At 47.3% G+C, this 115,261-nt stretch overlaps 2 protein-coding genes and 1 long non-coding RNA gene across 8 annotated transcripts; 1 reads left to right on the top strand and 2 right to left on the bottom strand.

Moving 5' to 3' along the window:
• Positions 1–4,970: 4,970 nt before the first annotated feature.
• LOC143835176 (uncharacterized) lies at positions 4,971–45,552 on the bottom strand. 2 transcript variants are annotated; one of them, XR_013230029.1, is made up of 6 exons: positions 45,457–45,552; positions 43,007–43,185; positions 11,180–11,282; positions 8,734–8,885; positions 6,589–6,698; positions 4,971–6,110 (listed from the first exon to the last, which is right to left on the bottom strand). It is a non-coding gene; the product is annotated as an uncharacterized LOC143835176 (long non-coding RNA). The 2 variants fall into 2 exon arrangements; XR_013230030.1 differs by lacking the exon at positions 6,589–6,698.
• On the top strand, positions 33,005–77,741 carry JAK3 (Janus kinase 3). Its single transcript, XM_077332412.1, has 24 exons — positions 33,005–33,152; positions 36,403–36,613; positions 38,254–38,377; positions 39,123–39,234; positions 40,969–41,114; positions 42,859–43,144; positions 46,059–46,181; positions 46,610–46,767; positions 48,116–48,227; positions 48,973–49,159; positions 50,584–50,708; positions 52,489–52,641; positions 53,746–53,830; positions 55,462–55,595; positions 56,265–56,403; positions 58,794–58,945; positions 60,861–61,011; positions 62,249–62,373; positions 64,210–64,399; positions 68,184–68,308; positions 69,849–70,021; positions 70,496–70,604; positions 72,199–72,309; positions 74,331–77,741. The coding sequence occupies exons 2-24, from the start codon at positions 36,412–36,414 to the stop codon at positions 74,445–74,447; spliced, it is 3,339 nt and encodes a 1,112-aa protein (XP_077188527.1). The 5' UTR covers positions 33,005–33,152; positions 36,403–36,411; the 3' UTR covers positions 74,448–77,741.
• Positions 77,742–79,323: 1,582 nt separating this feature from the next.
• On the bottom strand, positions 79,324–114,810 carry B3GNT3 (UDP-GlcNAc:betaGal beta-1,3-N-acetylglucosaminyltransferase 3). Of its 5 annotated transcripts, XM_077332417.1 has the most exons (4): positions 114,306–114,807; positions 111,779–111,899; positions 90,726–90,795; positions 79,324–82,663 (listed from the first exon to the last, which is right to left on the bottom strand). In XM_077332417.1, exon 4 carries the CDS (start codon positions 82,654–82,656, stop codon positions 81,517–81,519), a length of 1,140 nt encoding a protein of 379 aa, XP_077188532.1. In that variant the 5' UTR covers positions 82,657–82,663; positions 90,726–90,795; positions 111,779–111,899; positions 114,306–114,807; the 3' UTR covers positions 79,324–81,516. The 5 variants fall into 5 exon arrangements, with proteins under 5 accessions (XP_077188532.1, XP_077188530.1, XP_077188529.1 ...); XM_077332415.1 differs by lacking the exon at positions 111,779–111,899 and having other exon boundaries at positions 90,609–90,795; positions 114,306–114,810; XM_077332414.1 differs by lacking the exon at positions 111,779–111,899.
• Positions 114,811–115,261: the final 451 nt, after the last annotated feature.

Below are 115,261 nucleotides of genomic sequence, written 5' to 3'. Positions count from 1 at the left end.
ACATAAGGAACATTTTATTTTCATGGAAATTTCAACTCATGACAATGACAAATCAATGGGAACCCTGAGCTTGTTTCTCTGCAACGAGACAGTCCCATCTGGGAGTGATGGGAGACAATAACACCCGAAGTGTGTTGTAAAGGGCCGGGGGGGGGGGGAGAAGGCATCCTTCGGGGCCCACCTCCAATTAGTCAATGGACCACATGTGGTCCGCAGCCCACAGGTTGGGGATCACTAGACTAGATGATCCTGGAGGTCCCTTCCAAATCTATGATTCTATGATTCTATGCGCCTGCTGATGCCCGCTTTGCTGCATGCCAATGGCATTTTCAGGCATGCACACCACACCACACTGAGAGATTCCTTTGCTTCTGTGTCAGCCACCCTGGCCCGACATAAAGAGCTGCCGCTGGAAGTATTGGCTGGAACGTGCAGTTCAGTTTTCCTGCTCATATAAATGAGGATGAAATCACGATTTTATGATGTTGTGGTTGATTCAGGCTAGAAAGACGCACTGTTCCGCACAGATTTCTTTTCTCTCCCCTTTGGGTCGTTGACACCCAGACAGATGAGCTGTCTGCCGTCACAGCCCAAAGATCGCAGGACTGGTTTTCTGAACCCTGGCAGTGTTGAGCCTCTACTGGAGGAGTGGCCAAACTGCGGCTCTCCAGATGTCCATGGACTACAATTCCCATGAGCCCCTGACAGCGCCATGCTCATGGAAATGGTAGTTTATGGATATTTGGAGAGCCACAGTTTGGCCACCCCTGCTCTAATGGGAGATGTCCCAGGCTAGCTCAATCTTGACAGATCGTGAAAGCTAAGCTAGGGTGGCCCTGGCTAGTATTTGGATGAGAGACCTCCAAGGGAGTTTGGGATCATGATGCAGAGGAAGATGGCAGATGGCAAACCACTTCTGAACATTTCCTGCTATGGGGTTGCCATGAGCCAGCTGTGACTTAACGGCACTTCACACAAACACAGGAACATACCAGCTTTTTTTTTTTAAAGCTGGCTATAAGAAAATTCCACTTTAGGCAAAACTAGCTGGTACATGTTTTGGAGGGCCAGTGGAACACAAGTGGCTACCCCAAGCAGTTTCAACAAGGTGGGCAAGAGTGTTGCCCCAATTTATGCTTCTGTATGAGCCAAGTGGAGACGAAGCAGGCGAAGAAGAGTTGGTTCTTATATGCTGCTTTTCTCTACCCGAAGGAGTCTCAAAGCGGCTTTCAAATTTCCTTCCCTTTCCTCTCCCCACAACAGACACCCTGTGAGGGAGTTGATGCTGAGAGAGCCCTGATATTACTGAAGAAGAAGAGTTGGTTCTTATATGCTGTTTTTCTCTACCTGAAGGAGTCTCAAAGCAGCTTACAGTCGCCTTCCCTTTCCTCTCCCCACAACAGACACCCTGTGAGGTGGGTGAGGCTGAGAGAGCGCTGATATCACTGCTCGGTCAGAACAGCTTTATCAGGGCTGTGTCTAGCCCAAGGCCACCCATCTGGCTGTATGTGAGGAAGCACAGAATCAAATCAGGCTCACCAGATTAGAAGCCACCGCTCTTAACCACTACACCAAACAAAGGCTATATGAGAGAGAGAGAGAGCACACTCGGTAGCAGATTCATACCCCATCCTCAAGAGACCTAATTTCCCTTTTCCTCTTTCACGTATTTCCTTCCCTAGTGCATACACACATACACACACACACACACACACACACACAAACACACAGATACGTCTAGTGGCACAAGCTCCAGCTAGTGGAAGAACACTGGGTATATCCTAACCCGCCCAATGACAATAGGCAAATCAGTGTTCTGAACTATTTACAGAATGACTCATGTTTTCAGCCCTTCTTTCGTGCCCGCTCAGGGCACCATAGGTGGGGATGATCCAATTTTACCTTCAAGACAACCGTGAGAAACACGTAAGGCTGATGGGGGGGGGGGAGGCTGGCCGGCCCAAGGTCACCCAGTGAGAGCGACAACTTGGCGAGGCTTTGATCTAGGGTTGCCAACTTCCAGATAGGACCTGGGGATGTCCCACTGTTACAATAGATCTCCAGATGACCAAGATCCATTACCCTGTAGCAAATAGCTGCTACAGAAGCTGAGCTCTATAGTGTTATAACTGCTATGTAGGCGTGGCCAAACTGTGGCTCTCCAGATGTCCATGGACTACGGTTCCCATGAGCCCCTGACAGCACCAGGGGCTCATGGGAATTGTAGTCCATGGACATCTGGAGAGCCACAATTTGACTGCCCCTGTGCTATGGCATTATACCCCACACTCCCCAGGCCCCACACCTCAAAAGCTCTAATTTCTCAAACCAGAGTTGGCAACCTGAATTTGAACCCAGGTCGCTCCAGCTCTTTAACCACTGCACCACACAGCCATTCTTGCCCAAGGTGATTCACAGAAATAACCAAGCGTAAAAACGCTTACACTCACTGCCTCGCAGGGCAGGGAAAGAAAGCAGAGGCTACATCTAGAGTGTACGAAGAAGCTCTTTTGTGCATAATTTTCTGCAGAACATCACCCCTAGCAAGCCGGTTCCAGTTCGGGAGGCCTTGGTGGATGGCAGGGGCTCCGACATTTATCTGTGTTTAGATTCCAAGAGCCAGAGCTGGTCCTCTTAGCCTTGAGACGCTGATACAAACTCCGCCTCGGCCCAAAGGAGGGACAGAGCGGCTCTGTTAGTGTTTAATCAAGTGGCAGGCATAGAGAGGTGCTCTGGAAACTCTTGCAGAACTGGCACCGGCCAAAGGTCTTTTGCTCCCTGCTCCATTAGAGCCATCTCCAGGGCCACAGACATCTTCTGCATCCAGCCCACCAAGCAGAGCCGCTAATCTCCCAGGGGTGACTAGAAATCTACCACTCTCGCAACTGATCTTCAGGCAACAGAGATAAGTTCAACTGGAGAAAATGGTTGCTTCGGAGGGTGGAAGCAACACTGGCAGAGGTATTTGGATTGGAGATTGCACACCTGGAGGCATTCTGCAGCAGAGCTTTTATCAGATTCTCCTCCGCTTATTTCCCGTCTGGTGTCCCAAGTGCAAAGACAGGTATTTCTAGTCCACAGAGGCTGTCAAGATAGCAGACCAATCGCCAGATAACAAATCATTAGACCAAACTCACAGATTCAAGGGGAAGTCCAAGAGCAGGATCCTAGAGCACAAACCACAGTCAGAAATGCAGACTGCCGGTACCTAATAAGCACATTGCTTCGACTCAGCTATCCCTTTGTGGGCTGCTTTTAAAACCACACTAAGCACTTGCCACCCACCTCAGCCCTGCTCCTGCAAACTCTTTGGTATTATACTCCACTGAAGTCGCTCCCCTGCCCAAACCCCACACTCTTCAGGGCCCAACCCCCAAATCTCCAGGTATTTCCCAACCTGAACTGGCAGCCCTTCCACCCTCGATTCCCATGGCTCATGTGTCCTGATGCCCTGCTTATTATTGCTTTCAAATGTTGAAAAGCTTCAGGCCTAACACCACCAGCTCCAGTTTGGGAAATTCCTGGTGTGTTGGGGCTAAAGGTAAAGGTATCCCCTGTGCAAGAACCAGGTCATGTCTGACCCTTGGGGTGACGCCCTCTAGCGTTTTCATGGCAGACTGAATACGGGGTGGTTTGCCAGTGCCTTCCCCAGTCATTACTGTTTACCCCCCAGCAAGCTGGGTACTCATTTTACCGACCTCGGAAGGATGGAAGGCTGAGTCAACTTTGAGCCGGCTGCTGGGATCAAACTCCCAGCTTTATGGGCAGAGCTTCAGACTGCATGTCTGCTGCCTTACCACTCTGGCCACAAGGGGTAGGCCTAGGGAAAGCATCTCAGGGGGAAATAATGCTATTCCGTCCACCCTCCAAAGTAGCCTTTCCCCCAGGGGAACTGTTCTCATCTGGAGTTCAGTTGTAATTCCAGGAGCTATTTAGGCCTCACCAGGAGGTTGGGAACCACAGCAGGGGGGGCTTTCTGCAAAGATGGTGCACAAAGGCATTTGAAGCCCTCCTCCTCCTTGTAGCACTCTGTAGAGCCTGATGGAGCAATAGAGCATTTTTAAGGCGAGTATCAAAGTTCATATGCGTGACTACAACTCGTGTTGGGCACCCTCCAATCTGACTCATGACACGCACAACGTCCAGTTTGGCCCTGATTCTGATGACCAAGAAAAAAAGCAAATTGTACTCAGGGTTTACTGCTCAAGCTCTTTGGGGGTTTACTACTCATAGGGTTCTCAGATCCCCCAGTGGAGGTGGGGATCCCCTGCTGACAGGCCCTGTCTCCCAGCCACCAATCAACTGGCCAGGAAGGGGACTTACCTGTAGAAAGAGAAAAGTCCAGGCCTTGTCACCAATATTTCACAGGACGTGACATCATCACACCACCTATGTCCCAGCCATGTTCTGTTATTGGGGTAACAATTCTATGGTTGTTGTTGTTGTTGTTGTTTGGTGACCCCGATGATCCTCCAGGCCTTCCTGTCCTCTACCATTCCCCAGAGTCCATTTAAATTCGCACCAACTGCTCCAGCCACCTCATTCTCTGTCGTCCCCTTCTTCTTTTGCCCTCAATTGCTCCCAGCATTAGGCTCTTCTCCAGGGAGTCCTTCCTTCTCATGAGGTGGCCAAAGTATCTGAGTTTCATCTCCAGGATCTGGCCTTCTAAAGAGCAGTCAGGGCTGATCTCCTCTAGGACTGACCGGTTTGTTCGCCTTGCAGTCCAAGGGACTCGCAAGAGTCTTCTCCAGCACCAGAGTTCAAAAGCCTCAATTCGTTGATGCTCAGCCTTAGAAGCTGGTTTTACCATTGAGTTTATGCCCAAATACCAGAGTGTCCTCCAGACATCACTGGCCTCATGACATTGCTTCCTTTGCAATGCCAGCAACAAGGGTCTTTCACTTTCTTGACCACCACCCCCACCCAGTTGCCAGGTTGGACCTGGCAACCCTAATGGCCCACTGAATACCACTTTGAAACACTCTCCCCCACCCCTAATGAAACCGATTGATTTTTGTTAGCTTTTTGAAACTTCCATGCAAATTCTCTCCTCTGCTTTGGCATCGCCTTTTCGTCCAACCCTTCTGGAGCAACGCTGCCCAGAATATTCTGGTATTTGGAACACTGCCAGAGCAAGAGACTTTTCTAAGGAAGCAACACTGGCATAGGTATTTGGATTGGAGATTACACACCTGGAGGCATTTTGCAGAAGAGCTTTTATCAGATTCTCTACCACTTATTTCCCGGCTGGTGTCCCAAGTGTATTTCTAGTCCACAGAGGCTGTCAAGATAGCAGGCCAATCGCCAGATAACAAATCATTAGACCGAACTCACAGATTCAAGGGGAAGTCCAAGAGCAAGATCCTAGAGCACAAGCCGCAGTAAGAAATGCAGACTGCCAATACCTAATAAGCACATTGCTTCTACTCAGATATCCCTTTGTGGGTTGCTTTTTAAATCACATTAAGCACTTGCCACCCACCTCAGCCCTGCTCCTGCAAACACTCATCACTGATATGGAGCCAGTGCTGTGCTGCCAACCTGGCACTGTGCCTTCGGTCTTGCACTTCTCTCCTTACCGTCCTCCTGTGCTGTTCCCAAGGCTCTGGTAACAGGGGCAGATGATTCTCTATTGCCAATTCTGGGCTGAGGGGCTATTGTACTAGAATTTGGCTGAGGATTTGAGTCTCCTCCTGAAGTGTCTCTAGCACTGGCTGTAGCTCTGGGTCAGGTCTGCTGATTCCCTCTGTGTCATTTTGCTCTGTTGGAGCTGGCTGACCCACAACATCTGGATCCTCAGGTTACCAATTGCATGGATGTGCTGATGCCTTAGAGACCTGGCAGAAGCCACTTCTGATTGTGCTGCAGCTTTAATTCTTGAGTTCTACCTTGGTTATCGAGTCATGCAAAAGCATGCATGCACTGAGAAAGCACATAGCAAAAAAAACTTTACTTATGAGGTTTTTCTGCATTCTCATTTTCCCTCCCTTGTGTGTTCCTGTTGCTTTGGAGTTGATGTCATTTACTCTTCTGCACATGTTTTGCTCCATCTGCTGGTCCATTCCGTAGTACATCGCTGTATGTTTGGCATATAAACCTGAAGTTTAAACCTACAGGAAGATACAACAGACATAAATCAATGTAAGATTTAATTGACCACTAGAGGGGGCAAAATAACAGCAGGACAGAATAAAGACAAAGAATGCAGAAAAGCCCAAACTGGAGGGCTTTATGTGGCTAATAGTAATAAAACCCATTTTTAAAATGGGCCATAGAAAGTGGGAAGTTGGAGGGCGGGAGGGCCTCTGCAGAGCAAGGTAGCTGAGCTTACTGGATGGGGCCACCGCACTCTGCAGGAGCCTTGCCACCCTTCACCTTCTGCCCTTGCTCCTGCAAGGAGGGCCAGGTGGCGAGCTGGGTTGGACGCCGCCCCCCAGCTCTCCCTGCAGCCAGGAGGGTGGGAAACACAGGGCACCCACAGCAAAGTGGATGGCCCTCCCCACCTTCCCTGTCAGCTAGGAGGTGACAGAGCATGATATAGCTGTGGCAGAGTGTAACTGAATGGCCATCCCCAGCTCCCGGGCTTACCTCCTGGCTGCTCCTCCTCCTAATGCCCAGTGCCAGGAAGCGGAACAGAGGAGGAGCAGGGGGACAGAGAACGGCCACTGATAAGCTCTCAGTCAGGGACTGCTAATACCCTATAGAAGAAGAAATAGAGTTGGTTCTTATATTCTGCTTTTTTCTATGAGAAGGAGTCTCAAAGTGGCTTACAATTGCCTTCTCTTTCCTCTCCCCACAACAGACACCCTGTGAGGTGGGTGAGGCTGAGAGAGCCCTGATATTACTGCTCATTCAGAACAGCCTTATCAGTGCTTTGGTGAGCCCAAGGTCATCCAGCTGGCTGCATGTGGAGGAACATGGAATCAAACCCAGCTTGCCAGATTAGAAGTCAGCACTCCTGACCACTATACCAAGCTGGCTGGGATGTCCCCCATTGAAAGCCAATCAGAGGCTCAGAACATCATTGGAAGGGCGGTAAGGTTTTTACATGGTATGAGAAAGGGATGTGCCATCAAATCAGCCACTAGAGGGGGGAAACACCTGCAGAAAAGAAGGAAAAATCCCCTAAGCAACAAGACTACAAAAGCAAGGGCAATGAGAATGCAGAAAAACTCAGAGTCTGCCTTTCTCATGGGGACTCGTGGGATTGCATAGAGTCAATACAATCAACAGGATGGGACATCCAATGAACAACGTGTGATGTGCTCCCCCAGCAACCACCAGCTTCTTGGATTAGACATGACGGGAGACCTCAGTAATGTTCCCTGCACCTCATTAATTCAGATGATAGAAAAGAACAAACTATTTCTGCCCTTACAAGAGCCATTATTATACATTATAAAATGAATTTCCCCCTGCACATCAGTAAAACCATTTTAAAAAAAAGTTAAAATACAAACAAAACATGAATTAAAACATTTGTACCTGAGGGAGGGCCCTTGAGGGAAATCTGAATGAAGCAAAAAGGCTCGCACCCATTAGCAGAAGATGGCAACAGAAGGGAAAATATAACTGCCCCTGGGGAGAGAGTTCCAGAATCTTGGTGCCACGAACAACAAGACCCTGGGTTTGTTGCAGTGCCAAATTCTCCTATACAAGACCCTATTAGCGAGTGGCTTTCCCGGGTTCCACCCTGCAGTTTTTCTTTTCCTACTCCTGAAATGCTTGTTAGAAAATTCTACAATTTATTTTGGAAATGAAGTATCCTTTATTCCCCTCCCCACCCCCATCCCTGTTATTGAGGAGGTCATCCACGTTAATCAAATGCTGTACAAAAAGTCAAGGTGACTGTGCATAAGAACATCAAGAAGAAGCCAAAATGAAACTCAGCCCAAACTAGTGCAAAGTTCTGCATTTAGGCAAAAAGATTCAAGTGCACAGGCCTGGGATAGGAGATACCTCAGTACGTTCATATTGTGTAACTTTTAGGTCTTCAACCAGAGCCTCAAAAATGATTCTGTTCTCCAAAAGCAGTGATTGTGCCCCTGAAGGGTTCTCTGTGAAAGCAGCTTTTGAGCAACCCCAATCTGTCTCTATCCACACTTGTCCTAGGGAAAATAAATCATCAGCAGGCACCATTGGTTTTGAACAAACACATGGCTCCCTACAAATAAGGATGATAAAAACCAGAGTCATTCTGCAGAGCTCCATTGTGTGTTTATTTGAGATGAAGCAGCCAAGATCGGAGTATCTCACCATCAAATTGATGAGCATTTGTCGTTTTGGTAGACAGAACGTTAGTCTTGTGCTACACCTTTTACTGTCTGAGTTCCCTCCCTCAGATACAAATGAACATGCCCACCTTGTTATTGTTATCGTTATTGTTAAATTTGTTACTCGCTTCTCCCCGAAGGCTCGAGGCGAGTTACAACAATAAAAACCCCAATAAAAACCCCATATATTAAAATCACAACAACAAAAACATAATGAACACAATAAACCAAGATGTGGCAAAAAATAAAAACCTAAACTAACCCGCCCCCAATACCCAACCAAGGGGGAGGGAGAATTGGAGTACCAAGCCCTGTGGGACCCCACAAGGGAGTCGATAAAATAAATATTTAATTAAGACTTTCCATGGAATGCACTCCGCAATCCCACTGGATCACAATGAAAATCCGGGAAAGAAGGGAAAATGCAAAATGTATTTTAAAAATCCAGTTTAAATCATACCAAACTCACGGCATTTAAACTCTGGAGTAAACAGTAAGTGCAGAAACTGTCATGGGGTTCTCCCGCAGTTGTCTGTATTCTCCAGGTTTCCTTCATATTGGTCTCTAGAAAATGACATCAAATTTGCACCTGGCTCTCCGCACATGTCGTCTCTGAAAGGCAATACTGAGGATTGGTTTTGCATTATGCCATTCACATTTTCTTTGGAAGCGCTAGCAGCCGGTCCCACCTCCCATGATATTTTCGGAGGCAAGAGGCCTGGTCCTGTCCCCTTCCTTGTTTTTCTATTTGAGCTCCAGCCTGTAATGGCTTTAATCAGCAAGGCTACTTGGAGTCGTGGTTAAGAGTAACACCGCTCCTCCACATGCAGCCAGCTGGGAGACCTTGGGCTCTTCACAGTTCTCTCAGAGCTGTTCTCAAAGAGCAGTCCTATCAGAGCTCTCTCAGCCCCACTTACCTCACCAGGTGCCTGTTGTGGGGAGAGGAAGGTAAGGCGACTGTAAGCCGCTTTGAGACTCATCTGATAGTGAAAAGTGGGGCATAAAAACCAACTCTTCTTCTTCTACTTGTGCTACAAGACTACTTATAGTGCAAAAGTACCTGTGGTGGCCTTAAACGGCAAGATTTCAGCTCTGCATTAGGATAAATTTCTTTATGTTCCTGGCAGTTTGACAATGGAGCCCATTCACTAGGTTTGTGTAGGCCTATCCTCAATGGAGAGCCTCTTGTGGCGCGGAGTGGTAAGGCAGCAGTCTTGCAGTCTAAAAACTCTGCACATGAGGCTGGGAGTTCGATCCCAGCAGCCGGCTCAAGGTTGACTCAGCCTTCCATCCTTCCGAGGTCAGTAAAATGAGTACCCAGCTTGCTGGGGGGTAAACGGTAATGACTGGGGAAGGCACTGGCAAACCACCCCATATTGAGTCTGCCATGAAAACGCTAGAGGGCGTCACCCCAAGGGTCAGACATGACCTGGTGCTTGCACAGGGGATACCTTTACCTTTACCTTTTATCCTCAATGGAGCTTTCAAGTGGGGTCTGGACAACAGTTTGTTTTGAATGCTCCCGAGCTATGGATTTCCTACACTGAACAGAGAGTTGGATTAACCAGCCCATAAAGTCCCTCCAGTTCAAGGACAAAGATTCTTTTTCTGCAGAGTTGCGTAACCCTATCGAGAGGTCAAATGCTACAGGTGCATGGGGAAGAAGAAGAAGAGTTGGTTCTTATATGCTGTTTTTCTCTATCCGAAGGAGTCTCAAAGCGGCTTACAGTCGCCTTCCCTTTCCTCTCCCCACAGCAGACACCCTGTGGGGTGGGTGAGGCTGAGAGAGCCCTGATATCACTGCTCGGTCAGAACAGCTTTCTCAGTGCTATGGTGAGCCCAAGGTCACCCAGCTGTTTGCATGTGGAGGAGCGGGGAAACCAACCCGACTCGCCAGATTAGAAATCCACACTCCTAACTTTTACACCAAGAAGTAGAAAGGGAAGGTACATTTCCCTGCTTAGCTCCCAAACACCCAGAAAAGAGTAAGGTTCAGGGCAGAGGCACAAGGTTCAGGTTGGCAGCATCCAGCCACAAAAGTTTCATGAAGATGTCCACTTTTTCACACAAGACGGCTATCTCTGTCCAGCCCAAGCCATCACTTCTCAGCCAGGCTCAAGATGGTTGCAAAAATGCCTCTCTCCTCCCTCCCAAGGCTGAGGTAATTAAGAACTATTGACAGAAAGGAGCAGGCTGCTGGATGCCAGGGCATGCTGGTGGCTTTCAGTATGATTGCATTCCAGCGGGACTGAAGGAATCCTTCCTCTCTTCCTTCCCCAACATACACGGCGACAGAAATCTGGCTGGTCAAAAATGCAAGTTTTGCACATGTGTGCATAGAATACGCTGAAATTGCCCTTTGACAGATTCTCACCCCCTAGTCTGCAAATGCAGTATATATAGGCTTGCCAGTTTTCCAGCTGAGGCTGGGATAACACCCAGAAATACAACTGAAGAAGAAGAAGAAGAGTTGGTTCTTATATGCCGCTTTTCCCTACCCGAAGGAGGCTCAAAGCGGCTTACAGTCGCCTTCCCTTTCCTCTCCCCACAACAGACACCCTGTAGGGTGGGTGAGGCTGAGAGAGCCCTGATATCACTGCTCGGTCAGAACAGCTTGATCAGTGCCATAGCGAGCCCAAGGCCACCCAGCTGGTTGCATGTGGGGGAGTGCAGAATCGAACCTGGCATGCCAGATTAGAAGTGCGCACTCCTAACCACTACACCAAACTGGTCTCCAGACTACAGAGAACACTTTTGCTGGAGAAAATGGCTGCTTTGAAGGGTGGACTCTATGAGGCCTCCCCCCTCATGAAACCAAGATGCAAGACCTGCAGTGTGCATCACTGAGCAGAATATAAAGGGGGCATCGGAGATGTATAGTTAGCATAGATGGGATTGGAACTTACTGATGATTTGCAAATTATCTCCTCCAGTATCCTGGTTGGCTCCACAGATTTCCTGCTTTTTGAATGCACTTCCACCCTGAAGAACAGCAGTTGAACAAAAGGACTGCAGACAACAGTTAGATGGTTAGGTTTCTCTCCCCCCCCTCCCATACATAGCTGTTTCCCTTCCAAATAAATCTATTTTAGTCTTTAAGCCAGTGGTTCACAACCTTTTCTTTGCCGTGACCCCAACTTTGGTGCCAAAGCCCAGCGGGGACCCAGCCGAAGGAGCTGCCAGCTAGTGCTGCGGAGGCATTTCCACCGGCCTCCCCAGCCATGGCCATGGGCGACCCCCCACAGGAGGTGACTGGAGGGGGGTCAGGGCCCTGCCCTGGGGAAGGGGCTGCTTCCGCCGCCGCCACCACATCCACATTACTCGCTGTCCCACTCTGGGCCAGGCTTGGGTTTGTGTCTTGCTCCCTTGGCTCGGTGCTTTTCTCCTTCTTCCCTTCTTTTAACCGCGGGGAGGGGAGGTTCCACAGCGGCCCTGATGCAGAGCACACAGGGCTTGTCAGACAGAGTCAGGCGGGATGGGGCGACTTAGGACCTGTGGGGGTAGGGAGGTGCTTTCTTGCCAGCTCTGAAAGAGCTGAGTGAAGCATTTTGGCAGGTGCTGGGATGACCCTCTGGGCAGGCTGGACAGCTGCAGAAGGAGCCAGTGGGGCGCTGCACACAACAATCGAGGCGGCGTAGAAGCAGCCATTGCCATAGCTCTGCCACCTCTGCCGGCCGCTGCCTCCACTTGCCTCCACCACCACCACCTGCCGCCTACCGCTGCGCCTGCCACCACGGCGACCTTGGGGAAGGAGCCAGGCGACCCCAAATGGGGTCCTGACCTGAAGGTTGAGAACCACTTCCACATGTCTGTCACTGACCACATAACCCAAAAGTGACATCCTCTCTTCCCGGACATCAGGACAATGCTCTGGTATTTGGGGGAAAACTCTATGGTAAATTTGGCTTCCACCATAGAGTTCTTGCCCAAAGACCAGAGTATTGCCCCAATGATACAGATGTGATGATGTCACTTCTGGGTCACATGGGCAGTGACATAGACATGTTGGTGCAGATCAGATGGATCTTCTTTTTCAGGATAAGTTCCCCCCACCAGCCAATTAATGGAGGATCCCCACATCCACTGGGAAATCTGGCAACCCTAGATGCCCCGCCCTGTAAAGATATCATTAATTTCATTAATAAGCATCTCCCCCCAGAAAAATTCGCCAGTTGTTTGGAAGCAGTGGCTGGATGGATCAGGAAGAGCCGCCTGAGACTCAACCCCTCCAAGACGGAGGTCCTTTGGCTAGGCCGAAGGGAGCAGGAACAGGAAGCGCGTCTTCCCTGCCTGGACGGGGTACAATTGTCATCTGTGCCCCAAGCCAGGAATTTGGGAGTGATTCTGGATGCCTCACTTTCCATGGAGGCCCAGGTCACTAAGGTAGCCCGGACGGCGTTTCTCCATCTACGCCAAGCTCGGCTACTAGCGCCCTACCTGCCCCCGGAACACCTGGCCACTGTGATCCATGCAACGGTTACTTCTAGATTAGACTTCTGTAACTCGCTCTACGCGGGCCTACCCTTGTCTCTAACCCGGAAGTTACAGCTGGTACAGAATGCAGCTGCACGGGTCCTCACTAAATCATCTTGGAGGTCCCATGTTCAGCCTCTGCTGAAGCAGCTGCACTGGTTGCCAGTTTGTTTCCGGATCAGGTTCAAGGTTTTGGTATTAACCTTTAAGACTATACGCGGCTTGGGTCCTGCATACTTGAGGGACCGCCTATCTCCTTATGCCCCCCGCAGGGCACTTCGCTCTGCGGGTAAGAATCTGCTGATGATCCCAGGACCCCGGGAGGCACGCCTGGCCTCGACAAGGGCCAGGGCCTTTTCGGTCCTGGCCCCTACCTGGTGGAATGAGCTCCCTGAAGAGCTGCGGGCCCTGTCGGAGCTCTCTGAGTTCCGCAGAGCCTGCAAAACGGAGCTCTTCCGCCAGGCGTTTGTCTAAGGCCGGGTGATGGCCCGGGGCTAAGATCGGACCCCTCTCCCCGGAGGGGGGAGGCCAGTACTAGACTGACCTGGTTCCCCAGAGTGTTCCATCCTATGCCCAATTATCCTCCGTTCCTTTCTGCTCATCCAGCGGGCCTGTATGGGAATAGTTTTTTTTTTTTTAATCGCCATCATTGTGACTTAGTCATTGTTTTAATGGGGTTTTAATGGGGTTTTAATGGGGAATTTTTAATGGTTAATATATTGTATTTGTATTAAAATATTGTGAACCGCCGCGAGTCGGTTTCCGAGAGCGGCGGTCATACAAATCAAATAAATAAATAAATAAATAAATAAATTTTAAAAGAAACTGAAGCAAAAAATAATAGTGTGATGGTAAGTCAACTCCCAGCTCCTTTAGGTTGATCTCATTGGGTTTTCAGAGCAAGAGACGAACAGAGACCCTGGTGGTCTTCCATTCAAACACTCACCGGTGCTAACCTTGTTTAGCTTTCCAGATCTGATAAGATCAGATTAGCCTGGGCTATGCAGGTCAGGTATTTATTTTTATTAAAAGGTAAAGGTATCCCCTGTGCAAGCACCGAGTCATATCTGACCCTTGGGGTGACGCCCTCTAGCGTTTTCATGGCAGACTCAATATGGGGTGGTTTGCCAGTGCCTTCCCCAGTCATGACCGTTTACCCCCCAGCAAGCTGGGTACTCATTTTACCGACCTCGGAAGGATGGAAGGCTGAGTCAACCTTGAGCCGGCTGCTGGGATTGAACTCCCAGCCTCATGGGCAAAGCTTTCAGACGGCTGCCTTACCACTCTGCGCCACAAGAGGCTCTTTTACTTTTATTAGTTATTATTATATTTATATATCGGCCTGCCCTGAGGCTCGGTGTACTTTACATAAAACTTAGAGGAACAGGGAACAGTACGGATAAATCAGTAGTTATAAATGGTAACAATACAGTAAGAACAAATAGAACAATATGATAGAACAGTAGAACAATGGTGGGAACAGTAATTCAAACTACAGCCTACTAATGTAGGCTGATGTAGGGTTGGAGGAATGGGTGGCGATTTTCATGGGAGGGAGACCAATGGAAGGTGATTGGTTCTGGTAGACCTCAACCAAATGCCTGGTGGAGGCCCTCCCTTTTGCAGGCCCTGTGGAATTGTGGGAGTTCAGGCAGAGCCCTGATCTCCTCTGGGAGCTCGTTCCACCAGATGGGGGCCAGGATGGAGAAAGCTCCAGCCCTGGTTGAGGTCAAGCGGGCTTCCTTGGGGCCAGGGACCACCCGGCAGTTGGAGACAGCAGAGTGTAAAGCTCTTATATAATAAAAACACGACATATATAATAAAAAGAAGGGGCGACAGTATTTCTCTCCAGCTCTATCGTGTAGAAGTTTTTATTCTATCATTCAACCCATTACGTGCAGTCTTCCCCCCCCCCCCCATTACCTTGATAAGGAACATGACCAGGGACACAACCCATGATGGAGTACACTGCGCACTGCCCCTCACCTTCCACGCAATGTGTGCAAAGATTCAACTATCTATAGCAAGTACAATACTTCCCCCGCAAGTTAAGCAAATGTTTGTATTGATTTTGGCACCTTCTGAACATCGAAGTGTGAAAATGAACACAAAGTAGCCAAGCAGGAGACAGCGTTTACCTGGAAGGGTGGGGCGAAGGATGTGATTAGAAGAGGGGAAATTTGAGCGGGGAATCAGGAAACATTAGGCACAAAGCTCCTTCTCAGGCTGAGATGTTATTGAGATCGGAACAGAAGGAAGTCTTCTGAAGACTGAGAAATGATTCAGCAAAATGTGTCCTTTCCTAACAATTAGAGGCTGGGGCTGAGAAAGAGGGCCAGACGCGTGCCCGGCTGTTTGGTCAGAGCAAATCGGCCCTGTATCCTGTTTCCCAGCAGTGGGCAGTTTAGAAGCTCTCAAGCAGGGCAGGAAAAAATTCCCCCTTCTTATTTGTTCCTTTCAGTATGTGCTAGTTAGAGGCATACAGCCACTGTATATAGAAGCTCTATGTAGCCATCGTAATAGATCTGGGCCCATTCTGCACACACTGGATAATGCACTTTCAATGTACTTCAAAAGTAGATTATCCTATTTTGCACAGGAAAATCCAGCTGCAAAAGCACATTGAAACTGCATTATCCAGTGTGTGCAGAATGGGCCTTAGACCAACGTTCCTTTTATGCATGCTGTCAAGGCTAACCCCTGGCCTTGGGGCTGGCCTCAGAGGCTCCCCAAATAGCACACACACATACAATCAACTTGACTTGCCATCATAGGAAGGCGAGGTGTTCTGCCCTTCCATCTGCAATGTTAGGGGGGGCGATACTGAAGGTCATGAGAACATATGTATTTGGTTCAAGGGAATTAGAGACCTTTGGGTGTGTTTTCTTTAGGTGCCTGCTCTATGCAGTACACAGTAATATTTATGTGTTTGTTGTTTTACTACATTAATATCACGTTTAGTTAATGATGAAGCTACACTCCAGTTCCTGATCAATGATCTCTCTGCAAAGACTACATTGTGTGCAGCTGAATTTTTAATGGTGGTTTATCGATCCAGATGTTTTAATCAGCCAATTTTACTCTGTTTTAGTTTATAATATGAGCTTATTTTACCCTATTATATTTTTATCCTTCTTAGCTGTATTTGCCTCTTATTGTTTTATGCCAATAAAGGTTTATTATTATTACAAGATAGCCCATTGCAACCAGGAATGCAATGTCCAGGGGACACCGGGAGGAGCAGATCTGTGTGTGCATCTCTTTCTCCCTGTCTTTCAGTGTGCCTCACAGCAGGAGGCATTACAGGTAATTAGGGCTTGTTCTTAGGAGGGAAGCAGGACTGGTGTGCAGTTTGGGGCAGCTCTCTCTGTCTGTCTCTCTCTTCCTCTGTCGCAGCAGCTCTCTCTGTGTCTCTCTCTCCGTGGCAGCAGGAGCCATAGCAGGTAATTAGGGCCCCTTCTTAGGAGAGAAGCAGGGCCGGACAGCAGCTTGGGGCAGCTCTCTGTCTGGCAGGGCTCTCTGTGTCTCTCTCTGTCTCTGGCACCTCTGAGAGGAACATGGCTAGCATCCAAGGAGGGAGGGTAGGAGCTGTAGGGCCAGGGCCAATCAGGGTGTAGCCAGCATTGCTGGCTGCACCCTGATTGGCCCAATTCCAACTCAGACAGCTGGACACGTTCCACCCCCCAGGCTGTTTCACAAATATATAGAGGAATCATGGATAAGGATTATTATTACTACATTATTATTATTATTATTATTATTATTATTATTATTATTATTATTATATTTATACTTATACCCCGCCTCCCCCCGAAGGCTCAAGGCGGCTTACATAACCCTGTCCCCTAAAACCATAAAATGACAATAAAAACCGATAATTTACAGTAATGGCAACAGCGATGGCGTAATCTACTCATTTGCTCTCCGCATCCTCAACTACGGAGGGGGGTGACGCTCTCTACCGCCAGTTTGTGAGGGGGGGCTCATTTGCTCATTTATGCCAATAAAGGTACTCTGAATCTGAATCTATGCTCATTGCTCCCCTTTTGCTTCCATCTCCTGGAATATCAGAGGAAGGAAAAATCAAAATGTTCCTCTCAGGGGAAAAACACCGATATCTCTAAACAGGTAGCTAAATATTGTGCTGTAGCTTACAAGTTACGTCAAATATATGTTAGCACTGGAAACTCACTATGAATTTTGGTAATTTAATTTTCTTTTTAAACTATTTCTGTTGAATGTTATTTTAAATGCCCTATTTTTACAACTACAGACTGGTTTACATTATTTTGTAACAATTACAGTGTTGTTCGGGGCTTTTAAGTGATTTTGTACCTGGCTTGGAGCCGTATATTAATACATCTGAATCTGAACGAAGGTTGCCAAGTCCACTGGTACTGCCGGCGAGGGATAAGGGGCAGTTTCCGGGAGCAGGAAGGAATGATGCAACATGCTGACGTCACCTGGAAGTGACATCAGGGGTCAAATGTGCTTCTAACCATAGAGTTTTGCCCCAAAACCAGAGTGTGTTCCTCCCCCATCTTCAGTGTGCTGACTTCACTTCTGGGCGATGTCACATTAATTTGTGGTGTTCTTCCAGTTGGTGGCAGTTGGGGATGTGATGGATTCTCCTCTACACATACACACAATCCTTAGTCTGTTTTTGTTTATGTTGGACCTATGGGGTTCTTTTTCCAGACTGTTCCGTTCCACTGCTGTTCACAGTTGGGTGATGTGCTTTTTGGATCTCTGAGGAAAGGTTAGCTCTGTCTTGGGAGTGAGAGGAAAAAATAATTAATCTTTTTAGACTGAGGAGAGGAGGGAAAGAAAGGTTTTAAGACCAAGGTTCTGGGAAAGAATTTTCTTCTCTGGGGGAGTGGTTATACCATTACTCTGCCATGCATGTAATCCCTTTTATTCTGGATGTCCTTGAGTGGTTTCTTTGTTCAATAAATCAACTGCTGTTGTTGTTTTTTTTGCCTTGGTGCTTTTGTTGTTTTCTTTAGTGACTAAAGCAGGATAGTTTTAGTTCCAGGAGCCAGTTAACGATTATACAAAATACCAAAATTAGTTAGGCTACAAAGCCAAAAGGGTAAATCTGTCTGTCTGTCTATCCACTTATATTTTCCCAGGAGTGGGCAAGAATGGTAAAAAAAAAAAAAGGATCTTACTGGAGGAAGCAACCATTGGGTATTCTGCATTTAGCAATAAAAACCATTGTAAAATGCAACCAGTTTACACCATCTTATTATACTACTAGAAATTAAGCCCGCTGTGAAAAAAATACAGCGGGTGCTAGCCATTCCCAACTGCCCTGGCAGCGTTGCCCGGGTGGGTGGGAAGGGCTGGGCCCACCCGAACTCCCCCCCGGGGGAAGCCGTTCCCCAGGCCTTTTCCCTGGGGGGGGGGAGGAAAAAGCCTTTCCAGCCACCGGGGAAGCTTTCCAGGCACCGGGATTTTACCTCTCCCTCCCCCCCCCCCGGGGAGAAAGCCTTCCCAGGGCCCGGGGAGCGCGATGCCCCGTGACACCTGGGAAAGCTCCCTACCCCTACCCCCCAGGCCAGGCGACGGGGGGCTGCGGATCTACCTTCCCTCTCGGTGGCAAACAGAGGAATGGCCGCCGTGGGGCGAAGGTTTGCCCTTGTGGGGGGTTGGGTGGGTTGGGAGGCACTTTGGGCGGGTTGGGAGGCTCCTCCACTTGTCAGTCCACGGGAAGGGGCCAATGGGCACCCTTCCTCATCCCGGACAGGGCCTGCCCTCAGGGCCCTTACTCTTTTATTTTATCCGCTCCGCAGGAGCAGTTAAAGATGATCATTGTTATGCATTCCATATAATCTCTTTGAATACAGCGTTACAATGACTTCTGGAGCGTACAATTAAGACAGTGCTGCTTATGCTTAGCCCCTTCCAACAATCCCAGTTTAGTGTTGTCACTATGAAATGGTCCATTGTGAATTTACATGAACTCATGTTGCAGAGCAGAATAAATGCTAAGCAGATTTGCTGACATTTCTCTCCTGCTGGAAGAACTCAGAGCAGCAAATTCCACCCCTCTGGAAGTGAGAGAAATAACGGGACAGATCTGCATAACTGTCCTTGGGAAGGGGGAGGCAGTAACCCTTTCCTGCCCTTGACTGTTCATTCCCCTTTAATTCTTGTGTCCAACTAGATAAGAGTCAAGGCGTGATGTTTTGAGAGCATGCGATCTTCCAAAGATAAAATGGGACATGGGTCATAGGCGTACAAGCAGAAGGCGAAGGAGATTTAGGGCCATTTCACCAGAAGTGATGTCGTAGTGTTGATGGCATCTGGATGACGCTCTAGTATTTGGGCAAAAACACTATGGTAGAATCCATTTTTACTATAGAGATTTTGCCCAAATGCCAGAATGTCACCAGGACATCCTAGCTTAATGATGCTACTTCCAGTACATGCCTGATGTGACATCACATTAACCATTTATGCACTGGAGGTTTCATGCTGGGCTGTAGGTTGGAGTTTTAGTCGTGGCAGGTTGCCCCACCTCTTCCTACACCCACATGGGAAGCATTTGGCCCAGTGTGCCTCACCTGCCCCCGATTTTTGCTCCTGCACAGGAGCTGGGGCAGTGAAGCTGGACCAGTGCATAAATGGTCATTGCCAGCAATGTAGCTTATGTAGCCTAGGCCTTCCTTCCACTCCTAGTAAGTTCCCCCACCCCCACCTCCTCTCCAGTTGCTAGGAGGGACCTAGCAACCATAATCCACACTCAATTCCTTCCCCAACTCCTAAACGTCCCCCTGATTTCATGCAAGTGTTTCTTTGACTCATAGGAGTGCCACAAAGCATATGCCAGCTCTTGTTGGATGCCAAAGAACTGCCAAGATGTAAGTCAGGAAAACACAGAAATCTCTCTCTTCTGCTGTCTTGAAGCTGTGTCTACTGCTTAACTGAGGGCCATTTCGCACGGCTTCAAAGTAGCAGAATGGTTGCTATTTGGAAACGCTACTAATTTGCCATAACCCACGACGTCGTAGACAATCTGCAACAATCCTGAAACCAATCAGCAAAAAGCGCTTCGTTGTGGCGCTTTCAGGGGAATCCAGAAAAGTGGATTCACCCTCCGGATAGCGATACACTCCTGCAACCAATCTGCAACAGTAGCGCTAAAGACCTGTGCGTTACCATTGTTGCTGGTTCTTCAAAGTCCCTCCCCCTGGCTCTCTCCTCCAAACTTCCGGCGAAGCGATCGCCATTTTTTTTTCTCCGAGCGAGCGGGGATAAACGCACCGGCGAGCCTCTTTCTGTTTAGAGGCTTCCCTGGCTTCAGTCCTTCACCTTTAGTCACTAAGCACAAACCACATAAAAGCCCGTTTGCTGAAATAAAGTCCCTTTATTTTTTACACATAAATTCAGCCGAAAATCGGGCCCGTGAGAGGGGGGGGGATTTTTTTTTTATCACTCGAGGCAGCGTGCAAACGATCATACAATCAAACGACAGCTCACATTAGGCAGCTGGATGGGTCTCTCCGTAGCAACGAATCTACCTAGATTCATTGCTATGGGTCTGTGTTTATTTTTAAAAAACCTTTCTTAAAGGGAAAGGGGCTGTTTGGGAGCATGCTAACGGCTGCCCATTGGCTGCTTGACGGCCAGGGGCGGGACGAGCTTGGCAATAGCGCTTCCTTTCTAGCGATTTCTGCCGAGACCGGAAGCCTGTGGGAAACGCTAAAAAACGCAACTGATTCCACTACAAAGGCAGGTATGCATAACGACGAATTCCACTATTTTAAATGGCGATTTTTCATTCCGCAAACAATTTGCAACAAAGATCCCTGTGCGAAAAGGCCCTTAGTGTCTGATTGGCAAACTGTGTCATTATATCCAAAGAGTTCACTATTATGCCCTGTGAGAACGCTTAGGTAAAACAGGTGATCTGTCCTCCTGAGGTCCATCATGGCTCCCAAAAACATTGGGGAAACAATGCTGGAATTCCTATCAAGTTCCGTAAAAGTGATAAACGGTCATTCCCCAAATCCCCCTCTCAAAAGGCCTTTGACGTGCCTTTGTGTTAAAACAGCCACTGTGGTCTCCCTCACGGACTGTCCCAGGAAGGCCTTATTGTTTCCACACAGAGTTATCAGTCATGCGGTTTTTAAATAAGGACTTATGAACATCGTCGTAAAAGTCCTATGCAGAGGACAGAGGGCGACTGTCAGCATGCGATAGCATTTAAAATGTAAGAAGATGACCAAGCAAACAGGCCATAGATGGTGTGGTTAATGTTGTGTGAAGGTTTAAAGACTTTTCGCTTCAAAGGCTTTCTCAAATAACAAATTCCGCAGGGTCAATTATCGTCATTTGCATGGCCATAAACCTGTAGCCGTGGAAATGAGAGGATAGCAAGGTCACGTGACAGACACTGACCAGAGATCAAACGTCAATAGAAGATGGCAATTCTGGGCACAACAAAAATGGAGTCCAACAGCACCTTTAAGACCAACAAAGATTTATCCAAGGCGTGAGCTTTTGAGTACAGGCCCTCTTCCTCAGAGAAAAAGGACAAGGATCATTTGAGAGCAAATATAAAAGGTAAAGGTATCCCCTGTGCAAGCACCGGGTCATGTCTGACCCTTGGGGTGACGCCCTCTAGCGTTTTCATGGTAGACTCAATACGGGGTGGTTTGCCATTCCCTTCCCCAGTCATTACTATTTTACCCCCCAGCAAGCTGGGTACTCATTTTACCAACCTCAGAAGGATGGAAGGCTGAGTCAACGTTGAGCCGGCTGCTGGGATCAAACTCCCAACCTCATGGGCAGAGCTTCAGACAGTCTTTCAGCCGCTTACCACTCTGTGCCACAAGAGGCAAATATAAGGGGGCTTTCCGCACCGGGATCCATGTAGCAAATTGTTTGCTGAACGAAAAATCGCCATTTAAAATAGTGGAATTTGTCGTTAAGCATACCTGCGGGAAAAATCGCTAGCCAGGAAGCGCTATTGCCAAGCTCGTCCCGCCCCTGGCCGTCAAGCAGCCAATGGGCGGCCGTTAGCATGCTCCCAAACAGCCCCTTTCCCTTTAAGAAAGGTTTAAAAAAACACACACACACACACCCGTTGCAACAAATATGCGTTGATTCGTTGCAACGGAGAGGCCCATCCAGCTAGCAGGTGGTGTTTGAGCTGGCGTTTCATCGTTGCCACGCTCCCCCTGAGTGAAAAAAAAAATCCCCCCCCCCTCACGGGCGCGATTTTTGGCCGAAAACGGTGTGAAAAATAAAGGGAAAATAAATCAGCAAACGGGCTTCTGTGTTGCTTGTGCTTAGTGACTGTAAACAGAGGGACTGCAGACGGGGAAGCCTCACTGGCTAAACGGAGGCTCGCCGGTGCGTTGATCTCCGCTCGCTTGGAGAAAAAAAAATGGCGATCGCTTCACCGGAAGATCAGAGGAGAGAGCCAGGGGGAGGGACTTTGTAGAAACCACAACAATGGTAACACACAAAACTTTCCCGCTAGTGTTGCAGATTGGTTGCAGGAGTGTAGCGCTTTCCGGAGGGTGAATCCACTTTTTGGGATTTCCCTGAAAGCGCTACAACGAAACTCTTTTTGCAGATCAGTTTCAGGAGTGTTGCAGATTGTCAACGACCTTGTGCATAACGGCAAAACTGTAGCATTTTCAATTAATAACCATTGTGGAATTTTGGAGGAGTGCGGAAAGCCCCAAGGAAAGGTAAATTAGTGGCAAATCAGTAAACATTCTAATACTATCCAAATCAAGCCATATTATGCCATAATTTTTTTTCACAAACACATTGGAGAAATAAAACTGTCCGTGTCAGTAATTAATAGCTGACACTTTCCCCATTGTGAAAAGAAATAATTAACAGAGACTAGTTGCTTGCCCCATCCATCTCCACCGAAGCGGGGAAATGTCCCCACAAGGATTGCCAATCAAAATATAAAGGTTAACAACTTATACATAATGACAGGAATACAAGCAATACGCCCCTAACCAAATGCTATGAGAAATAAAAGACACATTTCAAAGAGTTAGCTACAAGGTCCAGTTCTGGAGATCTCAAGGGGAAGTCTGGAGAATCCAAGATCTCTCTTTGCCAAGCCTTGAAGAGGCTTCCTGTATTCATGGGTAAACAGACCAGTAGGCTTCCTTGCGTTAAGGCAAGATTTACAACTTGCTAGCAGTTCTTTCAAGAGCACAATTAGCTGTTTCCTCAGAGGGACCAGTGCTCTAGGATCACCCATGCAAGGTATGACAGTTTTAGCAATGAACGGTTAAGAGTTAGGATAAGAAAGCATTCTCTGTTGGCCAGAAGGTTTTCTAATGAGTAGGTAATGGGGGGGGGAGCTCTTCAGTGCCTTCTACATGCCTTCTACTGAAGTCTGCCTCAAAAGTGGCTCCCCCCCCCCCCCAAAATCTCCAGGAACTTCCAAACAAGGTCCGGGCAAACCTTAAAATGAAGGCTGTTTTTGCCCATGAGATTGGTGCAGGCAAAAAGCAGCCGCAGAGCTGTTAATGCTCCACTGCGATCACATAAAACACATTCAAAGGTTGGACTCAGCGCATGATCAGGCGCTTCAATCACGCCCAGTGCACAAGCATGGAAGGAAAGGCTGGCAGCTCTTGCAGGTGAGCTGGGCAGAAGAATACCAAAGTTGCCATTCTCAGATCCTACCCCTCAACACATTCAGACAGGCAGCATCTGAAGGTGGGCATCTCTGCTCTCTGGCCAGGATGCTCTGCATAGAAAGTTCTGTTGGGGGGGGGGGAGATGACTGTCTCCCCAAGGGTAAGCATTCTCCTCAGCATCAGAACTCAGTCCACGGGCCAGAGAAAATAAAAGATGGGAGGCAGGGGAAAGCTGTACCCTGCGTGGGATGTGAAGTATTTCCCCAAAAATAACTTGCAGAACTGGGGAATGTTTACCCAGGACCCTGTGCAGTGAAGCATCAGGAGTAATTGTGGAGTGGGGAACGGCACACCTCTCCCTACTTGTTTTCTGATTTATTGATGTTAAAGGTGAGAGCCGCTCTCTAGGTTCTGAATTAGAGGTCTTCCCCATCACCTGTGGCTAGGTCCTTTTTAACTTGAAGACATTGAGGACTGAACCTGGGACCTTCTGCATGCCAAGCAGAGGCCCAGCCATAGATCCACAGCTCCTGCCCTTATCTATTTCAAGATTGATCCTCCAACTACACACTGCCACCCTCCATGCATTGCTAAAGGATCCAGAAAACATCCCAAAGAGAGATGAGAAAGGGCTAGGAAGCATTCCCAGCCTGTGCTGGTCAGACATCCCTCCTAACAGCTTGGTGTAGTGGTTAGGAGCATGAACATCTAATCTGGTGAGCAGGGTTTGATTCCGCGCTCCCCCAAGCTGGGTGACCTTGGGCTCCTCACAGCACTAATAAAGCTGTTCTGACCGAGCAGGAATATCGGGGCTCTCTCAGCCTCACCCACCTCACAGGGTGTCTGTTGTGGGGAGAGGAAAGGGAAGGCGACTGTAAGCCGCTTTGAGCCTCCTTCAGGTAGATAAAAGTGGCATATAAGAACCAACTCTTCTTCTTCTTCAGTAATATCAGGGCTCTTTCAGCCTCACCCACCTCACAGGGTGTCTGTTGTGGGGAGAGGAAAGGGAAGGCGAATGCAAGCCGCTTTGAGACTCCTTTGGGGAGAGAAAAGCGGCATATAAGAACCAACTCTTCTTTTCCTTCTATGCCATGCCTCCTTCCAGGCCTGCCCCATGTCACCTCCTAGGGACCCACTGGTCATGATGCAGGACACACTCTGGAAAGCACCTTTGCGCCCAGCCCCTTGTGATCTTTCCCCACTTTATCGGCACCACCAGGACTTTGCTTCAACACCAGGCAGTTCAAGGCATCACTTCAACAATCCACCACTGTGAAAAGTGAATAAAAGTTAAGCAAAATAACTGTGATGCACCCCTGCCCCCCCCCATTCCAGGCATTCAAAAGGGTCTCTTCATTCCCCTAGCGGCTTTGCTTTCGGTTTTCGATTTGACTCTCCTTTGTTAATCGAGCGGAACCTAACACGAAGTCCTGTGGTTTCCCCCAGTCAGCTGACGAGTGTCAACACCAGAAGTCAGAGAGTACAAATCACTCTGTGGGTGAAGGTATGAAACAGCAAGGATGTAGCAGTGCCAGCCTCCAGGTGGGACCCAGGGATCCCCAGGAAGGACAGCTCCTCTCCAGACCACAGAGATCAGTTCCCCTGGAGAAAATGGATGCTGTGGAGGGTGGACTCTAGGACATAGAAGAAGAAGAAGAAGAAGAAGAAGAAGAAGAAGAAGAATTGACTCTTATATGCCGCTTTTCTCTACCCGAAGGAGTCTCAAAGCGGCTTACAATCTCCTTCCCTTTCCTCTCCCCACAATAGGCACCCTGGGAAGGAGGTGAGGCTGAGAGAGCTCAGATATTACTGCTCAGTCAGAACAGCTTTATCAGTGCTGTGGCGAGCCCAAGGTCACCCAGCCACCTGCACGTGGGGGAGCATGGAATCAAACCTGGCTCGCCAGATTAGAAGTCCTCACTCCTAACCACCACACCAAGCTGGCTCTCCACTGTACCCCACTGAGGTCCTGGCCTCTCCTGGTTCCACTCCCAAACTTCCTGTACTTGACAGAGCAGTCCCTACCGAACCCTCCTGGAGTTCCTACACTGCTCATTCAGAGAGGGAGAGGGAGGGGTGCTGAAGAATACTTATAAGGAAAATGACTCCTCTCCTAAAAGTGCTCTATATACAAAAGTAACTAATTTGTATGGAAATGTATGGAAAAACCCTTCCATTTATGGTATCTCTTGGGAAAAAACTTTTTCTTGCCTATGGTTACATACATTTATTGGGGCTTTTGTGGGTTCCCTAGTAAATGGACTGCTTTCTCAGCTATGAATTACAGAATCATAGAGTGGGAAGAGACCTTAAAGGCCATCTAGTCCAATCCCCTGCTCAATGCAGGATCAGCCTAAAGCATCCGGGAGAAGTATCTGTCCTGTTGCTGCTTGAAGACCGCCAGTGAGGGGGAGCTCACCATCTCCTCAAGCAACCGATCCCACTGCTGAGCTACTCTGTGAAAATTTCCCCCGATGTCTACCAATACCATCCTATAATCAATTGCTTTTCTTTGCATTTTAATTTTTTTTAAATAATATTGTTAACTGGATTTGCCTATGTTCTTTATTCGTTTATAATTCTGGTGCCTGGAATTACATTTAATGGTACATATGGCCGAGCCTGAAAAAGTGACATTTATGTCACATCTGTCCCTCGACACCCAAATGTTTATTGGGCGATATGACCATATATGGTCATGTGACCTCCCATCCTCCAAAATGGCCAATATTGGGCCTGGAGGGCATGAGAAGGGGAGGGCCCGACATAGTATGTACACAGCTGAGTTTCCCAACCATATTCTGCATGATTGTGCCACTTCTGGAAGCCTGGAGAATGTTTCAGGGGTTTCTCAAGGGTAAAAAAGTTGAAAGGCTGGTCTACTGAAACCAAAATGAAGGAAGCCTGGATTACAGCAAAGGGGGGGGGGGAAACAGCCTACCTTCCAGTTCACACAGTGTGATCCAGATCAGCAAAAGAAGCTTCGTTTCCCAGCCAACCCCATTGCCCTCTTCAGCCCAGAGCCCCTTGGAAACATTCCGGTGGCTGCAGAAGGGATAGTGTGCAGGCAATCAGGCCAAAAGGGTGGAAGTTCAGCTGATCTCTGGGTGCTATGAAGCCTTTTCCCTGAACTGCGCCCAAGATTCCTGTCGCCATTAAAACAGCTGACCTACTTTCTTCGTTTCTGCATGTCGGACAGAAATTATGGGGCTGTAGATGTCAAGGAAGGATTAGGGACTGTGTCTCTTTTTAAAATTTTTGATTTGTATTTGAATTGCAAATCTCCCATCAAAAGGTGGCTTCCTCCAAGGGGACCTCACATCCAGCCTAAATTGCTATGATTGACAGAGAGCCTGAGGGAGAGATGAGCCGGGCAGGGATACTGTCAACCCAGCTTGTAGTGGTTGAGCGAGATACTCTGCCATATTTAGAATCACAGAGTTGGAAGGGGCCAGACAGGCCATCTAGTCCAACCCCCTGCTGAACACAGGATCAGCCTAAAGCATCCAAGAGAAGCATCTGTCCAGACACTGCTTAAAGACCGCCAGTGGGGGGGAGCTTACCACCTCCTTAGGTAGTCAATTCTACTGCTGAACTACTCTGACTGTAAAATTCCCTCCCCCCCCCCCCGGATATTTAGCCAATACCGTTTTCTACCATCCATCAATTTCACTGGACAACTATGACATTCTAAATTAGTGTCCCGAAAAGTTACATCTGCCTCCTCTACATTATGTATGCATTTCCACACCTCTCATGTGTTACCCTTTTATCAGCTTCTCCTCATATCGAAAGAAATCTAGCCACCTGTACCTGTCAGAAACCTGCAGGATTTGTTTCGATCTCTTGGCTGCCCCTCCCTGCACGGGGCTCGGGGTGGCTCACAACACATTAAAAAAATGAAAATAACCTTAAAATATAAACCCATTTAAAATTCACCTTTATGTCAATTCTGCTTATGCAACTCCCCATGCCTTCTTAAAGTACTCATATCAGGCATGATGGAATTCTGTGTATGTGGGGGGGGCTCAGCACAGGAGATGGAAAAGAAAAGGGGGGAATTAGAGAAAGGGGGGAGTCAGGGAGGGAGGCCCATAGTAGTTCATTTTATCATGGCCTCAACCATAGGCCTGGTGGGAGAGTGCTGTTTTGCAGGCCCTGTGAAACTTTGTTAGCTCTTTCAGGCCCAAGGTCTCTGTTGGCAGCTCATTCTCAGGAAGGAACCAAGGATGAAAAGACCCTGGCTCTAGTTAAGGCCAGTCAGATTTCTCTGGGGCCAGGGATCTCCAACGAGTTGATATTAGCGGAGTATAACGCTCTTCTGGGGGCATATAGGAAGAGATGGTCCTGCAGATATGCAGAGCCCAGACCACGTAAGGCTTTGAAGGTTAACACCAGCACCAGAAGTCTACTGGCCTCCATGGGGTCCTCATAAAGACCCACATGGTCACATTTTGCACCAGATCAGACCCAAGGGTACGCCTGTGAGTCACATTAGTCCTGTCTGGAAGTGACCATTGCATATATCACTATGGCTAGGTCTTCTGGGGCCAGATAGGGCACTAGAACCTTCACTCAGGTGGTAAAATGCCTGCTGACTACTGTAACTTGCTCTACCTTCCCTAGACTCTGATTCGGAAATTACCGCCGGTGCAGAACGTGGCTGCTCAGGTTCAGCATCCAGTTGAGTTCTCGGCCAAGTAGACGGTGGCTTCATGTGTTCAAAGCAAGAGGCCAGAAAGAGAGATCAGAGGCCCGTGGAAATTCAGTTTCGTCACTGATTTCGGCAACTCCCCAAATAAATATTGGACTGGAAAGGGCACAGCCGGTTCCCTTGGCACCAAAAGGAAGATATTTAGATTTATGTCTCCTGTCACTCCTCTTGCAAAATCAAATAGCATCTTTTGTCTACTGAAGTTTCGAAGAGGCACACCCATTCAGTGAGGCTGCCATTCCCTTGCACAAATGTCTCTGGTGGAGTGCCAAGAGGAAAGGACATTCACATCTGTAGAGTACCTCCGCTTTGGCTTTTAGTTTCACAAAGCTCTTTATACTGCCATCCTGAGGGCCTGGGGCAGGCCGCAAATACTGCCTGCATGGCAAACTCTGAGGCAATTTCCCCATCAGTTACTATCCCAATATAATTCCCTCCAAATCCCAAATTAATGGGGCCAGGCTTTCTGTTTCCTGCTCTATTCCTCACATTGTTAATGGATTGCCAACAAGCAATAAATTTACGTGATGAATACCATCACACGATGTAACCAGGAGGGAAAGATATTCCTAGTGATGGTTTCAATCATCTCCTTCTCGTCTGTTTTGTTCTGAAAATTTCCATTTTGACCTTGTTTCTCCATTGAACAAACCAGTGTGGTATAACGCTTAGGCGCATTGGGAGACTATCTGAAAGACCCAGGTTTAAATCCCCACTCCCGCCATGAGAATTTCACTAGGTGACCTCGGGCCTGTCACACTCTCTCGGCCTAACCTGCCTCACTGGGCTGTCACTGTGAGGATAAAATGGGAGGAAAGAAAACAACGTAATTCATTTTGGGTTCCCATTGGGGAGAAGGGGTGGGTGGGTTGTAAATGAATTAAATAAATAAACCAAACGCATGAGTCACTTTTGGCCCTGGCACCAGCATGGTGGAATGAGTTGCCGGCTTAGAGCAGGGCCCTGAAAGAGCTATCACAGTCCCTCAGGGCCCGAAAGACAGCAATCTTCGGCCAGGCCTATGGTTGAGGCCAAGGCAGTTTAACATCATACAGGTCCCCTCCTCTCCTCTCTGTTCCCCTCCTCACCTTCCACTGCTGGCACATATCACCAACCCCGTGGGAGCCAGATGGAAGATGGCTTGGGAATGTGTGTATGTTTGTATGGGTGGGGTTGATTTGTTAATTGCTGATGAAGAAGAGAGAAGAGAAGAGTTGGTTCTTATATGCCGCTTTTCTGTACCCGAAGGAGTCTCCAAGCGGCTTATATTTGCCTTCCCTTTCCTCTCCCCACAACAGACACCCTGTGAGGTGGGAGAGCCCTGATAGCACTGCTTGGTTAGAATAGCTTTATTAGAGCTGTGGCAAGCCCAGCTGGCTGCATGTGGGGGAGTGCAGAATCAAACCCAGCATGCCAGATTAGAAGTCCGCACTCCTAACCACTACACCAAGCATGGCTGTCTGTGAACTTAAGAATTTTATGCCATTTGAATGGTTCTATTGATTGCTTCGTCCTACTGTTATGAACTGCCCCGAGCCTGTTTGTGGAGAGGAGCCGGATACAAGCTGAATAAATAAATATTTTTGTAACATGAATTAATAATAATGAATACATCTTTATTCTTCTATTGCGTTGTTTCCTTGTACCAAACATCTCCCATCAATTTTGCGCACTGCACACATACACACACACGCCAGCTCTAGGCTATTTTGTCCCTCAGGCTAACTGCCAAAACTTTGGCTGGTGACCCTGGTTATGAATAGGCCTTAATTACATATGGGCAAAGGGGAAAAACTCAACCCAACTTTCCTCACTCCTGCTAGCAGGATCTTCTAAGGATACCAGCCTCCAGGTGGGACCTGGGGATCCCCTGGAATTCCAGCTCATCTCCAGAGATCAGTTTCCCAGGAGGGAATAAAGGCTCTGGAGGTTGGAATATATAGCATTGTACCTTACTAGGATGAGCCTCTTGTGGCGCAGTGTGGTAAGGCAGCAGACATGCAGTCTGAAAGCTCTGCCCATGAGGCTGGGAGTTCGATCCCAGCAGCCGGCTCAAGGTTGACTCAGCCTTCCATCCTTCCGAGGTTGGTAAAATGAGTACCCAGCTTGCTGCTGGGGGGTAAACGGTCATGACTGGGGAAGGCACTGGCAAACCACCCCGTATTGAGTCTGCCATGAAAACGCTAGAGGGCGTCACCCCAAGGGTCAGACATGACTCGGTGCTTGCACAGGTGATACCTTTACCTTTACCTTTACCTTTCTTTACCTTTACCTTTACCTTACTAGGGTCCCTGTCCTCCACACAGCCTTTATCCTCAAATCTCCAGGATTTTCTCAACCTGGATCTGGCAGCCCTAACCCCCATCTCCCACCGCAGACCTGGTAGCCCTGAGGGAGAAGAAGGGAAAGTGGTTGTAAGCTGCTTTAAGACTCCTTTTGGTGGGGTATAAAAACCAACTCTTCTCTTGCAAACGTTCTACTTGGTTTCTCTCCCCCCCACCCACCCCAATCCAGCTCTTTGCAATAATATCTCTCAAGTATCCACCTAGTCAATACTCTTCTGAAACCATGGCTGAAACGTTTTTTTTTTTTTTAGGAGCCGAGCCATGAAGCAGCTCCCAGCGTTTCACGACTCCTAAGGTAGCTCAAAAACAAGCTGCTTGGTTATAAGCACACTATATGGTGGAGAGTTCTGCCACCTACAGGCCTCGCCTTTTATAACACAGGGATTAAAATAAAACAAAATCAGAGTCCAGTGGCACCTTTAAGACCAACTAAGATTTAGTTATTTCGAGTGCAAGCCCTCTTATGAAAGCCTTTTAGTGACAGACAGGAATTCCTTCTTCAACCACAGGCCCCAGTGCCGTGTCCAACACGCTGGGGTGGAAGGGGCTAATTTGCATCTGAAATCAGTTGAGGTGGGAGGCAGAACCCGCAGAAATCTAGTGAACTATTGAAGCGCTGCCATTTTTACAGTCTGGATGTTTGGGTGGCTTTCCAACGTTTGTTTTGTTTCCAAAGACTCTGTGTGCTGAATGGGCAAGATGCATTTATGCAACGTTCACATTTCTCAGGCCAGCCCAGGAGCATTCCCGTGATATTTTGCTGAAATAGATGAATTTGCGACTGAAAGGAAGCAGTGGGGAGGGAGCGCTTCAAGATTTTTCTAAAATATTAGGGACCTGTCGCTTTTCCAAACTGAACGGCTTCAGAATCGTAGCTCTCAAACGCTGCATTTATCGAAGACAATTTCGTGACAAAGAAAAATGTATTGTTGCAAGTTTCAACTTTCTTTCCTTTGCCACCTGTGTTCATCCAATGTTTCAATCTTTCACCATGTATTAGCCTCATTCTAATGCATACCTGAAACCAATAACCTGTATGGCCAGCCTTAATACTACAAAACCCATCGTACAAAGGACCTTGAGGGAAAGACACAGGCATAATGGGGAACCCCTTGCTTCTCGCTACCCGGAGGAGTCTCAAAGCTGCTTGCAATCACTGTCCCATCCTCTCTCCACAACAGACACCCTGTGAGGTAAGTGAGGCTGAGAGAGCCCTGATACTACTGCTTGGTCAGAACAGTTTTATCAGTGCTGCACCTAGCCCAAGGTCACCCAGCTGGCTGCATGTGGGGGAGCGGGGAATCAAACCTGGATCTCCAGATTAGAAGCTGCCGCTCTTAACCACTATGCCAAGTCATAGAATCCCACTTCCAAAGTGGACATTTTCTCCAGGGAAACTGCTTTCTGTTGCCTGGAGATCGATTGTAATCATAGAAACATAGAGTTGGAAGGGGCCATACAGGCCATCTAGTCCAACTCTCTGCTTAATGCAGGATCAGCCTAAAGCATCCAGGATAAGGATCTATCCAGCCGCTGCTTGAAGACTGCCAACGAGGGGCAGCTCACTGCCTCCTTAGGCAGCCATTTCCACCGCTGAACTACTCTGGAAAAAAAATCCTGATATCTAGCCAATAACACTCTACATGTACTTTAAACCCACCACTGTGAGTCCTCTCCTCTGCTGCCAACAGAACACGTTTCCCTGCCCTCCTCCAAGTGACAACCTTTCAAATGCTTAAAGAGAGCCATCATGCCTCCTCTCAACCTCCTCTTCTTCGGGCTGTACATTCCCAAGTCCCTCAGTCCTTCCTCACAGGGCTTGGTCCTAGGAAATCCCAGAAGATACCAAAAGTTCTTCGGCTAATAAGAGATTATTTCTAAGGCTGATGGAGGAAAGCATATGAAAAAAATCTCCTCATTCCACATACATTGGATAATGCACTTTCAGTGTGCTTTTGCATCTGGATTTTCCTGTGCAAAAGAGGAAAAATCTACTTCTAAAGTGCATTAAAAGTGCATTATCCAACATGTGCAGAAAATGTCTCAGTGGGATAGTCCTGCTTATTTTCTGCTTATTCTGTCCTTGACCTTTGCCCATTATGCACATGATGGATAATGTACTTTCAATGTGCTTTTGCAACTGGATTTTACTCTGCAAAAGAGGGAAAATCTACTTATAAAATGTACTGAAAGTGCATTATCCAGCGTGTGCAGAAACGGTCTCAGTTTGGACACTCCTGTTTATTTTCACTGTTCAGCTTATTTTGCCTTGGACTCATTTTGCCTTGACATCAACACAATTATTAATTTCTGAAAAAATAAAAGGGACACTTGGGATTTAGCATGATTATTTGGTAGAAGCCCCTTCCCTCCCCCCACAAGAAACTTTGTTGGAAGGTAAAGCATCCATCCATAAGTGTGCACATTGTCCTTCTGCCTTTTGCGGGCAAAGACTGCTCACAGGGCCTGCCGCTTCAGCAAGCAACAGGAAATCTGTCAGAGACCTCAAGAGTTCTCCGAAGAGAGACAGGAAACAAAGATTAGGGTTTTTTTTTAATTATTGTTATCCACAGCAGCGTTTTCTAGCCATCCACCTACACAGTCACAGAAGCTTTGGCCTACTGACAGCAGCTCACGCCCGGCTCAGGGCTTCGGCTCCTGTTCCGTTCCAGGCTGGTCATCGCGAAATGGTTTAGGGGGAGGTGGAGAGACCCTCAGCAAGGTAAATGAGTCAACTTTGCTCTCCAGAGGAAAGAAGGGGATGGGGTGGGGGGGGGTCAGAGGGGAAAGGGAGAGGAAGGCTCCTTCCTCCTCAAAAAGCTGCAGAAAGCAAAAAAAACTAACCACGCAGAGAGAAACCGAAGTGGCAACAATCGACAGTCTGGGAACTTGGTTAAAAAGGAAGAACTGGGAGGGCGTACTTGCACCACCCACTGAGACAGGAAGTTTGCTTGGGGAATGGGCAGGATAGCTTCCCACGGTTCATGAGTGTTGGTGGAATCTGAATATGAAAAGGAGCAGAGTCCCAGGCTGCTTAAATAGTTATATTCATGAAAGGAAACAACTGCCTATAGGCAGCAAAAAAAAAAAAGTTTAAGAAGTAAAACAGAAGGGTATCAGTTATGTTTAGTATTTTTCAACCATATAAGTTTCTAAATAGTAATCTACTTGGTCATGGCTTGCTTATTCTTAAATTCTTAAATGTTTAAGTAGGGAATTCTTAAACGTATTACCAATTAGAACAAGTTTATGATGAATTTCTTTACCCTCATTCCTCAGATCCACAAGTTCATTGACTCCTTCTTTTTTGCCTCTCTGAGAAAAGTCAGTAAAGAGTTTCCAATTTGCAACCAAAGAGGTTATATTCTTTTCCTTCAAGGTTAGATTACTGAAGGGGAAAGTTGACGCAGATTGAACTGCGGTTCTGGGGCACAGCTGCCTTTAGGAATATCCCTGGAAATAACCATAATATATTTATTTGCATTCCTCTGTCTCCCCAGTTATCAACCTCTGTGTCTCTCACAGGATAAATGAATTAAACGGATAAATGGATTAAATAAATACATTTGTAGCACAGCTGAGCAGTTTCAGTGGTTATCAGCTGTAAACAGAAAAGCTGGGTTTTTATACCCCGCTTTTCAATACCCAAAGGAGTGCCAGATTGGCTCACAAACACCTTTCCCTTCCTCTCCTCACAACAGACACCCTGTGAGGAAGACAGGACCACAAGAGCTCTGAGAGAACAGCTCTAAGAGAACTGTGACTGGCCCAAGGTCACCCAGCTGGCTGCATGCGAAGGAGTAGGGAATCAAAACAGGTTCTTGAGATTAGAGTCTGCTGCTTTTAACCACTACACTATGCTGGCTCTCAACACATATTAAGGACCCCCCCCCCCCCCATCCCAAACATTCCTGTTTTCCACTACAATGTGTCAGATACAGCCCTGGCTATGCTGTAAATCAGGGCCATTCCACACCCAATAAATATAGTGAAATGCTAACCTTATGATGACACCATATTTTTGGCGTTTTGCACAACGTCACCAACATCCAGTGTCCAAGCAGCAAACTGGTAGCTACATGCCCCATTTTAAAGTGCTAGCTGGGGAATCACATAAAGCTAGAGGAGAGCAGCCAGCAGGCCACATGCTAAAAGAATGTGTGGAGGCAAAGAAGTGCTATCTCTGCCTTCAATGTCCTGCTCTCACACCCACCTCCCTCTCCCCTTTCCCAGGGACGGGTTTTTAAAGCAAACTGCCTGGAGCAATGAATAGGCGTTCAATTGTGCAGGCAAAGCAAAAAAAAAAAAAAAAAAAGCCCCCAAACTTTAAGCACAAAGCATGCCTCTCTAAAGTCCCCCCCCCCCAAAAAAAATCAGGAACTAGATTAATTTTTTAACTATTACAGACTCGTGATTCCATAAGGGGTGACATTATAAGAAGCACTATGCATCTATGAGTAGGTGCATAGGCATTTCAATGGAAAAGTCTTACTTTAAAAAAAATAGCAGGCATCGCGGGTCCTTTAACCACTGCAAAAGGGGATTGGCTGCCTAGCTTGATTGACAGGTGGAAGAGAGTTGCATGTAAAGTGCATTGTTCTCTTTCACCATTTCAAGCAGGTATGCGAAGTGGAAGAAGCATGAGAAGGTGGCAGACGAAAGCAAGAGAGCCAGAAGCTGAGGAATGGCCAGGGGCACAATTATTTTTAGTGTTACGCCATTTCACTGGCGTAATGCTATTTTTTTAAATGTGCGGAAATGCCCTCAGTCTCTTCCCGCCTGACACTCTCCCTTCTTCTGTCTGTTTGTCTGTTTGGATTTATTTCCCACCGCTACCGGCAAACCATATCATGGCGGGTTGCAAAGATAAAAAGATAAAACCCCAGATAAAAATATTAAAAGAGCAATCTTACACCCACGCTACACAGTGGCAGAAATAAAACCACCAATCTTCTCCGCCTATTTCCAGCTCCCCCCTCCCAGTGCCTCAGGGGGACAGTCCAGAGTTTAGGACTGATTCTCAGGATACAAACGCCTAGGGAATTAGGCTTGCCAATCTCCAGGAAGGGCCTGGAGATCTGGGATTTCAACTGATCTCCAGATGAAAGATCAGTTCCCCTGAGGGAAATAGCTGCTTTGGAGGGTGGATTCTATGGCATTATAACCTGCTGTGTCCTTCCCCTCCCTGAACCCCATCCTCCTAAGTCTCTACCTACAAAATCTCCAGGAATTTCCCAAGATGAACATGGCAACCCTGTACATGGATGCTTGGGAAGAGGGGCTGGCTGCTACTGCGAGGTCATCCTACTGTGGATCTTCAGAGTAACCAGTATATATTGGTCATGTCCATTGGGTTGCCAGTTCTGGGACCTGGCTGGGAAATTCTTGGCACTTGGGAAGGATAGATGGACACAATCCACCCTCCAGAGCAGCCATTTGCTCTGGGGGAATTAATCTATGTCATCTGGAGATCAACTATAATTCTGGGAGGTTCCCAGGCCCCACCTGGAGATGGGCAAGCTGACCTATCAACTAGGGATGCCACCTCCAGGTGGGGCCTGTATATCCCCTGGAATTACAGCTCAACTCCAGACTAAAGAGATCAGTCCCCCGGGAGAAAATGGCTGCTTTGGAGGGAGGACTCCACAGCATTATCTCCAGTGAGGTCCTTCCCTGCCCCAAATCCCACCTACTCCTGGCTCCACCCCCAAAGTCTCCGGGTATTTCCCAATCCAGAGCTGGCAACTCTACTGTTAACTTGCTCAGTGTTGTGAGAGGGCATTCCTCATTGTGAAACCTCTCAGACAATGAGACACTAGCACGGATCAAAAACCAAATTTAGAGGGGAGACTCCTTCCTTTCTTCCCCCACTTAACCCTGTGACAAATATTTCAAGTGGGTATCTCGGAGCCGTGAGCAATCAGGCCTCAGCTCCTCAATCCACTAAAAAGAGCCATTTACACCCCCTTCAGGTCGGAAGGATGCCTCCCACCAGCGAAGACGCCCCCTTGATCAGCAGCAGATCCGACAGCCTGTCCTCCGCTAGCTCTGGGGTCCTACTCGTCCATCTTTACCACCACCCCAACTCCTCGCAGTTGGCCCCGGACTCAGATGGAAGTCTGACCTTCACGAACGGGGATTACACCGCCGAGCAGCTCTGCGTGGCTGCTGCCAAAGCATGTGGTAAGCTGAACTTTTATTTCCACCACCATCCCTGCCTTTTCTGTGACAGCTACAACCTTTGAAGGGTAGCAAGAGCAACAGACTGTGGGAAACTAGGAGGAGGGGTGAGGGAAGCAGTGTTTAGAACAGACTTTTTCAACCTTTTGACGGTGGAGAAACCCCCGAAACGTTTTTCAGGCTTCAAGGAACCCCAGTAGTGCTGCTGGCTGGCCACGCCCCCAGAAGTGATGTCACCAAGGCATGCCCACTGCCACTTCACAGGAAGTGATGTCGCCAGGCCTCCCCCTCTCCTCCTGCATCACCAGAATTGATGTGTCTAACCTCACCCCATCCCCACCTACATTTGACTGTCATGTATTAATGTAATAACTGCATTGCTAGAGTTGCCTATTGTATAAGATATCCCCTCCTAAAAAAAGGATTTATTCAATTTTTAAATCACTCGGAGGTCCACACAGGGAACCCCAGTGCATATTTTGGTCTGGCTCTTAGACAAGCTGATTCAGGTAAATCTCCCACTGCTTACCCCTATTCCCCACTGGTGCGTCTAAGGACAACAGGTGGAAAATGGGGGAAATGGTGGGGACACGCACATCCCTTCCAGCAATAAAACTGAGGTGATACCTTTGTGTCAAGGAGTGTCACTCTAGGATTTGTCCAAATAACTATGATTTACCATAGAGTTCAGGGTGAATCCTAGAGCATCACCCCCAACATAATGATAGCACTTCCAGGTTTTTTTCCCCTCACAACTCCTCCCTGGGGGTTGCTGGTTGTGGCTGACAGAAAGAATACAAGACAGAAAGAAAACAGCAGTTCGCCTCAAAGTCCTTGGCTACATTATTGCCAGCAAGCTGCTTTGAGTCTCTATGAGAAAATGGGGCCTATGTTTCCTCAACCAATTCCGAACAAGGTATTTCGCCTCACCCATCACCTGAGAACCTGGCAATTAGACCCGGGATTTTCTGCATGCTGTGCTCAGCCTTAGCCCCTCCCTAAGACAAGAGTATGAAAATCAGTAATAGGCATTTCTGTATTCACTTTTATTGTCAAAATAATTGATCTCAAAGTGACTCACATAAATTACAAAGGGCACAAAATTTTAATACAAATATTCATTGGCATGGGTGCTCCTCGGCAGGACCCAGGGGTGATGGAGAGATGCCTAGATGCTGCCTCACTTCCCCTTGAGGGTTCCAGGGCAAAGGGCACCGCAGCATGTCAAACTGGTATCTGGATGCTGCCTCCCTTTCTTTGGAGGGCCCCAGGAGAAAGGACACTGTTGAGGTTCCTCAGCTGGACCTAGGGACGTCTGGATGCTGCCTCCCTTCCTTTTGCAGGTCCCTCAGCTGGACGTGTACATGATGAAGGGTACTCCATAGAGCAGGGGTAGTCAACCTGTGGTCCTCCAGATGTTCATGAACTACAATTCCCACGAGCCCCTGCCAGCATTTGCTGGCAGGGGCTCATGGGAATTGTAGCCCATGAACATCCGGAGGACCACAGGTTGACTACCCCTGCCGTAAGGTGTCTCAGCTAGCCCTAGGCATGATGGAGCAGTACCTGACCACATTTCTCCCCTCCCTCTGAATGCCTGATGATGACTAGAAACCGAGAATTCACCTTCTTGTTTCACCCAGGGATCCTTCCTGTCTGCCATCCTCTGTTCTCCCTGGCCGCAGAAGATCTGTCATGCTGGTATCCGCCCAACCATGTCTTTCACGTGGACGAGTCATGCAGCACAGTGGTGATCTACAGAATTAGGTACTGTGGATGTCCCCAGGCTTGGATCAGTCCCCCTAAGACACATCCCCTGTCTCCCTTCCACCATATATTGTGCCCACCCAGCTCTTTGATGTTTCATCTTTTGCTTCTCCCTTTGCACCTATAGCCTCTTCCTTTTCATTTCCCAGCCTCTACCCTTGCTGAGGTAAATCCACATTAGTCATAGGCCTCCCTGGCGTGTTTGAAGAAGAAGAGTTGGTTTCTATAACCCACATTTCACTACCCAAAGGAGTCTCAAAGCAGCTGACAATAGCCTTCCCTGACTCTCCCTGCAACAGTCATTCTGTGGGGCTGAGAGAGTTCTGACGCTTTGGGATCAGGAAGAGAATTTTGTCCAGGCCAGACTGGCCAGGGATTCTGGTTGGGGTGGGGGAAGGGTGCATCATCTGGCCATGGAATTGGGGTCACTCTGGGTAGGCAGGTAGTTATGAATTTTCTGCATTCTGCAAGGGGTTGGACTAGATGACCCAGCAGATCCCTTCCAACTCTATGATGAGATGATTCTAAATATCCTCTATCATCTGCTCTGGAGTTTCTACATCAACCCCAATCCAAATCTTCCATTTCAATAGCTCAACAGTCCAGACCCACTGCCCCTCCACTTCAGGCGAAAGGCCTCTGCTTTAAGCCACTGATTCTTTAGAAAGCCTTTATTTCAAACAAAACTCTAATTCCATCCAATCCAATCTCCCATCAAAGTACGTGGATCTTGTATCTTGGGCAGGTTTTTCTTCCCCAATTGGTTTGGGCCACGAAAGTCATATCGGTTTGGGCTAGCAAACGGTCAAGAGAAACCTGTACTGGATTACCCAACGCTGGATTATCTCTTTGCCCAAGTGAGTATGTCACATTTTAAAAATACCTCTCCATGAACTATTGACAAGACACCTTTTCCTATATATTACTTTTCCCCCTAATGATTTCCTGATGAGATGGATGGGAGTTGTCATTTTCATGACCTTCTGAAAGCCAAGGAAACTACAGTTCCCATAATTCCCAGCAATCTGGTAGTTTCTAAGCATGCACCAAACAGTAACTACTACCTGGCTGTTCATATAATAATAAATGTTTCCATTTGCACAGACACTGGCTCATATTAAACTGCAACCAATCAATCATTTAACTGCGCACCAAAGTAAATGTACATCATGAGCACAGCAAGGCCTGTTATGCACACACAGTTTAATGCAGAGAATCCAAGCAGTTGGGCCTTTAAGCTTGATTTCAGATTCTGTGCCTGCCCGTACACATCATTCTTTTCACTCCAGTGTGCTTACTCTGCAGCTACAAGCAAAAAAACACAGATTTTCTTAATTGGCATGGGACCACCACTTGTGATGTATTAGAGGTGGAATCCAAAGGTTGGTTGGTTGGTTTTTAATTTGTGCAATTGCCCAATGGAAGCTGCAGAGTAACCTCAAACAAGCGCCTCCCATTTAGGAAACACAAAGGAATGCAAGGCGTGTTAAAAACTCCTGAAACTGACCAAACTTTTTGAAACAGTCTCTTGTGGCACAGAGTGGTGAGGCAGCAGACATGCAGTCTGAAGCCCTGCCCATGAGTCTGGGAGTTCAATCCCAGCAGCCGGCTCAAGGTTGACTCAGCCTTCCATCCTTCCGAGGTCGGTGAAATGAGTACCCAGCTTGCTGGGGGGTAAACGGTAATGACTGGGGAAGGCACTGGCAAACCACCCCGTATTGAGTCTGCCATGAAAACGCTAGAGGGCGTCAACCCCAAGGGTCAGACATGACCCGGTGCTTGCACAGGGGATACCTTTACCTTTTAAAGCAGCTGCAAGGCTCCCTTTTCCTTATTGCCAAACTTTATACAACAACAAAATTTGAGTCCAATGACACCTTTAAGTCCAACAAAGATTTATTCAAGGTGTGAGCTTTAGTGTGCACTGTCTGAGGAAGAGTGCTTGCACTCGAAAGCTCACGCCTTGAATGAATCTTTGTTGCTCTTAAAGCTGCCATTGGACTCAAATTGTGTTGTGCTACTTCAGACCAACACGACTACCCACTTGAATCAAGCTTTATACTGTTCATTGTCAATGTTATTGCATTGGTTTTAATTCACCGTTAATTTAATCTATCATGTACACCGCTCTGAGCCACAGTAGTAGGTCCTGTGTTATTGGCCCCCTCTTTCATTGCCGGTCTTTCCCCCTCCCTTCCCATTTTGCCCCTGAGAAGTTGTGAAGGCAGCTACAGACACAAAACAAATCCCTTGCAAATGTATACGTCACTACATGGGCCTTTCCCTTCACAAGATCAGCATTCTTTTTTCTTTCTCTTGTGTCTAGCGTTATTAGGCTTTCGCTAGTCTCTGTATTGTAGGGAGGAAGAAATGACCGGAGGAAAATGCATTTCTCCGGCAGCTCTCCAAGAAGCCTCTTTGCAAACTCTGAAACAGGGGAGGGAAGATTGGCAGGAAATGCCAGCAATGAAAGAGGGAGCTGATAGCACAGATTTCATTTGCAGTTCTGAATTCCGCACAGACCAATATGGCTGTACAACTGTTTTTACTATTGAACATGACAACCCATGAGGGAAACCATTCTTTCTCAGTCCCGCAGTGATTTCCTCAGTGGACAGATGGATGTGCCCTTAACTCTGGAGTCCCAAGAGACGTGTCTGAGCCTAGCTGTGCTTGACATGCTACGAATCTCAAAGGAGAGGAAACAGAACCCGGAGGAGACCCTCAGAACAATCAGGTGAGAATATCACCGGGGGTGGGGTTCTCCAAGAAATCTTGTGGGCACAGTGAATACAACTCTTACAAAAATACAGTGCTTTGAGAAATGGGAGCTTATTTGGTCATGGGTGGTTGCGACCTTTCACTGTCAAAAACATAATAGTTAGTGACTGAAGGTCTCTGTGCAGAATTCCTTCTCATCCTGCAAAGAGAATTTCCAGTATATCCATGAAGGATTTATAAACAAAGCACCCCTGATCATAAGCCAAAGGGAATGCTTCAGAATCTATCTATCTATCTATCTATCTATCTATCTGTCTGTCTGTCTGTCTGTCTGTCTGTCTGTCTGTCTGTCTGTCTGTCTGTCTGTCTGTCTGTCTGTCTGTCTGTCTGTCTGTCTGTCTGTCTGTCTGTCTATCTATCTATCTATCTATCTATCTATCTATCTATCTATCTATCTATCTGTTTCCTACCGCTATTGGGGAACAGTCTTGCAGTGGGTTACAATAGTACAGCATAATACCCACAGTCATAAAACATAATCCCCCAATTAAAACGCACAATTACTAAGAACCCGATGGCAGCCTAAAAACTTCCTCATCCCCTACCAACCCTCCCACACCCAGCGCCTCAAGGGTAATCTTGGGTGATTGTCACAGATGAACTTCCATATATAAATGTACAGATATGTGGATATATGTGAGCTTCAGAAATCAAAAGAATGAAAGAGCCCAAGATTAAAGGAGGATCCGACAATGCCTTGTGAGAAGGCAAAGCTGTGGAAACTTCGTTTAGGGCTATTTCAGAACCCTCCTGCCCATTCCTTATTGGATAAGGAGGATACACATTGCATCTAGGTAGACTGAGATGTCAGCTTCAGCCAGGTGATGATGAAGAAGAGTTGGTTTTAATTCCCTGTTTTTCTCTTAAGGAGTCAGCATGGTGTCGTGGTTAAGAGGGGCATCTTCTAATCTGGCAAGCCAGGTTTGATTCCCTGATCCTCCACATGCAACTAGATAGGTGGCATTGGATTAGTCACAGTCCTCATAGTACAGTTCTCACAGAGCAATCCTGTCAGAGCTCTCTCAGCACCTCACCTAACAGGGTGTCTGTTGTGTGGGGAGGAAAAGGCAATTGTCAGCCACTTCGAGACTCCTTCAGGCAGTGAAAAGCAAGGTATAAAAACCAACTGTTCTTTGAAGTGGTTTACAATCATGTTCCCTTCTCCCCATGACAGGCATCATGTGAGGTGGGCGGGCTGAAAGAGTTCTCAGAGAACTACGACTGGCCCAAGACCACCCCACAGGTTTCATGTTGGGGAATGGGGGAATCAAATATGGTTCTTCATATTCGAGTCCACCACTCATAACTACTACACAGAGCTGGCTGACGTGAGCATCATTCATGTCACTAGATCTCATGGATCTTGGTCTCCTACTCAGAGTCTCCAACCAGAGAGCCAAAATCTGAAGGGTATGAAAACGAAGAGACAATGTTTTTCTCATTGGCCTGAGAAGAGATTTTGCCATTAGCTGCACCCTGTGTCTATTAGGCACCAGGCACGGCTAGGCTCCACCCATCCTACTAGGAGAAGGAGGTCATTGGACAAGTCTCACAACTCTAAGCAGCTTTCTGCCTCCAGTTCTTAAGCATATTGAGGTTGTATGCTACTACCTGGCTCAGCTACCTGAGTGACCTTCTTCCCACCCAAAACAAGCAAGCAAGCTCTTGTCTAACCTTGTTATCCCATCTCTCCTGTCCAGCTACAAGTCATGTCTTCCAGAGAAGTTACGGAGCCAGCTGCGGATGCAAAACTTTGTCACTCGCAAACGTATCCGTCACCATGTGGGCCTTTCCCTCCGCAAGATCAGCGTTCTTCAGACCGAAGGCCACTCCCTTAAGCTGAAGTACCTCATGGAGCTGAAGAGTCTGCAGAGAGCCCCGAAACAGGAGACCTTCCTGACCAGGATCCCAGCAGCAAAAGAGGCTATGCGGGTGATCCAAGTCTCTGGGGAAACAGGAATTTCTTCGAGCCACAGTGAGGACCAGGTGAGAAGATTAGGGACGAATCTATTTCCAGGTTCAGGGATCTGTGAGGGGAAAATAGAACAGAATCAAATTTAGGGGTAAAACAAACCTCACAGCATAGTATCCTCATTTGAATTGGTTTGGGGACAATAAGCTTCCTAGGCATTACTAGCAACAAAAACTAGGGAATTTAGGGAGAGGGAGATCATTGATTTACTGCTTGCTGTTGGGACTTTTGGACTAGGTTCAGTCCTGAGTCCCTCCAGAGAAATAGAGCTACAGAGTTACAGAGCATTTCGAAAGTATGCCATTATTAATTATTTTTGTGGATGAGGCACAAATCCAGACTCACATCACTCTGAGGTTTAAAAGAGAGACTAAACTTTACAGGAAATATTATACAGAAATATATATTATATATTCATCTGCTTCAGTCTCCTTACTGAAGCAGAGTACAAAAGCTTAAAGGGTAGTTACAAATAAAACACATTGCAAGCCTCTTGTGGCCAGGCTACAGGCAGACTACATGGAGAGAGCAGACAGCCTAGTGGCTGATGTTCCTTGCTTCAGCAAAGGACATACACTGATCTGCACTTCCTGAAAAAGCAGGAAGTGGGCAGGAGCCCACTCAACAGCCCTTCAAGGGTGACTTCACCAAATTATTTTCTGACTGCAATTCCAATACTTATACTATTTAATTTCTACATACAGCAAATAAAACTCATTTAAACCCAGGATAGTCCCCACAGCTGGATCTACATGTTATTTACAGTACTTACGGCTAAGAAATTTCATTTCCAAGCAGAAATCATGCAAGTTTCCCCAGCAGAGCTAAAATAATTTGGGTTGGCAGGTGAAGAATAACTATTCTTTCTACATCCCCATTTCTCCTCTTAAACTGATGTTCCCACGGCTTCATTCTGCTGATGTGTACTGTTCAATTAAAATACCGCAAAATTGCACTCAACTTATTTATTTATAACCTGCCTTTCACTCCAATGGGAACCCAGTGATTTACATCATTCTCCTCTCCTTTTTTACCCTCACAACAACCCTGTGATGTAGGTTAGGCTGAGAGGATGTGACTGGCTCAAGGTCACTCATTGAGCTTCCATAGCACAAGTGGAGAATCAAACCTGCATTTCCCAGATCCTAGTCCAATACTTTAACCACTACACCATGCTTGAAGGTCCCCTCTAGGTTTACAGGGAGATTTAATAGAGGGAAGCATGCCAAGTTATTGACACAATAGAGAGATTCTAGATCTCCCATTACACCCCCCAAGAGCGTTATACTCAAGTGACCAAAATCTATCCAAGATCCCTGGGCCTACAATGAAATTGGCCTTTTTGGCCTTGGCCCCAAGCTGGTAGAATGCTCTGCCTCACAAGAGCAGAGCTCTGCAGGACCTCATATTGTTTAGCAGGGCTTGAAAGAGTATATGTTCCTCCAGGCCTATAGCTGAGGCCTGAAGATTACGTCTAAATATCCCTGGCCTCCCTGACTGAACTACCCATTTATAATTATCGAGGATCACATTTTATGACTCCCCTCTTCCCATCCCCTGGAAATAGGAGCTAAACTGAGCAGACTGGCAATAGTTATTTTTAAGTAATGATACTTGTATTTCTAATTTGATATGATCTATAAAGGTAAAGGTATCTCCTGTGCAAGCACTGGGTCATGTCTGACCCCTGGGGTGACGCCCTCTAGCGTTTTCATGGCAGACTCAATCCAGGGTGGTTTGCCAGTGCCTTCCCCAGTCATTACCGTTTACCCCCCAGCAAGCTGGGTACTCATTTTACCGACCTCGGAAGGATGGAAGGCTGAGTCAACCTTGAGCCGGCTGCTGGGACTGAACTCCCAGCCTCATGGGCAGAGCTTTCAGACTGCATGTCTGCTGCCTTACCACTCTGCGCCACAAGAGGCTTGTATGATCTATACTGTATTGCATTTTAACTTTGTGAGCTTCCCTGAGTCTCCAGGGGAGGGCAGCATATCCATACAAAAATAAATAAGAATAAAGCCTCAGCTGTGGAAAGTAGAGATAGAACATTACTGTTACTACAATAACATCAAAATAATACTATTAGTATTGCAAAAATATCAATACTACTATTATTGCAAAAATATCAATATGCTTGGCACTATGCAGCCCCGACCTGCAGAGCTCAGACAAGCCTGATCTCAGCAGATCTTGGAAGCTAAGCAAGGTCCATCTTGGATGGAAGACTTCCAAGAAACTCTAGGATTGCTGCGCAGAGACAGGAAATATTATTGATTAGGCCGCCATCTATCTGTATATGTGTTTTATATTGTAAAATATATATTACCTTGTAATTTTACCGGTTCTATATTCTGTAAACCACCATAAGACAGCTGTTGCCGAAAGTGGCAGTCTAGAAATTGAAAAATAAATAAAAATAAACACATAAAACCACCTCTAAACATCTCTTGCCTTGAAAACCCTGTGAGGTCACCAAAGATCGTGACAGTAACAACAGATTTCAAGATAAGAGCGAAAAGGACAGGACGATGCTCTAAGGAGTGTACCGCTTTTGTACTCATGAGGTCTAGAAACTTGATTTTTTTAAAAATGCTTCTCTATTTGCAAGTGATGTGAAGCTTTAGAAAAGGAACCGAAAACAAAGATAATGTTGAAAGCAAATAAAGAAAACGAGAGCAGAAACCATCCACAAGAGACACCTTTTGGCTCTGATAGACACTGAAATAAGAGATGTGGCATAAAATTCAATAAAAAGTTGAACAGCAGGGAGAGGCCAACAGATTTTTTTGAATCTCCTTTTTCAGTAGAGTGACGGGTCAACAACCAGTGACTGACTCCCACTTCCATTGCGATCCTAAGGAATGCATTTATGGCTTCTACGTCAATTCTACCCATTTCTTATAATTTTCTTCTCTCCCATCCCTCCAGACCTGCCAGCCGTTTTGTGATTTCCCCGAGATTACCGATATTAGCATCAAGCAAGCAAGTCGAGATGGTCTGCCAGTAGAGAACCGTGTGGTCAGCATAACCAAGACAGACAGCCGAGTCTTAGTGAGTTGGAAGGGGGCATGGTGGCCTTCGATATTTCTGTCCCTCCCAATTCCCCCTCCCCAAGTTGTTTCAGTGCCTCTGCCCAGTTGCTCAATGTCTGAACAAGAGATGCAATAAGGACCAAGGAGAGAAAATTCGCACGCATTTTTGGCAATATACCTGCCAAGGAGTTCCTGGCCAAACCCTGTGGGTTCTCAGCGTATATGTGTGCAAATAACCAGAAAGTTTTATAAAAATACATATGATTTGTTATGAATTTAGAAAAATTATTTAGGTAGAAAATGTCATCAGTACAACTTGAGGTATGCCAAACAAAGCAAGAAAGCTAGTTCACGACCAGACACCGAAGAACCTGTATCAGGAGGCACCAAACCTTTCCAGCTATGACTGATGTTCTACTCCAGCACTGGTTGTTCCTCTTCCAACAGGAGATGGAGTTCCTTACCCTGCGGGAGGCCTTGAGCTTTGTCTCGCTGGTTGACGGCTACTACCGGCTGACGGTCGACACCCAGCACTACTTTTGCAAAGAAGTGGCTCCATCCCAACTTCTTGAAAACCTGGAGACTCAGTGCCACGGGCCCATCAAGTGAGCAAAGAACAGCACACACCGCCATTCTTTGGTGGAAAGGGGTCAATTCCACCAGGCCAGGGCATCGCTAGGAGTGTAGAATCTAGAACAAGGGAAGTTAGAACACCACGCCATTCCCCATTGGTTAGACCTCATTTGGAATATTGTGCCGCAGCTCAAGAAGAACATTGACAAGTTGGAACATGTTCAGAGAAGGGGGAATAGGATGGTTAAGGGGTTGGAATCCATACCTCACAGAATTATAGAGTTGAAAGGAACCTCCAGGGTCATCTAGTCCAACCCCCTGCAGAACGCAGGAAATGGCCACAAGAGCAAAGCATCTATACAATCCCATCTGTCCACCCACTTGCAATCTGCCTAAATTCACAGAATTAGCATTTCTGTCAGATGGCTATCTAGACTCTGCTTAAAAACTTCCAAAGAAGGAGAACCCTCCACCTCCCAGGGAAGCCTGTTCCACTGAGGAAGTGCACTAACTGTCAGGAACTTCTTCCAAATGTTTAGCTGAAAATTCTTTTGAATTAATTTCGTCCCGTTGGTTCTGGTCTGACCCTCTGGGGCAACAGAAAAAACTCTGCTTTATCCTCTATGTGACAGCCCTTCAAGATGTCTATCATATCACCTCTTAGTCATTTTCTCTCCAGGTTAAACAGACCAAGCCCTCTCAACCTTTCCTCTTATATCTTGGTCTCCAAACCTCTCACCATTTTCATTGCTTTCCTTTGGACACGTTCCAGTTTATCTACATCCTTCTTCAATTGTGGTGCTCATACACACAGTACTGTAAGTGAGGTATAACCAGAGCAGAGAAAAAATGTACCATCACCTCGCATGATCTGGACACTTTACTCCTTTTGAAAGGAGGAGAGTTGAGAGAGTTGAGTATGTATAGCTTGTAGAAGAGGAAGGCAAGGGGTGAGATGACAGCTGTGTTTAACTATGGAAAAGGTAGATATGTTGAAGAGGGGGCCAACTGGTTTACTGCAGCTAGGACTAGGAGCAATAGGTACAAATGACAGAAAAGGCGGTTCCACTTAAATATTAGAAAGTGTTTTCGGACCATGAGGGCTCTTCTAGATGGAATATGCTGCCTCAGAGGGTGGCGGAGTCTCCATTGGAAGTTTTTAGGGGAGATTGGATGAGCACCTGTATATCTGTTTATAAATAACGGAAAACATAATTAGATATCCGGATTCTCTAGGGATAATCTCATACATTATTATAAAACAATGGGACATGGGAAGCTTTAGCAGGTGGAGTCTATGATGTCACACCCCCAGTGTCCCCAAAGTCTGTTCCAGGAACATTGTAACCAAATTGCTGCTCTCACTTTGTCTATCTGCAGGTCGGAATTTGCAGTGAATAAACTGAAGACATTGGGCCATGGGGCCGGATCCTACTTGCTTCGGCGAAACCCAGAGGATTTTGACAGCTACCTGCTCACCATCTGTATCGAGGTGCTGGAATGGGTTCAGGAACATGTTGGGCTTCCTATGGAGGAGTGGGGTAGAAGTACTGCCTACCCAGGCAACAAGAGCATATTTAAACACCAACAGCAAAGTTAATTCTGCAGAGTTACTTCTAGTGATGGTGAGGCAGAAATCACCTCTTTTAGAGGTGCCAAGCGATGCTGAAGTTATAAAACGGGTCTTGGGCTTTGGCTGCATGTCTCAAATATCAAACCAATGGAGACAATGACTGGTGGGAAGAGAGGTGAAATGCATAACCTCTGTTTTGATAAACCTGAATAAAGGTGTGAAGTAGGGAGGACATACTAGCTTATAACATGATTCTGGAATGGATTTTGTGATCTGTGAAGGGTTGCCAGCTCTGATTAGGGAACTACCTGGAGATTTTGGGAGTGGAGCCTGTTTGGAAAGGGAAGGAACTTCAATGGGCTACAATACCATACAGCCTGCCTTCCAAAGTGGCCATTTTCTCCAGGGGAACTGATCTCTGTCACCAGGAATTCTAAAGCCCAGAAGATCTCCAGTCGCCAGCTGGAGGTTGGCTATCCAAGAGCCAGGCTCAGCTGAAATCATTGTGCCCAACCTGGTAGTATGATTAGCCCCTTTCCCATTTGCCCAACCTGGTAGTACGATTAGCCCCTTTCCCATTTGCCCAACCTGGTAGTACGATTAGCCCCTTTCTCATTTGCCTGGATCATTCCCTTCATGGCTGCCTCCATGCTTATCCCCCCAGACGCCAATTGGGAAGGACTTCAAAAGCCTGCTCATCCACAGGAACAAAGATGGGACTTTCTCCACCGATGGCGTTCACAAGAAATTCTGCAGCTTACAGGAGCTGCTGGGAGTTTGTCGGCGATTCAGTCTCCAGGTAGATGGAATGACCATCCAGCTGGACAAGTATTGCAGCCCACAACCCAAAGGTAATTCCAGAACCAACGTAGCTGCCTTTATCCTGGAACAGGCCTGATTCAACAGGGCTAACATTGTTTTATTTAAAATGCAACATGAATGATGCAAGAATGAGCCCTGATAGCAAAGTGAAACGTTCACATTCAGAAGCTGTATAGCTTTGAATACCAAAGGCTTGAGGGACAAGAAACTTACATAGCATGAATGCTTTCCATTAGAGCACCTATCTGCCCTAGAATGAGGGATTAGATCAGGGGTAGTCAAACTGCGGCCCTCCAGATGTCCATGGACTACAATTCCCAGGAGCCCCCTGCCAGCGAATGCTGGCAGGGGGCTCCTGGGAATTGTAGTCCATGGACATCTGGAGGGCCGCAGTTTGACTACCCCTGGATTAGATCAACCCAGCTTTCTCAACCAGGCTTTCATGAAACCCTGGGGTTTCTTGACAACCTTGGAAGGGTTTCCCAAATGTGTGGGTTGTTTATATACACGTACATACATACGTACATAATTCCATGCTCCATATGTACGTACGTACATATTTAGGTGATATGACCACATATGGTTATGTTGACCCATTTCCCCCTCCCAGAATGGACAGTGATGGGCCTGGAAGGAGTCAGAAGGGGAGGGGCCCCAGGTGGGTGTGTACATAGCTATGCTTCCCAACCATATTCTGCGCAATCGCGCCACTTCTGGGGTTTCTCAAAGTCTAAAGAATGTTTTAGGGGTTTCAATGGTAGAAAAGTTGAGAAAGACTGAGATAACCCCACCCTTGATCTGATCCAACTGGGCTCTTTTAAAAGGGTGACGAAACAGATCTATCAATGGCTGTTAGTAATGATAGCTAAATAAGGATACTTTGCCCTTGAGCACTAGTCAGGGAAGCAACAGGGATGTGGTCTTCCTGTCCCTATTGTGGGCTTTCCCAGAGACACCTGGCTGGTCCTTGCAGTCCAGATATGGCACTTTTCTGTAGTCTCACTTTCCTCACTTGTGCTCAGATTCCTTTAAGGGAGGGAGTCTATTGCTTTTGTGTCTTCCTCCCTCTAGTAGTCAGCTCAATACTGCATTACTTTCTGTCTGGCAAAGCTCTCTGCAGAAATAAAGCGCTGTAATATCAAATTTACCACTAGAGGGAGTGAAATATTTGCAGAACAGAGGGAGAAACCGCCTAATCAACCGGAAGACACATGCAAGGAATATTAGAATGTAGAAAAGCCCATGGTCTTAACTGGATGGAACAAAAAAGAGACTTTTTCTTCTCTGCACATTACATGAGAGAAATCATTGATTGGCAAGGGAAGCAGAACTGTCTGTTAGAATCAAAGTGGGGAGGGGGTACCATCTGCTATAGATGATCTCCCTCACTGATTCATACCAGCTCTCTGACTTTTTTCCTTTTCTTTCTCCCCGCACCCCTCCCCTGCCACAGAAAAATCAAACCTACTGATAGCACGGGGCGGCAGCTGCCACCAGCTCCCCATTTCTCCATCTACACCACGCCGGGCCATCAATCAGATGATGTTCCACAAAATCCAGGCAGAAAACCTGGTCCAGGTAAGAGAGACAATAAAAGCGACCCATGGGGTAATAGAGGGACTGCTGTCTCTGACAAGTGGACAGCACGCTTGGTAAGTGTGGGTCATAAAGTTCCTTCCAGCCATAGTTGCTGAAGTACAGACAATAGTGGATCAGGCCCAAAGTGGGTATGTTCTGGTTCAACATGAATTATCTGCCATTTCCCTCCCATAAGCAAAACAGAAAGAAAACAACCTTCCTCTGTTCCCAGCAACTCATAGCCAGAGGTAGGCTGGTCTTGAACACCAAGATTCTATTTAGTCCTCCTTGAGATACAGATTTCAATGAAATCACCTTTCCCGGATATAGGGTTAAGCCTTGCAATCTATAACTAGGAAGCAACAGAGCAGATGAGTGGTGAGACACACATTGCTCCCCAAACACACATACAAATACATGCCAAAGTTCAAGCGCAAAATAATAATAAATAATAAATAATAGTTTTTTGCCATCAAGTCATAGCTGTCTTATCGTAACGCCCTGGGGTTTTCAAGACAGGAAACATTCAGGGGTGGTTGGCCATTGCCTGTCTGGTTTTCCTTGGTGGTCTCTCTTCCAAAAACTGAACTGGCCTGACCTTGCTTAGCTTTTTAGATCAGATGAGACTAGGCTAATCTGAGTTATTCAGGTCAGGGCTAGGTGGAACGAGCTCCCTGAAGAGATCAGGGCCCTGTCTGAACTCCCACAGTTCCGCAGGGCCTGCAGAAGGGAGCTCCTCCACCAGGCATTTGCCTGAGACTCACCACAGGTCACCCCCAGACATCCCCTCCATGGCCTGAACCAGTCTGACATCTCTGGGGCTTTAGCTAAGTTACCGTTCCTGTTGTAGTTGTTTAAGATCGCTGAAATTGTGTTATTCAGAACCACTGTTAGATAATTGTTGTTGTATTTGACTATGTTATGTTAGCTGTTCCATGTATCCCCCGTGATGTTATATGTAAACTGCCCTGAGCCATTTGGAAGGGCAGTATAAAAATCTAATAAAAATCTAATAAATAAATAAGCAAGCATGCAGGCATGTGGATGATGCACCAACTACTTGATTGGCCCTAAGAAGGGGGATATGCCACCAACATGGAGAGGGCACTCCCCCACTGAGGGCCAATTGAGAAGCTTCCCCACCCTTATACTCACCCTCCTCCTTATTGCCGCTTCCAGGCAGTGAGCAGGGAAGGAGAATAGCCAGTTGCCCCGCGTAAGGTAAATCTCCCTACTCTAGAGAAGGCTATCTGGCCACTGTGGAGCAGGAGAAGCCACTGGCTGTGTTTCACCATGGGTTGCAGCAACAGCCATGGCAACCCAGCCCTGAGCTCCCAGGCCTCCAGGACACTGCAGAACAGGGAAGGCTGCTGGCAATGCTCTGCCATGGGCTCAGCCCTGTGGGTGGACTGCCAGGTAGTGGGGTAGGTCACCATTATGCTTCACGGTGCCATGCCAGACCAGGCAGCTCGTCAGCTAGGCCACCATGCTCTATGGGAGCCCTCCTGCCTGCTGCCCCTTTCAAAGCCTGGAAGATACTAGTACAGTATACTTATCAAACTAAGTTCCTGGTTCACAAATAATTTTGGTAAACGCAAACATTTTATGAGGATATGGGGCAAATAAAGAACCCTGGGCTAGATTTGCCTGAAAGTGGGGGGGGGGGTGGAAATGAGGATTTTCTGATTGTTGTTGCAGGAATGAGGCAAGAGGGTGGGATGAGCCTTGCCCACTACATCCCTTTCACCGAAAACACTTTGCTTCCCATCTGTGTGTGCAGCACGAGAACTTGGCCCAAGGAACTTTCACCAGGATCTACCAAGGCATCAAAAGAGAGTCACCTGAGGAGGAGGAAGAGGAAGGACAGGCCGGGAACCACATAACAGAGGTCGTGATGAAAGTGTTGGATTTCAGCCACTGTAACTGGGTTGAGGTGAGCTGATCTCCTGCTGGCACTGGGAAAGCCAGAACTCCAGTTCCTCTTCTTCCCGTCAAATGGGTGTAATGTCAGATCCTTGCAGCTCAGGCAAACTGATAAAAAGGTGAGTCCAGGGTCTGGGAACGTTGTAGATACTGCAGGGACCTTCAACCTTTTTCAGGCCATGGGCACCTTTGGAATTCTGACACAACATTTTGAATGCAGCCACAAAATGGCTGCTGCAGCTTACCTTCAGACATATGGCAAAGATCTGTGTTCTGTGGTGGCAGAAAAAAATCTGAGCAATCAATCAAATTTCCAGTGGCCAATCAGAAGCCTTTCTGGGCAAAAGTCCTTCTGGCCCTACCCACTTTCTACAAATACTTGGGGGGCACCTGGAAAGGGATCAGTGGGTGCCATGTCACCCACAGGCATCACTTTGGGGGACCCTTGGGCTGCAAAGATTAGATACTAAGCAGCCTGAATATCACCACATTTCTTGCCCCCTCCCTTTCACCCTCAGCCATGGCCCCTCCTTCTTCCTGGTCTCTATTTTTGAGAAAGTTTAAATTTGCAAATTGGAGTACAGCACTAGGCTGCTTAAAAGCATTAAATAGTTTTATTGTGAAGACAGAAATGACTTTGTGAACAGGAAAGGAGAGAGAGAGAGAGTGACCTAGCAGTCTAACTGCCCTGTTCTGTTGTTCATTCTGTCTGTTCATTGTGGAGGCAAGCAGGAAGTGTGCTCAAAGGAACAGGAAGTCTCCAATTGAGACCATCAGGACACAGAGGAGATTATTTGGGAAATATCAAGACGTTTCTGATATTTCCCAATTTTTAAAAGGGGCTAGATAGCCATATGACGGAGAGGCTGATTCTGTGAAGGCAAAGGGGTGGCAGGTTACAGTAGATGAGCGATTGGGATGTGAGTGTCCTGCATAGTGCAGGGGGTTGGACTAGATGACCCATGAGGTCCCTTCTAACTCTGATCTAAATATGCTAACTGCATATCTCCTCTGATGCCCCCTGCTGGACATTCCCCATATTCTGTTCCATCGTGCACACTACAGATCTTGCGTAATTCAAGACCTATTAACACTATCAGTGTCCTCCCTGCAGCCCTTCCTAGAAGCTGCCAGCATGATCAGCCAGCTGTCACATAAGCACCTCATCCTCCTCTACGGAGTCTGCGTCGGAGCCGAGAGTAAGTTATTCCAGCACCTCATTGGCATATCTTTCTGTACCACACTCAAGGTCCTTAGAAAAAGGGAAACATGGGAAGATGGAGAGTCTTCTTGCCCTAAACTCTGGGTATTAGAGGCAGGGGGCATCAAGCCAGAATCCCAGAGGTCCATCCAGGCCTTAAAAGAGAAGGAAGTCTTCAGAATCCAGAAGCTGTTTGCATGATTACTGAAGAGTGTAGCCTGCAGTACCTTGGTCCCCAACCTTTTTATCACCGGGGACCACTCAACGCCGGGGACCACTCAACGCCTCTTACTGAGGCCCGGTGGGGGAGGGGGAGTTTACTCCTCTACTCTCAACCACTGCCCTAGCGCTCTCTGATCGCTATGGTAATGTTTAAACATCCCTTCAAAATAAGATACAGACATGCCACAACAATGAAGTGTGTTGTAAAGGGCTGGGGGGGATGAAGTAAAGGGCCGGGGGGGGGAGAAGGCGTCCTTCGGGGCCCACCTCCAATTAGTCGAAGGACCACACGTGGTCCGCAGCCCACAGGTTGGGGATTGCTACCTTAAAGTGTTCCCAACTTTCATTTTCTGATCAAATTTAGTGTTTTGGGAGGCAGAAATGTTTCCTCAGGACCCCTTAACTGGGGAAACATTGACCTCTCTCCTTAAAATCCTGTCTTTCCCCTTTTTGCCACTGCTGCTTCATCTTTAATCACCAGGGTTGTCATCTCCATCTTGGGAAATACCTGGAACTCTGGGGGATTAAACCTGAGAAGGGTGTGGTTTGAGGAGGGGAGAGATTGCAATGGCATATAATGCCCTAGTATTCCTATTCCAAAGAGGCCATTTTCTCCAGGCAAACTGATCTCTATCTCTGGGAGATCAGTTATAATACCAGGAGATCTCCAGCCATTACCTGGAAATTGGCAATCCTATTAATCACATGCACAATCCCAGCCAATCAGGGGCCTCACTGTAAAAAGCAAGATGATATCACACTACTCTATAATCAAATCAGACTTGGCTATATGATGCAGTTAAATTCATTTATAAAAAACGACAACACTCAATTGTCAAAATGCTCCAGTGAATGTTTCCCTCGGGTGAATACAATTCATTAAAGTAGGTACCAAATATCAACACAAAAAGAGAGAGTAACACCACTGAGAAAGACCTGTCACCTTGGAAGGTAAAGGTAAAGGTAAAGGCATCCCCTGTGCAAGCACCGAGTCATGTCTGACCCTTGGGGTGACGCCCTCCAGTGTTTTCATGGCAGACTCAATACGGGGTGTTTTGCCAGTGCCTTCCCCAGTCATTACTGTTTACCCCCCAGCAAGCTGGGTACTCATTTTACCAACCTCGGAAGGATGGAAGGCTGAGTCAACCTTGAGCCAGCTGCTGGGATTGAACTCCCAGCCTCATGGGCAAAGCTTTCAGATGGCTGCCTTACCACTCTGCACCACAAGAGGCTCTTGGAAGGTAGGAGCATCCAAAGATAGGCCTGTAGCAAGTGACATAACAATTGGATATATTCAGGTCTCAGGGTACGGAGCTTTATTGCTCCAAAATAACACAGGTGTAGATGTACAGGTGGATGAGCCTTCTAAGACTTCGAAGATTAAATTCCACTTTCACCCTTTTGCAGACATCATGGTGCAGGAATATATTAGACACGGAGCCCTGGATACCTACCTGAGGAGGAATCAAGCCACTGGCAAAGTGACACCTACCTGGAAACTTCAAGTTGCAAAGCAATTAGCCTATGTGCTCAATTTCTTGGTAGGTTCCCGCCTGCTATTAACAGAGCTTCCCAGATTCTCACCCAGCGCTAAACCCATTGAATGTTGACCATGGGCTTTTCTGTTCTGCTCCCTCTAGTGGCTGCTTTGATATCTGTGCAGGGAAATAAGCTGGAAATGAAGAGATGTATATAGAATCAGCCACCAGATGACATTTAAAAAAAAAACCAAAACCCTAGGTTATCACATTACAACACTGATGCATTGTAATGTGCAAGATTGCTTTTTATATACTTAGAAACAGTATTGTAACGTGATCACCCCTTTTTTAAAAAATTCAGATTTTCAAGAGGGAAGGAAGGAAAGAAAGGGAGGGGGAGGGAAGATGACAACAAAGAAAGAGGCATGCGCAAAAGCCTCAAAATGGCAGCCATGGGGGGGGGGGAATGAATGCAAGCATTTCTCTAGTGGGCAGCCGCAATTTAGATTCTGCCTTGAAAGGCGACATAAATGGGAATTTCCTAACTATGTGGTAAGTGAGAAGGTGATTCATGTCTGCACTTGGAAGGGCGAATTTTAATGCAGAAACAGACAGAAAAGTCGGCCCTTTAAAAATGCAAATCCAAACGATATCACTAGTGCGGAAATGGTCAGAGAAGACCGAGCACTGAATTTTAAGGGCAAACACTGAAAAATGTTCTTTCTTTAGGAGGACAAGAAGATTATCCATGGCAACATCTCTGCCAAGAAGGTTCTGCTAGCCCGCGAGGGGGATGCCATAAAAGGAATACCCCCATTCATCAAGCTCAGTGACCCAGGAGTCAGCACCGCCCTTCTTGCCAAAGACTGTGAGTCTGCGAAGTTTCCCCTTAATTGGCTAACCATGTTGACCTCCAAGCAGGGCCAACCCAAGGACTTCTAATACCCTAAGAGGAGAACATCCCCAGGGAGCCACACCTCAACCTTGCCCTCCTGCACCATGACAGGAAGCCATGTCTGTCTTCCTTGCCCCCAAAAGATAAGGAAACGAAGGAAGGGAAGAAGCCACTTCCTGTCCTCGTCATCCTCTGGTAAGGTGGAGCAAAGAAGGAACAGGAATAGGTCTGACCGGGTCCTGCCTTGCTCTCTTGACAGGGGAAGGGAAAGAACAGGTCAATGCCCACCCTCTGTCTCTTTACAAAACCGTTGGGTGGTCAGGGGCAACAGGGCTAATTGGCACCCTTCCAACTCTAGTATCCTAGGTTAGCGATCCCTAACCTGTGGGCTGCGGACCACATGTGGTCCTTCGACTAATTGGAGGTGGGCCCCGAAGGACGCCTTCTCCCCCCCCCCCTGGCCCTTTACTTCATCCCCCCCAGCCCTTTACAACACACTTCATTGTTGTTGCGTGTCTGTATCTTATTTTGAAGGGATGTTTAAACATTGCCATAGCAATCAGAGAGCGCTAGGGCAGTGGTTGAGAGTAGAGGAATAAACTACCCCCCCACCGGGCCTCAGTAAAAGGCGTTGAGTGGTCCCCGGTGAGTGGTCCCCGGCGTTGAGTGGTCCCCAGTGACAAAAAGGTTGGGGACCACTGTCCTAGGTGATCATCTATGGCTCCCTAGAGAGTGGGGCACCCTGCCTCCAAGATCAAAAGTGGGGAGGGGGATGCACATCGATGACAAGGAAAAAGCAACAAGCAAAGATAATGAGGTGGAATTGTCAGTTCCTTGATAAATCTCCCACTGAGGGGCATCTCTAGAAAAACGGGAATGACTGAAGGAACCAAAGGCTAGGGTCTGCCTCAGAGTCAAACACATTTTCCCCAACAGACCTGAAAACTCTACAGGAACCATGGGATTGAAATGTTCTTGTTAATCTGCTGTGTGAGGCCTCTGGTCCCTTCCCAGCCAGGGAGCCACAAATCAAAGGGATCCCCTTACACGTATATCCCCAGACTGCAGCAACACTCCTCGGGGACCCTTTTCACATAGGGATGGGAGCTTGGAGGCACCCCGGTCATGAATACATGTGCATGTGTGCGTGAGTGAGAGGAAGAGAGAGAGAGAGAAGTACCATCAAGTCACAGCTAACACTGTGACCCCATAGGGGACATGGCCCCTTAGGGGCTCATGGGAATTGCAGTCCATGGTCATCTGGAGAGCCAGTGTTTGGTTTTCAGGGTAAGAGACTACCAGAAATGGCTGGCCATTGCCATCTTCTGCATAGTGACCGTGGGCTTTTTTGGTGGTCTCCCACCCAAGTACTGACCAGGGCCAACCTACTTAGTTTCCAAGGTCTGATGAGCTCAGGCGAACCTGGGTCCCCAGTCACATACAAGAAGCCAACCAGCTCCTTCAGCAAGACACATCCACTAACTCTGTCTCAGGTTCTCACAGGCAGCCATTCGGCCTCCACACCCTCCCTTCCTCACACAACACACTGTTCTTTAGTTGGCTAGATTCCAAGTGTCCAGGGTCGTTTCTGGTGTCACTCTGAGTCATGGAAAAGTGGATCGAAAACGTGTCATGATCCAAAGGCCGGATGGACATCCTAGCGCATTAAAGACCATCCAGATTTTTTTGCTAAACTCCTGATCACCCATCATTGTTATTAGGAAAAGCCAAATTTGAGAGCAGTCCGGCTACAACATCTGTCACCCCACTGATCACCAGGTTGATGTGGCTGATCTGGCTGATTAGGCAGGTGTCCCCTATCTCCCTCCCTCACCGCTCCATGTGCATCCCTCCTCAAACTGCGCATTCGATGGAAGAGGACGACCATTCCACATAGAAGGGTACCATTCTTTGGTCAAGGATTAGGAAAAGCCATAGCAATAAGCCCAGTCATTCCAGCAGACAGGGCCCAATTCAGACACCTAGAGCAGTGGTCCCCAACCACCGGGCCGCGAAGGCCTCAGTGCCGAGCCGCGGCTCCCTCTCCCCACCCCTTCCCACAGGCCAATTAGCTTGCGGCCCAGCAAGCTTCTTGCATTGGGAGGGGGTGGGAAGAGGGAGCTGCAGCCGCCGGCATGCCGGTGGCGCAAACGCGCATGCGTGGACTTGCCGCGCATGTGCATTTGCACCAGGGCTGCCACGCATGTGCGTGGCCCCGGGCCACCCTCTCCCTCCACCCCGTGGCAGCGGTCCGCAGCCACGGAAAGGTTGCAGACTGCTGACCTAGAGGACATATCTTTAGCCCCCCACACTTTATACACACCTGCTAATCTGCCTCTTCTTTCCCTTTGCCCCCATCCCAGTGTTAATGGACCGTATCCCATGGGTAGCCCCAGAGTGCCTGGAGGACCCCAAGAACCTGGCCCTGGAATCAGACAAGTGGAGTTTTGGCGCCACCGTGTGGGAGATCTTTAACTGCGGGATCATGCCCATCACTGCCATAGATCCTGGTCTGGTGAGTTTCCTTGTGTCATTACAAAAAAGTGGAGCATGCAGGAAGAAGGAAGTAAAATACGAAATGTAGAAACTACAGGTGAAATTTTAGCCTTCGCCAGCAGAGAGTAGCACAGCTCTTGGAGACTTCAACATAGAATCATGTTTTTGTGTCCTTACATTCTAAGAGTGTGGAAACGGTCCCCGTTTTGCTTATTTTTTTCCCCCAGGGATTTTGGTTCTCCCATTTTTCACTGCTGGTTTTGGGGATTTGTTTGAGCTGAACAACATGCAAACTGCAATGACAAAAAAGCTGTGTTATTATGCCTTTTTCCATCAACCCCCTTTGTCCCTGGGCGATGATGACAAGGCAAAAGAACTTCTTGAGACAAGAGTGATAGAAGTAAAGAGGCAACACAGGAGCCTCTTAACAGGAAAGAGCTACATATCGGGAATGTTTCAATGCCATAGCTAATTAATATTACAAATTCTGAATGCAGGAGATCTTTTACTCTCCTTCATCACAACGCCTTACCTTCTGCTTATTTGAGAGGGAAATCTAATAGACTTTCTGCTGAGGAGCGCACCTGTATTTGTACTGAAAACCAAATAGAGAACAAGACTTATTTGAGTGCAAAATATATAATCTCACACATACAGGAGCATTAGTACCAATGCTTACAGAATGTCTCTGAGGCTTGAGAAATCAATGCCAACTATTCTTGTCAGAGACGAACAATTAAAATGGCTAGATTTGCTTGGCTAGCTACCAGAATTAGGAAGATTTGGGCCAATAACTGAAACAGGGGATTTATGTTTACATGATAATATGATAAAACCTTTTCAGATATTCCGTTATTAACTGCATTATAGGTAGGATTAAAGTGATTTGTACATCATAAAATGTTAATCCCTTTTACTTATCTTTTTTATTAATACCTCTTATGGACTGTATTAATTTTATATGCTACTAGCAGAAAAGCCCATTGTAGAAAAAATGCAACGGGTACTTGTCTATCCCCCAACGACCCAGGCAGCCCCCCCCCCCCCGAGGCTTGGAGAGGCCATGGTGGGGTTGCTCAGGGAAGGGGCGAGCGCTGTTGGGGGCTCCCTCCCTCCCCCCGAAACCGGGCTCACAATCCCAGGCCCTCCCCCTCTCCCTCCCAGCTCCTGCACTCTGGCTGGATTACCTTTCAGTCAGTCCAGTAGAACGGGCTGGCACTTCTTCCAGAAGTTGGATGGGGATGCGCACAGGGGCAGGACAGCCTACCTGATTGGCTGTTTGTTGGACAGATGGCCAATCAGATAGGTAATGAGTTCCAACTCCTCCCACCACTCCAGTTGGGCTTCATTTTTGTTACAGATACAGATTTTGATGATATTGACATATATGGATTGCATTGTCTGTATCACTTTTATCTGTATTTATGTTCTACTGGTCCATGCCCGTAAATGAACTACTGAGAATAACATCCAATTTGTAAAGGTTCAGATGGGTGGCTTGGAGCAGCAGAATGAAGTCTGAGCCCACTGGCGACTAAGACCACCATTTCCATTCATTAAGGTTTAATAACCTATAAATCATACGCCCCTGACTTCCCGCCGCCCGCTGGGGGGCGCTGCCAGCAGCAGCTGTGCAGTGCCACACCGAGGGGGAGCCCCAGCCATGGTGGCTGCTGGAGAGCACCAAAGGTGAGCTGGCGGCAGAGTGGCAGGGCAGCCCCCGAGGCAGCAGCCAGGCCTATTCATTTCTCCTGGCCAAGTGGAGAAAAATTTTAGATCTCTGTTTGACCACTGCCCTATCTGTGCTGTAGATATCTGATCAGGCAACAATTCAACCGGGGAAGCCTCCATTTGTTACTGGACATGCAGAATGCAACATATGTAACGTGAGGCCCTTTCCACCCAAGATCTTCTCTCTTCCACCTCTTTTGCAGAAGCTCAAGTTTTATCAAGACCGTCACCCGCTCCCACCACTCAAATGGACGGAGCTAGCCAACCTGGTAGGACAGTGTATGGATTACAACCCACAGCAAAGGCCGTCTTTTCGCGCCATCATCCGGGATCTCAACAGCCTCATAACTTCTGGTAACATCCCTCTTCATCACTCATGGCGAGCCAGTGGCTTTGGCTGCCAGTGGTTAAATTGCACAAACACACACGCTAACTTTCTCTTGAACTCCAGTAAGACCTGGAATCCATCGTGCTTCACTAAACCAACCTAACGCAGTGCTTTAGAGCAGTGTCCTCTAATCTGGAGAGCTGGGTTTGAATCCCTACTCCTCTCCATGCAGCTAGCTGGGTGACCTTTAGCTAGTCACAGTTCTCCTAGAGCTGTTCTCGTGAAACAGTTCTCTTAGAGCTCTCTCAGCCCCACCTACCTCACAGGATGCCTGCTGTGTGGAGATGAAGGGAAGGTGATTGTAAGCCGCTTTGAGTCTCCTTTGGGTAGTGAAAAGCGGGGTATAAATACCAACTCTTCTTCTAAAAGACTTGCAAAAGTTTGATCCAGCAGACCTAACTTCTGTTCAAGGCAGGTGAGGCTGGGGGCTTCAGAGCTGTTAGTATCCTAGAGCAGGGTTAGTCAACTTGTGGTCCTCCAGATGTCCATGGACTACAATTCCCATGAGCCCCTGCCATGTTTAGTTTACAATCCACAAGTACCCCAAGGTCTCGTTCACACACAGTGCTACCTTCTAGGTAGCACTGTGTGTGAACGAGACCTTGGGGTACTTGTGGATTGTAAACTACATCATTTACTGGCAGGGGCTCATGGGAATTGTAGTCCATGGACATCTGGAGGACCACAGGTTGACTACCCCTGCCCTAGAGGCAAAAGGACCTAGTAAACAAACACAACAGTTAAGTGCTGGCCAAAGGAACAGCCCTGGCAGGCTCAGCTTGTCCTCCAAAAAAATCAGGTCACATCTGTTGACAGAGTTATGAATGGAATAATAATTATGTGTTTGCTTGTTTATCAATTTGGCCTGTGTCTTATAGCTGGGAGATCCAAGGCGTGTCTGGCAGCCAGGCAAGGGATGTTCGGTGGTGGTTTGCCGTTTCCTGCCTCTGTGTCATGCCCCCTAGTGTTCCTTTGAGGAACTGCCATCAAAACCCTTGGAGGCCTCCCATCCAAATACTAGCCAGAGTCAGCCCAGAATAGCTTACAGGATCAGGCTTGCCTGGGCTATCCAGATCAGGGTCAAGAGAAGAATCCTCCTCCTCTTCTTCCTCTTTTATTGGATCACCAAAAGTGACCAGGACAAATGATATTTTGCCTTCTTCCTGTATAAACTCTCACCCACGCCTCTCCTGCCCTTCCCAGATTATGAGCTTCTTTCAGACCTCCCGGCCACTGAAAGCTTTGGCGGATACGTGGACACTCCTATGTGCCAGGATCCCACCCTCTATGAAGACCGCCACCTAAAATACATCTCAGGATTGGGAAAGGTGCGTGGAGGTCTTTGCCCTGAAACTAGGGTTGCCAGGTTCCCTTTCCTCTAGCAGGGCCTAGGGGATAGGGGGTAGAGTAAGGGTTACCAGCATCAAGTTTGAAATCTCCTGGATACTACCCTCCAAATCAGCCATTTTCTCCAGGGGGAAATGATCCCTGTAGTCTGGAGATGAGCTTTAATTCCAGTGGATCCCCAGGTCCCACCTGAGGCTTGAGAGGTCCAAGGCTACATCAGCTTCAGGAGAACAAGCTGGGTTGGGTCATCTTCCTTATGACAAAAAGGCTGAATAATTTGGGACTTCAGAGGGAAAAGATAAGTTGGGAGGCATGTGGTAGAGGTTTATAGGATTGTGCACCAGGTGGGAAAAGCTGATAAAGGAAACATTTTCTTCCACTGCTATAGCACCATGTCTTTCAAAATGCAGTTGATTCACAACAGACAGAAGCAAAAGTGGTCCTTCACACAATGCACAACGAACTCAGAAGTCACTGTTGCCAGCTACGTCAATGTGCCGCTAGCGCAGAAGGCTTTTAAAAGGCTTTGACAAACTCACAGTAGAAAATTCCTCAGTTACGGCTCAACAAAATATCCATGATCAGCGATCGTCTACCTTTGGGTTACAGGGACAAATAGCTGATTTCATCCCCTGGTTCAACTTCTGAGTGTCCTATTGGGACACACGGCTGGCCACTATTCAAAGCCAGAGATTATATTCAGACAGGGATCCCCAGTCTTTTGAAACCTGAAAACACAATTGGAATTCTAGCCCGGGGAGTGGCCACAACTACAAAGTGGCTGCTGCAGGAGGTGGAGCCAAACATAAAACGGCTGCTGCAGGAGGCAGAGCTTCCCCCTTACTGAGCAGCACAGTTCACCTCCTGAGCAGAATATAATTTCTGTAATCTTAAAACGGGCAGTGGGCAGTGCACAGCTCTGGAATGCTGCTGAGCGGGGCTTCCTGTGTTAATGAGCAACTGCTCACACCCGTGCCTTGGAGCAGGGGTAGTCAATCTGTGGTCCTCCAGATGTCCATGGACTACAACTCCCATGAGCCCCTGCCAGCAAATGGGAATTGTAGTCCATGAACATCTGGAGGTCCGCAGGTTGACTACCCCTGCCTTAGAGGAAACAATGCAGCCAACCATAAAATGCCAAGGATCAATGTTACATAGAATTCAAACAGGAACTCTTCAGCATTTCAGGGAGAAGCACTGTTAAGAGGTAGCCTCTGAATCTATACAGCAATGGTTCTCAACCTGGGGGTCGGGACCCCTTTGGGGGTCGAATGACTCTTTCACAGGGTCGCGGCAAGGTGAGCAGCTTGGCCAGGGAGGGCACCACCACTGTTGCCGTTCCTCCTACAGGCAGAAAAGACCAAGATCGGCATGGTGGGACAAGAGGCAGAACCGAACTGAGAAACCCCGGGGGAAAAACAATTTATGTACAATCATGAACAAGGGATCTTCACGCCATTGGTCAGTTTCGGTTTGATTTCTGTGAAAGAACACATGCGTAATTCTATGGTTGGAGGGTCACCAAAACATGAGGAACTGTATTAAAGGGTCGTGGCCTTAGGAAGGTTGAGAACCACTGCTATACAGGCAATCAGAAGCCCTACTAGCCCAACCTAAAAGCGTTTGGCAGGCACCAGGAAAAGCGTCAGTTGTTGCCAGAGCACCCATGGGTCTCACATTGGGGACCCCTAACCTAGAACGACCCACCTGGGCCCAATCCAGCAGGGCTTCTGCCACGCCCCTGACTTAGAAAGGTAAAAAGGGGAGGGATTCTAGAAAGAGCCTTCCCCTCAACTATATTTTGTTCTCATTGCCAGGGGAATTTCGGGAGCGTGGAGCTCTGCCGCTACGACCCACTGGGCGACAGCACCGGGGAGCTGGTGGCCGTGAAGCGGCTGCAGCAGAGCTCCCCCGAGCACCGCCTGGACTTTGAGCGCGAGATCGCTATCCTGCGCTCTTTGCACCACGACTTCATCGTCGCCTACCGGGGCGTGTGTCACAGCCGAGGTAAGGCCTGAGCAGATGGGTTTGACTTGACCTTAGACCAGCCCTTCTCCATTTTTTTTTACCGTTGAGAAACCCCTGATATATTCCTGATTTATTCCTGATATATATTCCTCGGGCTTTGAGAAACTCCAGAAGTGGCACAATCATGTAGAACGGTGGTCCCCAACCACTGGGCCGCAAAGGCCCTGGCACTGGGCCGCGCCCCCCCCCAATAAGAAACTTCCTGGGCCGCAAGTTTGCGGCCCGGCAAGCTTCTTACTGTGGGGGGGGGGGAGAGGGAGGCAGGGCCGCGCATGCGGGCATGTGCCAAGCGCAGCTGAAAACGTGCATGTGGGGCACTTTTGTGCATGCGCGCATGCGCAAAAGTACCGTGCATGCGTGTTCTCGGCCATACATGCGCAGCATGCGCAGCCGCGCAATCGCCCTCCTGCTGCCGCCGGTCACCGGCCTGAAAAAGGCTGGGGACCACTAATGTAGAATATGGGTGGGAAGCATGGCTGTGGACACGGCCACTCAGGACCCCTCCCCTTCCCACCCCCTCCAGGCCCATCATTGGCCACGGGGGGGGGGGGTTGACAGGACCATATATGGTCATATCACCCGATAAATGTTTAACAAATTTTAAAAATATATTAAAAGTTAATTAACTTCCACCCATTCAGGAAACATTTCCAGGGCCATCAAGAAACCCCAGAGCAGCTATCTGAAAGGCCACATTCAAAAGTAAGGTGACCAGATTGTCCCACTTTTGGAGGGACATCTGGGGGTACCTGGCAAATTATACTTATGTTGAAATTTTAAAATATATATTACAATACTATTTTTGTGTTCTATGCGTTCTATGAAAATTTTTGTTGCTCCATGGGGACCAAATTTTTAATCAAGAACCCCCCCCCTTCCCGGTCAATGGTATCCCGCTTTACCAATGTTAAAATCTGGTCACCTTATTCAAAAGCCAGCATATCCCCCCAGAACTTTCTCGTTAGGTCTCCATGTCCATGAACTACAATTCCCATGGGGCCCTGCTGGCAGCATGTGCCAGTGGAGGAACTTCCCCCTCCCAGAGTTACCGTCAGAACTTTTTAAGAAGCATAATTGCTGCTAAAAAAATCAACACCTTAATGAGAATGTTTTAAAAACGTTTTTAAAAAGGATTTAAAAGGGTGGGCAAACTGACCGCAGTGGAAACTGATCCACACATAATAAGCCCTGGTCTAGGGGGACGGGGGGAGGGGAGAAACCTATTAATGCCTATTTATGCATTTGTTTGTTTAATTGATATGCCCCCGCTCCTGGCCAGCCAAATCGCAGCTCACAACAGTAATAATTCATAATCCATAACAATAAAATACACAATAAACATTAAAAACAACCCCACCATCCCCAACCTACACTCACCTACCTCCTATCTGCCATATATCCATGGAAGATGGCTTACGGTGGAGGAGGGACTATGGGTCCTTCCTCAGCTGGCCTCAACCAAACGCCTGGCGGAAGAGCTCCATTTTTCAGGCCCTGCGGAACTGAGTCAGTTCCATCAGGGCCTTCAAGTATGGTAATCCCTGAATACACCTTTTCCTACTCTTAAATCAGGGTGTGCAACCTGAAATTATACACCAAAGGGAAAGGGGCACCCTAAGATGGTTCAGTTATTCTTTTATGTCATAAGGGACCAGGGTGGGACAATCTGAAAACTACGTCAAAACAAAACCTGTTACCGGGCTGAACAGCAAGAAGCAAGTAGAAAAAAGAGATTAGGAAACTTCCTAATTATTCCGGAACAAACAAAAAGACATTTTTTTTCTTGTTCACCCCTTCTTTTGTGTAGCGTCGCAGATGTTAGCAGAGTAAATAACGCAATGAGGTTGCACACCCTGATTTAAGAGTAGGTAAAGGTTTATTCAGGGATTAACATACTTGATAGCACAGAGGAGAGGCAGAGATAGTAACTGCCTACCTAAGAGAGAGACACAGACTGGAATTGAGGCTTCTGAGAAGAAACAGGAAATTGCCCCTAAGAGTAGCCATCTGAAAACAGACAAAGAATGATGCCCAGTGGTTGGGGACCACCGTTCTACATGATTGTGCCACTTCTGGAGTTTCTCAAAGCCTGAGGAATATATCAGGAATAAATCAGGAGAGAAAGTCCTGACCTCGCTATCCTATCCTTCTTGCTGCCCCCTGCAGGGTCTTCTTCTCTCCTTCTTTGTACACCAGACATTGTCTATTCCAACAGTAGGAGCCTCCATTGTCAGAGGAAGTGTATCTCTGCTTTCACCCGGGCCCATTCCACACAAGGACCAATGTTGCCAATTGGTTCCTGAAAGCGGAAACGCTATTTTTAATAGTGCAATTTGGCGTTATGCATGCCTGCCTTTGTGATGGAATCCAGTAGCGTTTCAATAGTTTCCCACAGGTTTCCGGTCTCGCAAAAATCGCTATCCAGGAAGCGATTCTTTCTGTGCTTTGTCCTGCCCCTGGCCGTCAATCAAACGAACAGCCAATGGGTGGCTGTTATCATGCTCCCGGAAAGTCCTTTTCCCTTTAAGAACAGGGTTTTTAAAAAAAAGGAAAACACACGTTGCAACGAATATGCCTTGATTCCTCCTAATGTTGAGACCCATCTAGCTGGCGTGTGAGCTGGCAGTCACGCTCCCCCAAGTGAAAAAAAAATCCCCCCCCCCGTGCACGGGCGCAATTTTCAGCCAAAAATAAAGAGAACTGGCGAACGGGGCTGTGTTGTGCTTGGGGACTTAGGGGAGCTTTAAAGCACTTTTGTGGAGGGACTGTAGCCGGAGAAGCCTCGCTGGGTGAATGAAGCCTCACAGGTTCGTTGCTTTCCCTGCTTCCTCCAAGGGAAAAAAATGGCGATCGCTTCACCGGAAGTTCGGAGGAGAGAGCCAGGGGGAGGGACTTGGCTGGAACTGCAACAATGGGAACGCACAGGTTTTTTTCACTAGTGTTGCAGATTGTTTGCAAGAGTGTAGCGCTTTTCGGAGGGTGAATCCACTTTTCCCGATTTCCCTTTAAGCGCTACAACGAATCGCTTTTTGCGGATCGGTTTCAGGAGTGTGGCAGATTGTGTGCGATGTCGTGCATAACTGCAAATTAGTAGCGTTTACAATTTGGAAGCCTTTTGCAACATTGAAGTTGTGCGGAATGGCCCCCAGTTTCCTCTCTTCCCCTCCCCTGTTCTCCACACTCCTCGTGGTGTCGAAAGCTTGGTGATGGTGGAAAGTAATATCAAGTCACACACTACTTATGGCAATCCCAATGGAGTTTTCAAGGCAATGGTTTTCTACGGCCATTCTTCCGGGGCCTTAACTTCCTTGGTCTCCCAGCCAAATACTGACCAAGGCCAACCCTCCTTAACTTCCAATATCAGGCTAGCCTTGTCAAATTATTTTTATTTTTATTTTCATTTTTATTTATTTTTTTAATTTTTATCCCGCCACTCCCACAAAGGCTCGTGGTGGCTAACAATAAGCCTAACCCCCCCATAAAACCCATTAAACAATTTAAAACAGTCAAAAACCAACCAATCAACCTTAAAACCCTCCAGTACTCACATTTATCTATTCATTATTTACTCAGCGGCAAAGCGACTCAGTTCTAACCACTCAAATCCCAAAAGCCTTGGGATAATTAAAAAACCTACCATCAAAAATCAAATTAAGCCCCAAATTAACTATCCTCTGTGTTTCTAGGGACCACTGTAGGTCAGGAAACATGGCTTGACCACCCTAACCATCACTGCAAACCCTCTTTCTATCCCCGACTGCAGGCCGCAACTGTCTCCGCCTGGTCATGGAATACCTGCCCAGTGGCTGCCTGCGGAACTACCTGCAGAAAAACCAGGAACGGCTGGAGTTCAAGAAACTGCTGCTTTACGCCTGGCAGGTCTGCAAGGTCAGCCGAGTTCGTCAATATTCAGAACTTCTTTCTTTTAAAGGGCTAGAAAATAAGAATGGCCTCAGACAGTAGGTTTGCCGATTTGCGGTAAAACAACTAAATTAGAGGCCAGAAGCAGCTCAGAGACAAACAAGATTTGGGGGGTAAGCTTTTGAGGGTCAAAGTATGTGCTGAAGAAGGAAGACTGTTTTTTTATTCCCCACTTTTCACTACCTGAAGGAGACCCAAAGCGGCTTACGAACATCTTTCCCTTCCTCTCCCCACAATAGGTACCCTGTGAAGTAGGTGGGACTGAGAGAGAACTGTTCTGTGAGAACAGGTCTATCAGGACTGTGCCTAGTTCAAGGTCACCCAATTAACTACTTGGGGAGGATTGGAGAATCAAACCCAGTTCTCCAGATTAGAGGCCGCTGCTCTTAACCATGAAAACCTGCTGATTAACTCTCGAGAGCTCATCATCCTGTAAATCGTGTGGGTCTCTAAGGTGGTACTGAATTCAGATCTACCGAGAAGATAAAAAAAGCTCTGTTGTAATAAGTTGTCTACAATCTTCCTGCTACAACAAGTCGGTGGCTGCTAGGTTTAGAAATCTGGCCACATACAGTTTTAAAAGGGGGATGAGCACGTTTAACAGAGGTCAACAGCTATTATCCATAATCACTAAACAAAGCTTCCGGGTTCAGAAAAAGTGTACCTTTGAATATCGGTTTGGGGCATCGCATGCTGCTTGTGAATTTCCAGAAAAGCGTTTGTCTTACTACTATGAGGAAGAAGATGTCAAAGTATTACTATTATCATAGTAATTTATTACTACTACTACTACTACTACTACTACTACTACTACCACCACCACTACTAATACTAATACCACTACTACTATTACTATTACTTCTTGGATCTCTGAGCTGCCCCTCTCCAAAAAGGTCTTGGGGTGGCTTCCAACATATCAGAATAAGAACAAATCAGCATACGATTAAAAAATCCTAAAAATTAATCTATAAAATATTACTCACTCCGTCAAATAAGTACCCTCGTGAGCCTGAAAGTACAGGAGATGGAAGTTGAATTGTTGGCCTGATTTAGGTCAGGGGAGAACAGCTCAGGAGAAAACCTGGGCACAGGGTTAGGCAGGGGGTCCTTCCAGATGGTAAGAGTGCAGTCGGCCTCAACCAAAGGCCTGGTGGAAGAGCGCTATTTTACAGAAACTTTGAAAGCTCTGTAAGGGCCCAGGTCTCCATCGGCAGCTCATTCCACCATGTTGGGGCCAGGGCGAGGCACACAGCTCTGGGGCCAGGGACCACCAGCATGCTGGAACTTGCACAGCTAAGAGTGTTGCCCGATCCAACAGGGCTGTGATTATGGCAAGAGATGTCCATCAGAAGTTGTTTGCTGTAGTAGCAAAATGCAACTTTCATGTTCAGAGACAGTGTACCAGATATTGGGGGCAGGGAGAGAGAAAGAGGGGCTCCAATACTCCTCTGGTGCTAAATAGCAATGGTTGTTTTTGAACCCGCTCATCGTCCCAACTTTATCACAGGGCATGGAGTACCTGGGGTCTCGGCGCTACATCCACAGAGACCTGGCTGCCAGGAACATCTTGGTGGAAAACGAAAACCGCGTCAAGATCGGGGACTTTGGTCTCGCCAAAATTCTCCCGCATGGGAAGGAATATTATGTGGTTCGAGAACCTGGACAGAGTCCCATTTTCTGGTAGGAGGGGGACACTTGTCACCCCAGTGGGCATTTGGAGCATCTGGGTGTGATTGGGCAAAGGGGGCAGATCCTTGGATTCTACGTTGAATTCTGAGGATGAGGGAATGGAGGTGGGGTTAGGTTGGTAGCTTTAGCTTGGGTGGGGAGGGGGTGATTATTTGACTGCTTTTATACCCCACACTTCTCTCCATTGGAGACCCACAGCAGCTTGCAAACTCATTCTCCTCTCCTCCATTTTATCCTCACGCCAACCGTGTGAGGTCAGCTAGGCTGAGTGACCCTGGCCCAAAGGCACCCAGCAAGATTCCTGTGCAGAGTGGGGATTGGGACCTGGGTCTCTCCCATCCTAGCCCGATATTGATGACTGCCATTTTTGCAAACCTGCTCACAAAACTGAACTCACTCAGCTCGCTGTGCCCCTCTTCTCTTTCCCCAATTCCCCACGTTCAAACCGGTGCTACATGTTGACAGGTACGCACCAGAATCTTTAGCAGACAACATCTTCTCCCAAGAATCAGACGTCTGGAGTTTCGGCGTTGTCCTGTATGAACTTTTCACCTATGGCAGCAAGATCTCAGAGGTAAGGGCTGGGAAAAGACATTCTCACAAGACATCAGCTGACTGTTTCTGTGAAATCTGGCCAATAGAAGATTTTCAAGCAGGGCCTATTCTGCACACATTGGATAATGCACTTTCTATGTGCTTTTGCAGCTGGATTTTCCTGTGCAGAACAGAATAATCTACTTCTAAAGTGCATTGAAAGTCCATTATCTATTGTGTGCAGAATGGGCCCTGGTTTCCCATGGCCACAAGCTAAGGGTGGTACTGAATCCTCCCCCCCCCCAGCGCTCTCTATATTCCTTCTCAGGTTCTCAAGTTATGTTCTCTGCTTTCTGGGGTGGAATTAATGCTCAAGAAACAATCATGTTCCAGTTCCAGATGTTATAAAGAATTCTGTGGCATGCAGGTTAGACTGTCATCCCCACATATTATCCATCTGCAAACACACAGTAAAACCCTGCAATAAAACAATCGTAAGGCTATCCTTATCCCTTTTGTCTTGATCAGGGCTTTATTAACATACAATCCTGTCCCTTTGCATCAGTTAACTACCACACAAAAAGACTCTTCATGCCACCATGTGCTTGGTATCCAGATTGCTTTATTGCAGTGTGTTACTGATGTGCATCAATAACACAGAATGCAGATGAAGACACTGAAAACTATTGCACACTGCACATGTTCTGGTTCCAGAACTAATTTTAGATATTCCCCTAGTCACAGTGAAATTCAGCAAGGGCAGAATTAACACAGGTTGGACTCTTAAAACAAGAAAAAGAATGTGGAGAATCTACTGCTGTCTATTGTTGTCACATTCCCAATAATATGTTATTTGTTTAATACAGCAGAGTTTGCCCATTCATGGAAGGGTGATACCAAGGACAATAAATAACTGCTGCAAAAAAAACCCTATATTTTGTCAAGTAGATTCAGTTCACATTCAGATTGCAGTCGAAAGGAGAGAGAGAAACCTCATCTAAAACGTACTTTCCCTATGACAAGTGACCAGCTAAATCCAGCATTGTGTGTATGAAAGTATGAGGGCATTGTTTCAGTGGGAGAGACCTGTGGAGACATGGAACTCCATGGAAGGCCATGTGAAGAAAAGGGGAGGACAAATGGAACTCCATGGAAGGCCATGTAAAGAAAAGGGGAGGACAAATGGAACTCCATGGAAGGCCATGTGAAGAAAGGGAGAGGACAAAGCACAAAGAGAGTGGAGGAGTCAGAAAGCAGCCCCCAGGTTAAGACAGAGAGAGAAGCCTCCCATTTAAGGAGATAGCACGTACGTACGTAGAGTGAAGTAGCATATACATTACCCACCCAATGTCCAGGCATGCTGAGCTGCTTACTTCAACAATATGCACACAGATGCGGAACATTATTAAACAGTAGAACAAAGTCTGAGAACCCAGCTTTAAGACCAACAAAGCTTCGGTGTGAGCTTTAGTGTGCACACACACACTTCTCATGAAGCACACGCAAGCTTGTATCTTGAATGAAACTTTGTTGGTCTTAAAGATGCCACTGGACTCTCAAACTTTGTTCTGCTCCTTCAGACCAACCAGCTACCTACTCAAATCTATTGTTAAGCAGTATTGTTTTCTGTCTAGGAATTTCTCCGCATGATGGAGCACAGCAGCTCCCTCCAGATTGTCTGTCGGCTTTTGGAACTCCTGAAGGGGAACAGGCGGCTTTCTCCTCCGGCTGGTTGCCCCACAGAGGTGAACACGCAACATGAATATGAAGTTTGAGATTTAAAGTCAGACAGCAGCACTCCCACACGTGCAAAGATCACAGGCTGTAATTCTGTTTAGGGTTGCATTATGAGACTCCTATTTGAGGTTACCAATCCCAGGTTGGGAAATTCCTGGAGATTTGAGGGTGCAGCCTGGGGGAAAGCAGGGTTAGAGGGGAAGACACTCAGTGGGGTATGGCGTCACAGAACCCACCCTTCAAAGCAGCCATTTTCTTCCAGGAAACTGACCTCTGTCATCGGAGATCAGCTGTAATTCTCTAACATCTCCAGGTCCTCCTTGGAGTTTGACCACCTTTGAATTACTGCAGATCTGGTTTTCAGAGGTAGCCTGCCTCAGTACAGAGAGATTCAATTCCAAAACACCCTAATAACAATGATGATATGGATCCTACCACTCCTCTGAGCACAATTCATATTGGGATATTTTGGTTAATATAGCAGAGATTTGCCCAGTCGCAGAAGTGTGATCTCAAGGGCAGTAAATAAATCTCCCATGAAGTACAATGCTAAAGGTAAAAACTGACATTTATTCAAGTAGATCCAATTCCTATTCAGGTTGCTGTCGAAAGAAGAGAAAGAGGCCGAACCAAAAGAGTACTTTCCTTATCACAAATGGCTGGCTTACCTGGCATCATGTGTGGAACAGGAGGGCATTCTCTACAGCAGTGGTCCCCAACCTTTTTATCACTGGGGACCGGTCAACACTTGACAATTTTACTGAGGCCCGGGGGGGGGTAGTCTTTTGCTGAGGGACATCACCGCTGCTGCCTGAGCCCCTGCTCCACTTGCTTTCCCGCCGGCACCCCTGACTTCCCGCTGCCCACTGGGGGGCGCTGCCAGCAGCAACTGCGCAGTGCCACTCCGAGGGGGAGCCCCAGCCATGGCGGCCGCTGGAGAGCACCAAAGGTGAGCCGGAAGCAGAGTGGCAGGGCAGCCTCCAAGGCAGCAGCCAGGGAGGAGGATGAGGAGGAGCCACAGCCTGGTACCGACTGATCCCCGGACCGGTTTCGGTCCCCGGACCGGGGGTTGGGGGCCACTGCTCTACAGGACACTCCTGCAGAGACATGTGTCTCCATGGAAGGCCATGTAAAACTACAATAAGTGGGAGATCAAAGGAAGGAGAGGGAGCCATTCCCAGGCTGTGTCCCCCCCCACCCCCCAATTACCAACATCCCTAGGTCACTTGTTGGTGGAAATAAAACTTTTCCTCTGGCATCTTGCCTATTTTATGGGAGGAATTTCCCCTGGTTTCTTAAACCTTTGAAGTGGGGGGAAAGGTGCCAAACCAGGAGACATGGTTTTAAATCTCAAAGGTGCCCACAGGCTTAAAAGGGTGGGGGACCTCTATTTTAGGAACTCAAATTGAGAAAAATGAACAGAGAATCTTAAGGGGAGAGGGATATCTGAAGGATATCCAGCAAGACTATATAGCAAAGTAGTAAAAAGGCATAACTTAATCTAGGTACTTTGAGGGGGAGAGATACAGGAAGCAGCTCCAAACCCACCATTCTGCAGGCAGTAAGATGGAGGAAAGGGGAAGAAGAAAAGCAGGAAACAGGAAGTTGTCTCTGAAAGACTCAGCCTAGCCTTAAAGGGACGGCATCAGAGAGATCAGAAAAGGAAGCGGTCAGGGTTACTATGTTCTGTTTTCAACATATCTATATCACTGACTCTGTGGTAAAGCATCTCCTCCTCCTGCAGGCTGAAGCAAGGGGGCATAGGACAGGGCACAACTGCTTTAGGATGCTTTGGGCTGATCCTGCGTTGGGCAGGGGGCTGGACTAGATGGCCTGTATGGCCCCTTCCAACTCTATGGTTCTGTGATTCCAACAGGAAGGAGAATGAGTGGGACTGTGGCACAGGGAATAGCCCACAATAAAGGCAGGGGTGACATTTCATGTATTACCACTCCAGAGGGGCACAAACACCAGTAACTTCTCTTTCTCCCTCTCTCTCTCTCCCTCGCTCTTTCTGTCTACCTCCAAGGTCTATGACTTGATGCTGTCCTGCTGGGCCTTCATGCCGAACCAGAGGCCCCGATTCTGCGAGCTCAGCCCCCAAATTGAGACTCTGAGAAACGGACGCAGCAAAGCCCGGGGCTAGAAGGAGATGCAGCAGCTGTAACACTGTTCTCCCCACACACTCTGCTGCCAACGATGCACAGCAGAAGAGCAACGCAAATAATGAAACCCAGCTCGCTTTCTAAGCTTGCTAGTTCTCCATAGGGTCCACTCCCTCCACATAGATCATTTAAAAAAAATATATGGTAAAAATAATATTGGTAACTCCTCTTGAGAGCTGTGTGCGGGAACAACTTCAGCACATTCAGTCGAACGGAGAAACAAAGAGATAGAAGCTTGCATGCGATTGTACATTGCCAGAAGGAACAAGAGATGGTTCCGGATCACACCAGAGGCCCGTACTGCCCACCCGCCTGCCAGCTGGATGGTCCCAGGAAGGCTTTAATCCGGTTGTGTGACAATGGACCACCCTGACGGTTTGCTTCCCTCCTTCAGCAATGGGTATTCTCAGCTGTGCTGTTCCTGAACGTAGAAGTTCCGTTTTGCTATCCTAGCTGCACTGTTATTTGGCGATGTCTTCCCTCAAATACAACCTCTTTTGGATGGATCCTCTCCACATTTAGGCAGTAGTGAGTTCCATAAGTTAGGCAGGCATCGTTGTGGGCAGGAAGTCTTTCTTTTGCCCGGAGTCTTCTTCCCAACATCTTCACTGTGTGACCCCCAAGTTATATGATGGAATAGGGAGGAAAAGTTCCCTCTATCCACTTTCTCCAGGCTGTGCCTGAAATTTTATAGGTCTCCCTTCCTCTTCCTCTTCCTCTACATCAGTGGTTCTCAACCTTCCTAATGCTGTGACCCTTTAATACAGTTCCTCATGTTGTGGTGATCCCCAACCATAAAATGATGCAAGTGTTCTTTCACAGAACTTAAACCAAAACTGACCAATGGTGTGAAGATCCCTTGTTCATGATGGTATATAAATTGTTTTTTTCCCCAAGGTTTCTCAGTTCAGCACTGCCTCTTGTCCCACCATGCTGACCTCGCTTTTTTCTGCTGCTCCAGACAGATGAATGCTCTATCTTGATCTATCCCAGCCAAGCTGCTCACCCTGTCGCGACCCCTGTGAAAGGGTCATTTGACCCCCAAAGGGGTCCCAACCCCCAGGTTGAGAACCACCATTCTACCTAATCTTTTTAAAAGCCCCAAACCATTCAGATACAGAGAAGGTCAACATTGGGACAACTGCCTGCTGCCTTTTCTGGCTGTATGATCGCTTTTTACTAATTGCCAACTTCCAGGTGGGGTCAACGCCAAACAAAAGAAGAACCATGAGACTGAAGCCAAGAAGAGAATCAATACCGGCTGTCCAATAAAATCTATTTTATTCCAGAAACAAATGTCTGTGTGTCTTCCTTTTTATAACAGTACAACGCAACTCTTAAACCAAAATTGGAAGGGGTTTCCCATTGAGGAAAGGGTTTCCCACAAAAATGGGGCAAGAGCCTAGGACCTTGTTTTGGTGATTTCCAGTTTGGGTTTAAGAGTTGTGTTGTACCGTTCTAAAAAGGGAAACATTTGGGGGCTTTCCACACCGGGATCCATGTAGCAAATTGTTTGCTGAACGAAAAATCGCCATTTAAAATAGTGGAATTCGTCGCTATGCATACCTGCCTTTGTGGTGGAATCCAGTTGCGTTTCCATCGTTTCCCACACGCTTCCGGTCTCGGCAAAAATCGCTAGAAAGGAAGCGCTATTGCCAAGCTTGTCCCGCCCCTGGTCATCAAGCAGCCAATGGCGGCCGTTAGCATGCTCCCAAACAGCCCCTTTCCCTTTAAGAAAGGTTTTAAAAAAAAAAAAACACACCCGTTGCAACGAATCTGCGTTGATTCGTTGCAACGGAGAGACCCATCCAGCTAGCGAGTGTGTTTGAGCTGCCGTTTCATCATTGCCACGCTCCCCCCAAGTGAACCCCCCCCCTCACGGGCGCGATTTTCGGCCGAAAACAGTGTGAAAAATAAAGGGAAAATACATCAGCAAACGGGCTTCTGTGTTGATTGTGCTTAGTGACTGTCAACAGAGGGACTGCAGACGGGGAAGCCTCACTGGCTAAACAGAGGCTCGCCGGTGCATTGATCTCCGCTCACTTGGAGAAAAAAAATGGCGATCGCTTCGCCGGAAGATCAGAGGAGAGAGCCAGGGGGAGGGACTTTGCAGAAACCACAACAATGGTAACGCACAGAACTTTCCCGCTAGTGTTGCAGATTGGTTGCAGGAGTGTAGCGCTTTCTGGAGGGTGAATCCACTTTTTGGGATTTCCCTAAAAGCGCTACAACGAAGCGCTTTTTGCGGATCGGTTTCAGGTGTGTTGCAGATTGTCGACGACGTTGTGCATAATGGCAAAACTGTAGCGTTTTCAATTAGTAACCATTGTGCAATTTTGAAGGAGTGCGGAAAGCCCCTTGTTTTTGGAATGAAACAGACTTTATTGGACAGCCAGTGTCGATTTACAACTGAATTCCAGACATCAGCGATGGAAACGGCTCCTATGGAAGATGGACAGTCTGGTATTTTACACACTGCAGAGGTCCCTCTCTAAACCCCACCCTCTTAAGGCTCCACCCTGAAAACCTCCAGAAATTTCCCAACCCAGAGATGCCAACCTTGCTTTTTAAAGGCAATGGCCACAAAGTTGTTGCAGATACAGGCATATATTCCTTCCCCCTCATAGGCATTACTAAAAACTTCTTTTTAAAAACATTCACCAATTTATTAATATCATAATTCTAGTATATATTTCAGTTAAGAGGAACTCTGCAGCAGCAAACATTATAATGCAGATCTGTCCATTCCACACAGAAAGGTCATGCTATTCAAATAACCCGGGCAATTCTTCCTTCCTAACAGGGGCACCTGCATTTTCTGACATGGATCTCAATTCAGATTCAAAAAGGAATCATTCCCACAGACTCCCCCCCCCCTTTTAGAGGGGTAGATAGCACATGTATGTTAGAATATTTTCCGCTTACACATGTTTGGTTGTGAACGTTTTTCGTTTCAGTATTTGTATTCAAGTACCTTGAATAAAAGAGCCTCTTGTGGTGCAGAGTGATAAGGCAGCCGTCTGAAAGCTTTGCCCATAAGGCTGGGAGTTCAATCCCAGCAGCCGGCTCAAGGTTGACTCAGCCTTCCATCCTTCCGAGGTCGGTAAAATGAGTACCCAGCTTGCTGCTGGGGGGTAAACGGTCATGACTGGGGAAGGCACTGGCAAACCACCCCGTGTTGAGTCTGCCAAGAAAACGCTAGAGGGCGTCACCCCAAGGGTCAGACATGACTCAGTGCTTGCACAGGGGATACCTTTACCTTTACCTTTACCTTGAATAAAGATCAGATTTTTGAAATACATGTGATGATTTTTCCTCCTGATAAATCTCATTTTCTACACCAAGTGTTGGATCCAGACTAGACTGGTATTCCCCACCAATTTCCTCTTCCCCACCAGCTCCCCCCATGTCATTCCTCAGGGGCCCCTATGCCCCAGGAGCAATATTTTGTGGAGATAAGCAGGCTACAGTGGAAGATGTAGCTTGGATCCTGCCCTATGGGTGATTATTTTTCTCTGTGATTCCTCCCCCCCTGCAAATTTGTACCTCACCATTGTTTTAGGAAAGGAGTCCTCAACGTGGTGCTTTGCCAAGTATGTTTAGAAAGGCGGTAGGGCCATACAGGGCTTTTGCCCAGGACTGTTTCCGACTGTCAATTAGAGATCTGGGCAGACATTCAAAATACATTGTTTTGGTAGCGTCTGCCACCCCCACATAAAGATCAGTACAAGAAAACATTTTCAAACAATATTCCCTTTTAAAAGGCATCCTGTTAAGCAAAGATTATCCATGAATACCTGAAGAGTGATTATTAAAGTTAGGCCCTCAAACTGCGACATTTTGCAATTCTCTTCACATCTCGCAGCGGCCATTTTGTTGTTGACTCCACCTGCTAGGGCAGCCATTTTGTGGTAGCTCCCACCACCCTGTGTCAGAATCACAAAGGTTCCCACAGGCATAAAAGGGTGAGGGACCTCTGTTTTAGGAACTCAAATTGAGAAAAACGAACAGAGAATCTAAGGGGATGGGAGGTTCTTTCTGAAGGACATCCAGCAAGACTATATAGCAAAGTAGTAAAAAGGCAAAAATCAATGTAAGCTGGAGTATCGAATCAGTAAAGTGGCTACTGAAGTGATACCTCCCATCTTCTCCTTTCAGGCTCATGAGACAAAGAGCATAGCAATACGAAATGTAAACAATTGCCACACTTGTTAAAAGGCCAGGGGAGGGGAAGGAAATTTTCAGCTTCTTCCAGAGAGATATGAACTCCCAGAGGCAACTGCTGTTCTTGCACATTCCAATAATCCTCTTTTTAAAAGGGGATTAGGGTTGCCAACCTCCAGATGGTGGCTGGACAGCTTCCTCTATTACAGCTGGTCTTCAGGCAACAGGGAACAATTCACCAGGAGAAAATGATCACTGTGGAAGTTAAGACTGTAAGACATCAGACCCCATTGAAGTCCCTCCCCTCTCTAAACCGTGTCCTTAGACTCAACCCCCAAAATCTCCAGGTATTTCGCAGCCCAGAGCTGTCAATCTTACCTGCGACAGATAGCTTGCTTGTTAGATTTAGGATGCCAATAGCTAGCTAGTGAGCAAGGTAGATTGTCCATTTTTCCATTGTCCATTTTTCTATTGTGGATTCAGCTGGCTTCCCATCTCTCCACAAAGCACGGTACTATCAGAGGACGATGATTTCCAGGCTAATGTCTACACCTCTAAAGAGTCGAGATTTCCCCCCATTTTTTCAGTATTTACTCATCCATATTTGTTCGCTAGAAATAATCCTCCACATGCAAGTCTAAGCAAGTACCCCGATCTCGTCCATAAATGAGTTCACTAAAACAAGACAGAACGTAGAAAAATTGGATCAGGTTTATTTTGAAACACACTGATCAGGGGAGGGAAGAAGAAGAAGAAGAAGAGTTGGTTCTTATATGCCGCTTTTCTCTACCAGAAGGAAGCTCAAAGCGGCTTACAGTCGCCTTCCCTTTCCTCTCCCCACAACAGACACCCTGTGAGGTGGGTGAGGCTGAGAGAGCCCTGATATTACTGCTCGGTCAGAACAGCTTTATCAGCGCCATGGCGAGCCCAAGGTCACCCAGCTGGCTGCATGTGGGGGAGAGCAGAATCGAACCCGGCATTCCAGATTAGAAGTCCGTACTCCTAACCACTACACCAAACTGGAACTGCATTCTTTGCAAAAGGGAGACCCATCTTAAAATAATTTGGTGGCAGTGAGATTCCAGTGGGGTAAAAGAAGCCCATCTGTTAGACCCGATGGCATTCCTTCCCTAGTCTTTTTTTGCTATGACTGAGGGCAAAAAGACTATACATTTGTACAAGGCGATTCTGTTTTCTCGAGGAGGAAATGTTGCGTTACCTGAAATATCAGCTCTGGTATGTAAAGCACTCTGTTTTTCCCGGGTCAATTGTATCACCTACTAATCACCGCAGTTTCTGCTTGGGCCCACGCCAAGGGCTTGCAGTCAAAACCTAGGCCCTGGTCCAATGTCCAGGTCATGGGGAAACACAGCTGACTGAGCAAGGTTTTTGCCGTGGAGGAGAGGTGTGACCGATCAGGATAAGGAACTTAAATGCAGTGATATAATGTTAAAACAAGAAAGCAAATATTGTGCAATTCAGCTACCGATAAAAGGACGTTAATGTGTATGCACACGTTTATTCCAGGATCTTAAAACAAGTCACGTTTGTTCCGAAGCTCCTAAGATCTGGGTGTAGTTGGTCAGGCAAATCAAGAACAGTGACCAGCTCAGCTGGAGTTTATTTGCAAGTAACTTGCCAGGTCGATTGAACCAGCCGGCAGAGGATGGGGAGGGGGACTTATCAAAACGAGTAAGGAAGAAGCAAAAACTAAACAAGATGTCCCTGTGCCCAAAACCCAGAGATCCACCCCCACCCTAAATCACCTACATGCCTACATTGCTTCTGGATGATGCGGGTATGTCACATTTACTTCCTGCTTCTTCTCTCTCTACTCCTGGTTTCTGAAAGCCTTGAACCAGTGGAAGAGGCTCCAAACCCAGGGATGCCCTGGCCCCAGCTGGGGACTGACAACCCTATAGGCAAGAACTGTGAACAAAGGAAAGTCAAGGCCTAGAGAGCAGTTCCACTCCACTGTGGCTTCCAGATTCATGGAGATTTGCCCCAATATGGCCCAAAACATGAACAAAAAGCTCACATTGACCCATCCAGTGCATCCTTTGGGGGGTAACTACAAATATCAACAACTGCATCAATGCAGGGAATTTTGTAGCTCCTGAACACATGTGTGAAGTCCACGAATCCCACTTCCTCCCTCCACACCTGCACAGATTTTTGCCTCTCTCAGTTGTTTGAACCCTGAATATTTCACAGTGCAATCCTAAGAAGAGTTGCATTCCTTTAAGTCCACAGGAGTCAATGGGCTTCAAAGAGGGTACATCTGTTCTAAGAGGTAGCATCTGTCTGTATGCCTGAGATTTTGCTTCAACTTTAAACACAATGTACTTGTGACCCTAGAGGATTCAGCTTACAACAGACCTTGAAATGTCATGGAGGGGCCAAGGGTTGCCAACTCCAGGGGGGGGGGAAATTTCTGGAGATTTGGGGGGCAGAGGCTGAATAGGGCAGGGATTGGGCCAAGCAGCTCAGAAGGGATGTGACTTCACAGAGTCTGCCCTCCAAACTTGCCATTTTTCTCCTTGTTCTAAAGGTCAGTTGTAATTCAAGGAGAACTGCAAGCCCCACCCAGAGACAGGCAACCCTAGAAAGAATTCACCATAAGCAAGTAATCAGGTTAGGTTTGCCTTTGAACAACATTTTAGAACACATCAACAACCATCCATCCTTCATTGTTGTTTCCCTGAGTCATAGTTTAACATTTCACATCCCTAAAATGGTTTTCACCCTTCCTTTGGACAATGGGTCATTTGGGGAACCAGAGTCACATTAGTTACTGGCTATCAAACACAAGCCAATAAAAATAAATATATAGTCCATTGTCAGCATTCATTTCAAACCCTGTCCCCCTCGTAACCCCAACGCTCTTCAGAGACTCTGATAAACTTCCACTCTCTTCCCACAGATCAAGTTGGGTCGGTGGATGGCTCTCCACATCACCAGCATCTCATAGGGCACAAAACGATGGACCAGTAGGAGTTCCTTGTAATAACAGGGGTCAAAGGACTCCAACCTGGCAGAAGGCACATGCACACCCACCGTCCTGATGCCCATGTGGGAAGAAGGTTTAAGCCCTGCTTTCTTGAGACACATCCCCAAGTAAACGTCATCAATTGGGAAGAGCTCGATGCCCAGTGATTCCTTGTAGATGGTGCGTGAAGTGTAGCCAGACATAAGGAGACCCCCTCCGCCACAATAAGGGGGGTAGGATTTGGAGGCAGTCACTTGCTCTGGCACATAGTATTTGCTCCACTTCTCCCGGATGGGACCCACGTTGGTAATAAGCTGCCCCACAAAGAGGTGTGAATCTCCCGCGCCTGGAACATCCAGCAAGTAGCGGATAATATTGTCCGTGTTGGCAAAAACATCGTCGTCCCCATTGAAGACGAAACGTACACCAGGGCAGCGGGCCTCCATCCAGGAATGGAAGAGGACTTGCTTAAGCGTCAGGTTGAAGAAACTGTCATGGAAGTTCCACTGGAGGATGTCTCCATTCTCTTCTGCCTCGATCTTCAAGAGCTGGTTAGTCTTCCAAGCATCACGATCATTGGCCAGCCGCCCCGCCAAGAAGAGCCTCCGGATATTGACGCCTGCGTATGTCCGTTCCTGGCCCCAAGTCTTGCGAATTATTTCACGCCGGTCATAATTCCCTGGCGATGACTTGATGGCAAGGAGCAAGAAGGTGTTGTAGGATTTGTCTGGGCCTCCACACTTATCAGGAACATCCAGAAGCAGAGGGAACTCCTTGCAGTGCTTATATCGCAAGAAGTCCTTGATATGGTCAGGCAGTTCGGCAAATCCAGAGATGTTGGCCACCGACAAGTTCTCCTGGCACTCAGCAATGGGCTTGGGGTGTTCAGCAATGATTGTTGGGATGGTGATGGGAGTGTCTATCACCTCTTTCAGGTCAGGACCATTCTTGTTGCTCTGAATGAGGAACAAGAACCCGGTGAACCCAACGAAGACCAGGACAGCAACTTCCAACACGTGGCACCAACGTCGTGACATTTTTCACCTGAAAGACCATCAAAGATTTCAATGGGGGGGGGGGGAATAGCACATACCTCTAGACATTTCAAGAACTTGCTGTCCCAGGAAAAGAACACTCCATATCCATCTGTGCTTAATCTAACTTGCAGAGGATCCTTCAGTCTACAGCTGGAGACCAGAATAATGAAAATGTGCACCCTCACTTTACTAAGAGACCCCACCTTCTACTAAGGTATGCCTTCCATTGGTTGCTGGACCTGAATAGCCCTGGCCAGCCTGATCTTGTCAGATCTTGGAAGTTAAGCAGGATTGATCCTGGCTAGATGGGAGACCTCCAAGGAATACTCGGGTCAAGACGCAGAGGGAGGCAATGGCCAGCTACCTCGGACGTTCTCTTGCCTTGAAAACCTGACGGGATCGTTAGAAGTCAGCTGTGACTTGACGGCACTTCCCATCACCGCTATTGGTTGCCCATTTATTACCAAGCTCAGTTTAAGGCCGTGGCCATCATATATAAAGCCCTTCATGGTCTTGACCACTCTTATTTCTGGGGTCGCCTGTCCCTCTACGCTCCACCAGGACAGCCCCTCACGTCAGCGGAGGTTTCTGCAGGTGCCATCCCGCAAATGGGCAAAACCAATAACTGCCTGTATGTGTACTTTCTCTCCCCACCTTGTGGAATGGCCTGCCCAAAGAGGTCAAGAAAGCTCCAGCGCCCCTGGCCTTCCACAAACAATGCAAAACTGGCCCATTAACAAAGACTCTTCCGCGCAGGGAACAAGGCAGCACAGTACAAAATGGTTTCACAAACTTACTTGGATAAATGATTAGAGGAAGAATAGTTGGTTCTTATAAAATCAAAGAATCATAGAGTTGGAAGGGACCTCCAGGGTCATCTAGTCCAGTGTCCTGCACAATGCAGGAACTCACAACTACCTGCCCACCCACTCACAATCTGCCTAAGTTCATAAAATCAGCATTTCTGTTAGATGTTTATCTAGCCTCTGCTTAAAAACTTCCAAAGGAGAGCTTGCCACCTCCGGAGGAAGCCTGTTCCACTGAGGAACCACTCTAACTGTCAGGAACTTCTTCCGGATGTTGAGCTGAAAATTCTTTTGAATTAATTTTAAAACATTGGTTCTGGTCCAATCCTCTGGAGCAACAGAAAATTCTGCTCCATCCTCTTCAGTGGTCCCCAACCTTTTTTGGGCTGGGGACCGGGGGGGAGGGGAGAGGGAGGCCTGGAGACTGGGGGGGGAGAGGGAGGTGACAGCGCCGGGGCACTGGTGGGCACAAACACGGAGCTGCCGCACCGGCGTGCCGTGGGCAGGGAGAGAGGTGCGCCCGCTGGCACAGCAGCACCCATGCCTCCCTCCCGCCACGGCCCAGTACCGAGGGCTCCACGGCCCGGTACCGGTCCATGGCCCAGGGGTTGGGGAACATTGCATATAACAGTCCTTCAAGTATTTGAAGATGGTTATCATATCACCTCTTGTTCGTCTTCTCTCCAGCCTAAACAGATGAAGTTCCCTCAACCTTTCCTCCAAACCCCTCATCAACTTTGTAGCTGTCCTTTGTACACCCACCAGTTTCTCTACATCTTTCTTCAGCTGTGGTGCCCAAAACTGAACACAGTTCTCCAAGTGAGGTCTAACCAGAGCAGAGTAAACTGGCAACATCACCTTGTGTGATCTGGACACTATACTTCTTTTAATGCAGCCCCAATTCCTGTTTGCCTTTTTAGCTACTGAGTCACACTGCTGACTCATGTTCAGTATATCGTCTACTAGGACCCCCAGTTCCTTTTCACATATACTACTGCCAAGACAAGTCTCATACATCAAACCCAGCTTTCCAGATTAGAAATCCACGCTCCTAAACACTACACAGATGGCCTTTATTGCTATGTAGAGTGTGTTGTAAGTAGAATCTTATTTAATTTTGGTACTGTTTAATATGTCATGTTAATATGATATACTCCTGTCCTTCTTGATGGTTCCAGTCTTCTAATATTGTAGTGCACTAGTTATTGAATATCCGATTTTGCTGATTCTACCGATTCCCTATGAGTAAACTGCCTGCCTTAAGTATACATGGAAGAAGAAGAGTTGGTTTTTATGCCTTGCCCAGGAAATCTTGAGGGCTGATCCTGCATTGAGCAGGGGGTTGGACTAGATGGCCTGTATGGCCCCTTCCAACTCCAGGATTCCATCTCAGGAATTATTCTAGGTTAATTCATTTTCGGGGAGCCTGCCTTGCTGATAGCAGCCAGACAGGTCCCATCTCTCCCTCTCTTGCCTGAGCTTAGAAGCTAAGCAGGGTTAGCACTTGGAGGGGAGATCAACAAGGAAGCCACTGTGCAGAGGAAGACAATGGACAAAGTACTCCTGATTGTTCCTTGCCTTGACTGTCCTCGCTGACCCCCAATCCCCAGCCATGCACCTCTTTGCATGCACTGATTTGCATGCACACCAATACCATGCTTCCTCCTTCCCAGCATTGATAGGGAGGGATAGGTGGGTGGTGCACATACAAGCTGCACGCAACAGACAATGCTCTCCAGGAAAGGCATAAACATGGAGTGGGTGGCTGTGAGCACAGGCAACGAGAGGGTTTGTGAGTGGGCTTGCCACCCTCCAGGTGGGGCCTGGAGAGCTCCTGCTTTTACAACTGGTTTCCAGACTAGAGAGTTCCCCTGGAAAGAAATGGCTGCTTTGGAGGGTGGATTCCATGGCCTTGTATTTCACTGAAGTCCCTGTCCTCCCCAGGCTCCATCCTCAAATCTCCAGGCGTTTCCCAACCTGTTGGCAGCCCTACCTCCCCATCCTTCACCCATGGACAGGGAGGATCTAGCCACCCTAGGCTTCTCCCCTCCCCAAACTTCATCCCCTCTAGGCTCCACCCTCCTAATCACCATATATTTCCAAGCCTAGAGCTAGCAACCCTACAGGTGAGAGAGGAAGTGTGCACAGACAGGTGAGGGGACAGGCAGGTGTGAAATGGATGGAAAGGAAGCATGTGGGATGCTAGGCAGAAGGGGGCCCCCAAGCACTGTCTGCCCAGGGCCCCCGAATCCTGGAACCAGCACTGCTGGGACTTTCTGCATGCAGAGCAGGAGTTCAGCTTGGGCTGCCAGATTCCCCAGGTTGGCACCTCCCCTACCTTTTCAGGGGATTAAGAAACCAGGGGAAATCTCCCCCCAAGCCAGGCAAGGAGCCTGAAAAAAAGGTGACATTTCTCCATCACCCAGAACTGACATTAGTGATTTGGGGGGTGGAGGTGTTCTGGTTTTCAGGCAGAACTGTAGGCCAGCCTTTCTCAGCTTTCTTTTACTGTTATAGCCCCTGAAACATTATTCAGGCTCCCAGAAATCCCAGAAGTGGCATGATCGTGCAGAATATGGCCAGGAAGTGTTGCTGTGCACCCACCCACCTGGAGCCCCTACTCTTCCCACTCCCTCCGGGCCCATCATTGGCCATTTGGGAGGGGTGGCAGGTTGGCAAGACCATATATGGCCATATCACCCGATAAACGTTTAACAATCTTTTAAAATATATAATATATATATATATATTTATAAAATATTCATGAAAAAATATTCATATAAAATATTCATGAACTCCCACCCATTTGGAAAACCCTTCCAAGCCCATCAAGAAACCACAGGATTTCACAAAATCCTGGTAGAGAAAGCCTGCTCTATGGTAAGAAGCTAATTCTACCATAGAATTTTGCCCAAAAACCAGAGTGTCACCCCCAGCGTCCCAATGACACATTGTCACAAAGAAACATTGTGCTTTTTCCAGGCATCTTATGTTCATGTTCCTGCCGTGTTTCTCCCCCATCCCCTGACGGCTGTTCTGATGGCCCTGCCAGCCCTCAAGTGTTCCCAAGGAAACACCATTTTGCTGACCAAAGACAACCTTTAAGGGGCGGAGAAACTGGAACGGCAGCGTTCCTGCTGGCCGCGACTGACCCAGCCACACAGCCTCTCTGACAGGGTAGCCTGGGGCAACATGGAAACAGTCCCTTGAGCAAGAGAAGCCCTGCGCACCCTGTTCTCCCAGATCAGAACAAAGAGGACTTGTGTAAGGAATGTAGCCAGGAGGAATGAAGCAACACGAGAACAGGATGCTATTTTAATTCCGGAGAGATTAGCAGTCCCAGCTAGGACAACAGAAAAGACAGCGCAGTGTTTTATGTCAACTTTTGGGTCTTATTTGGCACAGGGAGTTCTCTCTTGACATCACCTGTCAAGGGTTGAGGGAGCATCAGGGCGGTAACTTCCGAGTACAAGAGTAGAGTTCCCAGCGATTCCTACAACTACGCATCGTCACATCTAGGCTGTACTCAAGAATGACGCACTGGCCCAGAGGTTTCCAGTGGGCGCTTAAAATATTTTTCACCCACGACTGCCCAGAGTGGCACAGGGATGCCAGCCTCCGGGTGGGAGCTGGGGATCCCCCCGAATGACAGCTCATCTTCAGAGATCAGCTCCCCCAGAGAAAATGGCTGCTTCTCGTCAGAGTTAATTCTACATTTGCAAAGAAACACCGTGGATTTCTTGTAAATAAGATCCAATCAGAAAATGAAATCCAATGGCCATTGTAGTGTCTTCTCCATGATTTAATGTTATAAACTGTGGTCCTCAATATACAATATGTCCAGTAATTTGATCAATATAACAGGAAGCAAAACGGGGTAAAATTACAATTCTATTTCATTTTCTGATAGGATCAGAGTTAATTCTACTACTTAGCATTTATGGAGAGCTTTGGTGGGTTTTGGAAACTCTGAGGCACTATGGCAGGCTTTCTCAACCAGGGTTTCGTGAAACCCTGAGGTTTTTTGAAGGGTTTCCTGAATGGGTAGAAGTTAATTAATTTTTAATATCTTTTTAAAATTCGTTAAACATTTAATGGGTGATATGACTAACAGTTGGGTCTCTCTCTCCTCTTGCTCTACAAAGCTTTTTTCTCTTCTTAAGAGACCCAGCTTGGTGCTGCCTCTAATCTGGAGAGCTGGGTTTGATTCCTTGCTCCTCCACATGCAGCCAGTTAAGTGATCGTACGCCAGTCACAGTTCTTTCAGCCTTGCCTACCAGACAAGTTGTCTGTTGTGAAGGAAGGAAGGGTATGCTGCTTTGAGAGTTCTTCAGGCAGTAAAAGGTGGGGTACAAAAAAAGGCTTTTCTCCTTCTTAATAAGACTATTTTTTAAAAGCAGTGGTTCTCAACCAGACCCCTTTGGGGGTCAAATGTCCCTTTTGCAGGAGTCGCGGCAGGGCAAGCCGTTTGGTGGGGGAGGGGCGCCATCCACACAACAGCGTTGCGGGGTAAATCGAGACAGAACGTAGCAGAAAAGAACGAAATCGGTATGGTGGGACAAGAGACAGAACTGAACTGAGAAACCCTGGGGAAAAAACAATTTATATATAAACATGAACAATGGATCTTCACGCCATTGGTCAGTTTTGGTTTAATTTCTGTGAAAGAACACTTGCATAATTCTATGGTTGGGGGTCACCTCAACATGAGGAGCTGTATTAAAGGGTCGCGGCATTAGGAAGGTTGAGAACCAGGGCCATTCCGTACGAGTTCAAAGTAGCAGAAGGCTTACAAATGGTAAACGCTACTAATTTGCTGTTCCGCATGACATCGCACACAATCTGCAACAGTCCTGCAACACTAGCGCTAAAACCTCTTCGTTGTAGCAATTTCCGGTGAATCCAGAAAAGTGGATTCACCCTCAGAAAATCGCTACACTCCTGCCAACAACCTGCAACACTTGCGAAAAAGACCTGTGCATTCTCAATGTAGCGGCTGCAACAAAGTCCCTCCCCCTGGCTCTCTCCTCCGAACTTCCGGCGAAGCGATCGCCATTTTTTCCCCCTCAGAGCGAGCAGGGGAAGCAATGAACCAGCGAGGCTTCATTCACCCAGCGAGGCTTCTCCGGCTACAGTCCCTCCACAGAAGTTACTCTAAAGCTCCCCTAAGTCCCCAAGCACAACACAGCCCCCTGTTTGCAAGTTCCCTTTATTTTCGGCCAAAAATCACGCCCGTGCGGGGGGGGGATTTTTTTTCCACTCAGGGGAGCGTGGTAACAATGACTCGCCAGCTCACACACCAGCTAGATGGGTCTCTACATTAGGAAGAATCCAGGCATATTCGTTACAACGTGTGTGTGTGTGTTTTTAAACCTGTGCTTAAAGGGAAAGGGGCTTTTCCGGAGCATGATAACAACCGCCCATTGGCTGTTTGTTTGATTGACGGCCAGGGGCGGGAACAAGCACAGAAAAAATCGCTTCCTTTCTAGCGATTCCTGCGAGACCGGAAACCTGTGGGGAACGAATGAAACGCTACTGGATTCCACTACAAATGCAGGTATGCGGAACGCCGAGATTCCACTATTTAAAATAGCATTTCCGCTTTGTGAAACCAATTGGCAACATCGGTCCTTGTGCGGAAAGGCCCTCACTGTTTGAAAGCAACCTGGTTCTGTACCCTTCTTTCCATATTTAAACTCTCTGGTCAAGAGTATCAGACCAGGACCTGGGAGACTCAGGGCCAAAGCCCCACTTTGTCAAGGGAGCACAATGGGTGACCTTTGGCCAGACTCTCTGTCAACTTCACCTGCTTCACAGAGCTGCAGAGATAAAACAAAGGAAAGGAAAGCGCTGCTTTAAACTGCTTTCGATCTCCACAGGGAGAAAAATTGTGCAGAAATACCTAAGTAAGACTAAAGGTCCTGCTCATCCCCACATTAGCCCAACACATGTACCAAGGAGAAACACTCTGGCAAGTTGCCCTCCCCCAAGTGACTGCCCTGAGGCATTTTGAGATAAGACTGTCTCTGGACATGAATGCACAACTGAGTCCCTATGGAGTGAGCCAGTGGTGAGTGAGACTACAAAAACGTAAGTTTGGATCCCCACTCTGCCACAAAGCATGCTAGATGACCCTGGGCCAGCCACACATGCACTCCTTCTCCCCCCCCCCCCATTTCAGCATAGCCTCAGCACAGGGTTGTTGCGAATTGAAGAGGAGGAAGGGAGAGCCATGGACACATTCCTGAGATCCTTGGAGAAAGGGCAGGATAAAAATGCAACAGAGACAAGCTGCTAGTGCCCTACCTGGCCCCGGAACCATTGAGTTATCATGGCTTATTTAGCCAATGGGTATTCTATCTTAGGAAGGAAGGAAGGATCTTATATGTCACTTTTCTCTACCCGAAGGAGTCTCAAAGCAGCTTACAGTCGCCTTCCCTTTCCTCTCCCCACCACAGGCACTCTGTGAGGGAGGTGAGGCTGAGAGAGCCCTGAGATCACTGCTCGGTCAGAACAGCTTTATCAGTGCTGTGTTGAGGCCAAGGTCACCCAGCTGGCTGCATGTGGGGAAGCAGGGAATCAAACCCGGATTGCCAGATTAGAACTCCGAACTAGGGCTGCTAGCCTCCAGGTAAGTTCTGGAGATCACCTGCAATTCTGACTTGCCTCCAGACTACAGAGATCAGTTCCCATGGAGACAAAGGTAACTTTAGAAGGTGGACTCTGGAGCATTAGCAGAGATCCCTCTCTCTCCAAACCCTGCCTTGCCCAGGCTCCATCTCCAGGAATGCTCCAACCTCGGCAACCCTCCTTCCAGCCCAGGGAGTTGTGGCTGCATTCCTTTTCTACCACAAACCTGACGGGGAGAGGGTGGGGTGGGGTGGGGAGCATCGCCTTTCACATCGCGCTGCTGCATATTCATTCAGCTAACAAAGCTCACACCCGTTCTTTATTCTGTGCGGGTTACGCCTGCTGTTTCCCCCTTGTTTCCCAGGGCACCGTCTGGGTGGAGAAGTCTTGGTGGTTCCACCTGCTTGCTAAAATTATCCTAGGGGCACAGACACAACACACACACATACACGTACACCAGACAGAGCGAGATCTTGGGGAAGGGCCAAAGGGCAGAAGAAAAAGCTCTTCCCTGACCTGCTGTAGCCGGGATCCTTCTCCGTCCAGCCAAGCCTTTTGTGTGTTGTAGCAACAACTCCCCCAGGGGTGCAGAACACAACCGGCAAGAGAGCCTCATGGGATTTTCTTTCTCACCTGCTTGCTTTCTTGGTTACAATGGAATGAGTCATCGGCCAGGTTCTCCCTTCCCTCTTCAGTATTTGCTCTGGAAAGGAAAAACAGGTCCTGAGCGAGGTCAGCCAACGCCAAGAGGTTAGGAAAAGCCAACAACCCAGTTCGGCCATCGATTTAAGTTCTCAAAGATCAGAGAGGTGCTATTTCCCACTCACCCCTAAAACAGAGGCGAACGTAGAGTGCAGAAACACTGTCCGCTGTTCGGACAAAGAACGTTGCGGAATCATAAGATGGAAAACTTTATTAAATGACATAAATCAGTGTACACCCTGATAAGAAACGTAAGGCCAAAGACATTAGTCAAATGTTCAACAAGCTGGTTGAGTCTGCATGCACCGGCCTGTCATTCTCCTTGAGAAAATGTGCTTGCCTCGTTTCTAAACGTTGCATTCATGTGGGGAGGCAGGAGGGATGCCGGCCTCCAGTGGGACCTGGGGATCTCCTGGAATTACAGCTTGTCTCCAAGTGACACAGAAAACAGATGATTTGGAGGGTGGACTCAATGGTACTGTACCCCACTGAAGCCCCTGTAAAGATGCGAGCTTAGGTTCTCCCCTCAGGGTCAGCAGGTGACCCAGTCCCTGTCCACATCAGGCTCCATCTGCAAATCTCCAGGAATTTCCCCACCTGCATCTGGTTGAGGGGCCTGGCAATCCCAGGTGGAAGGCACCATCTTAGAAGAGGCACCCCTCTCAGTGAGAAAGGGGAATGCCTCTTCCACAAACTGCAGGGTCCTTTGTAGTAGAGCAGGGGTCCCCGACTTAGTGCCTGTGGGTGCCATGGTGTCCAGCAACACCTTTTCTCGTGACCAGCAACTTTTTTTAGAAAGGGGGTGGGGCCAAATGGGGCCTTTGACCATCAAGGCTTCTAATTGGCCACTGGAGATTTAATTGGCTGTGCAGATTTTTTTTTTATATGCTGCTTTGACAACAGCTTCCATCACAACATAAGAAACAATAAATATGAAATCTTTAATTGTTGTTTTTCATTTTTCTTCTCTTCCCCCCCCTCTCTCTCTCCTCCCTTCCCATACCCTCTTCCTGATTCCTTTTCCTCATATTATTCCTCTCCTTCATCCCTCACTTACTAAGATTCAACTTTAATAGAAGACATAAAACATTTTGCTGGGGCATAATTATGATTATGAAATGATAAGCGACCCTTTTCATTTTTCATTTTTAAATTCTCATTTATAAAGATGGATGATGATAACCTCTCTTCCTGGTACAACAGATACTCACTATAGTTCGGTTATTTTAATAATTATTTGTCTGTTTGTTTTTTTATTTATTTAGAGATTTATATACTCCTCCTCTCAGTTACCCATCTCGGGGTGGTTTACATAGTATAAAACTCCATAAAACAATGATAAAGCAATGAATCATCAGTAAAACTAGGTTAAAAGTTGTATAAAACCACACCTTAACATTTCTGGAGCTCAGTTATAGCCTATTAGACTGGGGGGCAGGAGGAAGGCCTGGGATTTGCTGTTGAGATTATCTAGCTACGTATATATCTATCATTGGTGGTTCTAAACCCTTAGATCTGCATAGAAAAAGAAAGTGTGAATAAAGTTTTCAGAAATATAAGGGCAAAAAGAACAACGGCATCTGGAGCATGTCAAAAAAACCAAAGGAGAACAGAAGAAAGTGATGAAGACCAGGGGGGGAGAGAATTGGTAAAAAAAGGTATCACAAATATTGGGAAATCAAACACAACTTTGAAGAAAGAACTCAGAAGAAGATTCACAGGGCCTTTCCGCACAAGGACCAATGTTGAAAATTGGTCCCACAAAGCAGAAACGCTATTTTTAAAACTGCAATCTCGGCGTTACGCATACCTGCCTTTTTAGTGGAATTCAGTAGCGTTTCATTTGTTTCCCACAGGTTTCCAGTCTTGCAAAAATTGCTAGACAAGAAGCGATTTTTTCTGTGCTTTGTCCCGCCCCTGGCCGTCAATCAAACGCCAATGGGCGGTTGTTATCATGCCCCGGGAAAGCCCCTTTCCCTTTAAGAACAGTTTTTTAAAAAAAAGAAAAACACACGTTGCTGTCAGGATTGATAGAATCCTGTCATAAATTAGCCTGAGTTCTTCCATGACAGTTTTAATTGCTTGGTGCCTGGTTGCCTCAGGCCCTGTATTCATGCTATCTAGAAAAAGTGAATTAAATGTTATTGTAACTCTTATCACCGGTTGAGGCCTCTCGGCAGGGCCCAGCGTTATTATCATTCAGCCAAGGTCATGAGAATGTATCATTGTTTTTAATTGCATGACTCTCTTCTCTCCTCCTCCCCTCCCTTGGGAACTTTCAAGTTTTGGGCGGGAGAAATGGGTGGATAAGAAGAAGCAAATCTGTACCCAAGTCAGATTTGACTTCGCCAGTCTTGAGTTTGTAGTACTTCTCAATAAAAGCTTTCTTTAATTAAGAAGCTAGTTGTGAGTTCTTTCAACGCCTGACAGTTGCAACAAATATGCCTTGATTCGTCCTAACGTAGAGACCCATCTAGCTGGCACGTGAGCTGGCGAGTCATCGTTACCACGCTCCCCCAAGTGAAAAAAAAAATCCCCCCCCCCCGCACGGGCGCGATCTTCGGCCAAAAATAAAGGGAACTTGCAAACGGGACTGTGTTGTGCTTGGGGACTTAGGGGAGCTTTAAAGCACTTCTGTGGAGGGACTGTAGTCGGAGAAGCCTCGCTGGGTGAATGAAGCCTCGCTGGTTCGTTGCTTTCTGCTCACTCCGAGAAAAAAAAAATGGCGATCGCTTTGCCGGAAGTTTGGAGGAGAGAGCCAGGGGGAGGGACTTTGTTGGAACCTCAACAATGGGAACGCACACGTCTTTTTCACTAGTGTTGCAGATTTTTTGCAAGAGTGTAGCGCTTTTCGGAGGGTGAATCCACTTTTTCCAATTTCTCTTTAAGCGCTACAATGAATTGCTTTTTGCTGTACTGTTTCAGGAGTGTGGCAGATTGTGTGCGACGTTTTGCGTAACTGCAAATTAATAGCGTTTAAGATTTGCAAGCCTTCTGCTACATTAAAGTCTTGCGGAATGGCTTACAATATCCAGAGGAACGTTCAAGAATCTGAGGAAGTTATATTCCAAAAACATATCAAGAACTATAAACTGGACTATCAGAGATTAATACAAAACTACAAGGCAAAACACAAGCAATTCTAAGGATTAAAAAGAAGGAAGAGGAAGAAAAAGAGTTGGTTTTTATACCCTGCTTTTTAGGGTATAAAAGAGGAGGAGTCTCAAAGCAGCTTATAATTGCCATCCCTTCCTCTCCCCACAACAGACAACCTGTGATGTAGTTGTGAATGAGACAGCTCTGACAAAACTGCTCTGTGAGAACAGAGTCTATCACATTCTATCAGGACTGTGACTAACCCAAGGTCACCCAGCTGGCTGCATGTAGACAAAAGAGGGATCAAGCCCAGCTTGCCAGATTAGAAATCGCTGCCTTAACCACTACATCATATATAAAGACAAGATTTCTGGACTGAGAAAGCAAAACAAAGAACTGATATCTTGAGTGCCAAATACAGATTTAGAGGCATACCAGAAGATTTTGAAAGAGACATTTTGCAAGCTGCTCCAAGATTACTTGAAGATACAAGGAGGTTTTCCGAATATTCACCAGATATATAGAGTGAATATGAAATTTGCATTAAAGAATAAGCTTGAATATATACTGAGTTATATTGATTTGCTTCACACATAAGAAAATACAAGATGTAATACTAAAGAAGCAAAGAGAATCCCCCTTAAAAGTAGCAGAAAAAGATGTGCAGATTTTTCAGGACCCACCAAATGTGCTACGGAAAAGGAAAGACTTTGACTTTTGGAGACTGATTTTTACAAGAGAAGAATATAAAATACCACGGGAAAATACCATTCATGAATGATGTACCAAAAGGAAAGAAAATAATCACTACAGAAGAATAAGCCAAGCTATTGGCTGAAGAACTGCAAGTGGAAGAGCAAGCAACCCAACACAAAGTTCACCTTAAAGCTCAGGAGAAGAATTGGTCATGGCAACAACATCAGGACAAAATGCATACATTAAAAATACTATCAGGAAATATTAATGGACTCGCCTTTCCTACAAAATGTATTTAAAAATTAACCAACATAAAAAGCAAAATGCAGACATCTTCTGCCAATAAGAAACACACATCAAGAAGAAAAATGAATATATTTTAAATAATAAAATCTAAGTAAAGTAAATTTTGCTTCAGCCCTAAATAAAAAGCATGGAGTAGCTAAGAGATCCAAATGGAAGATATTTAATTTTAAATATGAGACTCCTGGGAAACAAGGCGTGCACGCGAGTGACTATATATGTGCCAAGCAATTCTAATGCTATTGTTAAAAGACGTTTCTCAAACTATGCTAGAATTTCAGGATTTCCGCACATTAGAAAAATAGCGTCACGCCTGTGGAATGGCCTTTTGACTTTCCTGTCACAATTAATACAGTAAACAAACTGGAGACCTGTTGGCCGCCTTTGGTAACGAGGTTTAATGGCTTCAGACGGCTCTCTTCTGGACAAGTTGCTGGGGTCGGTCAGGGCGACCACCTGCCCCCTTGATCCCTGTCCCTCTTAGCTTCTCAAGGGGAGCGGAGAGGGGATAGGAGGCCAACTCAGGGATATTATCAACCTTTCCCTGAGTTCCGGGGAATTCCCCGAGCGGCTGAAGGAGGCGGTGGTTTGCCCTCTCCTGAAAAAACCAACGCTGGACCCATGGGACCCTGCCAACTACCGCCCGGTGTCGCACCTAGCGTTCCTGGGTAAGGTGGTGGAAAGGGCCACGGCGGACTAGCTCCTAGCTTTCTTGGATGAAACTTCAGCAATCGATTCATATTAGTCTGGCTTCTGCCCTGGCCACGGGGTGGAGACGGTGTTGGTCACCCTGCCTGTGCTGAGGCAGCTGCACTGGTTACCAATTGCTGTCCGGATCTGGTTCAAGGTTTTGGTTCTAACCTTTAAAGCTTTACGCGGGCTAGGACCCACATACCTGAGGGACCGCCTACTGCCGCCTACTGCCCTCTGCAAGTGAGAATCTTCTGGTCGTTCACGGCCCTAGAGAAGCACGCCTAGCTTCGACTAGGGCCAGGGACTTTTCAGTCTTGGCCCCCACCTGGTGGAATGAGCTCCCAGGAGAGCTGCGGGCCCTGTGTGACCTTTCAATATTCAGCAGGGCCTGCAAGATGGAGCTCTTCCGCCAGGTCTATGGTTGAGGCTGGGGCTGCTGTGGTACATCGACTGCTCTCCCCCGGGCTTCTTCTTGAACACCGTTGACCTCCTTCTCCTCCAGTCTTTTAATGGGAGTTTTAATGGGGTTTTAAGACAATGTAACCCGCCACGAGCCATTTGGGAGTGGCGGGAAATAAATTGAAATAATAATAATAATAAGAAGAAGAAGAAGAAGAAGAACAAGAACAAGAACAAGAAGAACAAGAACAAGAAGAAGAAGAAGAAGAAGAAGAAGAAGAAGAAGAACAAGAAGAAGAACAAGAACAAGAACAAGAAGAACAAGAAGAACAAGAAGAAGAAGAAGAACAAGAAGAACAAGAAGAACAAGAAGAACAAGAACAAGAACAAGAACAAGAACAAGAACAAGAACAAGAAGCTTGACATTATATCGCCTCCTCACTTTATATCCAATGGAGATGACAGGTTCTTCTATGCCACATTCCTCTACCACAGCAGTTCTCAACTGCCCTTGTGCCATGACCCCTACAGCAGGGGCGGAGGCAGCGGTGGCGTGCGCACATGCGCATGCACCACCCCTGCTCCTGCTTGCTGTGGCACTGGCCTCCTCCACGCTGCCTTGGTGAGCTCCGAGGCGGTGCGGAGGAGGCCACCACTAGCAACCCCCGGGAAAGGGCCGAACGAACCCTCGAGGGGTCGCGACCCCCGGGTTGAGAACCGCTGCTCTACCTGAAGGAGTCTCAAAGTAGCTTACAATCGCTTTCCCTTTCCTCTCCCCACAACAGAAATCCTGTGGGTAAGTAAGGCTGAGAGAGTCCCAATATTACTGCTTGGTCAGAAGAGCTTTCTCGGTGCTGTGGCAATCCCACCATCAGCCAACTGGCTGCATGTGGAGAATTGGGGAATCAAACCTGGCTCACCTGATTAGTGGTTCAAAGAGGTGGATTCTAATCTGGAGAATTGGGTTTGATTTTCCCCTCCTTCACATGTAGCGAAATGGGTGACCTTGGATCAGTCACAGTTCTCTCAGAGCTCTCTCTGCTCCACCTACCTCACATGTTGTCTGTTATGGGGAGAGGAAGGGAATGGTGACTGTAAGCTGCTTTGGGACTCCTTCAAGTAGGGAAAAGCACACTATAGAAAACCAACTCTTCAGCTCTTCTCTTCGAATTTCCCAAATTTTTGTGATTGGCCCTGACCCCCATGGCAGCAACATTGTAGACGCACCCAATCCCAATCCTAAAAATACCAACAGTAGCAAAAGAGCCTTTTGCTCTTTAGAATTGGAGACCTGGTGTTAAAAGAGGTGTTAAAAGTGCCACTGGGCTCCAACTTAGTTCCATTAAAACATCAGAATGCTTTTAGTGGGTTGATGAATCATAAAAACCTAAGAAGAGCCCTGCTGGATCAGACTAGTAGTCCATCTAGTCCAGCTTCCTGTCTTACTCAAAGGCCAACCAGTTTCGCTGGACAGCCAACAACCGAGGCTGAGGACTTCCCCTGATGTTCCCCCTCCTGGATCTAGGATTCAGAGGATGAATGCCTCTGAGTGTGAAAGTTCTCCTCAGTCGCCATGTCTAATACCCACTGGCAGACTTATCCCCCATGAATCTAAATGCCCCGTTAAAGCGATTTATTCTAAATCCCCCTACACACTGTGGCAGCTTTTAAATCACTGCGTAAAGTTGTCTGTCCTGAATCTACTGCCCGTCAGCTTCACCGGATGACCTCAAGCTCTCGTCTTTTGGGAGCGGGAGAAACATTTCCCTCTGTCAGCTCTCCCAACCTCACGCATAATTCTACATACCTCTTTCATGCTCTGCCACTTCTTCAACACTTAGCCACGCAGGAAGCCTAGCTTACAAACATTACGAACTCCCCGCTTTTTATAAGGTTAATCTTTTAAGGATTAAACGGATGCTGCTGGGCTAACAGTGGCCAATAATTAACCTTGAGATAGTGCTACAAGGCATAAATTTAGTCAGTAGCAGCTGGCACCCACATTTCTCTGACCACTCCCTGACGGATGAAAGGCTTTCTTAAACCCGATGCTTTGTGATAAGTCCACCATGTGCAGCAAAAGCCATACGTCCACGAGGACCCTTTCTTTGATTTAATACATCTATACCCTGTATTTCTCCCCGCTGTGGGCCCAAATTAATTAAGACCAGCCATGAAAGAGCTCCGTGGCCAATTAGCATCATCACTTCAAAATAATCTCAGACTGGGCTTCAGTGTTTTGCAATTCCAGATCTTGCCCTCGGCTTTTCTTAGAGGAGGATTGGTTCAGATCCGAAAAGAACGCTGCCTTCTGTTTATGTGGTGTCCCAGTTCCAGAAGATATACAATGCTATGTACTGCCCTCTTTTTGAAGAACCCAGAATCAAATTTCTAGAAAAGATCCTAGCGACTTTTCCCTCTTCTTGTTCCAATCATGAAAAGCTCTTATTGTTATTATCGGATGATGATCCCTTTATAATTCTTAGAGTAGCACTCTTTTTCTCTAGAGGCTGGGAAGCTCCAAGTCAAGCAAGCAAAAGTTTTGGAAAGAAATACCAGGCAGGTATAAGGTAAAGGTAAAGGTATCCCCGGTGCAAGCACCAGGTCATGTCTGACCCTTGGGGTGACGCCCTCCAGCGTTTTCATGGCAGACTCAATATGGGATGATTTGCCAGTGCCTTCCCCAGTCATTCCCGTTTAACCCCCCAGCAAGCTGGGTACTCATTTTACCGACCTCGGGAGGATGGAAGGCTGAGTCAACCTTGAGCCGGCTGCTGGGATCGAACTCCCAGCCTCATGGGCAGAGCTTTCAGACTAGATTTCTGCGGCCTTACCACTCTGCGCCACAAGAGGCTCTCCAGGCAGGTATATTGCCTTCATTAACCCATGGGTTTCTTGTTGGTTTCACTGTTGTAGCATGAGAATTAATAAGAATTCCATTGATACCTTCATCTTAATCTGAATTTTATATTTTATACTGAATATATGCCATCCTTATTTCATACTGTTAATATTTTCTATTGGCACAGCCTATAGAATAATATACAATAAAGCCTATGCACAATAAATTCAATAGCTAACTAAGCCTACACTCCAGTGGCTCTCCATTACCCAGGGTGAAATTAAATATTTGCCTTTTTGTCTTGGCTAAAGCCTGGAAAATCCTTCCGTCGGTCTCTGATCATGAGATTATTTCCTCATTATCAACAAATTAAAATGTGTGGTTATGTCTTATCAGCAACTTACATTTCCTGATTGCTCTACTAAACCAAGTTGTCGACGCAAGCCTCAGTTTATTTCCAGGAATGAGCAAACACAGGAACAATGTCTAGTTTCACTGATGCCTTCAAGTGTCCGGTTCCCGCTGCTGGATTTATAGGCCTGCTTGTGCCCCGTAAGCAACTGATAATTGTAGCTCGTACGTGTACAACGCTATCATTTATTCCCATAATGCATCAATGCACAAGTAATGAGAACAATTGACATGGGGGGGGGGGGGGCAGTGTTATAGTCACAGTTCCTGAAGTGGCGGTGGGGAATGAACGGGGACAGAGGGGAGGTGTGGGATGAAGCAGCCCTCTCCCGAATGTGGAAATGTTCTTTTTAGGATCACAGGCAGTTTCTTATTATTCATGGCTGAATTTCATGCTGTTGGGATCAAGCTTGGACACAATTTTTTTTAGAGAGAGAGCCAGTTTGGTGTACAGAGAGCCAGCTTGGTGTAGTGGTTAGGAATGTGGACTTCTAATCTGGCGAGCCAGGTTCGATTCTACACTCCCCCACATGTAGCCAGCTGGGTGACCTTGGGCTCGCAATACAATACAATACAATACAAAAACCTTTAATGGCATCCACAATACAAAGCAATATAGAAATCAGTTTTGTAATACAAGTCTGAAAGCTGCAAGGAAAATTACAACAGGCAAGGGAGCAGCAAATACAAAAAGATAAAACTAGTGACATTCCCTTCTTTACCGTGTGGGTCATTACTATAGATAAAAACTTGGCTAACCGTTCAGGGTCTCTGAGCAATTATCAATAAGCAGTAATTCAAGAGCCCTGTCATCTGAGACATTAGGGAAAGGTAAAAGTGGGGAGATCAAGTCAGAACGTTTGTTGATATGGCAAATTGAGTCTGGTTCTGTATGGCAATACCTGCAAATTCTTTCATTGCGGGGAATTCTCCTATACCATGGGCACGCCACAACACTGATAAAGCCGTTCTGACCAAGCAGTAATATCAGGGAGAAGAAAAGGAAGGTAATTGTAAGCCGCTTTGAGACTCCTTCGGTCAGAGAAAAGCAGCATATAAGAACCAGCTCTTCTTCTACAAACATCAATTAAAGCTGTATATGATGCCGAGGGGTGATTTTATTCCCATTTGCTGGTTGTAGGAGATTTGCTGCAAGTTTCTTAAATCAGGGTTTCCTCTGAGTTTGCTCTCCAGCATTTTTTCGGTATCTCTCTACAGACGGAGTCTGTGCTCCAGTATTTTGATTTAGTCATCATTCCATCCCAAAGAAGAGCTCTCTTTCTCACACGAATGAACGCTTTTCCCTCAGACCCCGTGAGACTCTGTCCATGTGGTTCTGACTGTCCTTACTCTATCTCACATATTTTGTTAGTTTGCCCTTTCTATTAGAGACCCTGTGACAATAGCTTTACTGCCCTGCCGAGAACAAAGTCTTCTGTTCATAAGTCTTTGATCCTGTAATTCTTAGAACATTTCCACACAGAGGTCAAAATGGTGTGATGAATGCGGCCCGCAATAGTGTGAAATTAAATCACGATATTCCTCCCCTCCACACTTCAAAGCCTTCCTGCCACGTCTTCCCCTTCACACATGCTGCGCAAACACCAAACAAGACAGCAGCATGCTATTTCACTCAATGCTCCTCAGCCTGTCAATCAATGGGGCCGACCAATTGGTGGTTTGTTGATCTCGTCCCCCCCCTTTTTTCAACTTGAGACTTACACATAGTAATACATATTCAGTTCTATTAAAACACAATGCTATGTTATTTAAAGACCCCCCCAAAAAAGAAAAACACAGCCGGCAAGTGGAGGGCACGGTGAGGGAACAAGATCATCCCCTCCTCATCATTCAAAATGGCCGAAAGGCTCCCAGTAAGCTCCCAGCCAACCGTGGCCATCCCCCCAATCGATCCGGGCAAATTAATCGGGGGTGGTTCACACACACACACCCCATCACCACCATCCTGCCTCCTTTGCTGAGCAGGCAATGGAGGGGAGAGGGCAGGAGTGAGGGTGGGACATTGCAAAGCTGACTATTGTGTGTTTCACCCTCCATAAGTTCCTTCAGCTGGTTTCCTGCTGGTTGTCTGCCAGCGGATTGTGCTTTTTAGGGTGGTGAATCCAGTTTTGGGGATTCCCGAAGACGCGATTTAAATTGGAGGATGTTACGAACCAGCTGCTGCCCAGATGCTGGATGTAGGTGATGTCCTGTGGAGGGGCTGGAATATGCTGCCTACATTTGGCAAAAATTACACTTATTGTGTACCAGAATAAGAACTTATGTAAACCTAGGAGAGCAAAGGGACCAAGTAGGTGCTAGTTCAAATCTCTGCCCTGTCTGGAGAGATTCACCAGGGGACCCTGAGCAGGCTCTGCTCCCCCTCTCTCTCCCCATCTATGCATCATAATTTCTACCTACTTTTAAGGTTGTCAAAAAGCCTGGAGAAAAATATTTCCCACGTGATGTTATTTAATTGAGGGCCAGGAATAGCTTTCCATACACTAATCCGCTGTTCTACGGACACAATGTTTTTTTTGCTTCCAACCTACTGACAACCACGCCTATCTGACTGAACACAACATCCAGACAATTTGACAGTTTTGAATGAATGCTAAACATTATTTGTGGTCCCTGTATTAGCAGGCCATCAATCATCCACAAAAAAAACCCCAAAAAACCTTCCCTGTTCTCACACAGACTCTCACACATATCTTCTATCTGTCCCCTGGAAGAGGTCCCAAAAGCAAATATCCTTCTCCTTAAAAGCCTATCTCTACTTCTGTAAGGAAGAGCTCTGTGGCTCTGTGGTAGAGCCTCCACTTGGCTTGTAAAAGGTCACAAGTTCGACTCTCAGCATCTCCAACTGTAATGATTTAAATAGTAGGTGAGGTAGAACAGTGGTCCCCAACCCCCGGTCCGGGGACCGGGACCGGTCCGTGGAGCAGTTGGTACCGGGCCGCGGCTCCTCCTTGTCCTCCTCCCTGTCTGCTGCCTCAGGGGCTGCCCTGCCACTCTGCCTCTGGCTCACCTTTGGTGCTCTCCGGCGGCCGCCATGGCTGGGGCTCCCCCTTGGAGTGGCACTGCGCAGCTGCTGCCGGCAGCACCCCCAGTGGCTGGCGGGAAGTTGCGGGCGCCGGTGGGAAAGCAAGTGGAGAAGAGGCTCAGACAACGACGATGTCCCTTGGCAAAAGACTACCCCCCTTGCGTTTTGTTGTCGTTATGTTCCGGCCCCTCCATATGTCCTCGCCAACATGCCGCGTCTGGGCAGTAAACAGCCGGCTACATCCTCCATTTTGAAGCGCTAGTTGGCGAATCCCAAAAAGTGGATTCGCCAACCTATGTAGCGCTAGCTAATGGAGAGCAACCAGCAGGCAACCAGCAGAGGGAACTTGTGGAGGCTAAACTTGCGAAATCCGCCTGCCTCATCCCGCCCTTGCTCCCGTCCCCTCTCCTGGGGATGGGGACGTCTTTTTTTAAATGTCTGAAATCCTGGAGCAACGAATAGGTGGACAAGTGTGCTGGCGATGCCAGAAATAATTTTTTCCTAACTTTGTAGCACAAAGCATGCTTCTCTAAAGCTCCTGCCCTCTCCCGCCTTGCCTCCCCAGAAAAAGTTCTTCTCCCATCCTGCCCGTCCCCCCCCCCCCCTGCCCTGGAATTATCTCCTTTGGAGAAGCCTCCCTGTTGGATCACATGAGGGACCTGGTGCTATCTCCTCCCTCCCTCCTTCTCTCAAAGTAACTGCTGAGGGGGGAGAGGAACCTAAATAATGAGACAGCTGGACTTCCTCATGTCTAACCAGGAGAGAAGAGGGCGAATAGAAAAGGTGGAGAGCCGAGAGGTGCCGGGGGGGGGGAGGGTGAGGAGCCGCAAGCCCACAGCAAGAGCCAGCCAGCCAGCCATCAAGAGAGGCCCCCAGGCAGGCGCCCTGGCCAAGGAAACTCCACGGAATGTGTGTGTGTGTTTGTGTGTGTGTGGGAGGCAGCAGCAGGGAGCCCTCACGGGGGACCGTGTGTGTGCTGGGGGGGAGGCAGTGGTGCCCATGCAGGTGCACACACTGGCGGAGTGGGGTGTGAGAGAAAAAACCCTACATGTGCAGCCACTAATGTTACTAATGTCAACCCTTTCTCACTATAAGTGTAATTAACTTGAAGAATCCACTGCCACAGGGGGGGCAATCGGCTGTTTAAATGTATGCATTAAAGAGAAAAATTAGTGGGCATTGGTAGATCTTTAAATCATGGAGAAAGGGGATTGGCTGCCTGGCTTGATTGACAGGCGCAAAAGAGTCTTGTGTAAAGCAATTATATTTAACGTTACACCATTCAGCTAACATAACGCTATTTTTAACGATGTGCGGAAATGCCCAAAGTGAATAGCAAGGTATAAAAAACAACTGTAAGCTAAATATGGGCAGACTGTGATGTGGCAGTAAAGAGGGCTAATGCAGTCTTGGACTGTGGAAACAGAGGCATTACACCAAAACCACAAGATGACACAGTCCTCCTGTAGGCCACACTGGTCAGACCGCACCTGGAGCCCTGTGTGCAGTTCTGAAGTCCTCACTTCAAACAGCACATGGATAAAACTGAGAGGGTGCAGAGGAGAGTGACAAGGATGATGCACCGCCTGGGGAACAAGCCCTGCGAGGAAAAGCTGAGGAACTCTGATGTGTTCAGCCTGGAGAAGAGGAAACGGAGAGAGGATATGATGGCTCTCTTTGAAAGTTTGTCACTTAGAGGAGGGCAGGGAGCGGTGCCTGGAGGTAGAAGACAGGACCCACAGTCATGGCTTTAAACCAGTGGTTCTCAACCTGGAGGTTGGGACCCCTTTGGGGGTCGAATGACCTTTTCATAGGGGTCGTGGCAGGGCAAGCAGCTTGGCCAGGGGATGTGCCACCAGTGTTGCTGCTCCTCCTGCAGGTGCCCATGCTCGGCTGCCAGCTGCTCCAGCAGCTCCTCCAGTGTGGCACAATCTCCAGCCTCCCCCAAATCATGAGTTTTCTTGGCTTCTCCTCTACCCTTCTCTCCAAGGGGGACCCAAAGTGACACACATCCCTTTACTGATGTCTCCAAATCAATTTGGTCTGAGGAAGGGTGCCTAAACACGAAAGCTCATGCCTTGAATAAATCTTTGCTGGTCTTAAAGGTGCCCCTGGACTCAATTTTTTTCCTTCCAAACAAGATAGAGCGTTCGTCTGTCTGGAGCAGCAGAAAGGAGCAAGATTAGCATGTTGGGACAAGAGGCAGAACTGAACTGAGAAACCCCGGGGAAAAAACGATTTATATACAATCACGAACAAGGGATCTTCATGTCATTGGTCACGCCAGGGAAAGAACACTTGCATAATTTTATGGTTGGGGGTCACCACAACATGAGGAGCTGTAGTAAAGGGTCACGGCATTAGGAAGGTTGAGAACCACTGCTTTAAACTAAGTGTAGAACGGTACCAGCTAGATATCAGGAAAAAAATGTTTCACAGCCAGAGTAGTTCAGCAGTGGAATAGACTGCCTGAGGAGGTGGTGGGCTGTCGTGTCTGTTGTGGGGAGAGGAAGGAAAAGCGATTGTAAGCTGCTTTGAGACTCCTTTGGGTAGTAATAAGAGGGGTACAAAAGAAACCCAGCTTTTCTTTTTCGCACAAAGGCCTCGCCAAGCATAAATCTGTTCTAGTTAACAAGCACAATCTGCAATTCAAGGACACTTTTAAAAAACAATTAGGACTGACTTCCAAAAGTCACCAAGTAGGGTTCCCAGGTCCCCTGGCAAAGGGGGGGGGACAGGGTTTCCAGATCCAGGTTGGGAAACTCCTGGAAATTTGGGGATGGAATCTGGGGAGGAAAGGGGTACAATGCCACAGAGCAGCCATATTCTCCAGAGGAACTGGAGTGTGGAGAGGGGCTATAATTCCAGGGGATCCTCAGGTCCCACCAGGAGGCTAGCCTTCCTATCACAAAGCATTAAGTAACCTTTGGAGTTCAATTGAATTCTTCCTGATGAAAGGAGTCCCTCTCTCCGTTCTTGTGGATTTCTTGTCATGAGCAAGCTGAAATGCCTTTAAAATTGCTAATTTGCACCAAAAACCCACACTCACCAAGACGCTGAGGCTTAATTTCTCCCGTTCTTGTTCTTGTTCTTGTTCTCTCTCCGTCTCTCTAGCAGGAAACAGTACTTTTCAGCCTTCCCTCACACACCTGAGCTTTACTCTCACCTGAGCAGCGATGGAAGGCCCAGCCCAGCAGAGGAAGGTGGGGCTTGGTGATACCCAGATGAATCTGCCTCAAGGCAGTTTTCCTCACAAGCTGCATTTCCAAGTGGAGCGTTAAAAGAAATTCAGGGGAGGAGGAGAAATCAGCCATCTCCCCACCTCAGACAAGCAGAAAGGTTCATGAATCAGCAAGTAAAGACCTTGAGTTTATAACCCTCAGCATCCCCAATGTGCAAATGATCGAGAATGGTTATTTTGCTGCTTTGTTTCTGCGTAACAAGCCTTGTGGGAATTAGAGCAGATTTCAAAGTGTTTCCGTAAAACCACTGAGGAAATATTTTCCACCAAAGCACAAGCCTTAAGTAACTAGCATTCCTTAAGCTGTCTCCACCCCATCCTCCCTTTTACTGTCACAGTAACTAAAAGAGGTGTATTTGCTGGATTACCCACAGATAGGAGAAAAATGTCTCAGATTCAGAGGTTGCCACTTTTGGATCAAGAAATACCTGGAGATTTTGGCAGAGGAGCGTGAGGAGGGTGCCGTTTGGGGAGGCGACTCAGAAGGGTACATGACGAGGAGTGGCCAAATTGCGGCTCTCCAGAAGTCAATGGACTACAATTACCATACTGGCAGTGGCTCATGGGAATTGTAGTCCATAGACCTCTGGAGCGCCACACTTTGGCCATCCCTGCCCTAGAGGGAAATCTCATGGCAGCCAGAACTGGGTGGAGTTTAGGGCAAAGTTACTTAGGGTGGCCAAGTCAGGAAATCCTTGGAGATTTAGGGAAAAATCTTAGAAGAGGGAGGATCTCAGTGGGGTATAGTTATAGTTGGAGTTGCCAAGCTCCAGGCTGGAAAATAGCTGGAAATTGTGGGGATGGAGCCTGAATAGGGTGGAATTTGTTGAGGAGATAAACTTCCCTGGGGTCGAATGCTCTACAGTCCACCTTCCATTTTCTCCAGGTGACTTGATCTCTGTTGCCGGGAGTTCAGTTCTAATCCCAGGAGCTCTCCAGCCATCACCTGGAGGTTGGCAACCTTACATAGAGTCCATCCTCATCCCTAGCCTCTTTCTCCAGGGTCATCTAGAGATCAGTTATAAAGCCAGGAACCTCTCCAGGTCCCACCTGGAATTTGGCAAACCTTGAGCTGACACTCGAGCCCAGAAATCAATACACAAGCTATTGGCTGAGACTTCAGGGGCACAGGAAAATGGGCATTTTTTCGGGCAGAAGTATCCAAACAAAAGAAATCTAGTCTAAAACACCTTGGGACTGTTCATAATCCGGGGGCTGTATTTGTTAATATTTAATTGGAAGAACTGAATTATGCCAATAAAGGTATTTGATTGACACTCCAGCCCCACCCACTCGATCTATTAGACATATTTCAGCGGAATAAACAAACAGTTATTTAAATACAAAACTACCAGTCACGTCTTTAAGACCCTGTTTTCCAGACATTTTTTGCAATGTTTTATCAGGCTGATGCACCCACTGGCCACACCACGTTAAAGCTCCAGAGCAGTCATGCTGGAGGTTAACGGCAGGGGAAGGGGAACCACCTACACGTCCCCACCAAAAGTAAGTGTGTGACAGCCTGATGAGGAGCAGTAGCTTTCTGCGGGCAATGCAAGCTATGATCCACTGTGTACCCACTAAAGGCCCCAGGGACAAAACAGGCCTGCAGTTTTTCAAGCAGAATGCAGGGACAATCCTTCATTCGTGCAGGGTGGCCATTCTGCAGGGGGAGGGGGCAGCTGGCGATCTCCTGGAATTAGAGCTAGTCTTCCAGGTGACAGAGATCAGTCCCCCCTGGAGAAAAAGGCTGCTTTGGTGGGCGTACAGTATCCCACCAAGGTCCCTCCCCTCTCCAGACCCTGCCCTCCCCAGGCTCCGCCCCCAAAATCTCTAGGAATTTCCTGTCCCCAAGATGGCAACCGTATGCTCAAGTGATTGGGGTAGCAGAAGGGCTTGGTGCTAAAACTGCAATCCAAAGCACCCGTAGTTAAGAGTAAGCTCCCTGGAATAGTGTTGGGTTTATTTTAGCCACGGAAACATGCTATCGCTTACGTATAGCTGCACTCTTGTATATATTTCCTTGGGAATAACCTTGATTGCTCCCAGGGTCATTTTGGGCCAGTCACTAGGGTTGCAAGCTTTTGGTTGAGAAACACTTGGGAGACTCGGGGGTGAGGGGATGATAGTAGTCAGACCCCTCTTTGCACAGAGGGGTAGTTTATAGGTAGATTCACAGAAACATCCTTCTTTAATATTGCATCCAATATTAATTTGCCGCACAATATTAATTTGCCGCACGCTGTCTGGCCAAAATAGACATTGGGATGCTGTAAACCTCCATGAGCCTCTGGGTAGGGCGGTATAAAAACTTAATTAGTAAAGAAAAAAAAGCATCAGTTGCATTTCAAACGCAGAGAGAGATACACTGCCCGCTCCCAAGTAAGAATAGAAACATGGGTGCCAGCCAGATGTCAGTGCCCAGGAAATACCTGGCTATTTAGCTTAGATTCTGTGAGATTGTAGGGGCTGACTCACTGTCCCTCCCAATTCAAAAGATGCATATCTCTGGAACAATAGGCTCTCCTAGACTGGTAAATAAACATGTCCACTTATCAATCTCTCCTTCCCATCACACCCACAGACTTCAGTTAGTAATTTCTGTAACAACTTGCCCCATCTTGATAGCTTCCTCTCTGGTACTTAAGGGGTCAGCACGAAACATTAACACCTGTCTTTCTATTCAGGTAGGACAATCACAATTATTGTCTGTCTCCTAGGAACCCGTTCTTGCACAACGCTGTCCACATCGGGCCAAACCCGTCACACGCCTCCTACAGTCATTGTCCTTTGTCATATACAGGACATCTCATTAGCACATTGTTGTAGGGGATAGTACACCAGCACAGCCTGAGGTAAGATTTTCCCTATGCAAATAGAGCACCCAGCACCAATTGTGTGTGTTCTGGGTGCTTTGCATACATTGCCAACTTGACTGTGGGCTTTCTTCCTTCTTTTCATGAAGCTCTGGCTGTTTCACTGAATCTGCGGATTTCCCTCTCCACACCATTACGGGAACTATTACCTCTTTCCCCCAAAAGACTACCCCTTTTCACCTCCTTAGGGAATCTTGTGTATATGATCTACAAGTTGTTTGCTTGTTGACACATCTTCTGGCATGCCCCCTAGGATGGAAACGAGACATACGCCAGAAGACGTGTGGAGGCCACCAGCAGGAGACTGAGGCTGTGGCCGAAGTGCCAGCCAAAAAGGCAGGGCCCTGGAAGGTGCTGGGGGGCACTCTGCACCCCACAGGCCCACTGCGGGGTGAGATGCCACTCCTGAAGCTGGCACAGGCCACTGCATGAATGCTGCGGTGCAAGGCGCCACACCTGCTATCACCTGACCACTGTGAGGTGGGGTGCTGCCCCTGAAGCCAACTGGGGCTGTTCCGCAACCCACATACCCGCTGTGGAGTGAGGCGCTGCCCCTGATGCTGTTGGGGCCTCCCTGCGACCTCCACAGCCATCATGGTACCAACAACAAAGCTGGAGGAGGTCAGAGCACTCCTGTCATGACAGGTAAGGAAGGAGGGAGAGGGGGACGGATTGTCTGTGTGACTGTCCATCTGAGATGGAGGGACCAGCGAGGAAGTAAAGGAAGCTAGAGGTAAGGAGGGAGTGAGGAGGTGAAGATGGGGGGAGGAGTTTGCGTGTGTGTGTGTGTGTGAGGGAGGGAGGGAGGGATTAACAGCCCCAGAGCAGGTATGTTACCCGCATACCTGTGAGAGACAGGCTGTCACAACTTTCATTTGTATAATTCTCTAATAAAGATCACCTTCCGTTCACACTGAGCTAGTTTATTTAGAGTTTCTTAAGGGAATGTCATGCCTGTGAAAGTTACGCAATGAACAAATTGGACAAGAGAAGAATCAATTCATTTGGACTCTGATGTTGGAGAAGGTGTCCGTGGGTTTACGGACAGCAAAAGCCACAAACAAGGAAATACCACAGTGCATAAAATCTGATATATTATTGGAAACTACAGCTCACTGACTTTGGCCATATCATGTGACCCAACTCAATGAAGAGCAATTATGATAGGATTGGAAACCAGGCCAACAAGGAACACGGTGGTTAGACATGATCAAAATGGATACTGGCCAGAACATTGCATGGCTGAGGGAGGCAGAGTGGGAGTGGGGATCATGGCAACAGCTGAGCCATGGGATGGGACCGGTCCGCAGGGGGGGTAGAGGGAGGCCCGGGCGCCGGTGTGCCAGCGGGCGCAAATGTGCATGTGCAAAGATGCCGTGCCTGCACGTTTGCGCCCGCTGGTGTGCTGGCGGCCTCGCCTTCCTCCCCCCCCCAGCGTGGCGCTCGCCAGGCCTTGAGCGAAGCGGCTGCCAAAGCAGCTGATTCACTCAAAGCCCGGCAAGCGCCACGCTGCAGGGGGGGAGAGAGGGAGGCACGGACGCTGGCAGACCTGCCGGCGCCCGTGCCTCCCTCCCCCCACCCCCCCCGCAGCACGGCACTCACCAGGCCTTGAGCGAATCGGCCGCTTCAGCGACTGATCGCTCCCAGTGCAGCAAGCGCCGCTCTGCAGGGGAGGAAGAGGGAGGCACCCCCCGCCATAGCCCGGTACCAGTCCGCAGCCCGGGGGTTGGCGATCCTTGATCTATGCAATTTTATGCCCATGCCAATCGGTCTACGTGGGAATGACATCTAGACCGCTTAAGATCTGGATCCTAGAGCCTTTGTCCTATTTCAAATTGGGATTGAGAAATGTTCCAATGCGAAGTCATTTTGAGGAGAGGGAACATGACTTGGAGGATCTCCGTTTCAACAGGATTGAAACATTAACACCGTCTCCAAATCACCTAATAGATTTAAACAAACTGTTACTCCAACAGGAGAGTATCTTTTCTTTATATCTTTTCTTTGGCTACTTTGATACTTAATGGCTTAAATACTACCTGGGATCGTTCATGACATCTGTGATGCTGTTTCTTTACATTGTTAACTGTAGTAGCGCCTGTTGTTTAATGCCCTTGTAGAATGTCTTCCTGTGCGTGGGGGAGTTGGGGATCTTTGCCAATGAGCAGTACGAGAATTGTCGGTTTTAGAAGACATGGTTGAAAACAGGACATGGAGTATATCCAGAGCCTGTTAGGGCTATTTCTGAACTGTTTAATACAAAGAATATGATGCAAATATCTAGTAAAATATAATTTAAAAATGAATTTCATTTATAACACGATAATACACAGAAAAATGCTTGAATAAAGGAAGAATTAGTACAGCCACTTAGAGCTTGGCAACCCTACCTGATAAAGCAAAAGAAGGGGAGTCCCTTGGGGTCTACTGTAAACTCCTTGGAAGGATGGCCAGTTTTAAAAGAATCGTTTAGGATTACCTTCCTCCAGGTGGGACCTGTAGAGCAGTGGTCCCCAACCTTTCTGAGGCTGGGGACCGGCAGGGCATCGGGCCACGCCCGCGCGGACCATGCCCGCGCATCGGGCCACGCCCGTGCCGCGGCCACGGGCCACGCCCACGTATCGGGCCACGTCCGTGGGCCGCGCCCGCGCGAATGCGCAGCCCGGCCCTGATTCCCTCCCCCCCCCCTCCCGCAGTAAGAAGCTTCCCAGGCCGCAAGCTTGCGGCCTGGGAAGTTTTTTACTGCGGGGGGGGGCGGGGAGGGACCACTGCTGTAGAGTTCTGGGAATTGCAACTGGTCTTCAGACTAGACGGATCAGTTTCCTGGAGATAATGGCTGCTTTGGTGTGGGGGGGGGATTTTATGACACTATGTCCACTGCTGAAATCTCTCCCCTAACCTCATTCCAGGTCCCCACCCCCAAATCTCAAGGAATGTCCCTTAAGTATTAAAGAGAAAGACATGCTTCTCCTAGCCAGTTTGCAATCCAATTTCTTAGAGGAAGGATGAGAGAAAAATGTAAGACACAAAGCTAGAAATGTACTGGATACAGCTAGGATTACTTCTGAGTAAATATACACAAACTACAACTTTTCTGTTGAAATAAGACGCAGAAGTGCTGAACCATGCCTGATATTTAGAGTTGTTTCCGCCCCCCCTGCCCCCGCCCCGACAGTTGCAGTCTGATATTTTAATTAATTTTTCTGGAAATTATCCTTTTTAACCTGCTATTAAAAAGGTAAAGGCATCCCCTGTGCAAGCACCGAGTCATGTCTGACCCTTGGGGTGACGCCCTCTAGACTCAATACGGGGTGGTTTGCCAGTGCCTTCCCCAGTCATTACCGTTTACCCCCCAGCAAGCTGGGTACTCATTTTACTGACCTCGGAAGGATGGAGGGCTGAGTCAACCTTGAGCCGGCTGCTGGGATCGAACTCCCAGCCTCATGGTCGGAGCTTTCAGACTGCATGTCTGCTGCCTTACCACTCTGTGCCACAAGAGGCTCTTTTTAGAAAACATATAAAGGTACAATTCGTGATTGTTCAAAAATAATTAATAAATACATAACAAAGATACAATTGACTAATGTCATGAATACATATTCAGTGTTTTCAACAGGAAACTTTAGCTTAGAAAAACAATCTCTTAACAAAGAGTCTAAAACAAAAACAAGACTTATTATGGCAACATGAATACGAACCTCTACCTAATATATAAACTTGTTTACCACACAGGCAACCACTGTAAAATTAATTAAACAAACTGAGTTAAACAAGAAGGACCAAAAAGTCCTTTTTTCCCCCTTTTTTTTCTTTTCTCTTTTTAAACTGACTGGCTACTCCTAGCTTAAGGTGTTCCAGACACACCTGGATCAGGGTGGGATGTACCATGTGTAACCAGCAGCAGCTGTGAGATACTGTCAAGCAGTGATGAGTCAGCAGTTACAAAAAGCAGCAGAAATCCAACAGGTTGTTCAACCCCATAGGTTCCATGGTACCCATTTTAAAAATGGCACAATAGGAAAAACTTTATGCTTTAAGGTAATATTATAAGTAGAGAGATGGATCTCAGAGCCTTCAATGAAGCTGTTGCAAAAGGAGCACAAACCATATTTAAAGTGCCCCGTGGCACTTTTGGAACGTTTAAAAGCAATGCCTATCAAATCACTTTTTTAAAGATATAGAAGGAAGAGTTCCTCTCAAGCAGAATTAGTGGCAGCTGCCAACTCCCTGGCAGGAGATCTTAAAGGACGTGGCTATCCAGGTAAGATCATAGATAGATCTTTTCAAAAAGCTCTTGCTACCCCCCAGGGACTCTTTATTTAAAGACAAATTACCAAAGGATGAAAATAAACTCACCTGGGTTCTGGAATCCTAATGTTTCTAAATAATGGAATGTGGTCAGTGATTTGATAGACATTGAAATACCCCCTAGGATTGCCTCTAAATGTACTAAGAATATTAAAGTTTTGCTAGTTAGAACAGACCACTCTAAAGTTGTAAAACCGTCCCACTTGCCACGGAGGCCCTTTAAATGTGGTTTGTGCTCCTTTTGCAACAGCTTCATTGAATGCTCTGTGATCCATCTCTCTAGTTCTTGTGTCTTATATTTAATTTTATGCCCTTGTTCCTTGATTTACATTGGCAAAAGTACTCGTGCCATAAGAACACGCCTGAGTGAGCATAAATCTTGAATTAAAATGGTATTCTGTCTGCTCCAATTGTTGAGCTTTGTCTAATTAAAAATAATAAACGGGAACAATTGCGTTTCTATGTATTCAAAAGGTTTGAAAAAGAAAGACTAGATGCTAATCGGTTATTGGAACAGGAGGAAACTCGTGCCATTTTTTAAATTGGTACTACGGAACCCAAGGGGTTGAACAACCTGTTGGATTTCCGCTGCATTTTGGAACTGCTGACTCAACACTGCTCTACAATATCTCACAGCTGTTGCTGGTTACACATGGTACTGAACATTCATCCCACCCTGATTCAGGTGCATCTGGAATGCGTTGTTATAACAGTCTTGTAAGTTTTTACTATGACTTGGGTTTAAAAAGAGAAAAAGAAAAAATAGGACCTTTTGGTCTTTCTTCTTGTTTATGATCTGTGGGTCCTGCCCTACATTGAAATTACTGGTAACAAGAGGGCAATTCCACACCCGAGTAAAAAAGTGAAATACTAACTTTATGATGACGCTTTTTTTTTTTTTTGACGTTGTCTGCATCCCGCATCCCGGCAGCAAACTGGTAGCTAAATTCTCCAATTTAAAGCGATAGTTGGGGAATCCCCAAAAGTGGATTCCTCCAACCATCTAGCACTAGCAGGAGGAGAGCAAGCAGCAAGCCACACGCCAACTGGCCAGGAGCAAAATGTCCTCTCCCTTTAATAAAAGTTTAATATTCAGAAATAGGCAGTAGAAACTTTTCCTGGCATGGAACTGATCAAAATGATCTTAAAATGGACAGTTCGAGGGGCCACTATCATTTTTCATTTATATGTTTTATTATTATTAGATAGATAGATTGATACCCTGCTCCCCACTCAGCATCTCAGGGCGGCTAAGAAATAGTTAAAAATACAACATGAATGCCATTCTAAAGCCAAATGATAATATAAAATCATGCACAACTAATAAAACTAGGATTAATAATCCTCCAATCACTGAATAGCCGCAATCAGAATCAGGGTACTTGTCAGAGCGATTCCGATCGCCACACTGAAAGCTTGGGGAGTATGTGTAAGGGATGGCCTAAGGTGGCTTAATTGTAGGATTAACTCAGGCAAGAACCACATGGCAGTAAATCGTTTCCGTTAATTATTCATGATATGACAAAATTCCAAGTTCTTGGGCCTTTTTCAATATCTTGGGAGTTTTGCAGTAACGTTAATTTCAATGATTTATACATACCCTTGAGGTTTCCAGTCTTCTCCGATAGATTAAGCTGAGGGCCAGTGTGGGGCCCACCATAAAGAGCAGCGGACTGTAATCTGGAGAACCAGGTTTGATTCTGTCCTTCTCCCTGGAAAGCCAGCTGTGTGACCCTTGAGCCAGTCAAAGTTCTCTGAGAATTCTCTCGACTCCACCTCCCTCACAGGGTGGTGTCTGTTGTGGGGAGAGGAAGGAAAGGCAATTGTCAGCTGCTTTGAGATTCCTTAAGGTAGAGAAAAGCAGGGTATAAAAACCTCTTATCCTTTTTATCTTTAATTTCCAGACACTGACAAAAACAGCCTTGCTGCTGTTGACTGGTCTAACGGCAGTAATCTGGTATTGCCTTAGAATAAACACCATAACTCTAAGACAAACAAATTCAGTACAGTTCATTTCAAAGGCCATGCACAGCGATCTAATTCCCCAGTCCCAAAAGGATTCTTCTCTGTTCTAATACCCCCACACACATATGGAAGAAGTTAGCAGTCAGTTGCTTACAAAAACAGCCATGGATTTGCCATGGTTCTGTAAATTCCCACAACCCAAGCCAGTGAGAGAAAACACTGGTGCAGTGTCTTATAAATATTCTACTTAAACAAGGCGGAGAACAAAAAAGAAAAGCCATAAATGAATAAATAAGACCAAATACTCTAATCTCTGTCATAGTCTGATACAGAAGTCCCCGCCCCAACCTTTTTGAGCCTGAAGACAGCTTTGGAATTTTAACACAGCATGGTTGGGCACAGCTACAAAATGGCTGCTGCAGGGGGTGGAGCTAGCCACTGCTTGCCAAAAGCCACTCCTAGCCCTACTCATTTCTAAAAACACTTACCAGGAAAGGGGACAGTGGAAGCCAAGGGGCCACTATGCTCAGGACCCTAGATCTATTTCACCTGTGTTTCTGTGGGCTGGTTAAGATCTCCCCGCTTTCATAG

Source organism: Paroedura picta, chromosome 4 (genome assembly GCF_049243985.1).
Source record: "Paroedura picta isolate Pp20150507F chromosome 4, Ppicta_v3.0, whole genome shotgun sequence".
In the NCBI taxonomy this organism is placed as follows: Eukaryota; Metazoa; Chordata; class Lepidosauria; order Squamata; family Gekkonidae; genus Paroedura; species Paroedura picta.
Note: the sequence above shows the minus strand (reverse complement) of the source record. Positions and strands in the feature narration are given on the sequence as shown.

Bases quoted from the DNA above. Each gene is read 5' to 3' on its own strand.
- JAK3 (XM_077332412.1), top strand. From the start codon at position 36,412: ATGCCTCCCACCAGCGAAGACGCCCCCTTGATCAGCAGCAGATCCGAC. The intron at 55,596-56,264 runs GTAGGTTCCCGC...TTCTTTCTTTAG, and splicing joins CCTATGTGCTCAATTTCTTG to GAGGACAAGAAGATTATCCA. The intron at 68,309-69,848 runs GTCAGCCGAGTT...ACTTTATCACAG, and splicing joins ACGCCTGGCAGGTCTGCAAG to GGCATGGAGTACCTGGGGTC.
- B3GNT3 (XM_077332415.1), bottom strand. From the start codon at position 82,656: ATGTCACGACGTTGGTGCCACGTGTTGGAAGTTGCTGTCCTGGTCTTC.